This window comes from Pseudochaenichthys georgianus, chromosome 7 (genome assembly GCF_902827115.2).
Source record: "Pseudochaenichthys georgianus chromosome 7, fPseGeo1.2, whole genome shotgun sequence".
NCBI classification, from domain to species: Eukaryota; Metazoa; Chordata; class Actinopteri; order Perciformes; family Channichthyidae; genus Pseudochaenichthys; species Pseudochaenichthys georgianus.
Window position 1 is genome coordinate 15,306,200 of NC_047509.1, and position 144,179 is coordinate 15,450,378.

The 144,179-nt window shown below is 41.4% G+C and overlaps 4 protein-coding genes and 1 long non-coding RNA gene across 7 annotated transcripts in view; 2 read left to right on the plus strand and 3 right to left on the minus strand.

The window, feature by feature from the left end:
• Window positions 1-3,336: 3,336 nt before the first annotated feature.
• On the minus strand, window positions 3,337-30,047 carry uckl1b (uridine-cytidine kinase 1-like 1b). 3 transcript variants are annotated; one of them, XM_034086532.2, is made up of 15 exons: window positions 29,950-30,047; window positions 15,273-15,466; window positions 14,137-14,243; window positions 12,732-12,902; window positions 11,738-11,809; window positions 10,603-10,792; window positions 10,012-10,073; window positions 7,284-7,303; window positions 6,514-6,612; window positions 6,305-6,398; window positions 5,788-5,850; window positions 5,539-5,661; window positions 5,175-5,282; window positions 4,923-5,079; window positions 3,337-4,804 (listed from the first exon to the last, which is right to left on the minus strand). In XM_034086532.2, exons 1-15 carry the CDS (start codon window positions 29,985-29,987, stop codon window positions 4,725-4,727), a joined length of 1,578 nt encoding a protein of 525 aa, XP_033942423.1. In that variant the 5' UTR covers window positions 29,988-30,047; the 3' UTR covers window positions 3,337-4,724. The 3 variants fall into 3 exon arrangements, with proteins under 3 accessions (XP_033942423.1, XP_033942420.1, XP_033942422.1); XM_034086529.1 differs by lacking the exon at window positions 29,950-30,047 and adding an exon at window positions 20,684-21,041; XM_034086531.1 differs by lacking the exons at window positions 7,284-7,303; window positions 29,950-30,047 and adding exons at window positions 8,399-8,415; window positions 20,684-21,041.
• LOC117449125 (uncharacterized) lies at window positions 7,284-10,592 on the plus strand. Its single transcript, XR_004552454.2, has 3 exons — window positions 7,284-8,472; window positions 9,997-10,095; window positions 10,239-10,592. It is a non-coding gene; the product is annotated as an uncharacterized lncRNA (long non-coding RNA).
• Window positions 30,048-31,894: 1,847 nt separating the features above from the next.
• znf512b (zinc finger protein 512B) lies at window positions 31,895-60,869 on the minus strand. Its single transcript, XM_034086371.1, has 18 exons — window positions 60,741-60,869; window positions 59,993-60,212; window positions 57,912-58,046; window positions 47,390-47,463; window positions 47,117-47,245; window positions 46,615-46,790; window positions 45,741-46,012; window positions 45,568-45,639; window positions 44,634-44,768; window positions 44,243-44,364; window positions 42,958-43,050; window positions 40,654-40,752; window positions 39,853-40,092; window positions 39,421-39,732; window positions 36,982-37,083; window positions 36,815-36,877; window positions 36,516-36,614; window positions 31,895-35,573 (listed from the first exon to the last, which is right to left on the minus strand). Exons 3-18 carry the CDS (start codon window positions 58,042-58,044, stop codon window positions 35,262-35,264), a joined length of 2,433 nt encoding a protein of 810 aa, XP_033942262.1. The 5' UTR covers window positions 58,045-58,046; window positions 59,993-60,212; window positions 60,741-60,869; the 3' UTR covers window positions 31,895-35,261.
• A 415-nt stretch (window positions 60,870-61,284) lies between these two features.
• On the minus strand, window positions 61,285-116,280 carry samd10b (sterile alpha motif domain containing 10b). Its single transcript, XM_034086272.2, has 5 exons — window positions 116,035-116,280; window positions 97,411-97,595; window positions 87,331-87,499; window positions 79,005-79,145; window positions 61,285-65,490 (listed from the first exon to the last, which is right to left on the minus strand). Exons 1-5 carry the CDS (start codon window positions 116,045-116,047, stop codon window positions 65,468-65,470), a joined length of 531 nt encoding a protein of 176 aa, XP_033942163.1. The 5' UTR covers window positions 116,048-116,280; the 3' UTR covers window positions 61,285-65,467.
• A 16,238-nt stretch (window positions 116,281-132,518) lies between these two features.
• Window positions 132,519-144,179, plus strand: part of prpf6 (PRP6 pre-mRNA processing factor 6 homolog (S. cerevisiae)) — a 16,841-nt gene continuing 5,180 nt past the window's right edge. The window contains exons 1-18 of the mRNA XM_034086848.2: window positions 132,519-132,750; window positions 133,347-133,506; window positions 133,663-133,781; window positions 133,906-133,984; window positions 134,344-134,520; window positions 135,048-135,161; window positions 135,273-135,367; window positions 135,462-135,618; window positions 135,866-136,028; window positions 138,357-138,475; window positions 138,606-138,824; window positions 141,066-141,188; window positions 141,304-141,425; window positions 141,584-141,722; window positions 141,840-141,959; window positions 142,755-142,931; window positions 143,067-143,200; window positions 143,351-143,442. Coding sequence (XP_033942739.1) covers window positions 132,566-132,750; window positions 133,347-133,506; window positions 133,663-133,781; window positions 133,906-133,984; window positions 134,344-134,520; window positions 135,048-135,161; window positions 135,273-135,367; window positions 135,462-135,618; window positions 135,866-136,028; window positions 138,357-138,475; window positions 138,606-138,824; window positions 141,066-141,188; window positions 141,304-141,425; window positions 141,584-141,722; window positions 141,840-141,959; window positions 142,755-142,931; window positions 143,067-143,200; window positions 143,351-143,442 — 2,494 coding nt within the window. The 5' untranslated portion in view covers window positions 132,519-132,565. The remainder of the gene's footprint in view (window positions 132,751-133,346; window positions 133,507-133,662; window positions 133,782-133,905; window positions 133,985-134,343; window positions 134,521-135,047; window positions 135,162-135,272; window positions 135,368-135,461; window positions 135,619-135,865; window positions 136,029-138,356; window positions 138,476-138,605; window positions 138,825-141,065; window positions 141,189-141,303; window positions 141,426-141,583; window positions 141,723-141,839; window positions 141,960-142,754; window positions 142,932-143,066; window positions 143,201-143,350; window positions 143,443-144,179) is intronic.

A 144,179-nucleotide genomic window follows, 5' to 3' on the forward strand; every position in this document is an offset into this window, starting at 1 on the left:
CGTGGGTACATACAATAAAATATAACTCGTGTTTTAAAATAACAGATTTCAGCTCTGTCCTCGTGTCGTTACGATGTGAAAGCAGCTTGTGAGGTGACCTTCACCATCCTTCTTTCAGTCATGTTCAGTAATTATGTAGCCATTCATGAAGACATTTAAAAAAAAAATGGTTGATTGAGGTGATTTAGCTTTGAAATAAAAAACTAAAAAACTAAAGTAATGTTCACATCAGTGACAGCCTGTGCTCTCTGGTTAGTGTGTACACTGCTCCCTCTACTGGGGATATGTTTGGGGAACTGTTGCTGCTGTGTCTTAATATTTTACCTGGGGAAGTCAGTGTGAGGATAAGAGCCCCTTTCAATTTATTATTGAATATATTCAATATATTATTGCCATTTGTATTAAGTGGAAGAAATTATTTTTGCTGTTTAGATATGCATTATTTGATTTCATTCGATATATTAGAGGGACCGGAAAGGTATATTTTGACAATAAAGTCAGGCAAATTTTAGATATTGAATGCAATATTCAGAAATGACACAGTAAACTAATTATTAATCAGGTTGTTTATCTGATGTTTAGATCTTTGCTTATTTTATAACAGAATGCATATCATCACAGTCCTGGCAGATTTTCTTTTTTGGTGTTTCTCGTCCTAATCTGCTGGGGTGAGTTAGCTTTTCATGGGCTGACGAACCTGAGATTGAGCCTGAAATCACCATTCTCAGGTAGGACAGTCCTCGAAGAACTACTCAAGAATTAAAGCGGGCTTTGGGCTCCACGAGCCTCAGCACACAGTGTCCACACTGAGCGCAACTCCTTCGACAAAAACAAAATAACTTGATTACAAATATGTAACATATGTATATTTGACATAATAGTGGTCTTCTGGGTAATTTATGGAATACAATTTATTTGAACAAACACGACTTTATAAAAAGAAAGAAAGCACATTAACATAATAGTGTTGGTCGCACTAGTAGAGTTTTAACTAATTATCTTAAATGTAACAATAGTATCTCCTAAATATTGTAGGTTTGTGATGTTTGTGACCAAAATAGACTGTTTTTAAATGTTAGGATTTTTTCTAAGATAGAAAAAAAAAGTAAAAAATATTATTTAAAAAACATTACTTAAAGCAACAACTGAAATATTCTAGTTAATTTTGGTTTTATAATTCCACATTATGCTGTAAAACATTTATCCCGTTTATCTTCAAAGAAGGATACAGGTGTTGTTCCCAGTCTAAAATGTAATCTAACTTCAAAATATTAGGTTTAACCTTATAAACTCAACAATGAAAAGCTGTGTGTAATGCTCTCATTCAAAAATATAAGAGTTAACACCACATCTGGCTCTCTGTTGTTAGCTAATGCACTGAAACCACTCAGTGAGCAATTAAACACTCCTCGAACGCAGCCTAATGCACACACTGCCTCTCATACTAAAAACATCTAAATCACCCTGGCCTGACTTTATGAGGATAGCCCCGTCTCTTAGAAATGTAACTCTCATGATAAACTATGCAGATGGAGAGCACAGGAGAACACAAACACACCGATAAAGCGAGAGTGAAAGGGGAGAAATGGAGAGACAATACTTTACCCTTTTCAGCAGACTAATCCAAACCCTCCTCTCATGATTCAGAAATCCACCGTCTGAATTATTCATCCTCAACTCTCTGCATTAAGCCACTGCTGTGTTGGCCTTCTCACACCATCACTTCAACATTAACAATCTAGACACACTCTCTGCCAGATAGCACATTAACCAAGCAAATAGCAACCATAAATACAAAGTTATGTTTTATGTTTCCTCCCTTTCATCTCGCACCAATCAACACAATCATGGAGGATTGTGGCAAGTGTGTGAAGTCTCCTTCTCTCTAAGAGCTTCCTCTGTGTACTTCTTACCCACATGGCAGACCCTCTGACTCCTCGGACCCAGTGAAGGCAGACAGGGAAACAATCTTCATCTTTGAATAGTTAAGAGCAAAAGAAGGCGCGCAGGAAGAGAGCAGATCAACCTGGAGCCAAGCTACTGAAGGGAGGATGAAAAAGAAGCAGGTTGTTGAGCTGAAAAAAGGCCACTCCTGCTGCCCTCACTAAGCTGTGCCCTCATCATGTTCTGAACTACGAATAAGGATGCAACTCACACACACACACACACACACACACACACACACACACACACACACACACACACACACACACACACACACACACACACACACACACACACACACACACACACACACACACACACACACACACACACACACACACACACACACACACACACACACACACACACACACACACACACACACACACACACACACACACACACACACACACACACACACACACACACACACACACCTTCCTGTTTGTCAGTGCTGGTGGTAAACTTTCCACTGACATCTCCACTCAAAGGACCAAATAGGATGTTTTCATGCAGTTTGACATTAAGAAATACATAGTATTTAAGGAATGTCACCAAACAATGGCAAGTATAAATAGTATGCTTGGGTGAAGAGGCAGTGATACATATTGTGACTGAAAAATTAATAGCCGCCAACAAATGTTTAAATAGACAGCACATTTTTACGCTTTAAATTATCACTTTATAACATGTTTACACCGCACTACATCTTTACTTTTTTTTGCTAACCACTTTTATTTGCTTGTGTTGAAAGGTGCTGTATACATAAATGTGCCTTGCCTTAATGTAACTGGATATTATATTTTCATCAGAAGTCAGCCATTTTAAATGTTGAAGAACATTAAACAATTGATAATAACACAATAAAAGCTTTCAGTTGTTCGACAGCTGCATATTTAATTCTGGATTCAACTAGAGTACATGAATAAAAATGCTTCTGCCGAGCTTCCTGATACATTTAGATTTTGCACGTCTTTTGAGTGTCATCCTCACTCCCCCTTCCTGTGAAGAAAGCTGCCTCTTGTGGGTCAATATCTGCCTAATAGGCTGCTGGTTTGTAATTGTCCATCAGCCTCATCAAATGTGTGTCAATCAAACGTTACCGTGGCGGCCGTCTTGACAGCTGTCAGAGTGATAATTATGGAAAGTGATGGGAGATATCAAGGTTCCTTTCCATGAGAAGAGGACAACCACAATATCCTTCCTCTTCATTTTCAAGTAAAGGTGTTACAATGTTTGATGAAGGGAAACAATATAGAGGTTAGAGGTTTACGCTTAGTGCTATGTGTGTTTTAATAACCCTGACCTCATGGTTTGAACTGACACTAAAGACTTTAACTGGGGTGAGCTTGTTGAAAATATGACATCAATTAAATAATACACGTTGAGCCATTTGAAAAGCTAAACTGCACTTTTATTTAACATATAAAAACATGCAGCAGCAGTAAACACATAACAGCATGCAGTCAAACAGGCTGCAAACACAATGGATGAATGTTCAGTTCAATGACTCACTAACAGTTGTATTCAGCAGTAACCGGCGCACAGCGGCAGGTGACTGCATGGAGAAATGCCAATGGTGAGCCGACAGTAGTAACAGTGCTTTTATAGCTAACGTGGCTACAAGTTGCATGTTCACGTTTTGTTCCCCTTAAGGGTGTACAGTTGTTTTTGTCAAATAAATGTAAAAAGAAAAAAGTAAAAATAAATAGCTTTTTAAATGATCATATATTTATATATAAAGGCCTATATAATGATTTTTTTGTAAACAAATGATGCAATACATAATAATAATTAATTGTGAACTTGTTGAAGATCCTATTAATGAAACTACATTTCAATTTCAAAATGAATATTCAACATTCCTCTTCTTCCGATTTCTCATTGCAACAGTGTGACCAAACATTTCAAAAAAGATAAAGGGGCACCAACTTTAACAGACCAGCCAGCTACTGCAGCACAGAGGCGTTCATCAGGAGGGGTTGCACTGAAATAAACACTCAATTGGTTTTTATTGAATGCAGATGACCTATTTTCATTGCAGCTAGATACATAACTTGCCTGCTGACTGGTCAGGTCTATACATAAAAATATGTAAATTAATTATATGCTGCATCAATATACACCACATGTGCATACTTTTGGCTGTAAACTGAAAAAGGCTTTTCTAACCTAACTGGTTGGGTCAGCATTCACAAAGTGGAAAAAGTGTGAACCAGAGAGCTGAAAGAAAGACGGCTACACCCACGCATTGTTTCGATCGAAAAGGTCTTCAGAAAGTGCCTACGGCGATGGAAGTTGAGCAACACAAGTTCATGTTCCGATTTTACTTTTGAGAAAGTTGTGAGGAAAGTATATGGTTTAAAATAACCTTAAAAGCTTGATGTCTTTTCCTTTTACGGCACGTGCAAATTCACATTCAGTGTCGTCTACACAGTACACGGCTTAAGGCTAAAGATGTATTGTCGAAGCAACATGCCAGCAAGTTTCAGAAATTGCATTAATTTCAAAAGTAAAATAAAATATTTGGACTAAATGTACATGTAAAAATAACTCAACTTTTCACAACAGCATTTACATGAGATAAAATAATATACTTTAAAATTCAAACAAGGTGACAAGCAATGTATTGTTCTGTTTCAGTTGATTTGTCAGGGCTCCCGGTTTGGTTTGGAGGACACGTTACAGCCCAACAGCAGCAAAGGGTACGTCCTCATACTGTCCTCCGAAATGCACGGCTCTGAATCACCCAATAACTTAGTACACTGCTAAAAATGCAATCAATAACTGGGCTCATCCATCTCTTCGTCGCTCCAGTCGGGGGGTGCATCTGTTCCAAAGTATCGATCCCCAAAGTTTCCTACAACGAGAAAACGTCAGCGTTAATTGAAATATAATTGACATCAAGTATTGATAATGCGGAGAAAGACGGTAAATATAATGCAATAACAGCATATCTTCATTTCAACATTACTCACCAATGCCAGGTATGATGTGGAAGAGGTCGTTGACTTTCTTGTCGACAGCAGTGGTGATGATTTTGACCTGTGGGAATGCGTAGGCCACCGAATGGACTCCCATCTCTGCCATTAGCAAGGACACGAGCAGGATCTTGTTCTCCTGAACGTCATGGTCCTGGGAATGAAAACACACACACGTGAATAAAGAATACATGAGGGAAGCGATTCAGTGCATGCAGCATAGACTTGTGACCAATCAGGCGCACCCACCAGGAGGACTCGCACAGCCATCATGGCAGCAGCTCCCGTGGACACAGTGCAGTCCATCAGGATCACGTGGTCTTCACTGATTTCTTTTGGTAGACGCAGGTAATGAAGCTGAAAATGTTTAACAGGAAGTGGGTTCAAACTAACATGTATTTAAATGATAAGTACTATCCTGTAGCTACATCTTGATATATGATATGAGCAGGACCATGACTAATTGCAAGAATCTCATTGTAAAATATTGTTAAAGAATTTGTTCATGTTTTTTTTTTTTAAAGTTTCCATATGTGAAAAAGGACAATACAAGTAGATTAAAGTGAAGTTAATGCAAAATGTTTCACACAAATTGCATATTTTGAATCTGTACCTCTGGTTCTCCTGTGTCCTGGTTGGTTTGGATGAGGATTTTGCCGATGCGGACATCTTTGCACACCGCCCTCAGAGCGGGCTCCATGGTCTCCCCGGCGCGCAGGATGGACACGCCTGTGATCTAAAGAAAAACAAATGGAAAGTAAAATAATAATAATAATTCAAACAGAGGTTAATTGCATCAAACTCTTTTCAATGGTCCTTCAAATTAAAAAAGGTCGTCAGGAAGTAAATGGAGTTCACTCACCCTCCTCCCGTCAAAAGTCCTGCCTTCATAATCCTCTCCCTGGGGGGTCTGCACTAAGTGGACCTGAGATAATATATAAAATCATAACAGTGTGAGTACAATGCTGATACAGCACTGTAGTGTTCTTTAGAAGTCAATCATTTCATTTTCGAATTTCAGTCATGTGTGTTAAGCTGTATCTTATGGTTAAGGTATGGAAACTTTCTATTGTGGTGACTCGATACGTTTCCATCCGACTCTCTTCTTAGCAAATACAAGCACTTACTCTTTTTCCATTCAGCTCCCATTTGCGTTTCTCTTTCACCATTTCAAGGCCACACATTACACTGTATGCGACTTTGCTGCTTTGTCAGCTTCTTCCTACCCATTGGCAATATGACCCTTTCTTTCTCCCGTCTCCATCTACGCCCAGATATCTAATGGTTCATAGTCAACAATCTCCTGCTTCATACAAAAGATTAAAGCACCGTCATGCAGCACCATGACATAATTAACAGTATAAATAGGTGTTTATCACCTGCGAGGGGAGGAAGGAGAGTGCTCGCTCAATCAGCAGACGCATCAGCCTCTTGGAGTAGAAGATGAACTCATCGCGGCTGGTTTCCTTGTTTCTAAATGTGGTCATGAACAAAAGAACGGTACAGGATTTATGATGATGGCAGCTTTTGTACACAACCGTCTTTGTTCTCCTTTAATGGAAACAGATGTTGATTTCTTAGCTCATACCTGATGATGGTGTGCATGCCCTTAACCTGGGGTGTGCTGTCCAGAACACTGAGGGTCTGGGGGAGGGGTTGGGCCTGGTGTGCAGAAGCCAGTGCTGCTCTGTAACCACGGCAACAAATAGTAGAGCGGGGGTGGTGCGGGGAAAGAGGGAAGATGGACAGAAGCATGAATACAATGCACATAATTACAATTAAGTGTGCAGGTTTACACCCAAGCGTGCACACACGTACTGTATGCACATTCAGAAAACAAACAAACCCACACCGACGTGTAAGTACATGCAGAAAACAAAGTATATCACAAAGAACTTCTGAGTTAGAGCAGAGATAATGGTATAATGGTACTGTGTAACCACTTTATAGGATTGCTTGGGGAAAATGCAGAAGCACAAAACAGCAAAGCTCACAGCGCCTGAGTATTTCTGTGGGAAATTACAACAGCAGAGGCCGTGATAATGGAAAATAAATTGAAACTGATCAGTTGTTAAATTAACATAATGTATATGGAAGGAAATATCACTGTGTATAATGAATATATGCATGATGGACATTTTGCACAATAGGTCTCTACTATTGTAATAGTTCCCTCGGACTCCACACACTAACATTAGGTTTGAATATGTAGTTAGCTGGGTCTACCCTGGCTCTAGAGCAGCACACTGTTACACATCCTCAGTGATGCAGTCATGTTGACACGACAGTATCCACTATGTCACCGAGTACACACTAGCCAGATGCAAAGAAAAGAGAAATCATAGCAAATCTGCTCACATATCCCAGCGGAGTTTCCTCTATAGGGAGTTTTTTCGACGAAACACAACAATCACAACACGGGACATAAAGACAAAAAAAAAAAACAGAAAGGGGGAAAACATAAGAGACAACATCAGGTGGATGGAGAGATGGAGGGATTATCACACGCAGTGAAAAGTGTGACAGCTGAAGCTTTACATTGTCAGATGTGCTTACGACAGAGGTACTATCCCATTTTAAGATAAATAATATCTGATGATTTAAGCAACGGGACATGCTTTGAAAGCTATTTACAGATTCTGCGGAAAAATACATTTTTGATCAGATTTTGATATCTATAGACGTGCATCAATTGCTGCGTGGGAGGTGCACGAGCTGTCGTGCGGCTGTCACTCTTTCACCGTGTAGAACAGTAAAGGTTGGTATTTCAGCTCACAGGCCTCGGCACATCCTGTGTCTAAAGACAGGCACCAAGCTCACTTCCTCTCTCTCTGTCTGTCTCAGATACTGTGGCCGACATTCAATGGAAAAACTCAGCGCTTTGTAGCAGGATATTGGAAACTTTCTGTGTGGCTGAGGTATGTGATAGTCAACAATAGATGTAGCAAGAGCTTCCTCTCTCTCTCTCTCTCTCTCTCTCTCTCTCTCTCTCTCTCTTCTGTTATAGTCTCTCTCTCCTATTCGTGCTGCCACTGAGAGGAGGGGTCAGTGACTTGACGCATTGGTGTATTTTTAGACACAGCAGGCAGGAAGAGTGTAAGTTGTCATTTCTCTAAAAAAGGTAGAGAGAAGAAAAACCAACTGCTTGACATGAAATGCTGGCTGCACCACACCACATCCACACTTTTGATCTCAGTGTAATGTTGGCAGCGGTTTTAAAGTAGTTATTATAGTAAGTCAGGGTGGACAACAATATGTTGGCATAGTCTCACGCTCTTGTGACTGATCTCCAATTAGTGGTATTTGCTGTAGAGATAAGACAGCGCCACATGGTGAGGTGCCATGGCAGCCAGCAGATCAGTGGAAGCCAGAGGTTGGTTTAGCTGGCCTCTTTTCCTCTCTCTCCGTAAGAAGCTGGGGGAACGGGGCAGATGGTGAGGAGAGAACGATAGACAGGACAAAGGCCACTCTACCTGACGCTGAGCTCGCGCTGAGAGCCATGGGGGCAGTGGGGGGGAGAGAGGGTGAGAAAGCAGTACATCAGCATGTGAGTTAATGTGTGTGTATGGTGGGGAGAAAAAGAGCAAACTAACAAAGTGCTCCCCACGAGCTAAAATGGGCCTTTGGTGAAAGTTAGTGCAGGTTGTCAAACAAATCCAAAAGTCAAACGGCACACTCTGTGTTGAAGGGATTATTCTGAAGGAAGAACCATGGGGTTTCTAGCAGGGCCGTGCAACTGATGACACCTCTTTGTTCATCAGGACTGAACTATTTCAGAACAAATATTTAATCATATTTTGATTGATATGAAAGCTTTTAACACTTATACATTTAAAGTAAAGCCTTGAAGTTAGTATGATATGGATGATTATCAACTAAAGATTAATAGTGTTAAAGCAAATGGTAAAAGTTAGAATCACTTATTTAACTGCACATGTATTTTTTTGTTTTTGTTAGTCAGCAGGTAAATCATTACAGGGTTCATACACTTTTTCACCAATGATTTTCCATGACTTCTCCATGACATTTACCTACTTTTCCATGACCAAAAACCTTACTCTTTCTCAGCGTACCACTGAAAATGGTTTATTTTAACATGGAACAGGAAAATAAGGTCTGCATATGAAACATGTTGTGCCAATCTAAAACAAATCAAATAGTAGGCTTACTAGCTTCTACAGGCTAAAGCAACTAAAATCTCTCACCAGCAAAATACCTCGACAGTTAAATGCCATTTTGCATTTCATTACTATACGATACAGTATTTATTATCGTTATAGTATTACTATTTTGGCTATTAGATAACATATACCTTATATTTGATGCAATTTTGGTTACATTTCCATGACTTTTCCAAAACTTTAGGGAATATATTGTTTTCCATAACTTTTCCAGGGCCTGGAATTAGCATTTTGAATTTCCATGACTTTTCCAGGTTTTTAATGACCGTAAGAACCCTGTCATTAACGTTACTATGATGTGAATTCATTTTTAAAAAGGCTTAAATTAAATGGATTGACCTGAAGGACATCTTAACCAATTGAATATGGAGAAGCAGAAAATGTAATCAATTACCAAAAGACATTAAAAAAAATGTCCAGAAATGAACATTCAATCTTTTGGTTGCAGGTTCACTTTGTTTGTTTTACAATTAGGGCTGTAACTCGCGAATAATAAAGTTCCAACTAATTTTAGACACAAATAAGTAAAGAATCGTGACTGGAGACTTAAAGTAAAACAAATAAGTAAATCCTGAAACAGACTAATGGGACTAAAATAACTGCTATCACAATACTTCAAAACATCTATATCTAACTTCACACTCACTAAACCAGACAGAAACACATGCATATTCATCACATTTATCCTGCCCTTTAATGTGTTTAGTGCGGTTCATCTTCTGTCCACCAGAGGGAGGGATGGAGCTTGTATTTACAGACAGAGCTGATGGCTGGTTGTTGCTACACACATATGAGTGTGGAGCATCCCAACAGAAAACAGAAATCAGGGAGGATAAATGAATGCTATACTAACATGTCTAAAATCTAAAACATGTATTTTGGTCTACTAGTGAGACCTCTCTTACCTCCTCCAGCTGACTGTGGACATGCTGCACAATCAAATCGATGGCCACCATGTTGCCACCGCCTGAAGGGACGACAAAAACAAGGTGGCATGATGTTAACTTAGAATCATAGGTCTATACAAATATACAGAGTCTTATTCATTTAACAGCAATAAAATGCAATGTTGATCAAATTCCTAACAAAACACAATTTTTCTTTATTCCCTGTGTCATTGTAATGTGAACAGACTTTCACTCTTTTTCCCCATGGTGAAAAACAAATGGATATTAAGCAACCAGTCCTGCCAACTAATTTGACTGTAATTTGAATGTTTAGTTGAAATGAATTGTCATATACTTGTACTGTATTTGAGTTTATAGACCTGTACTTTGATCTGCTTTTAATCGTTTGTGATCGAGACCATGAATGTTTTTAGTTTTTGTTGATGGTTTTGTGTGAACCTGCCCAAGGACTGCAGATGGAAATAAGATCATCTTTCTCCTTTTGAGATACATTTATTTGTATGCATGGTCCTTGTTCAATGAAGACATAATAAGCTATAATATACCTGTATACATGTTTCAATATGTGTGTGTGGAGAATGCACGTACCCCGTGGCACCACAATATCTGCCAGCCGCATGGTGGGTTCAATGTACTGCTCAAACGCTGGCTTCACAAACTTGTTGTACTGTTTGATGACGCCCTCGATGTCTCGGCCTCGGCCTGTGATGTCTCTCCTCAACCGACGCACCAGCCGGATGTCAGAGTCTGTGTCCACAAAGATCTTCATGTCCAGCAACTGACAGGAGAACATGAAACGGAGAGGAAATGTGAACATGAAAACTAAATGAAAAAGAAAATAAATATACTCTTTCTGCTTATTGTTGTGTAAAACTCTAGGATCACGTGTGGTTCCTGTTGTGTCAAGATATTTGAAGTCATTGTGAATTGGAAAAGTTACCCGTGCTTGAAATGGATATTTCTTTTTCTTGACAATCAGTTTGAAATGCTCGGAAAAAAATGTGTATTTAAAATATGCAACAATGTACCCTTGATGAAGAGAATTCAGCTGTAGAAACATTTTTCTTCTCAGTTTTGTTTTAACATCACATTGGAGCTACAAGTATGCGGTGACTTTTATTCATTCTCTGTAAGTTATTCAGTTTTAGTTTTGTATCACCTTACCACAGATGTGTTTCACTTACTTATGTCTAAAAGCAAGAATAAGGGGGCAGTGTTTTTAGTGATTTAAAAAGCAATCCTATTCACATTCATATATACAGCACAGCATGATATTGAACAGGTGGCAAAATGGCAATTCGTTTTTTAAAGAATGATTATAACTATAACTGTCAATCAAATCAAATAAATCAATTTGGAAGTAATAGATAAGGATAAAAGCTTATTAAATAAACAACATTTTACAGTGGGAAAAATGAACTTGTCAGTGCTCTCTGGTGGAGAAAGTTTGTCCCTTCAAAAATATCTTTGGCATATCCTCTGCACTTATTAGCCAGTGAATTTTGAATGTGTTTATATATAAATCGTTGATTTGTGAAAATAATTGATGAGCTTGTTTTTGCATAAACATCGCTGGCTGGTTTATGTGAACAGCAGTAAAAAGTGACCTCCCGTATTATGCAAATAACAACATGTTTGACAGAAGCACGCATCAGAATGAATCTGACACCAGCTCGTTACGATAACTAGTTAAACAAGTTAGAGGAGATTAACCTTGCCCTACCTGCAAGAGCTTTTTATCGGCGAAGGCCATGATTCCCTCAAAGATGATAACACTGGCTCCATACACAGTTTTCTGTGGAGGACACACATGCAGGTGTTATTAGAGTAGAACAGACATACAGTGCATGGTCATACAGAAAGCAAATGCCTATTAGGGCTGCTCAATCAATCGTATTTTAAATCGCAATTACGATTATGGCTTGCAATGATTACGAAAACAACGTAATCGAAATAAAACGATTATCTTTTTATTATTACTTTTTTTTTTATTAAAGGTGGGGTAGGTAAGTTTCAGAAACCGGCTCGAGATACACTTTTTGTTATATTCCATGGAATGCTCGTAACATCCCGATAGCAATGAATGTCAAGTGCTTTGACAAAAAATCCATAAAAAAAATGTCATCTGTGGAAGCCGTAATACTGTAAAAAGTACAACCAATCCGCGGATTCTTTTCGGCTGTGTACTCGAGCCGGTTTCTGAAACTTACCTACCCCACCTTTAAGTTTTTTATTATTGGTTTTTCAGTTGAATTATACTTAAAGTTCAGGGTAATCAACTGTTGAAAACATACCGTTAGAAAAAAATGTCTCCAATAAATTGATGTTTTCAAAGTTAATGTATAATCGTTTTTAATAATCATGATATCAATTATTGACCCAAATAATCGAGATTATGATTTTTGCCATAATCAAGCGGCCCTAATGTCTATATTTTAACAATCATCATGATCAATCAAACGTAGACAGATGCAGGTGATGGCGGATGTCTTAGTGTAGTTGGACATGAAAGTATTAAAACAAGAATACAAAAAATGGCTCGTCAGTGACCATCTGGATTTGAAAGCAGATTTGAAATGTGACTCTCTCTGGTGAGGGAGATTAAAAACCTCTTAGATAATAGAGAAACTGAGATGATATGCAGTTACGCCAGCAGGCTTATTCATTAACTTACAAAGTGCATTGCCATATGTTGTAACATGTTTTAATAGCCTTACCCACTCCTTCTGCCTCCCATGAGTTGTAAAGTCATACACGGGGATTTTCACACTCTTGCCCTGCTTGAGTTTGCGCAGGGTGTGGCTCAGCAGATCGAAGTCAAAGGCATCAGGGTGATCAAAGTTGTAGTCGTTACTGGCAGCCATAGTCTGCTGATCTGGGGACAGGACCTGAGGATCACAACAATGTTGACATTAAATTACAGCAAACTTGCAAAGATGCTTTAAAATCTGATTTCATGAGAAATGTCCTGTGTCTCAGTTTATGGATTTCTATTAGCACACATTAACGTTTGCATATCAAACATATGATAAAAAAAACTGATAAAACAATTTGACACACGCTCAAGTAATGGTTTGCCATATAATTTACACCAGCTTATGCAAAAACACTTAGACACAAATTACTGTTACAGAGCCGTTGAAGTTAGAAGACCTAAATTTAGGAGAACATCATGCGCCACTGTGACGTCTGTACCAGGTGGTGTGTGTGTGTGTGTGTGTGTGTGTGTGTGTGTGTGTGTGTGTGTGTGTGTGTGTGTGTGTGTGTGTGTGTGTGTGTGTGTGTGTGTGTGTGTGCGCCCTAGGGTAGTCTATCATTAAAAAACCACAACATGGTATTTGGCAGTTTCAGAACAGCAACGCCCCCTTCTCAAGTGAACTGAATACATTCTAAAAATGATAAACTGGTTTTACCGTGGGACATTTGAACCAACATGAAGAAAACGTAACAGAAGATTAGGAAATGTTTTTTGGACAGGCTAAATGTTTGGGATGGCGACCTCTGGGAATACTGTGGTCGAACCGGCCCCTTGCTGAGAACTACAGTATCATTAGCTGAGGGTAAATCCCTCCTACTCCGCACAGCTCGTCAGATGGTGGCAGGATTACATAACCGGATACCGGAGGAGGAATACAGGGGCAAGAAAAATGGCTCTTGCTTGCTTGCCCTCCGTAAACCCTTTTCGCTCTCCCACTTTGCCCATCACTGTGCTTTTCTTTTGACTCATCTGCCTTTTTAAATGTAGTCCTTTCCATCTCTTTTCTCTCCATTCACTCCCCTTATCCTAAATCCCCCTCTTGGATCCAAAGGCACTCGTATTATCTCTTTCACTCTGCGTTCTGCACTTAGTCTCACTCTCTCCCTTCCTTCAGGGCACTGTAAGCAACCAGACCAGTCATAGATACAACTTAATACAAAAAAGGACAAGTGGTTTAGTAGAGTCCTGAAGTTTTTATCTCTAGAATCTGAAAGCATTTGGATTGATGTCAAGATATGAAAAAACATCTCAGAATTCAGGCCAGCTATATTCTAAATAATAGACTCTCTTAACCTAACAAAACCACCCTCCTAAGAAAGTGTGTGGCAGATAAATGGACACACAACATATGGTTTAAAACACACCTTGTAGAAAGAGTCCATTGAGAGTAAGACAACCCATGGCACATCTAGAGCTTCAATTATTTTCCTGGCTACGGTTGTCTTTCCTGAAGCGCTGCCGCCACACAGACCTGTGACAAAACATTAAAGACATCAGATATTATTTGCATACAAGTTTAACTGCAACATTTATTAAAAAATACCTTTGCTTGGTTGGGATATAATTTACTAGCGCTAGCTTGACAGGGCAAATTAAGTTAATTTTGAAGTGGCTTCAGGCTATTATTTGAATTTAGTGAGACAGGCAGAGACACATACCAAGGCAAGGCAAGGCAAGTTTATTTATATAGCACCTTTCAGCACCAGGCAATTCAAGGTGCTTTACAAAAATGAAAGACATTCAGATCAAGGCATTTAAAAACAGTCATTAAAAAGAAAAGCTAATAAAAGAAACATTAAAAGATAAAAGTTACAGTGCAGTCTAAGATATGAATAGGTCAATTATTTCGGTTCTTGATTTTTAATTTATTCACAGAACCTCCATTTGGAAATCCGAACGTTTCCGTCCCGATTGTTAATTTAGACTGATTGTTTTCACCATGTTATGCTCGCATGACATCCACAATCGGACCCTCAGGAGGGTGTACTAGCTCCCTACTCTGCTTTGCGTTCCATAACAAAGTCTTTAAGTGTTACCTGAACACCCCGTGTTACCAAAACACTATTTTTCACCCGTCGGTGATGTGATACTTGTTGCTCAGTACAACTCACCTAAAACCTGATCGGAAACCCTGGCTACGACGGATATCCCAAATATCCTACTTTCGAGCAGTCCCTCTCATAAATGTCATGGAGAAATTAATTAAGTTTACATTTAAAACATTACCAGGGATCTTACCAAGGTGTAATAGTAAGGGACTCAATTCTAAGCACTAAGACTACTTAGACTAAGCACATGATCTAGTGTAGGGCTGTATGTCCTTCCGTTTTTAAAACTCACTAGAAAAAAATATGTATTGGCATTATGTGTCAGTATGCATTTTTCTCAATGACAATGCAACTTACTAGAGTACTGCAAGTCCTCTAAATGATACAAAGATATGCAAGATAAGAAACCATTACTGCGGTTACATTGTGGCGTGCAACTCTTTGTGTCTTACCAATGACGAAGGCCTCTTTGGACTGTGCTCCATGCTCGTTGTACCAGGGGGGGCGGCCGGCGGTGTAGATGGTTCTTTTGGAGGTGCGTAGGAGAGGAGGCTCAGACTTGCACTGGCTGGTGGTCCGTTTCCTGGGTGAAAGGCCTGTGGTTACCGCGGGGAGAAGCCGGTCCAGTGATCCCTCACCACCTCCACTGCAAAGCAACAAAAAACAAAACAAAGTATACAATTACCTTTCTGTCCTCGTTTTTTTATTGCATGGAACTGAACACATTAATGACTAAGCATACAACTCTATAGATCTTGAGAACTACTAATTCTTGACCTTTTATTTGCCCAGACGTGAACTAAATCCCCATAAATATGAACACTTGTATTTGATCAAATGCTATATAACAAAAGGGCTTTGGCTTGACAGCAGGATGGGGGTTGTCATTTAACTTAGTAAACCATTTGATTGACAGCTGATGAGTGTTCCATTGGACAGTGGTGATAGTTGGTGTTAAACAGCCAATAAGGCATGGCAAGAACAACATAGCTATCACGATGAAAATGTAATCTACAGGAGAAAAATCCTTTAATAAAAGTGATCAAACAAACACACACAGACAGTCTGTCAGTTCGTGTTTGCAACTGTGGGATAGAAATGCAGAAAGACAAAAGTGACCCTGTTAACTGACAATTAACGTCCCTGAGTTAGAGGTATTGCGTCCTCTCGTGGGTTAATGTTCTAACATCTTTAGCAGGTGAGCTTTGTCCAATACTGTGTACACTATGACTGCCGCAGGCATCAAAGTACACTAAGGTTAACTGGGTTGAAGAACATGACTCCTGTCCTCCAGTATTTGCAACACAATAAGGGTGTAACCAGTAACAAGGACCATTGTTGTAATGCCGTGTTTTGACAGATAACAAAACTAAAAAAGGCCCTCATAAAGAAAGTAAAAGAAGCACATTCAAAACAGGTATAAGCCTCCAATGGGAGCCGGGTACAGAGCGAATTTGCATGTTTGACTATTCAAACTTAACAGGTTGAACACCATGTCTTCTGTGCAACACAATACCAGTACATTTGCACTAAGGAAGATGCATGTACCTTGTGCAATTTGTCTATTATTTCAACAGCATCAAATGGCTTTTGCACTCCCGTAACAGTATCTGGCTAACTTATTGTTCCACATAGAGAACAATAGTTTTTACTGTGGGACATGACTCAAAGATCGTTTATTGTCCTTCTGCAGACCATGGTTTCACAACAAACATTGAGTTGTAGCTCCAAGTACATTCATGCTGCACAAGAAAAACTAAACAATTAAAAAAACTAAGAAGAGCATAACAGAAACAGCAGAGCATTCCTGTGGTGCTGAAGAACATCCAGCTAATGGTTGTGACTCATTCAAATTCAGGACAGAGAACAACACACAACACTCGTCTATTGTTGACAAACCCGTCAAGAACTTCTTGCAAAAGTTTACTTTGACGAGGTCTGTGGTCTCTGTGGTGCATTAGCTGGCGTGGACAAAATACTTGGACATCAACAGTGTTGCAATCACTTTTATAACACTGATGTCACAAATAGTAAATAGCCGAAAGGATTTGTGGCGATCAAGCATCACCACAAACTCAAGTTATGTAAAAACATTCTCAAAGACCCTTTGAGGAACTTTATGAATCAAGCTACCATAACAACTAGTGAAGGCTGGCCAGGCACAATGCCTCGGACCCTTACCATGCCTCGGACAGGGAATCACCTTATTGTGCCCCAGTCAATCCTGAGATAACAACTTAGTTTATGATAATGTTTTTAAAATAATGTCTTCGGTGATTGTAACAGTATGTTTTATTGTTTCTTGTCATGTGTCCTTGATGATGTTGCAAATAAAGCTGCTGAGATTCAAGAAACATTTCAACTTTGAAGCAACTTTATAGCATTGATCCGTTTGCAGTTCATACATGCATTTATTATTACAATAAGCAGTATTTATTCCACTGCACAATCATTAATTTTACATTTAGTATTTGCTTATCTTTTTTATTTTAAATGGATATAAACCTCTGCATTTATTTGCACGTTGGTCTTTCAACATTTAGATGATGGTATTTTATTTAACATGTATATAGTTTACTTCTGCATTTGTCTTGTAACATAATCTTGCACTATTTTATTTCTGTATTGTTTTATGTCTTGTAAATATTTGTGAGCCTGGGACATAATGTTGTCTTTGCCATAGAAACTGTAGCAACAATAAAGCTTTGAAACTTCAATCTTGACAACAAAGTATTATGGTATACTATAGTGTCATATACGTTTCTTTGAGTGACAGTTTCTAGCAACACAAAGCAGTATTCAAGTCCTCCAAACTGTAGGGTTGTAAACAGCTTGATACCCTAACTTGATAAAAGCTGTGTCAGAAAGCATTCCTAGATAATAATAATAATAATAATATTTATATAGCGCCTTTCAAGGGACCCAAGGTCGCTGTACATGGTGGACAAACAAAACAAACAGACAATCAACGTAGATGTACCTTTATTTATCAGTCACCTTTCAACTTCCAACTCTTTGTGCACATACACATCTCCAGTTGGAGTGTCACAAGTCAGACGAAAAGCAAACGAGAGAGAGCAAAGATCGCTCAAATCGGACCAGGGTCATCTGAGCTTTGATGGAGCCGGGGTGTGGGCTTCAGTATTGATCATGTACGACTGAGAGAACACATAGATCATCGAGCACAGCACACTCCACCTGAGTTATCAGTTAAAGCCAAACCCAGGTGCCATAAAAGAGAAGTTGGATGTGCTGAATCATTCCCTTGTGTAGGAAGTACAGTGACATTACTCAATGCTGAGTGAAATGCTTCTTTGTGAAGAAACAGGGTGTCAAGGTGTGATTTTTTCAGCTAAGAATTTTGAGCAAAGGTCAAGCCTTTCCTTTCTTTTACTGACTTTGAGAGAGTAATACATTGTTTTATATCCATTACAACTGGATTACTGCAATGCTCTGTACATTGGAGTAAGCCAGGCATCTAGAATGCTGCTGCACGCCTCCTTACAAGGACAGGCAGGCGTGAACATATTACGTCTGTACTCACCTCTTTACATTGGCTACCAGTCAGTTTTAGAATACAATTTAAAATGTTATTGTTTGCATACAAAGCCCTAAACGGTTTAGCCCCACCGTACCTGGCAGATCTTTTAAAACCATACCACACGGTCACTGAGGTCTGCTGACAGACTCCTTCTGGTCGTCCCTAAATCGAGGTTGAAGCAGCGAGGAGACGGAGCCTTTGAAGCTCCAAAATTATGGAACAAATTGCCCCTCCAGGTTAGACTTGCTCCAACTCTGCCTGTTTTTAAATCTTAAAAACCCACTTCTTTTCCCTGGCATTTGTAAGGCCAGGTGACACTTGTGCTTTTAAATTTGGGTTTTTAATCTTACTAGTGTTTTGTATTGTTGTTACGTCATGTAGGAGAGTTTTTCAGTCTGTGGCTTCTGATCTGGTTTCATTGTCTCGTGTCTTACATTTGTTTCATGTCCTGTCTGTTTTTTTGCTATGTTTTTATACAGTAGATCAGGGGTCGGCAACAGGCGGACCGCGGTCCGGATCCGGACGCCGACCTATACGGACCCGGAGCTATAATCAATACATTAATAGGGGATTTTTCGGCGCCTCCCGCTTTTTTAACGCTGATTTGGGTGACTTGTGTAATTCGTGGAGAACCGAAGAGTTTTCGTTTTGGGGGTGGGGGGGGAGGGAGTCAGTCCGACAGACGGACAACTTCTCACTTCAAAAATGAAGAAGAAATCTAGACCGCAAAAATAATTAAACAAGCGAGTACCTGTTTTTCCTGGCCAAGGACAGGTTCATAAACACAACATGAGCGTAACGTGTCTTCACGTGGTATATGTCTCGTCTGAAAGGAGTGCTGAGCACCGGAACGCCGCTCCAGCCCTTAAAATATTGCAATACCCATAAGGAGCCTTACACATGCCGCAGTGTTTGCGTGGCTGTGTCTTTAGTTGTAAGCACAGTGGCGATCTGTTGTTATTAGCATCTGGTTAGCTAGCTATGCTAACGAATTTAAAGAGCTTTTCTACAACCAGGTGGAAGAGAGCTATCTCCTGAGAGGCTCAAATAACCTCAGCTCAGTGAGGTTAAGGCACACCTTGATATGATCATTATAGTTATTAATGAGACTAAATGAAAAACAGGTATAAAATACTATATGACAGCAACAAAAAAGTTGTTAAAAATAACAAGAATAGAGTTTAAAAGGGGAGTGATTTGTAAAATATCCAAAAAGGAAAATATGCTACAGTTCTGTTTCATATGGGTGTTGAGAGATGTATCCATAGATCTCTTAATGTTGCTCTCAAAGTGCACCACATTGATGCATTTAACTTCAATATTTAAACATTACACATATCCACAGTAATGTTAATTGACAATAAATATTGTTGTTTTTGAATTGTACTTTCTTTATTTGATTGGCAGTCAGTTGTTGATTACATGCAGACGTTGATAAAGCTACAGGTCACTTCAATATATATCACACTAATTCATGAAGCAACTTAGACATTTTGATGTTCCGGACCTTTGCATGGGGAGATTTTCTCTAACTGGACCTCGTTGAATTTTAGTTGAAGACCCCTGCAGTAGATGATGTACAGCACTTTGTTTAACTCTGTTGTTTTTAAATGTGCTATATAAGTAAAGTGGATTGGATTGATTTCAGGGTAGAGACCATCTATTAGCAGGAACAGGAGCAGTACATAACTCCGAAGGACTTGGCTTACACTACATGTTGTTTTGTTTTCCCTTCTTAGAAACCCCAAACATGTTTGCCTTGAAGAGGGTGCCAAAGATCACTTAAAGGCAGCAGATTCCTTTGATAAAACCCCAACATTAAATCTAGGGAGCATTACTTTTCTTTGAAATTGAATCAGATATTTATAATACCATGACATGTTTTTGAAATAAGTCAATCTAAACTCCATTCTACTGTTCGCATCAGTCTTCATACAAAACACAACTTAACTAACTCTTTACTTCATTTCAATTTGTATTGACTCCTTTTCGTTTGTGTAACAGAACAATTTAAATCTATAAAATTCTATTTTTTGAATCGCATTTTCCACAAAAACATCGGGTATCCGGACAAAAACATTTGAAAAAGTCACTCGCATGGAGTTCCTGTTGTTACATGACAGATGCAAATATTCCCAAAGAATGTAAAAAAACCCTTAGGGTGTATTAAAGCGAGCTTCAGACTGTCTTTATGAACTCTTTAAAGAGAGAAGCTCTAACAGAATGGAACAGCAAAAATACTCAATTGGTAAGTACACCTGAAGTAACTACAGTGCACACAAAAACAGCTATGAAATATATAAATAAATAAAATGCACTTACCTGCCATCAGATCTTAGAGTCCAACAACCAGATATTCTAGCTCCTGAGTAGGATGGTAGAGAGTGCATAACTGGAGAAAGATATGGGAGGCTCCCACTGTGTGTATTACGCAGTCTGTGTTTTAATCCAATATTACTGCCAACAAGTATACTCAGTATAAATACACACTCACGCACAATAGAGCATTTAACAGCACTTCCCTCTGATGCAACACATCCAGAGAGACAGAGTTAGAGGTTGGGCAATATGAGGGGAATTAGATAAGATGAGAAACGAAACTTTTAACATCAGTTTAGCTTTCTATTTCTTCTATTCAGTGGAGCAATAGAGGGAGAGACAAAGCACTGCAGCTTGGTAAAAAGAGCGACCTCAATGTGAAACTACAGCACAGTTTTCCCTCCTCTTTCACTCGCGCTTTACTCCTCCCCTCAGTCGTCTGGCCAACAAATGTAAGAGGATAACCTACCCTACAGATTATGTTCATTAGGTGGTATTAATAGCGCCAGGTTAGAGCCTTCCCACTCCTGGTACACACACACACATACACGCATGCCAAGCCCGGGTCATCTGTTTTTGACAGTCAGTGTTGCAATATGTGTCTAGAAGTCAAGGAGGGACCAGGAGAGAGCAATAAAGACATAGATAAACAAGCTGGGTAAAACAAATCTGCTTTAGGCTGTGCTGGGGTGAGAAGAGAGGGGGACATGCAGAGGGAGAGAGTTGACAGAAGGGAAGGGCAGAGAGGGAGGCAATGTGCTTTTTGCCCTGCAGGGAGCTGCCATGTCTCTATGAGCCTTACATCAGCCTGACTCTGGAGACTTAGCACAACATAGCAAACATACACACGCACACACAAACAGAGTGTGTGTAGTCCCCTCCCTATAACTTCACTCACAGTGAAGGCTGGGGAGTAAACAGCATGATGAAACCCAACACCACTGCTCTATCAGCTGACAGAGGAACAACCCTAGGCAATGCACACACACAGAACACATAAAGTCACATGTGCACACACTCGCATTCCTCCCGGGCCACAACTTGCACAGAGATCAGAGGAGACAGACTAATTGTTTCCCAGTGCAGCAAAAACAAACTTTAGAACTGAGCAGGCCACAGCTCAAGAACCACATGGCGTAGAGAGACGCTACTAAATAAGATTTAAACCAACATTGAAAGATTTTTCCCATTTGGAGTATGGACTTGACAAGACCTCATTTCGGTTAACTTCCTTGTTAAAACCACAGGGGGGAACCATGGTACTTTAGTGTTTTTTAGTTTCTCTCTCCACTGCAGCTTTAAGACTGTCGCTGTTGCTTTAAACTACCGTTAGGGGACAGCTGCAGAGCAAGAAAGCCATCTCGAAACAAGAAGCCTGAACTGGTTGCTATGCCAAACATTCAGCTGTCTCTCTTTGGCAACAGAGACACTCTGAAGGGTCATAGGCCCAAGTGAAATGGACATTTGCTAATATTGTACGTACAGTGACAGAAATACTAGACTACAGATTATATGCAACCTATAACCATGAAGATATCTATTTGTGTCTCAGCAATACTTTTATCATTTCGTCATCAATGAAAGTGAATGTCTTAAATGAAAAAAAGGAAGTGACAAGTCACATGGACCATAAAGGTACAAGATATCCTTTTACAGGATCCAAAGTTAAAATGCTTGTCTTATCTTGTTTGGAAACAAGGACAGAGTTATGGAAGTAGATATGTTGGGGTGGACAAAATAACTAACCATAATGGTGCTAAGTTAAGTATTTGCAAATATGTGTTATCCTAGATAACAACCTGTCCTTCACTGCAAACATCGCTGCTACAACCCGCTGCTGCAGATACACGCTTTACAACATCAGGAGGATGCGTCCCCAGCTGACCCAGAAAGTGATGCAGGTTCTGGTCCAGGCTCTCGTCACCTCACGCCTAGACTACTGCAACTCCCTCCTGGCTGGTCTACCTGCATGTGCCTTCCGACCTCTGCAGCTCATCCAGAATGCAGCTGCTCGTCTGGTCTTCAACCTTCCTAAATTTTCCCACACCACTCCGCTCCTCCGCTCCCTCCACTGGCTTCCGGTAACTGCTAGAATCCACTTCAAGACACTGGTACTTGCATACCATGCTGCGAATGGATCTGGCCCTTCCTACATCCAGGACATGGTTAAACTGTACACCCCAGCACGTGCACTCCGCTCTGCATCAGCCAAATGGCTCGCTGCACCCTCGCTGCGAGGGGGACCCAAGTTCCCATCAGCAAAAACACGTGGGTTTGCTATCCTGGCTCCAAAATGGTGGAATGAACATCAGGACATTGACATCAGGACAGCAGAAAGCTTACACACCTTCCGGCGCAGACTGAAAACTCATCTCTTTCGACTCCACTTCGAGCGATAGAATTACTAACAAAGAACTATTAACAGAGCACTTATATACTAATAAAGGACTGGCTTATCTATAGCCAGTTGAGTAGCACTTGAAATGCTTGGCTCTATGAAACCTGATGTACTTATTAGGGATGCCAGCGATTATTCGATTATTCGAATATTCGTTACAGTCTCCATAATCGAATATTATTTTTAAAAATCGATTTTATTTATATATATTTTTTTTTTATTATTTATATATTTTTTATTATTTATGTATTTTTTTTTTTTTCTGGTTTAGTTTCAACCAAAATATATATAAATATATATATGCTAATAATAGTAATAGTATTAATAATTGTAAATGGCCATTGGTCACACCACCAGTTTGTTTTACTGTAAACTTGGAGGAAGCCTGCGTGCAGAGCAGACTGCTGCTGCAGCACGCTACACACCGACCCCGCCCCCACCCCCCCTCTCCCTCACACGTGCGACTAAAGATGAACAAAGCGGCAGCCGGCAGGTAAAAAGAGTTCCTCCTTGTGGAACTACTTTGAACATACAAGTCCAAAGGAAGTTAAATGCAAGCTCTGCGAAAAGACGTTGGTCTATCACAACTCAACCTCAACAATGCGTTCGCATTTGAGTGCGAAGCACGCCAAAGAGGTTACAGAGAAAGACGCAGCACAGCTGGCCATTACCAACTTCACTTCAAGGCCACGTAGTTGTGATGACATGCTTGTTTGTTGTTTGTACTGTTAAACATGTCCTAGTAAAGAAAACAACGGAATTCCTTTTGTCTGAGTTTTTTTTTTTGTCTTCTCCCGCGGAGGTGGGGGGGGGGGGGTCGAATAATCGATTATTATTCGCCAGGGCTGCCGAATAATCGATTTTGATCATGGTCAGTTTCTGGCAACCCTATATGATTCTGTTTTCTTCAAGGTTGTCTTCCTGGTCGAATGTACTTATCGTTTGTTTGCAGCCTTTATTTAACCAGGTGAAAGCCCCTTGAGATCAAAAGATCTCTTTTTCAAGGGTGACCTGCAGGACATTAGTTACACATGTAACATAAAAACAACAGAACAACAATAAGGATGACATACAACATAATGTACAGGGTACAGTTTACAAAACTCTATTTACAGTGACAGGTACCATGAGTATCAAACAGCATGTCACCCAGCCGAGTTTTAAAATGATGCAGGGGAACCAAAGTGCTCAGTTTTAAACAGGTTTGCAGACTGTTCCAATTTAGTGGAGCTGCACATCTAAAAGCTTTCTTCCCTAAGACAGTCCTAGCACTTGGCACATTTAATAAAACAACATCATGGGATCTCAGGCAATACGTACTTTCAATTCGTCAAGAGATCAGAGAGCAGATATAAAAAGATAGTTTACCCAACATGGCTTTATAAATGAACATGTACCAGTGACTGAGCCTCCGTACAGTTAGTGAAGGCAGACCTGCCTTGGCATACAGGGTACAGTGATGCTTTACAGTTAGTAACAAATCTCAGAGCACTGTGATAGGCAGCATCTAACTTTTCCAGGCAATGGGCAGGTGCATTCATATATATCAAATCACCATAGGTACAGGTAAAAAGGTCACAGTGACTAGCCTTTTCCTGGCTTCAAATGAGAAGCAGGACTTGTTCCTGTAGAAGAAACCTAGCCTAACCCTCAGCTTTTTAAGCATATTAGTGACCTGAAGTTTAAAAGTAAGACAATCATCAAGCCAGATACCAAGGTATTTGTAACAGGCAACAACTTCAAGTTTTGTTCCTTGCGTAGTTACAATATCAAAAACAGGCTCTGGTGTCTTTTTTGCTTTTGAAAAGAGCATTACCTTGGTTTTATCCACATTTAAAATAAGCTTTAATTCAGAGAGCTGAGACTGAATAGTGTTAAAAACAGCCTGTAATTTAACAACAGCCTCTTTAATGGAGGGACCTGCACAATACTTTACAGCAGTGGTACTCAACCTTGTCCTAATCAGGAGCCACATTGACGAAAAAATATTTTTGCAAGAGCCACAATCCAAAAACGCTCCTTTCCTCCCTGAAACCATTATGCATTTGAGAATATGGATAATAGTAATATGTTACTAAGGAATGAAAAGCATAATGTACAGTGCAATAACTGTGATTTATTATTTTCACTGCAACCACAAAACACACATTGCTGACTGCCCATAACAACAGATAATAGACAGCATGTTTACTGATCATCACAGGATGCCTCTGTCGCTCTTTCACTCGTATTAGTGTGGAATACGTTTTTTTGAGCAGTTCGGTTCTGTTTGAGTCTCGCCAGCTTTTCCGCCCTCAACTCTCCACCTTTCGGAAAGTCGGTACTGAACTTCGGGTGTTTTGTGTCGTGATGGCGCTGCAAATTGGACCTTTTAAATTGTGAAATGACGTTGTCACAAAGCATGCGGATGCATTTTCCCGAACCGGTGGAGACGAAGAAAAACTTGAGTTCCCAGTCCTCTTTAAATGTTCGATATTCCTCTTCATATTTTCTTTTCCTATATTCCTTTACCATTTTTGCATAGTGCTGTAAGCTAGTTTTCCCAGTGTGACGGAGCAATTATCTCGCGCACCTGCAATCAGAGCCCGAAACCTGAAATAATTTGTGATTGGTTGTTCAGAGGGATGGGGGGGGCGGCTTAATAGACTGATGTGTGTGATGACTGATGTGTGACTTGTGAGTGATAATGAAATGTTGATGAATTCTGCTGACAATGTTTTTGTTTTTCGTTTTTTAATTATTTATTTTTTAAGTGGGACTTAAAGAGCCTGTGACACGGTTTTCCCCCATCATCCAAACCCATCAATTTGAGTACATATTGTCCCCTTGAAAACCGTTACTGAACTGATTTTGGATATTTGTACTTTGATAACCATTAATCTGCCTTCAATGTTGACAATTTTCTGGATCTTCTCGCGGATTCTTCAAGTCCCGCCAAATGATGGGTGACGTCATTGCGGGCACAGCGCTCCAGCTGCACCGTCCAGGATCCCAGCATCTGCATGTAAACCTTTATATATATACAGTCAGATGTAAACGCACGATGGCGCACAGCAGCAAGCTCAGACAGCGATGACAGGTTAATGTTGAACGTGTCTGAGAGCTCATATGAGGCTGAAGGATCGGTTTATGTTGTATCTGTTAGAAGTTTAGGAATGAGGTGCGTCAATATGGGCGATCATATGGTCATGTAGCCAGTGGTGGAATGGGACTAAAAATCATCCCGGGACTCTCGACCGGCCCACTTCGGTACCGCTAGTAAATTGTCAACGGGGGGAGCGGGGGATGTAAAATACAAATATAATGTATAATGTCTGTGTCTTTGACATTAGCGCTGCTAGCCAGCTGTGCCCTGTACTACGAAGCCAGTTCAACAGACCCTGGATATAAGTAACAAACAAACTAACAACAACAAACTAACAAACGAGATCTCGCTAAGCGGTCCTACGACGCTGGTTATCAACTCGGTAAATCAAGCCAGGGTTTCTCTCTCCAGCTGAGAGCGTGTTCACGTCTAAGACACGAGTGGATCTGACTTTAATTACATTTGTCTCGAGTGTTTCGTCAACATAATGTGTTAAATAATACTTCTGCATACAGTCTGTGACACTGTGAGTGTTGCACGGCCAGATGAGGCTGGAGAAGCTGACTCAGATAAGGAAATATATGATATATTATGATATTATATGATCGATGATCTCATTGATGATGTAATATGAATGATAAGTGCGACACGTCGGCGTCTTCTCTGCATACGGCAGTTTAAACTGTATTTTCTTTATCCTGTAATATGACTTGAGAGATTTAAACTCCGCACACTGAGTGGATCTCTTTTCTATAGACGCCGGAAGCGGGCAGCGTCAGGTAAAAGAAGTTATTTAGCCTTCTCAAACCTGAGCCTCACGCGCCGCCTATGGGGGATGTGCTAGTTACTTATCCGACCGGCCCACTTCGGTACCGGCCCATCGGGATTCGTCCCGATGGCCAGTCCGCCACTGCACCCAGCCCACGTAAACTGTCAACGGGGGGAGCCTCGCTGCGGGGAAACGGTGGACCTAGTGTCCCGATCGGAGTGGGAAGAATAATAATAATCCGTGCATTTTATCCATTAATTTCCCCAACATTGTGGTAAAAAACCACACGTTTAATCCACGTTGGTGTACTACAACTACAAAAAGCATCGGTTTGTTTTCTCATCAGGAAATGCAGACCGGCTCAAACAAACGATTTTTAATCATCATCCTCACTCATCATTTAATGTATCATATGTTCGCCGAATTGACATGAAAGCACTAATAAATGTAGTTTCATCCACTTGAGTTTATAACCACAAAAATAATCGATTTGTTTGTATATCACATCTGACGGGAGGAAATTCAGCAGCTCTCACTCCCGATTTTTAATCCTAATGTAATCATCATCTTCACCACGATCATGTATGTTTATGTCGCCGAATTGACATGAAAGCACTGACAAATATGAATATACTGTAGTCAACTTCATTAAAACGTTATTAACGTGCCTAAACTCAGTAATTCACCATTTCTACGCATGACACAACACACTTTGTCCGTGTTTGGCTCTCGAAGCGTTCCCGCATTGACGTCACTTCCGGCTTCCCCCAAAACTTCAAAATGAGTCGAAGGAATTTCCCCGCGATGTTCGAAATTATTGATATTTAACGAAACGGTATCGCTTTTTCTTTTTTAAACTGACGGTTCGAGATTACTAGTAGCCCAATATTTCATTGCACAACAGTTGTTGGGATGGTGTCACAGGCTCTTTAAAAGAGCCGCAACTAGTCTTAAAGGAGCCGCGGGTTGAGTATCGCTGCATTACAGTATCATCCGCATAAACATGTAAAGTAGCTTCATCCACATTATCACCTAAACTGTTAATATATATGGAGAATAAAAGTGGTCCTAAAACAGAACCTTGTGGTACACCATTAGAAATGTTTAACCACTCAGAAGACAGTCCATCAAAATGAACACATTGGGACCTTTCAGAGAGGTAGTTCACAAACCACCCCACTGCAACGCTGGATATGCCAATACTGAGTAGCCTCTGCTTTAAAATGCGATGATCAACGGTGTCAAACGCTTTGGAAAGGTCAATAAACAGAGCTGCACAACTCTGCTTATTATCTATAATACTAGTAATGTCATTTACCACTTTCATTGTGGCAGTGATGGTGCTGTGTTTCTTTCTGAATCCTGACTGATGTTTAGACAGGATGTCATTTGTACATAAAAATTCCTTTACCTGTTCACTCACAAGTCGTTCGAGCACCTTCGCCAGAACTGACAATTTAGAGATTGGCCTATAGTTATTTAAAATAGTTGCCTCCCCTCCTTTCAGTAAAGGCAAGACATAAGCAGACTTCCATACTTTTGGAATTGTATTTGTGCTGAGGGAGAGGTTAAAAAGAGAAGTAAGAGGTGGAGCAATAAAATCTGCAGCTATCTTTAAAAACAAAGGTTCTAAGTTGTCCGGGCCAGCCGGTTTCCTAGGATCTAGCTTAGATAAGGCTTCATGAACAACATCAACAGTAAAAGGGGTAAAACTGAAAGGGTTTTCCAGACCACGTTGTTCAGAGTCACGGATTGGGGTGTTCACAGAAGCAGAGTTAGTGACAGAATCAAATAGAGAACCACAGGACACAAAATGCTCATTAAAGCAATTTAGCATAGTAGCCCTGTCCGATATAGTGCCAGATGCTGTGGTAAGGCACGGAGGTAGCTCATTACGGATCTCACCGGTGGATATCGATTTGATTGCTTTCCAAAATTCCTAGGATTATTTAGGTTTTCTGTGGTAACTGACAAATAGTACTTCGACTTTGCACTTGTAAGTCGCTTTGGATAAAAGCGTCAGCTAAATGCAATGTAATGTTTATGTTTTCAGGCTTGGATTAAAATGCTTCTTGTTGGGTAACATTATATTTAGCAACTTAAAGTGCTATCAGTAATTTTTGCTCACATATTTCTGCCAGTTTCACGTCGTCAAAATATACTTCAAAGCTAGTGTGTTGACTCCACCCTGAATATTCATTCCAATAAGGCTTTGCCACGTTAAACATCATGCTTTTTGAACAGGTTTAGTGAGTGTAAACAGGAAGTACCCCTCAGTGGATAGACCAATGCAGCAACACCCTCTTGTGGCTCAGTAGTGTACCAAGTTTAGAGTTGTTTTACTATTGCTGTGGGTGGTTACAGGAACATACTATTGGTCTAACTGGGTCAATATCACAGTATGACGCATGTATATTCAGCTACAGCAATAGTCACCTAAATCAAATGTGAGCTCTATTTGTAGCCTCGTTTCCCCAAGAAGGAGGACATTTGTTTCTCAGGAAATAGCCTTTTACTCATGCTGCAGTGCCAGCAGAAAATGTCATGCTCAAAGAAAAATGCATGAAATTGCTAAATCGAGGCTTTTGATTTATCTATTGTGACAACCGTCACACTAGCATCATGTTTGAGGTCATGTTAAATATTTTTATATTTTTCTGGTTTGACAAGATGACTGTGAAGTTATGAAAGGAGGGGCACCTCGTGTAAAATATGACAACTAAGCGAAGGAGTGGACAATACGAAGAACTTGAAGTATACTGCGTTGATATGACATATGTAATAAACTAACTGTTATACCTCCTTCCTGCCATGACAGCGACATGTTAACTACTTTTATGGTAACGTTACAGTGACGGATCCAATGAAGGCACACAGTGTGACATGTCGTGTTTCCGTAAAGATGTTTCGCCTAACCAACTGCCTGTGAATTTTATTTTTTATAAAAGTCGGCTAAAAAAGTCGTGTTATATGAAGTCAATGGTCTTAAAAAACACTCTTAATTGTAACAGTTTTACCTGTTCGACACAGAAGAAGTTATCTCTTCGTTCTCCATCTTTGAGAGCCTTTCTTCCCTGCTAACGGCAGACACTGCTACTGTTGACAATCAGCTGTCGAGGGCAGAGTTAGTGCTGAGGCATCATGGGTCTTGTAGGAATATCATATGTCACCATTCCGAGGCAACCTCAGCGTTGGTCCTGCGTATGGACTTCAAGGCCCAGAATGCATCTGTTCTGCACTTTCGATCTACAGCCAGCAGTGTGTATGCTACAGTATCACACACACATTACACAGCGCATTCCTAACAGCTGGCAATGGGTGAGGTTCAACAGGCCACGTGTGAGATTTTACAACTGAATACAGACCAGGGGCGTTTCCTGGACCTGGAAACATTCGGGGCTTAGCCCACAGTTCATTAAGGTACCGGGCGCTAGAGTGGACATTTCTGCTGCAACACTCCCCGCACGCACACAGTACACCTGTGACTGTTACGATGAAGGCTCGATAATCAGCTCACGGCATATAGGTGTAAGCAGGGGTAAAGTGCTATTTTTTACAAGTGATGGGCGGACCTAACCTCCTCTGGGGGGTCCTCACCTCCTCTAGGCGGATCCGGGGGCATGCTCCCCCAGGAAGATTTGTTTTTAAATATTGAAGTTAAACGCATCAATCTGGTGCACTTTGAGAGCAACATTAAGAGATATGGATACATCTTTCAACACCCATATGAAACAGAACTGTAAACAGATCTTTATGAATATTTTACAAATCACTCCCCTGTGACTGTGTAATATAAGGTAGTTTCTAGCTTCATTTCAAGTAAACATTTAGAGGATTTTTTTAAATCACCAGGTAACGCAAAACAAATACAACATTTATATTGTATGACAAAGTGTTAATTTAATGTCTCTGGCTAGCTATAGCTACTTGCTAAGGGTTTTGCTTTTTCGATTAAAAGTACGTCAACAACGTAGCTGTAATGTATGCTTTGCTTACATGTTCGCATAATACTGACATTTACATACCTTGTTTTCCTGGCGCAAGTGGTGGCTCTGGGGTTGTTGTGTGAGCCATCACTTGAGAATTGTCAGCATTTTTTTTCTTATGTCCATCTTCAAAACTCCGAGTCCGACTGACAGTTTAAACATTGTCACAGGATACCTGTCAGCCAATAAGACACGTTTATTCGTGATTTCTCGATTGGTCTGGTGTCTTGCCTCTGTTGCATTCACTGAACATGGGAAATTACAATCCTGCAGTCCTCTTTAGTGTCATGATGAGGTTCAGGTCGAGGAGAATTGTCCGGGGCTGAAGAAAAAACATCCGGGGCTTGCCAGGCGACGCGCCTGATACAGACTGTTATCATTGTGCTGTATCTTACAAAAATACATGGGCATATTGTATTCACTTGTGTGTGATTCAGTGCTGCTATATCATAATTATCATAAACTTAAAAATAATATTTCTACGACTTCACACTTTTATGAAATTGTGAAATAACTCAAACCTTTAAACACCTGTTGGTCTGACTATGAGCTTTATTATTATGTGTATGTTTTCCTTTTAGGGCACCTAGGGTGATAATACATTTCTGTTTGATACACAATAAAGTAATATCTTACATAGAATTAGTATTAAAAAATACATTAGATTTTTTCCAATATTGATGATAGTCCAACTGTTACTGATGCGTCCTTGGCAATCATGTCTGCTACTTAACCTACATTGCTCTGCTGCATGACTTATCTAATAACCGCAAACTAGTTAGCTACAGCTAATTACATTATTTTAGGTTTTTTTCATGTACCAAATAAAAAGGTAGGTTTATTCATGGCACTTTAGGTTGCCCTTAAGTGGTTGATTTCTCACAATTATCACTGTGAGAAATTAAGGTAAACTAAAACAATTATAGTTAGATGTTGACAGCGCAATTTAAATACAGTTGACACAGTTTACACACAATTTAGTCAACAAACCTTTATTAATCAGTCGAGGGATATTAATGCACAGGTAATACAACAAGTTTGGGAGAAAAATTGTAACAGTTCAGACTCAAAGGAGGTGTTGATGCCTCCTATGTTAGGATCTATACAGCTCAATTTCAGATATGGAAATATTTAATACATCATTAGTCTCATTTCACTTGTTACCTTTATATCATAACCATTTATAAGCTACGACATCTCTTAAAACTCTCAACAGTTTTGTCACAATGGCCCTGACAACAGGCGCGGATGCCTTTTCCTGCTTTTGAAGAAGGTTGTATTGTATAGAAACACACCAGAGTTGTCAAAATAAAAGGGTACAATTCTCAGGCTTTCTAATGGGATGTCTAGGGATTAACCTTGGTTTTGAAATAACATTGCTGACAAAGGGAAGACACTTGAGCCTGCTGTTTTCCCAGGTACAAAAGTCACACCACACACAGTCAGGGTAACTAGAAAGCTCCAACAACACTCCTATTTCAAGCCTATTTCATGGTATAGTAAGTGCACTAAATACAGAAACAAACACACATACATATGCCTTGTTGTCCCATATTGAATAGATAACAAGTAATAAAGGACTCGCTCAATGTGTTTGTCAATGTGTACTGAAAAAGATCAATTTATGTGCATCATCAACATGGATAAAATAACAGTGTATGCCGACACATGGGCTTACAATGTTCTCTGTGGTCTACAAATCTTTTCACCCTTTTTTTTTTTTTAGAGTTAATAATATTTAAAAAGCAAAGAAATAAAAGTAGGGGAAGTGAAAAAGCCATACATTTTTGAGAAGACACATCAATATCAAAATATCAGCAAGCCAACAAAACCAGCTAAATATGGTGTATTGCTGTACTATCTAAAGATGTTGCAGTTAGCTTACACTGCGGGATAGATATGTGTTTTCCACATCATAGGAAGACAGATAGTAAAGGGTGAGATAAAATATAAAATACCCACTGTTAAAAGCAGTGCCTAACTATCATATTGCAACACCAAAGCTTGTCAGGTAAACACAGTCAATGTGACGTCATTAATGACACGAGTAACAAGCAGCTGATGAACTGATTCTGTGCCACAGCATTAAACTCAACAAAAAGTGTTACCATTTCCGACATCCAGTCATTACAAAGGTGCTAACTGTTTTGTACAAATACACACACGCTCACACACACACGCTCACACACAAGGTCAGGATAACTCATATCGAAAAGGTCCAAAGACCCATCAGTGCTTGTCTAACTTATCCTCTCCGTCTGCTGAACCTGGATAGAAGATAAAGGTCCATCCCATTACCATAGACGGACACATGCATACTCATCCCCACCTGAACAAACTCCATCAGCTGATTAATCGTGGAGGAATTCAGCTCCTATCTTTGCTTTACAATATAAAAGGTCACGGCGTAGGGATGACACCACCTGGGACACATTTATTTCCAATTCAATGTTTCTTGAAAATGTTCCGCCGACATCAGTCCTCCATTTAAATGATGACATTGACATTTGTTGGTGCAACATTCTGATGACTTGCCAGTGAGGAGAGAGTGGCAGGATGGATGAGTGGACTTACTGAGTTTAGGTCCTTAAGGTAGAGTGGCAAGTAAAGCACCCTTGTTATCTTACCAGAATATCCCCACATCACAACTGTCAGATTGCTATATGGGTTATACACACAAGAGAATATAAAATAGATTTACAATCTGTCTTTTTTTAACAAGCATTATTTGTATGGACACAAACTCCAAATATAAATCACATATATATATGGAGTTTTAATTTGTTCAAATCTTTAATAAAACTGTGGATTCAAGTATTAACTTTAGAGATGTTACAGTGAACATATTCTTTGATTGCACACATTTTGTATTTCATAATTATTATTGTTTTAATCTTAAACTAAACTAACTTTAATCGGTAAAGCAGCCATGACCTGTTATGGCTTTGTGAGTTATAATTATACGGTTGTGTTAGATTACAGGTTCTATCTAGAAAGAGTTAACCATGCTGCTTATTACCCATGTAAAGACAAATGTAGTTTTCTGTAGCTTTTTCATCAGAGTTAAATATCCCCGCTGCTGTGCCTGAGAGCCACTAGGTGAAGGTTGAATACTCCTGGAGTGCAAAAATACAAGACGGGAGCGAGAGGGGTTTAAGGGTTAAAGTGCAAGGCAATAACTTTGAGCATCCAGGAACTAATTCATATACATCATTAAAAGTGAATCTTCATTTGCAAATGTTCTGTTTAATAAAAGATTATTTCCCTCAACCTCTATAAAAGATATTTGTATTCACTCCTCAGCTCTTTGATTCAAGCAAAAAGCAGTAGCCAAAACATGGCCTCCTTTAAAATGGTGTCACATCATTTGATTGTGCTGCAATGGTGCAACAAGCTTCACACAAAGTTCCTCCCTCTGTCCATCATTAAGCTTTGCCAGTCCTATTTTAGACATATGCTTCAAGTTTTTTTTGTTTAAAATCGATTAAACAATGCCATATTAATTATTAACATATACGTTTCTAATGGAAAATCTCAAACAATCACTTTTTTGGGTTATTCTGCTAATTAATTTCAGTGTAATCACTGAAGTGAAATGATAAACAACTGACCAATATTTTTAGCTTATGAGACATTTGCTTACTTGAATAATAAAAAGTAAAAAAACGAAGAAACAAGAAAGGAAAAAACAAATGTAAAAGCAACATTGCACTACAGCACACACTGCAAAATATTCTGACTGCTCATGATCTACTTGGACTTGTCAGGCTTTAGAAGACAGATGGCATCATTGCTTTGAGTATATAGATATATAGATATAGATATTGTTTATGTACACAGTACAGTATATCTGTGGAAAAAATGTGAAAACACTAGCTATCATTAAATGACTTCACCATGCTAATAGAATATCCTTTTTAAAACCTCTCAAACACAACATTGATATTGTAGAGAGAATTACTCTGCCTCTGTTTGGAATACTACCTCTGTTTAGAAAATGCTAACCATGTAGTAGTCAGGATTTTATCTTGAAATACTACTGACACCTGCTGTGAGTACAGAAACAGAAATATGTGTATTCAAAAGGAGACAAAAGTGGAATGGAGAATTACAACCCCACTGTTACATGAGCATTGTTTATAACAGTAGACACATTTACGCTGGGATTTCAAAAAGTCTGTACTAAATGTTTTACTTCTTAAGGGTTGATTTTACTTTCTTCTCAGTGCCAAGTCCTTGTGGAGTTAGAAAGGTCTCTTAGCTTCCTGGCACATCATTTACAGCGAGACTCCTCTCTGGCTCCTGAGGGGACAAAAGCAGAGCTACTCTGACAATAACAGGCTTTACGGTTTGCTTCGTCTGGCGCTGGAGGGGAGGGGCTGTCTGTTTTGGCCTGGGGCAGCACTGTCCGATGGGTCGGGGAGCGGGCAGGGGGACTGTGAAGGGGTCACAGCAGGGGTTGAGTTTTGAGAAATAGTAGGAGCTTCAGTTTTTGTTTGGAGAAGTGCAACCACGGGGGGGCGCTCTTTGGGCTTGCGGCCCCTCTTCTTACCAGCCGTGGCACCGTTCCTCACCTCAGCCTTGATCCCATTGTCCTCTGGCGCTTTACTCTTGGTAGTAGAGACCACCTGACTGACTGCTGCACGAAACCAGTTCTAAAGCCATAAACACACTGTCAGAAGCATGTGTATAACTGTGTAACATTTATACTGTAGTGAGTGGTGCCGCAAAACATGTCTCTATACAGTAATGGCACATTTCCACTGCAGCGGGGTAGCCCCGTTTAAGCGTCCCTAAGCGTCCTCGCTCAGGCCTCGGGCTGCCTCGCTGGCCGTCCGAGGCCGTGGCGCATTTCCATTACAGTTTAGGTTGTTTAGTTGTTCCGTTGAGCTCCCGCTGGATTTTATCATCCCCAATGAGATGTTGGAACGTCGTCACATCCTCGGTCGACCACGGTGTGCTTTACTTTGACGTTGCCATTTTTGTAGCTCCTCCGTTTACAAAAATGCTGCAAGCTTGCTTCTAGATATATATGCGCCGCGAGGGATGATCTCGCGCGCGAGCTTGTGACGATTCTCTCTGACCAATCAGCAGTCGAGAGTGTTGCCGTCACTAGTTCAGCCCTGGCCCTGGCCTGATAGAACCACGATTTTATGGGGCCGGAAAAAGAGGGAAAAAGTACCCGCTAGCCGGTGCTACGCTATATGGAAAGGCCACCAAAAACTGGCCTGGCCGCTTGAGGACGATTAAGGACGCTTAAACGGGGCTACCCGCTGCAGTGGAAATGCGCCATAATATGAGCATCTGTTGCTATTTTGTATCAACAAAATATATTTATCTGTCAGAAAATACTTGGTCAGTTTTGGGTTTTATCGACGTTTTCTCAATATCGCTATATAAACTTGTCCATACAAGTTTAGAACCTGTTTTCACATGATATGCATACAGTAACACCTTCTTCACAAGATATAAATACCAACCTCCGTGACTGTTTTCCCTGTACGTTAACAGACATGAAAGTTCTGCCTATAAGAGAGTACTTTAAGTAATACTAAATAATATATAAGTCTGTGAAGTATACACTGAGAAGGACCCACCTGTGAGTGTGTCTTGCTGATATGGTACTTCACACCACTCTCTGAGCTAAACTCCTTCTGACAGATCAGACAGGTGTACTTTCCCAGTTCTCCACCTCCCTGCAATCCAAAAACAATAGAGCAATAAAAAAAAGCAACGTCCGTAACCTCCTTTTAAATATGTTTTAAAAAACGTATGTTTACAACATGAACATTTCAATTCTGTGGAAACTCTGTGTGTGTATTCTAATATCTACTAGAATAACTACAGAGGTAAATGAAATCAGGTTTGTGGCTTTGCTCCAGGTGAGTGTTTATACCTGGCTGCAGTTGGCAAGGTGAGCTTTTAGTCCCGATACACTGGAATAGACAGCTTCACAGTTCTGAGACAAAACAGAAATAAACACAGCGTTTTGTTTGTTTCTAATACAGTTAGTATCTTTCTATACAAAATGACAGATTACTGTGAAGCAGTACTTGTTCTTACCTCATTGGGACAGCAGATGAAGCCCTTCTCCTTGACTTGGTTCTTCCAGGTCTCTAATAGCTCGTGGCTGAAGTTTGGGAGGCCAGGACGGGTGTAATTTAACTACATAAAAGAGAACATCTGTATCAGTATGCATGTTACAAATGTTGAAGTACGTATTTAAAAATAGATACGCAGTGACAACTTTTTTTGCTTTATTTTACCACTTAAAGGTGGGGTAGGTCATTTTGGAGAAACCAGCTCGAGTGCGCTAGAATTTGAAAATAGACAACAGGAAAAAATCTGCCACTTCCTCACAGAGCCCCTCCTCCAACACACACGAACGCGCACATGACCAATGAGGACACGAGATAAGTTTGTGCACAGATGGAAGGCTGACAGGCAGGTAGGCCAACCAGTTATTTTAGCCGGGCCGGCTCAGATGATTGGTCGTGCTTTTTACAGCGCTACAGATTACTTTTTTTATGGATGTTTTGTCAAAGCACTTAAGATATTCATTGCTTATTGCTTATTGTTAACGGATATGTTATTGAAAACCACCTCGAATATGTTGTGTTAATGTTATGAAATGTTTTCTCAAATGATGCGGTAAGCAGAAGGACAGTTCAACGATTGGAATCGAATGATATCCAGATTTATATGGAAAGGTCAGAAACCCAGAGTGCGACTAAAAACACTGCAGTTATCGAAAGAAAAGGGAGGAATGTCCCTTCCATGCTTTGAAGACTACTATAAAGCAGCACAATTAAGGTATTTAGTTTGCTGGTGCAATTGTGACTATGATGCAAAATGGAAAGACCTTGAACTGAGCCAACTGAACATACCCCTTCAATGTATATTAGGTGATAAATCCTCAAAGACTGCACACTCTGATAAATGAAGCCGCTGGACATTGGTTCCCCTCAATATTTGCAAAGAATTAAAACTTGAAAGAAAATCCATGTTATTGAGATGGGTGGCGTTTGATAAAGATTTTAAACCATCAGAGCTGGATTTTAGATTTAAACAATGGATCCATAAAGGCATTACATCATATTCTATAATAGTTACCAGTACTGTCTTGAAAAGTTTCCAAAAGCTAACAGAAACCTGCAATTTGGAGCCCCAGGATTTCTACAGGTACTTACAGCTCAGACATCACTTTGATAGGAATATTAGAATGAAAGGGAACACCGAATTTGACCTGATTGACATTTTTGTGGGCGCATACAAGGGCAATACCCAAAAGAAACTGGTTTCTAGAATATACTCCTGTCTACAATATGCCAAGAACCACTCAACCCTATATGTGAAAGCCACATGGGAAGTAGAAGCTACTATTACTATTACAGAAGAGGATTGGTCTAACATATGTAAAATACAATCCACCACCTCCAGTTCTGGCCTTTGGAGAGAATTCTCATGGAAGAATATTATTCGATTTTTTCTAACTCCAAGAATAAAATACCATCAGAATGACAGACCAGAATCTGGACACTGCTGGAGGCAGTGTAGTAATATAATGGCTGATCATTTCCACATATTCTGGAACTGTCCAGTGATCAAACCCTATTGGCTATCTATAATAACAGAAATAAACTCAATTCTTGGCTTTGAGATTCCAAACAGTTTTGAGGGGATTTATTTAGCTAATATACCAGTGGAATTTAGTGTTCGGGACAAGTATCTTCTTAAAATATTACTGACAGCCAGCAAAAAGGCAATCACCAAAAAATGGCTTGTGAAAGATCCACCAACAAAGGGAGAATGGATAAACATTGTAAATGACTTGTTTCGCATGGAGAGGCTGACTTTTCCTCTAAGACTCTGTAGTGAAAATGTGACAATTACTGGTCCAAATGGGGTTTGCACATGAAGAGGGGGGTCACATAACCCTGAGATATTTATTTTATATTGCTTTACTCCTTTTGGTACAATAGTCTATACTTCGTGCATAACTCTGCTTCTACTGTATGTTTCACACAGATTGGTTGTGAACCCGTTGTGAGGGAGATCTTCCCATATCACAAGAATAATTGCTGAGAACATGTTGATGATGTATTACCCCAGTGACCTGTATGTTGTATGTTACTTGTTTGTTTTTTGTTTTTTTCCTCTGTATTGTCTACAAATTAAAAATAAAGTATTAAAAAAAAGCAGAAGGACAGAATTACGTCTAAACTGACGCCGTTTTGCATTTCCTTAAGAGCATTCCATGGAATACAACAAAAAGTGTATCTCGAGCCGGTTTCTCAAACTTACCTACCCCACCTTTAAATCCGGTGTTTCTAAGGAACATTTGAATGACAGTGTTGGGTTTGATGTGTGTCTAACCCTGTTTGTGTTGCTGTGTGTGAGTGTGTGATGATAGTTGTGTCTTCTAGCACTTCACATTGCTGCACCATATCTGTACATTTGCAGGCGTGTTAAGTGTGAGAGCATATGTTTATGTGTCCTCACCCTCTTGCTGTCAGGCACCAGGTCGTCCTTGATGCGGCGCTTGGTGCCCCAGTCTTTGGCCAGCTCATCCTCTGCTATCTCCTGCAGGTGGAACACGGCCACCTGAGCAGAGCGGCGCCTCACTCTGCCGCTGGGCGTCCGGTCGAAGTCATCCCCCTGGCTCGCAGTCTGTGCTACCTTTTCTTTGACTTGCTCCCTCGCCTTCTCCTTTTCCCTGGCTTCTCTTTCCTTCTCCTTAGAGTGGCCCGATGGTGCTTTCTCAAGTGGACTTGGCTCCTTGTGGCCTAATGATGGAGACTCCTCAGAGACAACCTGGGGAAGCAGTAGGACACCTCTTTGAGTGGGAAATGGGGAAACTGTTGCAAGCTATGACAGTAAAACTAGTCAAAATGCTTGTAAACATTGGGGAAAAGGCTTCCATGATGATCTTACCTTATCTTTCCCGGTGTTGTTGTTGGTGTCAGTGATAAAGTCCTTGCCGTTATTGTTGGTGGTGGTGATGGTTGAGGAGTGATCGGTGCGCACATGGTAGTCTCTGCCAGCCTTGGAGCGGTAGGTTTTTCCACAGTGCTGGCACAGAAACACAGGCTTCTGATCGTCAGAGAACTCGCTTCCACAACGTTTCTGGTGGTACTGGTAGCCCATCAGGCTGGAAAAGTGGGCTGAGCAGCCCTGTATAAATGTGTGTGAGTTTGCACAAATAGTGTTTGTGTGAGGCCAGTAACAGAAATGAGGACAGAATGAAAACACACATTACAGTAATTGAGAAACTGCTTAAGCATAATAACGTGTACTTTAACTGAAATGTAACAATATTACTGCAATAAGTCAATATTATGTCTTTACTGTTGACAAACAGGAGGAAGCTGCTCATCTTTCTGTGTGTGAGAACATGTCACAGTAGAGTCTATTTTTTGCTGCTCTTTCTCACTGCTTTTTGCACTGTAGTGTGAGTAATGGGAAGCAGAGTGTTGATGTGGTTTTGGGCAACATGTCAAGAACAAGGCATAAAGGAAAAGGGAGAGAGAGGTAAGAGGAGGCAGACACACAAAGAAGAGCCTGAGGAAAAGGGAGAAAGAACATCGAAACTGGCAGACGAGGAGAGAGGAAGATGTGACATGAAAGATAGGAAAGTTGGACAAATGGAAATGAAGGACACAAGAAAGCAAGAGTAGAAACGAACGGGAGAAAGGAAAAGAGAAAGGGACACAGGAAGAAAGACGTAGCGCATACCTCACTAGGACACTTGATTCGTCCCATCTGTTTGAGCACTCTGCGCAGCCTTTCTCTCTCCTCAAGCTCGTCGCCCGTCTGGCCTTCGCTCCCCGAGGGCTGCGGGGGAACAAACACAACGCCGCATAAGCGTGTCGCACCACAACACTTCCCCATCCCTCCTGACTTTGAACAAAATTGTGAGGAGAAAGTGTTTTCCATCTCGGGTTGTTCTCACTGTGCCAGGATCACTAAATGGTGTTGTGGTGAGGCTGTTACTCAAGGCATGTTTATGACAACTGTCAAACTCGTGTTTTCACCCGAGTGTCGGCTGGTGCCAAACCCCAGCCAAGACCAGAACAACAGATGGCAGAGCTGCCAGGGAGAAGAAAGCAGAAAGTGCAGAGGACTGTGGAGAGTCTGGCCTTAGTGAGGAGTCCCAGTGGAGCGGACTTCATGTGTTTTCTTACATGTCGACACACAAAGAAAGCACTGACATGACTGAGACACAACCTAAGCTTTCTGGAAGGGTAAGAAGGAGAGGAGATATTGGAGATAAGAGTACTTCAACACTTCAAATAAATACAGCTCATGCCTGGAGGTAAGAGAACAGACACCAGCTCAGCCATTGATTTACACTGGCAGGAGGAGAGCATGTATTCTTAATGCCTCCACCAGAGACAGCAAAAGAGCAAAGTTGAGTGAAAGAAGAGGCGGTGGGATCAGGGCAGAAACTGCAAGGTCAAACTCAAGTAGTCAGTGACTACACTGACAACACATTGGAGCCAGGGAGAGTGCAAACGCCAAGTGAAATCATAGCAAAGCTTAAACAAGGTTGAAGTAAACCTGCTTTTCAAAGAAACGATACAAAGAGAGACTTAGTCAATGAAAACAAGCACAAATAATTCAGTAAGGTATTTGTTTACAGTTCCCAGTACATAAACACATTGATTTACCGATATAATGATGCTGTAGCAACTGATCGGAACACTGGAGAATACAATACCTTAGTGTATTTACAGGAATAACACACATTGTAGGTTCTCAAAAGCATATCTCACCAAGCATATCACTTGTTGTGTACTGTGGCCACACAAATTAATGTCTCTACACCAATACAAAAACTCAAAATAACTGTCTTCTTCATACCAATGCTTTTAATAATATACTTTATAAATACAATGCCTAACTTGCTCGCAAACATGAGCCCAAACACAGTGCTCATACGTCACAGTAGGACAGTATACATCCTACTGGAAAACAAAGTAAACAATTCCACCTACATTCTAAGAGGGATATGTTTTAAGATGCGTCTGATTCTTCTAGGTTTTTGCTTTTGAATGAACTGCTGTTTAAAAAGTTCTTGTTGATAGAAGAGAGAAAAAAGAAGAGAATGACACAAGTGAAACCTGCTAATGATGAAAGCCTTCTCTAATCAGCAGCTACTTGAGTCTGGAGCACAATCACAGACGGCACAGCTTGTCACAAACGTTTGTAATAACTAATAACCTAATATGAGAAATGTTGCTGGGAAGTCTGCTGAGGAAGAGCACCTGAGTTTTTACACACTGAGAGATTAGCTTTTTCTCAGTTGGAATGCCGCCAAGAAGGTAAACAGCCACCAAAGGTCCAGACTGAAGACAAATGATGATGTCAAACATGGTGCAGTCATCTATCTTCACTATTCAAATGATAAACATACACAGACAAAGCCCCTTACACATACATGCATATGCCCTATTATCATAAACTATTGGAAAGCGTTACCACACAAAAACACATGTGGTAGAAGGTTTGGTGCACGTACGTTCATTAATCTTCCATGGAATTTTCCGAACAAGGCCGTGTTGAATAATTTAGCAAACTTCATAGCAGCGCCATTGCTCTAATGCAGGAGCGTCATTGATAATATCTTAATGAAGCTCTCTGCTGTCGGAGTTAAGACAGCAGCAGACGGAAACGTGAGCACTTCAAGGGCCATCAACATGAACAGTTCAAATGTTTGATCGTTTACAAACCTCAAGATGAGATTTTTAGAGACGGGCTTAGAACCCACAATGAATACGCACCAGATAAATGTAATACAACTCATTTAATGTGGATTCATTCGTATGTGTGAATCAAAAGGCAAGGCACCAATCACTAGACACGGTGAAAACTGACACTTGCTGTAGCGTACGGTGGATTTCCATACGAGAGTCACAAGTGTAAGTGTGTCGCCTCCTGAGTGTGTGTCGTGCTTTGCTGTAGTGTCTAATAACTAACAACTCGTTTAGTGGGTCAGTGTGACAGCGGTGAAACATTAGCTCTCTGAGCGCTCCGTACCTTGGTGCTGTGTTCAGCCATGGTGTGGTAGTTGAGGCCGGCCTTGGACCTGAACTGTTTGTGGCACTGCTGGCACTTCAGAGCATCCTGGAGCTGCGGGGGGTAAAGGCCAAACACAGCATCAAATAACAAGTTACCCACTATTACAGGCTATGCTCTATATTGGATCCATCAGTAGAGCAAAACATTATATCTGTAACTTAATAGAGGCATGACATTTTTGGTCAAGACAAATGCAACTTTTGGGACTAAAAAAGCCAATTTTACACCAAGTGTTCCTTGTCGTAGATGACTCCCCTGGCCTCAGTATTGATTTGGAGACAGAGTGGTTTTATGGTGAGTGACCCAGCTGTAACGTGGTGATTCTGTCACTGCTTTACGACACACTGTCACTTTAATGGCGTCACACGGGCCAGTGGGCCAAGGAGCCATTAAAGTGGCTGTATGAACACGTCTCTCTGAGGGCCCGGAGAGGTTGGTTTGTCTTCAGTAAAACTCAATATAATGCACTTGGATGAACTTAATCCTTATTTCCAACATTCTCGTTTATAATTGCTATAGACCACCATTCAGTGCAAACAAACAAACCGCAGAAGTGCACCGTTTCTTCTCCCTCGACCCATTTCAAGTGATATTAGCTTTCATAGGAGAGCAGATGAGTAAAGGATATTACATGGGAAACATGGTTGAGATTACGGTACTGTGATACTGCCCGATGTTATTTCAACAGTCTTCAAATCAATATCATTACTGTAAAGGCTCCCTAGACTCAGGGAGGGGTATCTTATAACGGCGCACTCAAAGTTATAATCCAATGTGGAAATGACAGTTTTGGGTTGAGAGAGCTTTATTTCATACTTACAAACGCGCTTAAGGAAAATATCTAAACTGTTTTTAATCTATATAAGACATTGATTTCACTGAGGCTTTATGCAAATTGGCTGCCATAGATGAACACATCATGTGTATTGCATAGTGTCACATGTTACTGGATCCTGATTTACACAGGAACTGTACAAATGTAAGATTTATTTCGAACTGCACCGCCACCACTTTCAGCAGGTATTATGACGGTTTGATATTTAAGGCATTCATGTCTGGTTGGCATTTTCAGTAGACACGCTCCTCTAAGAGTAAATGCAGTGGAGGTATGCTTGTACTGTGTGTGCGTCTTGGAATTGTATTAACTTGTCTGATAGGATATCGTTTTTTTCAGATTCACAGCCAGCTCGATCAGAAGTTATCACAGCTCCCAGGCTGATTGACAGCTTTGTGTCCCACTGACCTTCTGACAGATCTCCATGTGTTTCTTGAGGCCGTGGACTGTTTTCCTGGTGACGATGGAGCAGGTGGGACACACCACTTCACCTCGATCGTGGATAGCTCGCTGCCATTGGGTGTCAGCACCTTAGCAACAGGAGGAAACAGGAAGTCTCTGTCAGATAGCTGATCACATATAGCTGGTACTTTGTCTCGTGGGTATTACATTTCCATTTGTGTACTCATTCCCTATGTTAGATTATATGCTTGTTTTAGCATGTGATAATATAGAAATAATCGCTTTTGAGACGATTTCCACAAACCTAAAAAAAAAAAAGAAGGTTATTGTCTTCTTGTCACAAGCTACATTGTAGTTGTATCAGTGGGCTGATAATATTTGTTCTTAAGTTGTTCACCAGAGCTGGTTGTAGCTGGATCTTTCTTGGACGACTGACTTGAAGTAAGTCTTCTCTGGGGCTCCTCACTGAACCCACTCCCCTCTGATTTCTTCACACGGCCCGCCTTCAGCTTCTCCTCCACCTTAGTCATGCCTACAAACCACACACATACACACACACACACACTGTAGAAATCAAAACTTCCATTGAAATGATTTAAGGTCAAATGTGAGATACACGCAGAATGGAGAGGAAGGACAATGCGGACTGAGAGAAATGCTGACATAAAGAAAGTGGATACTGAATATAAAAACATTTTTAGAAGGGGGGATCAACTGAAAAGAAAGGATGTTGTTTTGAAACAGGGAAAATCAGGTTGAAAAGGAAGCGAGAAAGCATTGATTCCTGCACACTGCAAGTGGATTGTTTGATAAGTACTTTACTGCTCCGTGTATGCTATTTGAGTCACTGAACATTTTCAGCTTATGAATGAGACAGAAAAGCAGAGAAATACTGGAAAGCTGTGTCAATGAGATGTGTGATGGGTGTGTGAGTCACTGATTCATGGAGTGGGATTGAAACACCTCTACAGTTGCAACATAGCTCTGTGGAAAGACCAGCACCATTGATCAGAAACCGCAGGAAGCATTCAAAATAACTCCAATCATACGACGTTGAGTTATTTTGAATGAAGCTACAAACCACAATCCTTATGCCTCATATCTGTTCTCCCATGGTTTCCAATAATCAGTGAGTCATCAACCTGTGGCCTGCTGTCAGTAATCAATGATGAATCAGCCAAGTCTTCTTCAGAACTTTGTTAATTCACTTATTATGTTCACAACCACAGGAGATTACTGGACAAGCCTTTTAGATTTTTTTTGAGAAAAGTATTCAATAGAAAATGTACTGTCAGCCACAGGGAGCAGTAAGAGAATGATCTGGTATTTACCTTTCAATCCAAATGTCCCAGATATTGAAGGCTGCTCTCCAGTGAATTTCTTAGGAGTTTTCTGCTTCCGTCCTAGCTCAAAAGAAAAACACAGAACAAGGAATGGTCAAACACATACAAGCATTACAGGAGAACATGGTGGAACGAGAGGAAATATATGTTGAAAATCTTACTGTGCCTCATTCGCTCTGGGTCCTCGTCGGGGAAAGAAGCGGGAAGGCTGTCCCCTTCGCTCTCGCTACCCTCGGCTTCGGAAGACGTGCTGTGGGACTGCTGGGACTGAGGCTGGGCTGGCTGGTGGATCGGCTGGGAAGGCTGGCTGTGGCTGTGCTGTTTCCTCTCACTCTTCTGGTGGGCCAGCTCCCCGTTCTGAGAGGGCGTGGACACCTCGTGGGTCTTTTTCACTTTGAAGAACATCGGAGAGGGTGGACTGTTCTCCATGGGCCTGAATTGACAGAGGGAGGACAGTTTTGGGAAGTGAGTATGATGATTGTGATGTTACAAACACCATTACGTGGGTCACAGTGGGTGGGGAATTTAAAGGTCCCCTATTAGACTGTTTTTCATCAATATATTATAGGTCTCAGATAAGACATGTCTCTGAAGTGTTTGGCTCTAAATACCAAACAGATCATTGCGGCATCCCATAATCCCCTCTGTTTCAGCCCTGTTTCAAAAGTGCTGATTCTCTGTCTGTTACTTTAGATGAACAATAAGGAGCCACTCCCCTCGCCCCTCTGAGAGATATTTGGTTAAAAAGATCACAATGGTGCTCTAGGAGGAGATTCAGGTGATAAGGTGGGGGTTACCTTGGTTGGTGATTGGCTAATGGTTACACAAGCCAAAAAAATCATTATGATATCATAAAGTGTCCAAAATCTGATCAGCTCATTTTCAGACAGGTTTTTATAGAAATGGATCCGGACAAAAAGTGAGAGAATCTTTTTTCCTGAAACTTTCAGAATCTCTTTACACAGAGGGGACACATGGTGATGTATAAAATGATTTTGCATAATAGGTCCCCTTTAAACTGTAAATCCCAGTCACCTTTTCTTGGTGTTGGCCTTCACGAGGGTTTTTTGAAGCTTGGTCTGCTCGTCCTTGGCCTCCATACTAACCCTGTCTGGGTGGTTCCACAGCTTGTGCTTCTGCAGGCGCACCTTTGTGGCAAACACTGCCTCACAGTAAGGACAGCCGTGACTCAGCTTCTCTGCTACGGTGGCCTGGTACAAACACAGACATGAGGAGGGAGGGATTTACAGTAAGCTCCCTCCCTACGCGATACACTGAGAGTGGATAGCTGTTTCTGGAAGCATTCAGTTATCAAAGGCTCTTGAAACAGCCATGCATGGTCAATAATCATTACATATTTAAGGTGTGAGTATTGTTCATTGGAAGTTTAAACTCTGATTCAACTTATCACAGACTGTCATGGCCCCCTCTGATGTTTTTCTTCAATGTTTTTACTCTGGTCTACTGTTTAAGACTTCTCTGAAGCATAAGGTAGCGATAGCCGCATAAGAGGAAAGAACAGAGGTTAGTGACTCACCCCCTGGCAGCGTTGATAGTGGTACTTGACGCCATAGATGCTGGGAAACTCTAACCAGCAGCCTGAACACGGACACTTAACCCTGGAGCGGCGCTTAAACTCTTCCTTCCATTGTACTATCATATGGGCCTGCTCAGGGGGGAGAGAGTTCAATACATGCAAGGATTATCGCTATACTGTACATCGTGCATATTCATGGGGAGCTGCCTACTCTGTGCAGGAAAAAATGAAGCACACTTCAAACACCCACTCGGTTCAAAGAGAGATACTCACAGGGATGCTTCTCAGTTCCTGCACTTCTGCTTTCGGGCGACCTTTCCTCTTCCCCTCTGCTGGCTCATCACACACTGGACCGGGTGAAATGAGAGAAACATCTCTGAGTTAACATGGAATACTGCCAGTGCTTTATATGCATGGCAAGGAAATATTCATTTATACAATTATATTAGCACTTCTAAATATGTTCTTCTTTATTTTATTTTATTGTTTATTTGGCAGGGACAATGCACAGTAATGAACACTTCAACATTCAAATGTGTCAAGCGTAACAGTGCCAGATTTAGCTTTGAGCTCATTTCCCTCACATAAAACATTTAAATTCTTGACATCTGTCCACAAATACCCAACAAATACAGTCCTCCAAAATCCCTGAATCTCCGATATTCAAACTTACTAAAGACACAATTGGTGAAAGCAAATATATATAGCTTGGACCGGACGTTGAGAAGTGTTCAGATAAGATAAGAGACGATGTACTTTATTAATCCCAATTTGGGAAACATTTGTGTTGCAGCAGCATAAAACAAAACAAGGCATTGCACATAATAACAAATTAAAAGAGTAGAAATAAACAATTCTTAAATATAAACATCTCAAAATAGAAAAAGAAATAAACCAGCATTAGAGAGTAAGAAAAATATACAGATGACCGTGAAGATACAAAATAAAAAAAACTGTCAAATAAAAACACTATTGAAGTGGCAATTTTCTGTTGACACAATATAAGCAGGATGTTATTTACATAGAGTGCATGGATAACACGATAGTCAAGTTAACCAAGGAGAAACTATGGAGAAGTGTTAGGATTATCCCAATAATTGTCACCAAGAGAGCGCGCACGCGTGTGTGTGTGTGTGTGTGTGTGTGTGTGTGTGTGCGTGCGTGTGTGTTAATGTGTGGGAAAGATGGCAGTGCGGGTAAAGGCCTTCTGTTCAGCCAAATACATGTAGATCAGCTATACATCGCTAGTGCCTGTGTGAACCTGACACAGCACACAGCACACCGACTGCCTCAGCTCTCCCTCTCTCTCTCTCTCTCTCTCTCTGCTCCCTCCCTCCATTTCTCATCCTGACGCTTCCCCCTCATTTCTCACTTCATGTCTAGCTTTCTCACTTCCTTTTTCCTCCATGCACCCTTCCAAAATCCTTCTCCATGTGAACTTTGGAGGACAGGCGGTGCACTGGCTCATTACTGCTCTCTTCTCTGCTACAATTACACCTCTGCTCTCTATTTCCTCTGTACAGTGCTACACTTGAGAGAGGGAGGGAAGATGGAGAGAGCTGCATAAGGGAGAGCAGATGGGGGTGGGGATGTCTAGGATGCTGAGGGAGACAGGAGAGAATTGCAGAGTCAGATGCCTTCTTCTTCTGACCAAGCAGAATACTGAATGACAGGGCAGCAGGTAGACGCTGAGGCTCTGCACTTCAGAATGCTACATGTGCTCTCGACTCCTCTGCATTGATCTGGGAGGACCGGAGAGCGGCAGCAGAAACAAGGCGAGCAGCAGGAGACAGCTGCTACAGCCTATTCAGTCATTTCAGATCTAGAACATGTTCAAAGGGAAACTATTGAAGAAGATATGATAGTGCTTTGTTGTGAGGTGGAATGCAGCAAATGTATGGCATGGATTTGGATCTGTTTTACTTCGCCACGCTGAGAAACTGCCTTCCCCTGCAAACTCATTGACAAGCAGCAACAGGACGCACACATGCCTGGTGCCGCTCATTTGTGTTCCCACATTCAGTCAGAGCACTCTGTGTGCCTACTGGGATTATAAAAATGGTTTAGGGATTTTAGCATTTGGCAAAAAATATCTCTGTCAGTGACGTTAATGTGTATAAAAGGACAATCCGGTCATAACCTTTCCCTCAGTTTTATTACACAGTATCAACTTTCTCTTTTTCCCCTCATTAGTCTTCTTTTTGTTTCCCGCTCAAGCACAGACACCGACGCAGGCTGGCGGATTACATGTAATCTTTTACTTCAGACTCACAGTAATAATAAGGTAGAAAGAAAGTAATGCGAGTGTAAATAAGATTGAATGAGAAGCAGCACAGCATTGCTGGCTGTGTTTGGGAATAGTTCATAACAGAAGGTGCAAACACATGCATACAAGCACACACTGATACACACAAACAACTACACAAAACCATTACCAGTGTGTGTGTGTGTTGTGTGTTGTGTGTGCATAGATATGAGTGTATTAATATTCTCAGGGCAACAAAGCATTTCTCTATTAGCTGTCTGGGTAGCAGCTGGGGAGGTGATGCAGCTCTTGTGCTGAGGAGGAAATTGAGCATGCATTCTAATTCCTGTCTTGTAAAAGAAAGGCATAATTAATGAATGCTGCTCTTGGGAAAGATATGTTCTTGTTGCTATGGGAATAGGATCCACTTGTCTGAGTTACCACTACCAGAGACCTTAATCCACAGTGAAAAAACATTGACTTTAATTAAATGTATTATGTCAACAGATTTCCTATAACTGTATTAGGTTAGTTGAAAGCAATAACATTGAGTTTAAAGAAAGACAATTAGATTCAACTTAATAATATTGCTTTCAACTAACCAAATACAGTTATGTGGAATTTGTTGACATAATACAGTTAAAGGTGGGGTAGGTAAGTTTGAGAAACCGGCTCGAGATACACTTTTTGCTATATTCCATGGAATGCTCGTAACATCCTGATAGCAATGAATATCTGAAGTGCTTTGACAAAAAAATGTCATCTGTGGAAGCCGTAGCGCTGTAAAAAGCACGACCAATCATTTTAGCCGGCCGGTCTAAAGTAACTGGATGGCCTACCTGCCTGTCAGCCTTCCATCTGTGCACAAACTTACCTCGTGCCCTCATTGGTCATGTGCGCGTTCGTGTGTGTTGGAGGAGGGGCTCTGTAAAGAAGTGGCAGATTTTTTCCGGCTGTGTATTTTCAAATTCTAGCGCACTCAAGCTGGTTTCTCCAAAATTACCTACCCCACGTTTAATTAAAGTCAATGTTTCGTTTTTTTCAGTGAAGCAAGAAAAACTAATACAAAATACACACAAGAGCAAAAGCTGCGCACGTGGGGGTGAAAACTTAACTGCAAAACTTTAAAGTTCAACCTATCCTGGGGGAAAACGTGCAAACATATCTTCAGTATCTTTTACTTCGCTCTGCTTGAGTATGGGCAGAACACTCTGTGCTGAGCAATCACAACCATTGTCTTGGTATGAGACAAAGCGGGGCCATTGTGTCAAATCTAAAACCCGGTTCTTAGGCTCGGGCCACGGGGATAAAACAGCTGTTCAACTAATGTCAGACCATGACTCGCTCCCAGCTGTCTGCAACTGTTGCTCCACACTGCCTAAGCCTGACAGCAGAGAAGAAGAAGAGAAGGATCCAGGACCCAGGAGTGCTGGCAGCTGCCTAATGATCTTAAATAACCTCTGTGTTCTCCTAGCTACGCCGGGAACAACTCCCCCTGAGTGCAAGGGTGCACACATTACCCAAAAACACACACACGGGTGCGCACACAGAAGAACAGTCATTTGTTTTCCTCGACAAACACTCACACAGGAGCCTTTGTCTGTGTCTGCACAGTGGGGTTTAGACATAGTGTCGTTTGGAGAAAGACAACACACACAAATAAAAACACCACTCACAACTGACACAAGCGCATGGAAAGACACACAGTATCACTACATCCTCAATCTCAATGGACAATAGATGGAGAAATGGATACCTGGGCAGACAGTGGATGGGGAAGCTGTCTCTTGAAAGTGTGTATCCTGGCTCACAGTGAATGCAAACACTGGACTTCACTGCAGCTTCTACATTATTACTTTAAAGTTTATCAATGGAGTGTTTACTTAGCTCTTCAAAACGTTCCCCTCTGCACGTCAACACACACTTCCTATTTTGTAAACTGTTTTTTTTAATGTAGCCTTATTTCCTCAAAAACACACACACACACACACACACACACACACACACACACACACACACACACACACACACACACACACACACACACACACACACACACACACACACACACACACACACACACACACACACACACACACACACACACACACACACACACACACACACACACACACACACACACACAAAGCACCTTCCCATGTTATACGGACCTCTCTTTGCAGACGTCCCCATAATTCCCTCCCAGTCGGGCCTGGTTCCAGACAGTGAGTAAGTAGAAGGAGTGTTGCGACGCAGGCGCTGCCGGACTGAAAGAAAACCTCACTCTCTCACTGACTCTCACTCTCTGTGTTTTTTCCTCTCTCTCTCTATCTCTCTCTCTCTCTCTCTCTCTCTCTCTCTCTCTCTCTCTCGCTCTCTCGCTCTCTCTCTCTCTGTATAACTCGGTATATATGCTAATCTTTAACACGGATATGCTTGTTGATGTCACAATCACACACAAACATGCCTAGACTCATTTGTGAACTTTTTTCTGAAAACACAAAGAAACAGTTTTGTGTTGCCATTACACTAATTCTAATTACATCTAAATTAATACAATCTGCTTGGATTAGATTGTGAAGAATATCCTTTGAGTTATTATCATATTACTTGAGACATCTATGACATTAAGTGGTTCTGTGTGTTATGATCACTTTTGGGCCATAATTGACCAAAGATTTCTTCAGTATAAACAGTCAAATCAAATCAAGTTTTATTTATATAGCACATTTATAAACGATGTTTGGTCGAGCCAAAGTGCTGTACATAACATAAATATAGCCTACAGTAGAGACACTTTACAGCACAGATTGTTCAGAATATCAGTATGAGAAAAACGACACCCTCTGTCCTTAGACCCTCTGTCCTTAGACCCTCTGTCCTTAGACCCTCACATCGAAGAGATAATACATTCTACAGCATATAGACCGAATGTTAGGAAATGCATGTGTCTGTAATAAGAAGATGAATCCACGAGGATGTCAGCTTGATGCCAGTCATTCATATATATATTCTTTCATGTTTTCTTCAGGACCAGAGGAGGTATACCTCTGCCATCATCACAGCCATTCAATAGATGCCAAGTATAAAGAATGGACCAACATAGAATAACACAAATATGGGTTGACGATCAGGAATAAAGAATAATACAAGCATGAATGTGCATTGTATACTATTTGATTCCTACATAAGGAATACAAAGTTAAGAATGTTTAGATTGTACATGTGAGGGCTTTGACATATCTATTTGTTTTGGGCATCATGTATTCATGGTTTAGCCCATTTCAAAATGTGTGTAACTTCATGATTAAGCGATAAGCAGCAGACTAAATAACTCGTAATAAGTACCCAGTCTAAGAACAGTGAGAGCCATAAGAAAACAATGCTCACTGCACACAGTGGTCTGAGCTTCTGTGTAGGGAATCACTTCAGGAAACACCGCAGAGACCTGTGGTAGACTTCCGTTTATTAACACCACACACTAAAAGAAGCCAAATAAAAGAAAAGAGCTTGGGCTTGAGATTCCTGCTACTGCTACATCATCTGGTGACTCACAGCACCTCGACAGCCTCTTCAGACCTGCATTGATTTCTGCACAGCCTTCCACATCAGCGGCATGCCTCGTATTATTGGAAAGCTAATCTATCGCCTGATGCCCATTTGGCCGCTGGCCCAAAGTATGTTTAGTGACATCCAAGCACAACAGGATTCCTGCAGGACGATGCTGACACGTGAATTGACAAAAGGGAAACAAATCTAATGTAGTTCTGAGTGGACAAAGGAGCATAGTGGACTTTTCTGCACTGAAAGATGCAGATGTTACACACTGAGAAGAGGCATGTGTTTATGCAATAGCGCATACGTGCCAGACAGACAATGCCTGCTCCAGACTGTTTGCAGTGCCCTCCTTATGGACAGTGACTCACCAACTCAATCGCTCTCCTCTCCCATTTCCATGTCCTCCTTCTCACCTGCCACCCTCAAGCCTGCTAAATAAAGGTGCCACAAAGATGACAAAGGACTCTCTTCAGAACGAGATGCAGCATCAGGCTGAGAAAAGCACCAGAATTCTATTTCATCCCAAAACAAACATTCTCAAATCTATAGCTCTTTATCGATCGCATCGTTTGGTATTTCAACATTTTCCTAAAGTCAAAGCATCAGCAGGCGAGAACTACAAAATATAAGAAACACAAAATGTGAGAAGCTTGAGGATGGGCAAAGGGGATAGTAAGGGTGGGACTAGCGGACGCAGGAACGGAAGGTGGCCGGGATAGTGCTGGTGATTAAACGTCCTAATAGATTAGACGAGAGAAGGATGAAGGGTTTGAGAAAGGATACAATGGAAAGGAGTTACAGTTATGCATGGAGATTGGGACGATCGAGAGGAAGCGGTAATAGGTGGAGAGGGAGAGCGAGACATTGCTGCTGAGGCAAATATGCAAGGTCAGCTGATGGTGTCTGTGGGCCTGAAATGAAGGTCCTGCAGTTACTGGACTGCCACGTGAGAGCACTCATTGCTCTGCACACACATGCAGACATGTAAACACAAACAAAAAACAACCCATGAACGCATGGCCTGCTCAGTGGACATGGTGTCAAAGGATCAGGTTCTGCACTGCTCTCGGTCGAAGAAGAAGGATGGTAATTCCACAAACACACACGCACGCACGCACACACACACACATACACACACACACACACACACACACACACACACACACACACCCACACACACACACACAAGCTTATTCTCAACCCATTTATGCAATAATGTTTGCAGAAAGGAGCCTAATTTTAGGGCTTGCTGAGAGCATTTGGCAGAGCAGCGTTATTTTTGTTCAAATACTTTCACTGTTGGTTGTTTAACAGCTTAGACGGCTGGTGGAGAAAAAAGGACAAAACTAGGGCTCTAATAAGATGCTAATGTGAAAGGAATGTAAGAGCAAGAGCGAAAAGAGAGAAGCAAAGGCAGAGCAAGTCACCCTCAAGGACCACATCCTCTCCTGCAAGTTGTCTGGTGTGGCAAGGTGACAGCTCCACCGCACCACTCTAGGAAAGCACACAAACCCTGATGTGCAGTAGTCTTTGTTTCCATGTTTAAAATCAGAGAGGGATTTCAAGAAACCACTATAGCACAAAGAAAACATTCCAGACATTCAGGATTTCTTTATAGTTACATCATGCAAAGTTTCCGAATAGGACGTTTATTGATCACCATGAGAGATTTATTTTTCAACAAGGTGGAAAAGTTCAAACTTTCCAGAGACACGTAATGAGAAATGAAACCCGAGCAGCAGGAGGAGGGCAGATAATACGGTACCTGGTTATCTGAAGGGCACACCGTGTGCAATGGACTCAGATATTGATGCCTTTGTTTCCCCAAACTGAGAATCACAGTTCCCCTGGGCCAGACAAGCGAGCTCCAGGCTCCATATGATAAGCACTGTAGCGTTGCTCCTCATCATTAACATTACAAAGGCTCATGACCTACACTTATGAGCAATAAGCAAAGGAGGCTAGGTTTGAAAAGATGGCTTGTTGTTTGAAAACAGACTAAGAAGTAAGGCAAGGCAAGGCAAGGCAAGTTTATTTATAGAGCACTTTTCAACGCAAGGCAATTCAAAGTGCTTTACAAAACAAAACAAAAAAAATGAAAGACATTAAGCATTAAAAAAGAAAAGCTAATCAAATAAACATTAAGAAAAAATACATGGATAAAAGTTACAGTGCAGTCTAAAATATAAATAGTTCAATTAAAAGCAGCGACAAAAAGAAAAGTCTTCAGCCTGGATTTAAAAGTAGTCAGAGTTGCAGCGGACCTGCAGGTTTCTGGGAGTTTGTTCCAGATATTTGGAGCATAATAACTGAACGCTGCTTTACCATGTTTAGTTCTGACTCTGGGGACAGAAAGCTGACCAGTCTGGATGGTTCATCATTTAGCAGGAGGTCAGAAATGTATTTTGGGCCTAAACCATTCAGTGCTTTATAAACCAGCAGCAGTATTTTGAAATCTATTCTTTGACACACAGGAAGCCAGTGTAAAGACTTCAGAGCAGGAGTGATGTGATCCACTTTCTTAGTGTTAGTGAGGACTCGAGCAGCGGCGTTCTGAATCAGCTGCAGCTTTCTAATAGATTTTTTAGTGAGACCTGTGAAGCCACCATTGCAGTAGTCGTGTCTACTGAAGATAAAGGCATGGACAAGTTTTTCCAAATCCTGCTGTGACATTAGTCTTTTAATCCTAGATATATTCTTTAGGTGATAGTAGGCTGATTTAGTAACTGTTTTAATGTGACTGTTGAAACTCAGGTCAGAGTCCATGACTACACCTAGATCTCTGGCTTTATCTGTTGGTTTGAACATTGCAGACTGAAGCTCAGCGCTAACTTTTAAACGTTCTGCCTTGGCTCCAAAAACCATTACCTCAGTTTTATCTTTGTTTAATTGAAGAAAGTTCTGACACATCCAGTCATTGATTTGTTCAATGCACTTACTCAGTGTTTGAATTGGAGCATCGTCTCCTGGTGAAATTGTTACGTAAATTTGTGTGTCATCTGCATAGCTATGGTAACTTATTTTGTTGTTCTTCATTATCTGAGCCAGTGGTAGCATGTAGATGTTAAAGAGAAGAGGCCCCAAGTAGGCAGAGTTTGTGTTTTGCTTGAGAAGTCCCATCAAAATCAATGAATATCTTTTCAGCGTTTACCACCCCTGTGGAATCATAACACACAGCTGTTGTGGTTTGGTGGATAGGGAATACTAAATGCTACAGTTATTGAGAGCATTTTCTAGATGAAAATGTAAGACGCCTAATGTATTTCTTATGCGCTGCTTTGTGTCTGAATCCATTCCTGTTGTTGCATGTCACTATTGCATGAGTCCCATTGGCCTTGTGATTCCTAAAGGTTGCTGGATCTTTTTAGAGAATCTTCAAACCTCAAAATCACATAAAACTCCACTGGCATGGTTACCAAGTAAGCCTCTCCAAAGGCTAGGGAAATCCCTGGTAATGTTCCAGATAAGAGCGGTTTTGCAGCCAAACGAGACCATTTTTCAACCACAACCAAGTAGAAAGTAGATGTTTATCTTGTTCAATCAAATAGCGCTGGAAGCTGCATTTAGCACAGGCGTACACTATCACAACCACTGATATAATGACTGTACTGGTTGCTTTTAGTAGCTCTACTTTAATGAGTTAAATCACATCAACTGTGGAAAGAGAAAATGAAACAGACAAGCGGTTGTCTTAGGTTACCAGAAAAAGTCCCGTAAAGACCGGGGCCATTACATGTGAAAGCATCATCTGAACACACACCACGCACAAACACACACCCATGCACGCACCCATAACCATCAGCGGTACTCATTACTGAACCTCAGCCAAGTGTGCTTCTTTCATTTTTAGCCTTCAGTCTCGAAACGATCGGCGCTCACTACCAACTTCGCACCGATTGATTTATAAACACGTCTTGTTTATTGAGTAATAAAGCGTAAAAAGTCTATAAAACCTAACACTCTGAGAGGCTGCTGTGAAAAACATGTCACTCAAATACACTGTTCCGCTACAATCAGTTATTCAAAAGCAAAGACACCACGGCCGGCCGCCTGTATACAATAAAGTTAGTTAGGTTAGGGCCCATACTGTGAGCATGTTGAAGACTGCTAAGACCAAAAGACCAAAACCGATAAAAACATACATTAAAAGCTTTAATACACGCCAGCTTCAAAAGAAAAGATATGCCAAATCCTCTCGTGCCCTCACAGTTCTGTCCTGAACATAAGCTTTGTGTTATTGTCCACAGCAAGCACACGTACATGCACGCACCCACACAGGCATGCAAATCCAGCCGACAGGGCTGAATATTAATATGGAAAGGAAACAAATGGTCTAGGCCAGCGATGGGGCTGCGTGTGTCTAGGAATGAGGAGCTATTTTGTAGCAACCAAAACAACTGGGTCATATTAGAGCAGCTCCAGTTTTCCTACTCTGCCTCACTTTATTAACAAAGTCATGATGATCTGCTGGTTATTGGATTGAAACTTAATTCCCCAGCTTGGCTCTCTCATTCCAAAGATCTTCCATCTCCATCCAGATGGCTTAGGGTTTCACTAACGTCAGTGCTTGGCAGTGCTTATTTGTATGGTTTTCTCACTGTAGGGCAGTCTAAGGGAAGATTGTATAGTTTTCAGGCCCTTATGTGGAGGGAGGGCTACAATTACATCGAGGCTGGGGGACCTTTGAAAATATACTCCATTCAAAAAAGCCACAGAGACGATTATTAGTGTGGTAGGTTGATCAAATCCTTGAGAAACTAAACTGCAGCCCTGAATAGCCAGCATAGAGCTATTATACGCCACAAAACAATTACAATAGTCCTACAAATTAAAGATATTAGAATATAGAGAACCATTAGCAAGAATACAATTGCAACCCTCACCTTTGCGTGTATCCAGGGCCTACATTTCAAACAATGTTTGAAGAAAATCCATAGATCTAAAGTCCACACAGTGTTTCCATTCAGCTAAGTGTGGCGGCTCGTCACTCACTGTGTTTGATGTTGTTTTCAGGGCCTGGCACAGTTCTGACAGGCTCCTGGGGATGTCCATGCTTGGGGGTCCGGCCCCTTGGCAGCCCTGGTGAGGACAGCTTCCCAAGCCTGGGGCCACTTGGACTCTCCATGCCTGCATAGGTAGTTGTACAAAAACACACATGAGAGAATGATAGCTAGAGGCGATATTTGGATGCTTTGTTGTTCTATTGCTTGTAAAAACATTACTATGAGCGCCCCCCCCCCCCCCCCCCCCCCCCCCCCCCCCTCCCCCTTGATACTGTCCCCTTGTTCTACAATGCACTTTCTTTAGGTCGTCCATCGGAGAGATCGGACTGAAGGTCATCTGAGTGGAGGCTCACACATAATCTGCAGTGGTAATGAGGGTGTGACCTTCCATGTTTCATTTCTAAATCAATGCTCTTACTTACACACTAACTCCATGCTCTGCCCATTAGACAAAAGGTGAGCCAAAGGAAGGGGGACGGGGGGTCAATACCACTTTCCTGGTTTCTTTCCTTATTAGGAAAACAAGTGATGCCTCTTTTGATTAAGTCACATGGTACAAGTAAAGTTATGTTTGCTGTAAGTGAGAGCTATTCTTCATTTGTGAACTGCTAGATAGCTTACACGGCATCATCTGCCAATCCGTTAGAACGTAATGCCATAATAATAAGCCTTCATGTCAGTTTTGGGTTTTGCGTACTGAACGCTCTTTCAGTACCAGCATGGGACAGTATCATGGATAAAGGATGACAATTGCTAATTATGCTAAGTGGGACTGATTATGATCCAGCATGCTTCCTCCTAACACACATTCTTGTCACTCTCCTAATAATTTACAACAGCACACAAAGGGCCACTCAGTGGGGGCCACTCAGTGTCTGTTTACACGCTCAATGTACATGAAGTGATGATGGCTCATCCGTCACAGTGACAATATGCTCACTTTATTAGAAGTAGGTAATCAATTTAACTTCATTAGGTTTGGTGAGCTTGCTGTTCAAGTCAAGTTGCGTAAATATTGCACACACCGATAGTAGACGCCTTCCTGTTCCTGCCTGACGTGTCAGAGTGTGAAGAGAACTACAGAAGAGCATTCAACTTCTTAAAATAAACAGATGTGGTGGTGAGAGAGATAAGTACACAAGAATATAGAACGCTCAATTATCAATGGAGAATATATACCTTTGTAATATTTCATTTTGAGTTTCAATACTGAATATGTGTTGTACTTTGTGTACAACACATATTCTGGTTTCCTATGTGACACATTTGGCATTCATAAAATAAGTCTTTAGAAAATAACACTTTTTTTGTTTTGCATGTTTTTAAATAACATTGCAGCTGGTGTTTTGATGAAAGATCATTTCTACAAGTAAACGACAGTCCTACATTCCCATGCATCTAGCTAGACACAACAAAACCTGGGACACCCACTCTCCTCTCACAATCTGCTGACAAACCAACCTGGAAATAAGTATTTTAGCGCGCACGTGGCACACTGCCATGCTTTGTGTGTCAACTACAACAAGGTTACCGTGTTGCCTATTTACAGAGGTGGAGGAAGTACTCAGATCTTAAGTAGAAATAGCACAGTGTAGGAACACTCTCTTACAATAGACCTGTATTCAAAATGTTACTCAAGTAAAAGTACAAAACTACTAGCATCAAAACATACTTAAAAGTAGCAGTAATTATGCAGATTGGCCAAATTGAGGATAATATATATTATATGTTTTGATCATAGTTATTGATGCATTTAGGTGTTATTAAAGCTTGTAAGGGTGCAGCTAGTTGTAATTACTTGTTATACTGCAGGGTAACTATAGTCTTATGTAAGTGTTCACTATATTTCACATCATTAATCCAACTCTGCAAAGTCACATAAATGTCAAAGCCAAAGTATAATATTTACCTCTGAATTGCAGTGGAGTAGAAGTACAAAGTAACAATGGACATACTCAAGTAAAGTACCTCAGAACTGTAGTTAAGTACAGCACTTGAGTAAATGTACAGTTACTTTCACCACTGACTATTTATGTTTCAAAGTAAAAATAAAGAGTCGGCCACACCTACCTGAAGGGTCGTGCAGTCACCCAGCTCTAGGGGCCGGGTGGCCCCGGGTCACCCACGTGAGGGAGGAGGGGGTCAGGAGACAGACACCGAAGTGGGCGTTTTTCCACCAATGTTGTGTTACATGGCAATCACACCTGCTGTTCGTCAACGAGCGGTCACACTGAGGTTGGGGAGCCAGAAATGAAGTGGACAGTCGTCACGGTTATCCAGTCTCCCCACTCTGTGGACGACGACGAGGTGGAAGAAAAACCGGAGCAGGGGAGGAGAAGAGAAATTACATTTAAGTCTGTACATAAAAATAAATCCTGGATACTTTCACCTCATTCCCAGTTTCGTTTTGCCTTGTCCCCCCCCCCCCCCCCCCCCCCCTCCCCTCCCCTCCTTCCCTGCATTAATATGTAGGCTATACCACGAGGCACTTCTTCCACCCCTGTCTTCTCGTTAAACACTCCAGAAATATAAGAAATAGCCAGGAAAAATAGGTAGGTCCTCGAATCCTTGAGGAAAAATATTAGAATACGGGATGGTTTATATAGGCAGTGAAGCAAAATGGCGACTTTATTACGAAGGAGGAGTAAAAAAAAAATCCTTGCGCTGGCTGGAACTAAAGGGAGGCACACAAATAAATGTAGTGCAGTAATTTCGACGGCAGCGAAACACTTGGTTAGAGTAAAAGGAAATGAAGCGAAGGAAAATGAGCAGAAACGCCAAACCTCAGTCGGTTTTGGTACAGTCCTCGGTTCCTTACCTCGGGATTATTTCGGTTTTTTATACGGATATTATCTCGGCGGCCGTGTACAGTATTACAGTAATGTGTGTTGGGTCATGCGCGTATCCACTCCACCTTTGACAGTTGCAACTACAGTCTTGAGGCAATTTGCAAACTCTCGCGTTATTATTATCGATATCGAGTAGATTAATATTGGGGTTTCTGTCTATTAAACTCGCTGCATACCGGCTCGTGCTGCTCTTCCGACGTAACGGCGCTCGTTCCTGACGAAAAAGGGTCAGGGCTGAAATTCCTCAAATCAACCTTCGCCAAGTATTTTAATCTAGTTGCTGCCAAATGTTCTCCCCATGTGTCCTCCAGCTATAGCGGCTTTACCAAATCAGATTAGAGTCCAGGCTGTGGCTATTCGATATCATTACCTTACTGAAGGCCAGGGCTTTAGTCAGTCACGTCAAGTAGCCCTGTCCAAAAACCACTGGAATAGCAATGTGCTTAATAATGAGTTTACTCACATCATCTATTTATAGGCTAATAGATCCCGTAAGTGTTATAGGTTTATAGATAAGAAATGCTTTTATAAGAATCAATACCACAATCCCAAAATTCAAGGTCAATATAGATGTTTTAATCCTATTGATGTTAAATGCACCTCAACACACACAGACCTACAGTCAATACAATATTGGATAATTGCTGTTAGTGGACTACAGGCCATGTGCACACTCCTTGCATCTTCCCATGTAAATATATATTTTTTAATACGTGTTTAACATATGGTTTAAAGCAACATCTTCCTTGTATCACAGCTCATTAAATGAATCATTTATTGCATAATTTCCAACTCACTCGGTTTCAGTAAAACAACAGAAGGTCTCTCTCTTCCTGTATTTGATTGGTGCCATTCGTCATGACCTAATATTTCCTATTAGTGAAAATCATTTAAAACCATGATGTAATGTAGGCTATGTAAAAAAAAAAATCTGAATTACCAGTGGAGGGCAGGAGAGTCTAATTTATGGAATTACATTGACTGTGGTGATGTATACACCCAAGTTTCACGTGTATTTAAGTACATTCAATTTATATTTTGTTGTACTAAAGTATTTAAAGGTATCAACCTCTTAAATTAATTTCCTTAAAGTTAAGGTCCTGTTTTTGCAGACTGCTTTGCTATGTATTTTAGTATACTGTCTCCAAATGTTTAATAATGCCACTGATTTGTATTTGATAAGAATTTCACAGAATACGATAAAAAGTTATTGTATAGTTGAAAATTATAAAATATTTCAAAACACATGTTTTTACTGGCTGTCTTGTCAATATTTGTTTGCATTAAGCTTCCACAAGGGGGCAGTGTTGTCCTGTGATTTGTTTCAAGCAGCTCTAAAATCATATGGGCCCTGTAGCATGTTTTGCACCTTAAATGTGTAGTTGATTTTAATGGCAACGTCATGTGTGTAACTCTCATCTCCTAAAACTTGAAGGGATGATCAGCTGGTTCATGAAACTGAGTCGGAAGGTTTTATTTCACTCTCAACTGAGTGATAACTGCCATTTTTCTGCACTCTCCGCCCAACTGATAAAGTTAAAGCTTCTTGCTCCCTTAAATGGTCGCTGATGAATAGTTCACGCAGGGCCTTGTTTGACCTGTGATAAATCCTTTCACCATGGCAGTAATTTATGTTCCCACTCCTCCTCTGCCGAGTGAACAAAAGTTTTTCAAACTGGCCAGGTGGAGCGGTCTTGCGCCCTAAAAGGCCTTTAAAGAGTCCATCCAGTTGATTGTGTTATTTATCATTTGACCTTTCTAGTGAAAGTTGAGCGAGCACACATGCACTTTTTTCTATACTGACTTGCTTTGTGGTATCCTGAATTTTAACACTTGGGCGCTGGCCTTTATACAGTCTATGGCGCTGGCCATGAAATAACAGTCTTCAGCTGTTTGCGCCACTGAGCAACTCCACTGGAGCAGCTGCTTAAGGGCTGCTCAACAGTAGTTGATGAGAGAGAACGGAGTGTTTCTCATTTTATTTCAGAGCTGTCAGAGGACTGAGATCCAGCTGATCAAAGCCGCTAGCAGTTAACAAGCTAGATGGACAGCCTCTGCATTTTAGAGAATGATAGCGAAAGACAGATTTTCAAAAAGAAAAGACACTTAACAGTAAACAGTAACCAATTAACTGCATCATCCAACCATCTGCTCAGTAGATTTATTCTCTGCCAGGGTTAAGAAGGCCACTGTTCACTGAATCTGTTTATCATACATGTGCTTTGTTATCAACTTGTGAGATGCTTCATGTCTCTCAGTAATTGGATCCCAGTGTGTGTGTGTGTGTGTGTGTGTGTGTGTGTGTGCACGTGCGTGAGTAAGAAGACAGAGACTAGGTAAGTGTGTCTCTTCAGGCAAGCAGCTCCACTTTGAATTTACTGAGTCGAGCACCCTGAATGACAGGTCAGAGCACTGGTGCAAGTTTGAGACCCTTCCTCTATAACAAATATAATTAAGTCACACAATTCAGACTGAGAAAGAGAAACAAGTGCAGCATTTCTTGGATATGGATTGGATATCTAGATCTCTTGGGATTTGAAAAGAGGACATTCTACTTAATTGTGTGCCACAAGTACTGTTTGAGAAAATAAAATAAGGATATCATGCTTAAGATGGTAAGGAAGTTGAATATAGGTTGCTTTTACTAAAAAAAAAAGTTTTAAATGTCATCCCTCAGTGCTTCAATGCCAAGAAGAAGAAACCTGGATTAATTGATTTTTGGATTGTCTAATGATTTATTTTTGATCTGATATTTTTGGAGTTTTCAAATAAACAAAATATCCTTCCCCACAGAGACTTGGCTATTTTTCTCAGAGGACACTCTTTCACTCTCTTATACAATCCGCATTGATGATGGGAACATTGCCATCAAAACAACACATTCTCAAAGACTGGAATACAATATGCCATATTGTTTCACGAGAGGATTAGAAGAACTGATTTCCAAACATTTGGAACAACTTGAAATGTATCAGACATATGTTCTACCTCTTGAAGCTGAAGTACATATTAACTTCTCGTGAAAAAAAAATGAAGTAGACATGTTAAAACTATGATAAAACAGGACCAACAGAGAATCTCAATTAATTTATTCTAAAAAGACAGCTTTCATCATGTCTTCATATCTGTAAAGCAGATAAATATGTTTCTTTTTGCATTTAAAACAGCTCATCAATCATCTGACAAAGTAACTCAAAAATGTTCATATTTACATTACCCAAAAATAATAGTGTTTTTCTCCCTTTAACAGTCAAATACTGACATTACTCAAAGACTCCTCGTCAAAGGACAAATGAAGGTATGTTAGAAGTTTAGGTTATGTTTGTTGAAAGGTTTTTTATCTATTGAGTTTATTTATTTAAGAGACAGAAATGTCTTCATCCTACATAGCTGTCTTCTGCTGTGACCTCAAAGGTGCTTGCTCGAGTTGCTCTGGGAATCTTACATCTGGATAGCTGTCATAGTATTCTATTTTCTGAGCATTTGAAATCAAAGTGTCACACCAGGGACAGACAGTGTGTTGAACAAAACAAAGCCTTGTCCTTTATACTTAGTATTTGTGTGCGAGAGATGACATACAGTATACAGTAGCACACGCAAAGGGCAGAAGCCATGAGGCTGGCAAATGCTGCACAGTAACAGATACAATTTATATTTCTCTCAGCAGACACCAATACTTGCATCTCAATTTTTCTATCCCATACAGTGCTGCTCATCTCCACCTTTTATCATTCAAGCTATTGCTTAATAAAGCATCGACAGTTGGTGTTTATCATATTCTGTGTCCTCTGGATCCATTCCATTAATAAAGACTAAGGTACTGGTACTGTGTACGTAGATTAATATGTTATTCTACAACATACTCTATATATGTTTCTAATTTCTTACTGCAGATTAGTTGCAATACAAACAAACGGATTGTTGGAATGACATTCAGCTTAAAGTGTTATTGTTGATGCTGATTCTGAACACCTATATTTCCAAAAGTTAAGTCCTAAGGGAAATGTGAGTGTGTCCTGTGGATGAAGAGTTTATTTAGATTATATTGGCTTGAGTCCAGATCAGCTGTAATTCTTAGTGAACAGGTTTTGGTGATACAGTTTCAAAAGGAGTTTGATTTAAACTGAAGGTCAAATGGCCACATGCTGGCATTGCGTGTAATATAAGTCATCATCCTCATGTTTTCAGGACCACTTAGCTTAAGGGTTAAGGTTATATAAATCAATGCCAATGAGTGATTCATGTAATGACCTTAACCACAAGAGAGAGGAAACAACTTGAATCCTGGTTGTGCACATGACATGTAACAGCAAATAATAAAATAAATCCAAGTGTTCTTCTGAAAAATGTCCGATCCAAATGTGACATGAAACCAAGAGGAGATTTGCTGCGATCAAGCATATCCCAGTGACAGGCCTACATCATCACTAGGGTTGTGAATCTTGCATCTTATCACAATGATACAGTGGGTACCCCTGCCTTGAGCAGGGCTTTGTCTCTGTCTCAGTGTCTGTAAACCAAATTGGCCGCCTTGAATGAGAATCCTCCAGACTGGTTGGCATCTGGTCTATAGGCTCGTCCTTTCCCCTTTCACTCTGCGATTCTCCGCTCACATATCTGAAGACAGCAGCTCTTCCACGGCTCCTAGAGATGTATTGTGACAGGGGATGAAGGAAAGGGCTGCCAAATGGATGAGCTAAGAAAAGTTTCCAAAGGAGGCTGCAGTGAGATGAGAGAAAAGAGGGGGTACATTATTAGGATTCACAAAGATGGAAAAAACTGAGGTGAAAGTGCAGAGATAGTGTGCTCTTTTCATGCCCTATTGTAGCCTCATTGCATGGTCAAAATGCATTGGTCTGTCTCTGTTAATGCACTATAAAATTCTTGGAACACATCCTGCCTTGAAAGCACATCTGAGAGAGAGTTTGGGCTTCATATCCTCCCTGAATCTGTGTGTGACACCTTACTCCCCCAGACTCTGTTAGCCATCAAACAAGTAACCAGTGTGGCTGTCCTCTCTTCAGCCCCGAGCCTGAGACCTGAAAAACAAAATGACATTCCCAGAACAAATGACCATCTTCTAAAAAGGGTTAAATTAATAATCTTTTTTCTCAAAGCAAGGTTACACCTGTGAGTTGGATGTAGAAGTGTCATAATCAATATAGATGTTTTTCTTTTAAAGTAAATTCAGATTGAACACAGTAAAAAAATGTAAATTATTGTGTCCGTCCAAAAAAAAAAAAGTATTTATAGTGAAAATCACCCTTGAATGATGGGATGGTAGACTAAAAGCTTTAGGAATCCAAACTACAACATATAATAAGTACCCTGTTTCAAGATTGATGCAAAACAAGTGAAATGTGATCTTTTTAGAGAGATTTAGAAAAAAAAAACCCACTTCTGGGGTCATTTGGGTGGATTTTCCATATCTCTGGCCCCCCTTGCTCGAATTTGCTGATTGACATCTCGTTCTAACCATCAGAGCCATTGGAATCGAGGGGAACTCCCACATAGTCCTTATTTGGTAATGTGTGTGTGTGATACTGCCGCATAGCCAAGACCGGAAGCTGCGATAACTCTGGTGGCAACCATTAGCAGCTAACTTTTACTCTCCGATTTTTACATAAAAATGAAATTATGGATTATAAATAAAAAAAAATATTACACAGAAACATTATCAACCTATGGATTAACCGATTCAGCCGCGTTATTTCTCGTTTTAATGCCATTGAACAAGTCTTTTGATCAGATTGACAGCTACGGTGAGACGATCTCCCGTAAAAGCTCCGTAAAGGTACGTGTTGTGATGTCTGTGTTTGCTTCCCCTGTCGCGAGTTCGGATCCCTCAGTGATGATATACCTAAATAATCTGTGGAACCTCAGCTTTAATCGGATATCTTGTATGTGCAGCTACGATAAGTAATAAGGGTATCTTTTATCTTGAGTTCTGTGCCAAAGTGCGTTAGCATTTTTTGCTCAGGGGTCATTTAGATGCTTCTTATGAGACTTTTGTCTTGGTAAAAATGGTTTGTATCGTCAGTTAGCTGAGATTATTCCCGTTAATCTGGTATAACACATTAATAGGTTCATAAATATTAAGATCCCCTGGGACACAGTGTCGTAAAAAGAAAGAAAAAAAGGACCCGTCGAGGGGGACCTTGGGGCTTAACAGGTTAACACTCTGCACTCAATCACAGAGCAACTCCCTTTCTAATAGAAAAAACAATAATTTAGCATGAGAAATAGCTGACTGAAGTAGGAGAGTAATGTTGTGCGTGAAGATTGCGCCTGCCGTTAATGTTGGCAGAGTGACAACAAAATAATGACATAAAAGACTGTTAAAGGAAAAGCCTAAACTGTCATCAATATAAAGATGTTTAGTAATCACATAACAGAGATTTTCTTTAAAAAGTGTAATGTTTAAGCACAGGGGTATTGCTAGATTCCCTATATCTATACATCTGACAGTATATGCTTCCAATACATCATTCTTGTAGCGCTCTGTGTGTACAAAAGGACGGAAATGATGACATTAAGCGAATCAGCATGTAATAAAAGTCCTTTCTTCCTGAATGTCATTATCTCCTGTCTGATATGGAAACAAGAGATGCAACCAGGAGCTTTCCCTGACAACGAGCCAGTTCGTTCTATCCTGAGATGACACTAGGAGTCGGCGGGAAGCAGACTTTCTCCCAGACTGTTGGCATTTCAGCTCTAAGCCACCCTCTCCTGAAAGCCCAGGAAGACGCGCCACCTGTCTCTAGACACAGACAGATGTAACGCGGCACCGGAGTGAACCTGAACCAGGAAACGACAGAGAGTCACTAATATGACTAGAGACTTGTACAGACACAGAGAAAACAACTTCTCTGATGGGAAACCTTTTAAATGAGCTCCCGATGGAGTCATCACAGCCTAGGTGCACCAGAGGAGGAGTGGATAGGAAAGCAGAACCCAGGCAACATTTGAGGTGAAGAGAAATGTCATGTTCCTTCTTTTTTTCTGTCTGTCAAGCTCAGAGTTGTATTCATATTTTAATTCAGAGCTGCAGTTCAGCTGGCAGGCGCCACATGAGTAAAGCTCTGCAGCGACGGGTAACATCACAGGAGCAACAAGGTTACCAAGACAAATCTCCCCCAGCAACCAAGGTGCTGCCGTCAAGATATCTTTGATTTAGGGTAGGGGTCAAAGGTTTGTCACAATGTTCCAGCTTATAAGCACAGAAATCCTGAAACATGGCATATGGCTACAAACAAAGGCATAGAATAACTTTGATGAACATTGGATTTGTTGAGAAGGAAGAATGGACTGACAGTTTATTGTAAAGATACACCAACAACCAGAGGCTGAGCAGAAGAAGGAGGGCAAGTCCCCCTGGGTTCTGACCTGAATCTTCCCTCCCAAAGCTTTCCAGATGTTACAACAACCCCTGCATGGTTCACACTGCCCCAAGAGAGCTATGGCTCCGGGGCGTGGAAGACATCATCCTTACCCCTCACTGAATAACTGATAAACACTGCTTATCCTGCTGAAAATACATGACATACTGTAGGTGAAGAAATAATACAAGATACTGTACATGCACTATATCTGCTTTCACAACCATAAACCGGTTGAGGAAAAGAGGAAATAAAGAATATACTGTGCAACAATGCACTGTAAACTATAGAATATTTACACTTGCAAAAAACTTTGATTTGATCTAATGTGAATATCATCTATGCATTATTTATTCAACTTTACTTAGTAAGTTTTGTTGTTCAAGCAGGACCTAAAACTTTGCTGTATGTTTCAAAGGATTGTTATACAAGCATCTATGTTTTTAGTTTCAAACACTAAGCCCCTGTTGAGTTGAAAGGTGGCTGCAAAAGTTTCTTAGAGTTACAACAGGGGGCCAAAAGTTCTTCAGGAAAAATGCATCCCACTAAAGGCAAATAGGACGGTTGCTATTCAGAGTAAAGATTGAAAACAATCAAAATGTACTGAGTGCAGTATGAGTTTACTCTTGCGACTCTCTCCATTTCATATGAAAAAACTCTAAGAAACTTTTGCAGTCACGTCCAAAATGAAGTAATGAAATAAAATGAAAATAAGATGTGATTCAGATTTTCTGCTCCTTTCAGAAAATGTCTACTGAACAACTCTGTGTAGAACATCAAATTCATAAAAACACGTTTCCATTCATGGAGTCTAGTGCTAGAGAAGCCAGCGAGAAATACCCCATGGACAGCATTCTCAGAAGTGATCTGATAAAATATAATTAAAATGTTTTCATGTGCTCTTCAGAGCCTGAGGCTACTTCAACAGACAACAAGCACCAAACCTAAGAAGTCACAGCAGTAAACCTCAAAGGGGTACTGCAGTGATTTAGTGTTGCACTTCTATTCATGAGACAGACAAAAGAAAAGAATACTTTTGGAGATTATAAAAAAATGCAGTCACAGACATGCATTTTGGGGAATTCTTACTCATCTTTTGTGTGGAGAACAACATTTTCAACAATCATTTTCAAGAGAAGAACTGTGATTCCATGTTGAGTGTGAAATGCTATTACAGTGCTTCGAGCTAGTGAGCCTGCTCCAGACAGATTAGCATGGAGCGGAAAGTATGGGACCACAGGAGGTGATGAAAATCAGACCATGCCTTCTTTCGCTATTCCAGCTTAACCTATTTACCCGTCTAATTTCTTTATAATATGTCGATCTCTACACCTGTTTTTTCTCTATCTTTACACATCTCACCTCTATTCACAGTTGTGTCCTCTTTTTGTGTGCTAGCTATTCTTCCTGTTCTTTCCTCTCCTATAGAGTGGCGAAGTCCCTCCCTTTCCGGGGGAGCTCCATGGGACCTTATTTCGGAAAATGTATGTATTGAAGTCAATGGAGAGAGAAAGATTATCTTTCGATCCCGTTTCAATTGTGCCACGAATTACACATATGATGTTTGTCAATTTAAAAGATAATTTTGTGAGTCAATTTGTTTTAAATGTGTCGTAAAACTGTGGAGTAACACTTTTTTTGTGTGAAACCGCTCACTGAACTATAAGTTACTTACGTAACCCCAGTCTCAGAGTAACATCAAGTGAGATGTCTCACTATGGGATGCGCCTCATCGCGGAGCAAACAGAAGCATCATTCTCATTACGCCAATCCTGATTGGCTGGTGATCTTGACGTCAGCGTCAGGGGAAATCACCCCCTATAAGTAGCTTGCGCCACAACGCATGCGTCATTCAAAATAAGCACCTCTTCTCGCTTCACCATAGCAAGGAGGGCCGTCTGGTGAGACATCTCACTTCATGTTACTCTGAGTGCTGGGGTTATGTAAGTAACCTATAGTTCTCATTCATAACACTCCGTTCGATGTCTCACTATGGGATATTGTAGCTCCCGTATTGCTAGACGAGCTTATCTCGAAGATCACCGATCATCCAGAATTTAACAGGTGGAGTCCCGACTCAACAAGGTGCCCAGCACTGCTCGGGCCACGCTTGGAGCGGAGACATCTAGCCTGTAAAAGCGTACAAAAGTGAGCGGCGAGGACCTGCTTGCCGCTGCACAGATGTCTTGGATGGAAACACCCTTGAACAAAGCCCAGGATGTAGCCAGGCCCCGAGTCGAGTGAGCCCGCAGACCCGAAGGTGATTGCAAATTCTGACTCGTATAGGCCAAAGCAATTGCCTCCACAATCCAGTGGGAGAGCCATTGCTTAGTAACAGGCTTGCCCTTGTGAGGGTTAGCCCAGGACACGAAGAGTTGGTCATTAAGACGAAGCTCCTTTGATCTGTCCATATATGTGTGTAAAGCCCGGACTGGACACAACAGATCCTGCTGCTGCTCCCCGGAGGACACCAGCGGCGGAGGAAATGCCTCAATGTCAATTGGGGTACACGAACCAACCACCTTTGGTGTAAAGGCAGGGTTGGGCTTCAACAACACTCTCGTTTGCCCTGGGGCGAACTGAGTGCATGAGGGATGTACAGACAGTGCATGGATATTGCTGACCTGCTTGGCAGATGCCAGGGCCAGTAACAGAACTGTCTTGAGTGACAGATGTTTCATGTCAGCTCCTTCCAGGGGTTCAAATGGGGTCATTCTGAGCCCATTCAAAACCACTGCCAGGTCCCATAAGGGCACCAGCGACCTGGAGCTCCCTTCATAAAATGGCAGACCAAAGGATGTTGGCTAGCCGTCTTACCCTCAAAGCCCACATGGCATGCAGCAATAGCAGCCAGGTACACCTTGATCGTGGAGAAAGCTCTGTGTTTATCAATCAAGTCCTGTAGAAATGATAAAATCACCCCGACAGGACATTGAAAAGAGATGTGCCCTTCTTGAAGGCACCACTCCTCAAACACCCTGCACTTACAGTCGTAAAGAGACCTGGTGGAGGAAGCTCTCGCACTCTGAATAGTGTTAATCACCTTCTGAGGGAGTCCCACTGTATTCAGATTGTACCACTCACGGGTCAGGCCCATAGTGCCATGGCTGCCCGCACAACAGCTGATATATCTCCGCCAGCCCGTACGTTGCGGGCTAGGGCGGAAACATCAGAGTAAGTGTGTGGCGTTGCTCCTTCACTCTGGCCAGAGTTGGGGGTAACAGAGCCAGGGGTGGGAATGCGTACAGAGGACCCGGAGGTCAATCGTGTACAAGTGCGTCCCCGCCTAACAGTGCGTTTAAAGAGAACAGCTGTCATTGAGCATTTTTTCTTTATGCGAACAGATTTAACGCGGCTCCACCGTAACGCACCCACAGCGGACTCACGATCCTTGGATGAGGAGTCCAGTCTGCATAGAGTGGTGCACCTCTGGACAGTAGTTCTGTCCCGAGGTGCATCACTCCCGGTACCTGTGTCGCTCTCAGAGAGAGGAGACGTCTGCCGCTCCAAGGGATCAGTTTGTGTGCCAGTGTGTGTGACTGGAGACAATGCAACCTCCCTTGGCGGTTCATACACGATATCGTGTTGTCTGTCCTCTGGAGAGAGAACCTCTCTCTCCAGAATATGGGTTGACTCTCTCTGGGCTTGTGAAAACAGATAATGTGTAACTGTTTTGAGAAACCCAGGCAGATGTCGTGAGTATCTCCTGCTGTATGCTCCTTACGGCCCCTACACACGGCGGCGTGCGTTGCCGCTTGGCGGTGGGCGTGTCTTGAGCTTGGGGAGTCAACGCGAGCAGCCCGACCAACAACCAACCACATGAATGTCCCGCCCCGGACATACAAAGCAAAGCATTCATGCTACATCCATGATGGCTAAATATACTGTCTATGCTTGCTAGCTGTCCATTCAAACGAAATACACTGGATATAAACTCCCCAAACAAGCGAAAACCTACCAGTTTCCCCCACTGTCTCTGCCACCTCCCCCCATGCCTGGCTCCTCCGGTTTGTATCCCTGTATGTTCCCTACCGCCACGATCATTTTCTCCTCCTTTTGTTCATATATGGGAAATAACTGCGGTCTGGCTCTCCCAACATACACCCGGTTTGATTGGCTACTGCTTGTACTGTCAGATTTACATACGAGGGATTTGATTGGCTGACGCCTCCGTCGAGGCGGCAAAAGTAGAACATTGCTCTACTTTTGCAGCGAGCACCTCGAGAGAAGCTACACTTTGCTCCCACAATGCAGTTCGGCGAATCGTGACGTCACCCCATTCAAAGTGAATGGGCAGAAGCGTTGAAGCGGCAACGCACGCCGCCGTGTGTAGGGGCCGTTAGAGCCAGCTGAGATGTCACGCTTACGGCTCCAGCCGGCACTGCGCATGCGCGTGACGGTGGTGCCCTTAAAGCCCCAGCCGGCACTGCGCGTGGCGGTGGTGCTTTCACAGACCCGTCAATAATCCGCCTTTTGAGAGATGCCGTAGCTGCTCTCAAAAGGGGAAAATTGGCGGGCTGTTTATTGGTTTTATTGATTTTCTTTTCATCTTTTTGAGCTGCGCCCTCGGCATGAAGCCTGGATGCGTCAGCGGCAAATGTTTTATGACAGAGGAATCAATCAACGTGTGACATGTGTTTGTGCGGACTTGAGGATGGTGTTTAGGCATCTCTCGAGGTGGCGGGAACACATTCACGAAGGGAAGAAGGAGGGGTTGTCACGCCGCTCGCTTCTTCTTCCTCAACTGCTGGCCGAAATTCTGGGTTGGCTGAGCCTGAGCTGCAGCCGGAACCGGAGAATTTCTAGGCCAGCTTGCCCTTGTCTCCAGCCCGGGCTGGGGACTCGGGGTGGGCTGCTGCCTCTGCGTCTTCGGTGCTTTAAACCGAGCAGAGTTCGAGGCAGCCTGGGCAGAGGACTGCTGCTGCGAAAGCAGCGGCTGGACCCTTCGAGGGAGGCAGAGGTGGAGTGCCTCGTCCTCCCTCTTTTTCATCTCACACCTCCTTTGCATGGAGGCGAGAGCGGAGCCGAAAATTCCCTCGGGAACGATGGGCATATCCAGCACATCCTCCTTTTCCCGGTCTGGGAGAGTGGTGAGGTTGAGCCATCTCGCTCTTTCCTGCACCACCATGATCCCCATTGCCTTGCCCGTGGCCTGGACGGCGCAGCGTTGGACACGGAGACAAATGTCCGTGACCGCTGCCATCTCGTCCAGAGTGGCTGCCCCCGGGTTACCCGACAGGTCCTCGCAGAGCTCCGCTTGGTAGGCGGTTAGCAGCGAGGACACATTCAGGGCCCTGGCGGACAACGCTGCAGCGTCATTGCTGACTGAAAACGGTCCGACTTTGCTGGCAGCGTGGGGTTCCTGCTTGGTGACGGGCCCACCTTTGGTAGAAGGTGAGCCGCTACCAGCGGTTCCATGGGCGGCATGCGGAGCAGGCCGAGCTTCTCCATTCCTTCGCAGTCTAGGGAGGAGGCACCCTGGATTGGGACCTTGTTGCTGAAGGGCCGGTCTCTCCACGAGACCGACACTTCATCCAACATTTCCGGGAAGACCGGGAGGAGTTGCCTCTTTTTGCCCGCTGCTTGGGGAAGGTGTTTCCCCTCGTAGCGGGACCTGGAGGTCTCCTTGGCCATTTCAGGCCACGGAACGTTGAGTCTGACCGCAGCGCGTTTGCACACGGCCTGCAGGTCCATGCTCAGACCGGGCGAAGCTGGTGCGCTATCGCCCGGGAGAGCAGCACTTGCCTCAGGCTTTGCAGCCTGAGCCGGTGACATGAAGGTGTCCTCTTCCTGTTCATCCGATTCGGACAGGAGGAACGCCAAGGCGTCCTCCTCTTCGTCCTCCTCCTCGTAGTCCAGCCCGAGGACATCCTCCGCGGGTGAGACCATGGTGAGGTCTAACTGGGAGCCCCAGCTTGGTGGAGCGCGGGAAACCGTTCCCGCGTGTCTTGCCGTCACCGGGTCCCGGCCTGCCAGGGCGTGGGATTCCGGTTCTATAGCAGATAGTGAGCCCCAGACCGACACGGAGAGGGGTTCACTCTCTGTGGCGGACGCCCCCATGTCTTGACTGCCGGCCGGCAGGTCCATGGACATGGGGGGGGTCCTGTTCCGACAGGCTAGCTTGTCTTGCTAACCATCGGCGGAGGCTCTTAACGGTGAAGCGGACACAATGTCCGCATGAGCCGGGGTTGTCGATCGCGCCTCGGGCGTGTTCCAGCCCGAGGCAGGACGAACAGACCTGTCGAGCCACCGAGTCCCTGACTCCTCTGGTGTGAGGGAGAGGGGCGTCCATCTTGGTCGCCTCGTGGCGTGGAGAGGGCCCGCTCTCGACAGGTGGGACGGGAGAAAAAGGTATTACCACCTTGTCCTTAATCCGGAGAAAAAGGACGGTGTGGGTCTTTTATTCCCGGAGAATACTGACTGGTGTGGCAGTATGCTCCTTTTTAAATCCTTTTCCCCTCCGTGGAGAGGAGAAAATAAAAAACTTCCTCGCTACCGTGGTGTCGGTAGAGAGGGAGCGAGCTAGCAACAGGTGTGCTGCTAGCTTAAAAAAGCAGACCTACCTTACTTTCCCGGGAAGAGAAGGGCGAGGTCGATTTTAAATACTAACAGCGTTAGTACTACCGTCTTCCTGCGAAGCAGAAGGAGTAGCCGGCGAGCGCCCGTCGACCGAAATGGGTATTTGGGTTCAGTCTGTGGACAGTGAAGCTTGCCCGGCTACTGTGAGATGTGCTCTGAAGCGAGAAGAGGTGTTTGAATGACGCATGCGTTGTAGCGCAAGATACTTATAGGGGGTGATTTCCCCTGACGCTGACGTCAAGATCACCAGCCAATCAGGATTAGCGTAATGAGATTGATGCTTCCGTTTGCTCCGCGATGAGGCGCATCCCATAGTGAGACATCGAACGGAGTGTTATGAATGAGAACTACATCTCACGTCTCGCACCACACACCAAGACGGCCGTCATGTTAGCACATTTCACTTCTTTCTTTCAGAATGAGGTGAAAAGTATTAAAAGAGGTGAAAATCACTACAAGTGTGGGCATGTTGAGAGCTGTACATACAGAAAAGGGGAGTTAGTCGGTTCCGTAAGAGCCAGCATGCGGGACCGGGATTCTGGGATTTGTAGTCTTTCTAGTTGCGTATTTTTCATAGTCTTATATTTCAACAGTTTTAAGACAAACTGTGACTTTTTTGACATGGAAATAATTTTTTAAGATTGACAAACATCATTATGTGTAATTCATGGCACAATTCAAACGGGAACGAAAGATAAGTTTTCTCTCTCCATTGACTTCAATAGCCTACATCATTTTTCCGAAATAAGGTCCCATGGACCGGAAGTAGATGGCCGTGACTTCGCCTCTCTATTAAAATCATCTCTCATGTGTTTTAGTTCACTTTTCTATCATTTGTCCTTATCATTTTGTATTTTATATTTTCAAAAGGAGTTAGAGAGATATCAGGAGAGCTCACACTGCTTGTAAAGGTTTAAGAAATCACAGAAAAGAGCTTTTAGAAAGCTCCCTGAGTCTTGCAAGGGTCGTGTTGAATCGTGCCATCACAGCTCAGATCAGAGAAAAAACACATATCACATTCAATCTTATTTGTATTTTCATCTTCCTTTCAACAGTTATTGTGGGATCAATATTTAATCTTTGGTAAATCCATTGCAGATTAATCAGACCTGACAGGCAGTATGACACAAGGCTCCACTAAATCACACCAGAATTGAAAATGTATTGGGAGAATCTTTCAGGGACAACAGCTAAAAGTGTGTGTTAGGTTACAGTTTGAACTGCTTTAGTTATTGTGCGAAGAGTGGCGTCTTGTTTCTCAGCTCCAGCCCTCATCCCTCCACTTCACAATCACCATCGCTTCTCTAAACAGATCACTTTTCTTGTTGAAACATCATCTTTTCTAACAAAATCAGCACAATTATTGTTTCTTAATCTTACAGTCTCTCAACCACAGCAATGCTAGTAGCTCTGTGAAGCTGCACAGTTTACATGCTCCATGTTTACTCTCTCAGTTTAGCATATGTTTTTACACAATTTGGCTAACTTTCTTTAGTTTTACAGATATGTTAGAAAACTAAATATTGGTCAAATGTAAATGCTGACCAGAGGATGGCGCTGTCACGACCATTCTCAAAGTTATTACAATTCATTGTGGTTCTGAGACATTTGAGTCAAAACCGCAAATATCATGGGATGATAGCTAAGAAAAGTCAATGGAGCCCAAAAGCCATAGAGTTCATCCTCTGGGGACCATTAATGTCTGTTTAACAGTTTTAAGAAATCTATCAATAGTTGCTACGATTTTTCAGTCTGGAACAAAGTTGTAGTCAAACTCACATTTCCATCCCCATAGCCACTTTGCAATTTGCCATAATCATGCTGGGTTTAAGTTGTTTAAAGGTATAGCGATGCAGAGACGAATAAGCCTGACGCTTGCATAAACTTTGCTGAAGTGTCAGTTGTCATGCTGTAGTAGATAATGACAGGACAGGTCATAATGTTTTTTTTTCATGTCCACACTCAGACTTTTATCCTCTCTGCCCTCACCCAATACCGTATCACCACCTCATCACACTCAGCAGTTAAAACAACCCTCATTATCACCGCTGCAGCTGCTTCACACCATCCTTCTTTTATCACCTCTGAATACCCTCCAACCCTGTGAACCTCAGGTGTTTTATAAGGCCACCAAATTAGCTTGCCTTTATAGCTTAGAGTCAGAGCCTGGTGAACTGGCAAATTGCATTTCTCTATTAATAGAAGTGTCCGACAACTTTTTAATTATTTCTCCTTACTAGTCAATTGCATTCCATCCCTCAATTTAATTCAGTTTGATTAAATTTAACATGCTTGATTGGCATGAATGCAATGGAAAGTTTGAGAGGAATGAGCAAATACGAAAGAGATTAGACAATAAATTAGCACTGAGGGAGTTAGTTCTGGTGATCCAATATTTAAACATTAAGTGACAAATAAAACTGGTCAGGTACCTTTGCTGCATACCATCCCAATTTGTCCATCATTAAGTTTCTCTCACTTTCTTGAGAAAGTTTGAGGCAGAAATGCTAAACGTTTATGCAAAATAGTCAGTTTCAACTGTGTTTTTCAGCATCATCATTAGCTCAAAGAAAGGGTGATTTGTGTGTGGTCTTTGTTAATGTCGATTATAATTGAATAACAGCCCAATTAAGTCCTTCATATATTGGCTGTTCTTCTATGACTGCCAATCGTATTCTGTAATTGCAATTGGAGATTCAAGTGGTTCTAATCAAAGGCCTTTGCAAATGTAAGAATCAATAACTTAACGTCCAGTATCTGTTTTTTGTTCATCATTCAGACAGATAAGGATTGTTCTTTGATTGCAGTAGTTATTTTCCTAAATTGTTCTATTAATATTGTATATCATGCTATTCAATGTCTTCGGATGAATTTATTATATTTCTAAATGTCAGCTCACAGTCAGGAGCCCATATCTATGACATGCCAAGTCTCCATAGATCTCAGGTTTGTAGGACTAGGTTTCTTATCTTTTAAATCGTATCTACCGATCTCCGTCTTCCTCACCCTCACTTCTCATTTTGCTGTGGGGTTGTGGAGCTCTCTCAAAATCTCTGGCTCCATACACTGTTGATGTTGTCACTACAAAATACGTTCAGGTCCCAAAGGTGGGTCATGGATAGATTAAAATGGGCATCAAACCAAGAGTTCTTTATATCATTTCTGTCAAGCTTTTATCTCCACGCAGACTGTGAATGATCAGAAAATGAGAGTGTGAGCATGACAGATTGCAAAGACCACTTCATTTACTTGTTTGAATGAAGCCGGTGATTGTAAGAGCCCTCACATTATCAGTTCATAATGAACAGTTGGTGGCATAAACACGTCATTGCACTGCATTTAAAAAATGCTTCTATTTATGTCAAGACAGATTGCACAATTTGGAGAACATTTTTAAGTACTTGTTCTCATTTAATTATTTTTGCAGAAAATGTTCTGCACTCCATGGTGCTCCATGAATAAGGAGAGAGCAGACAAAACCTCCAGACATTAGTTTGAAAACTGAATTACTGATGTACATTGGAAACCACTAAAGCATGCTGCACATCCCTTCCTTCAAGACATGAGCTCATGATGCTGCTGCTGATAAAAGGTCATGATCATGAAGATTATTGTCCCCAAGTAATAAGGGAGTAAAAAAGCTGGAAGCCAAAGAGCATTTGACACAAATGATGAAAAAAATACAAGACACTACTCATCCATCAAATTATTAAATATGACTTAATAAGTGTTTAATACCATTGAAAAGTCAATACAATTTTTACTTATAGTAGACTTCTCCAAAAGATAACCCCTGTGTATCTATCCAGGAACTTTTGGTTGACCTTTCATTGCAAAACTGAATGATTTAAACTTTGGAAATCCAGCACGAGAGGAAGGAGATTGTGTGGAAATGTAACTTTGATGAGTTGCCTAGCCATGAATGAACATGGACAACAATCACCAACAACAAGCACAACGACAGCTGAAACAGGTTTGCAAGAAGAAAATTGCTGAATCAAGGTCAGTGGTGATTGACTGAGCCATTTATTGATGGCTGGATAATAAAAGTGTTTACCAAAGCCATCGTTCAGCGGCAAGGCAGCAAATCAAGAGCTCAATAAAGCCCCACGCAGCCACAAACAATTGCACTTCCATGTCCAACTCCACGTATGTCACGGTAGGAGCGCGTGGTCTCAGACTCCCTCCACCCAATTTAGCCAAATTGCTCTCTACTTTCCTTCCTTCCACACACACACACACACACACACACACACACACACACACGATACTTACTTCTACTAAGGATCTGCAGATTGCGGACCTCTTCTCTGACCTGCAGCTGGAGGACTTGTTGGAGGACCTCCTGCCTCAGCGTCTCCTGGACGATTCCCATCCTCTCTAGCTTTTCCCCGTTCAAACGAAGCAACGCCCGTCCTGCAAGAGGAGAGCAACATAAATAAAGTTCCTCCTCTTACTTCATAAAATAGGCATCTTTACATGCAATTTAATACATTGTTATACAGCAAAAATAATACTATAAGAGCATGGTAATACAATTTAGCATGTGTATTTGTCATTAAGAACATTTCATAAGATATACTTTTTCAGAAGACATAAAACAGCAGTAGGCAAACTTCCAAGTGCGCCAGACTGGATACAGAAATAATATATTAAATAAATCTATATGTATACTAATATATTGGTCAAATTGAGATAACTCAACTTTATTGACACTGCTCCCCGGGCGCCGTTCAAAATGGCAGCACACTGCTCCTAACACCAGGATGGGTCAAATGCAGAGAAACAATTTCCCCACGAGGGATTAATAAAAGTCCATCTTATCCTGAAGATCTATGTGTGCTACCGTTTACCTTTGGATTCAATGTTAGGATTCAATTACCTTGTACAGTTGCACTTGCATTCAAGATAGACTAAACTCCCTGGTGTTATAATATGATAATATATAATCAGTGGTCATCCACTGTTAACTGATTCTGCAGATGCATTTCAAAAATATGCAACCCTGTATGAATGTGAGGACTAAGCTATTGCATGTGTGAAGAATGTGTTTGCAGATATGCGTGGGTGCGTTTATGCTGGAGATTTACCATGTGATTTCCATGCATACGGTGTGTATTTCCTGGTTAGCACAATTTAGTACAATAAAAAGTCTGCCACTTCTCTGGGGCCTCATTTATAAACGGTGCGTACGCTCAAAAGATGGCTTACGCCAGTTTCTACGCAATGTGTGCGATTTATAAAAAACAAACTTGACGGGAAAATGTGCGGTCCTCGGTCCTCCACGCAAACTCTGACCCATGCGTATACGCACAAAAAAGGGAGACGAGAAACTGCGACACCGTTGGCAGAAGGAAGAATGGAGAGAAATATGTGAAAATAATACCATAAATAAAATGTTACCTCTCATGTACGAGCATGGTTTTATACTATCATGTTTAATCATGTTTTATGCCGTTTGCTAAGACTTGATAAGTCGCTCATAAAACACAGGAGGTATGGAAACTAAGAACAGTACACTATATATTTGGTAGATTTGGCAGCTGATATAACTCAACACATTATTTCCACAATAATTTATTTCCTTTAACTGGTGGATATTGTGGTGGAGCTGCGGGGGGGGTTAAGACGCACAGGCTGCAGTGAAGACGCTGCGCACAGCTGATTGACAGCTGGAACACAAACCACCACGTCAAAACATAAACATGAATTGACTCCACTCCGCAGGGATCCCCCGATACTTTCTCATCATGGGGGCGGTCTCCCCCGGCAGACACACTGCCCCACTGCCTGAGGAAGGTTAATGTGTATTTTGTCATTCACTTTTTTCGGACCACTTATTTATTTAAATAAAATAAAATGCACCCCCCCCCCAAAAGATGTTTCTATGAATCCCACCGTCAAGCATTTTTCAGGGTATGGTTCTAGGACTGGTACCAATAAATGGAGCAAGTTTCATGAATTTGACACTTATTTTGTACGCATAGCGTATATATAATAATATGCTGACAAAGACTATGTAACATTTGAAAACATATATTTTGATTATTAGATGACAACTATGTAAAATTAAACAATACATTTTAAAGCACGTTTATACAGACAGGACGTAACAATGATAAAAAAAAGATTAAAAAAACCAAAAACTGAAAAGGAAGTGACGAATGAATTTCGCCACCTCAAATACGGAGCGAAAAGTTAAACCAGAAGAATCAAGACTATGAGCTACCACTAAACAACTCAGTCTTACCATTAATAAAAACCCTGAACGTTTACTTTTCGTTTTAAACATCGTTTTAAGGTGTAAACGTGTCATTTAGAAATGCGCGTTCCCGTGACAAGGGGGGCATTTCATGACGGGGAGGCATAATGTGACACAACACCGGTACGCAGTGTTTTATGAATCGGAAAATGTCTGTGCGTATTTATTTGCTTTGTCCTACGTAAGCAAGCTTCCCACGTGAATCCTACGCAAAGCTTTATAAATGAGGCCCCTGATCTGCTGCATCTTAACTACAGAGTTTGGAAGTTAACCCTGCGGACACACACACATTTAACATATTACCCAAAGTAAACAGATTATACAATCAAGCTGCACTCACACAAACACAAAGGCAATATGCAACACTCACACACACCCACACACCCACACACATTGGGTAGGGGAGCTGTGTCCTTCACCGGTGCAGACAGAAGAGGAATCCATCATACCTGCAGTGGCTCTGTACCATGCCCAAATCATAATTAGACTCATTACTCATGCAGCTCACTCTCCATATCATTCCATACATTCCTATTTCCTTCCAGAAGACATCCCTGCATGCTCTGTATCTCTCTCTCTCCAGTTCTAATATCATGCACATAGTAAAAAGTGTCTTTTTCAGCGTCTCGCTTTATCACATACATACAAACTCAAAATGTAGATAATTGGACACAATAACTATGTTTGTTGTTCCTTCACTCATCAACAGCTAATGAGCACATCTGTCTTAGTATTGCAAGAGAGAGAATAATGAAACAGAGCATAACATAGGAATACAAGGGAGACGTACATTAATGCCCTGGCATCAAATGTATATATACAGTATATACACTGTATAAATATATATACTATATATTTCCTTAACAGAGTCAGGTTTCATAACAACAGGCCCAAGGGTGAAGGGGATTTATGTGTGTAATGGTGTGATAGACGAAGGCAGGTCTGTTGTGATCCTCAGTGGACCCAGCATGGGCTAAGTGCCTCTCAAACCTTTGGTAAAAACTAATGTAACATGCCCCAAGCTGTAGTGTTCACATCATCATGACCTCAGCAACATAGGGTAGAGTAAAATCACTTCATCAGTCCTTTGTCCATGTTCCCTAAAACTGTATACCACTGTATTCTAACAGAACAAGGAGAAGGGGTTTGTGAAACAGTTTTAGAATTGTAGCACTCGATTGACTGGCTGTGCATATTTTCGTACAGTTAGTAGTTTTGTCAGTGTACTATGACTTTTGTTCATGTGGCATGTATTCTTTTGAATCAGTGCAGTGGTTAGTGGTGTCTTGCTTATACAAACTGAGGAGGCAGTTGTCAGCAAGACATCCTAAAGTGTCTCGAAACTCTTCAGTATCAAGACCTCCTCTTTTAATCATAATAACTGTATATTAATGTTTTACGACCAACATGTTTTTGTATTGCGCCCTCAGGCGCTTGCATAAAAGGACTTTTCTATCTCGAAGTCTCTGGCAGAATTTCAGTTTTGGTACGTCCCTGGGTGAGGGGACATGGGAAGCTCTTCACCATCTGGCACTTCTGTTGATGTATCCCGGCCCCCTAACAGTTGCATATTCTACAACTGGAACTCATTACTGGACTTCTAGTCAGTATTCCCATGTTTTCATACATTTGACTCATCTGCTGACCCATGCAGTCCCACAAGTCAACACACTCTCACTCCCTAAGCGTCCAATAGCGACGTTTGGTCAGTGTCCGTGGCGTCCAATTGTGACGCTCCTAGGCTCCTTCAGCGTCATAAAGGGACGCAAATAGCTTTCAACTGATTGCAATGTATTCCCATCTGCGTCGGGATTTGACGCTCATGGAAGCACGGCATTCGTTTGTGTCGGCTGCCCTTAAAGGCAATGTGAGCGTCCATTCCCAGGAGTAAAGGATGGCAGAAGACACTACACTACCCAGAATCCCCAGCTATCATTTGGACTACACCATGTGCTCTGTTTGACAAACCCTGTGATAGTCCTCAAGCTCTGTGATTGGAGAGTGTGCTCCGAGGGTTAAGCCGATTCTCAAACAGCACTTGAAATGGGATGGAACCACGGCAGACTGTCAAACTGGATTTGAACGGGTCCACCGCGTCCCCCCTCCCCCACCCCGTCCCCAGAACTACACATGCTGGCTATTGCGACGCTGAAGGAGCGTCACAATTGGACGCCACGGACACTGACCAAACGTCGCTATTGGACGCTTAGGGAGTGAGAGTGTGTTGCACAAGTAAAACTGCAGCTCTCAAGTGAAATAGGTTTTAGTTTAAAAAATGCATCAGATGCAAGTTTTAAACATTTAGAAAGTTAAGTATTGAATTACATTTCTTATAGATGCTAGTTATCAGGACGGCTAGTGTTTGTATAAGTATATATTTAATTGTTAAAGTCATTTATTTTATTAAACAAGCTTTATTCAGTGATTGATACTGTGATGGAAACTTCTGGAGCAATGGAGACGAAACTCAGAGAGACACGGGAGATATAGGTATATTATGAAGTTAACGGCCGGAGAATTGACCAGACATGTTCACACATCGGTTGCCAACCAATTCTGAAGATCTCTACCCTAGACCCATGTGTTTAGCTGGTCCTGAGAGAATAATCAACATTGTGCATAACAAGAAAAAACAGGCAAAGCACTAAAATACCTCCAATAGCTGATGCCAAGAGGCAGGAACAGGGAGACAAAACACAGAGAGCACAGCAGCCAAGGTTGCTGTGCTCAATGAGGTCATTACAAACTGATCAACTGGGTCAAAGTTATGGGCCTATAAATATTTCCCCAACAAATACCTTGTAGTATGAGGACAGACTACTCACAATTATATCAGAAGGTACAGTAGCAGTAATTATATGTTTTACTACTCAAACGTTTACCCTTGAGCTGTGATGTATAGCTCTCACTGGACCTAGGCAAGCTAATTGAGGACAGAACTGTCAGCCAGTACTTGCGTTTCAACCAGATGGACCGGAACAATGCAGACAATAGCTGCCTCTACAGTGTGTAAGTCTCCACTGTCTGGGAGACTAAGCCATGACAAACCAGTTAGCTTTTGTGATGTATGTATGTATGTATGTATGTATGTGTGTGTGTGTGTGTGTGTGTGTGTGTGTGTGTGTGTGTGTGTGTGTGTGTGTGTGTGTGTGTGTGTGTGTGTGTGTGAAAATAAGGCAGATTATTTCCCTCTCCTCAGAGTCCAGTGGCTCTCTGGTTCCGGCACATGAAGTGGAACAACCCATTTTGTGTGAGCACAACTATCTTGGGGAAACAACAACAATCATTTTCCATTTATTTTGGGCCCAGTTACAGTTATTTTTTTCACACACTCATCAACCTCTTTAACCCATGTCTCCAACAGCCCTCTGGTGTGTGTTTGCCAACATCAGTCCCAAAGTGTTCCAAAAAAAAACAGCGTCCTTGGTCTGTGTCGTCGTAGTGTGTGTGTGTGTGTGTGTGTGTGTGTGTGTGTGTGTGTGTGTGTGTGTGTGTGTGTGTGTGTGTGTGTGTGTGTGTGTGTGTGTGTGTGTGTGTAAATTAGACAAAGCAGATAAATGAGCTCAAATCAATTCCCCTCAGACAGACTTAATGCAACTCCTAATAATTGCCTGCAGATAGGGAAAGTAGTGCCGTCACAGGGAGAAAAGAGACACAAAAACAAAAGCTGTTTCAATGAAGATCGCTTTTCTCAATTTGGCTTCAAAATTAATTGCTTATCAACAACGTCTGTGGGCAAGTGGGAAACAGGTCTCCTTGGCTATAGGACAATAATGACACTTAAGCCCGCCCAAAAAGCAATTTGAAAGGGAGGAAGGTAACGACTTCCTTTTAAAATAATACCCTTTGGATTAATCGTTTGATAGCAGAGCAATTCAGCCCATGCTGTCCCTAAAGGCCTTTACTATATTACATCCTTACCAAGTGTGTAGCCCATAGCCACCTTTGTCCACTTAAACTTTTAACCTTGAATTTTCCCTTAGGTCTACATCCTATCTGCATCATCTGTAACTCTCACATGATAAAAACATTGTGACCTGCATCTGCTTATATTATCATGATAATGAAAAATAGATTACTGCATGGTGTAAATTCATGCAGCTGGATTGTAATGCAATCTGAAAGACCACATTTTGAGGTCTTCTAGCCTGCTTCATGATCTCAGTATGTAAATGCAATCTAGCTGAAGCCATGGGGAAGTACATGAACATGAGGTTAGGACAACAGGTGACAGTTTAGTGACTGTCTGATACCTGAAGTCTTCGAACCTGCTGACCTACAGTGCTTTTGCCATGTCTTATCATAGTAAGAATATTGACTGAATGCACACAACACAATCACCTGATGTGGATGAAAAGTCAGCTGTCATTGTCTGGTAACTGATCACATTATTGATACAGGGTGAAAATATGGCCTCCGTCACTAAAGTACCTTCACTGCCAGGCATAACATGTTTATAGTCTGCCAGTGCCTACTGTATATTAAGTGTTATCTTACACATTACTTCTCTGCCATAATTGCTAGCACTGCTATAAGAACATCTAAAAGGTGTAGTTGAGAAACAGTATCAAGATCTTTTAATTAAAGCAACACTAAGCAACTTCTGAATTAAGAAAGAGGACACTCAGTCTTCAAAGTTACAAAAGACATGTGCTTTAAATTGTCATTCTTGAATGTTGATTGTAGCAAGAAATGGTTACCTAATCATACCATCGATGTTTAGATTGGTTCGTTATAAGTATGCTATATGTATTTGTTATAAGACAATCAATCTTAGTTCATCATATATTTAGCCTGGCAAACAATAATATGCAAATAACTTGGAAATAAAACTTTCAAGTAAATGTACTGCACACTGGATATTCAAATTAAGTACAAATACCTTAAACTGACAACTATTCAAGGGTTTTCCAAACACTGACGCTAAATCTTGGCTTGCCTGTCAACTAGAGTAGCATTCACAGATGTGATATAGGGAACACCATTCATCCCGACCCTTCACTGTGTTGGATCAGAATTATAATCACATTGCACACACAGTCTGACGACCCATTTCCTGCTTTTGACAAGCATTCGATTGTATCAGTATCTAATCTTGTCTACTACTACCGACAATATTGGGGAAGAAAGAGACAGAGCAATAACATCAGTCATGATACAATGAATAAGAGTATAACAAAAGATGGCAGCATGAACCTTAACACACACATATTAGATGTAAAAGCAAGAGCAAGTGAAGAAGCTACACTGATCTCCTCAGGCAGCTTATTCCACTGTAATGGTGCCATTACTGAGAGACCGAGAGAGAAAATGACTGCTGGGTCACTGAACTAAGATGATACAGACACACAATCCATTTCTAGGTTGTGGGTGTGATCCAACATTCTTCTGTTTATTGATGTGTCTTTGATGCTGACCATATGCATCAACAACAAAAAGGCATATTCACACAGAATGCGCGTGAATATGCCTTTGCGCGACTAACCAGAAGCTTATAACCCTGGCAAAATGAAATCCAGCTGGACAATCGGCATGTGAATTCATAAGAATAATTAGATCTAAGCCTCTGTGTCTCGGTGCTCGAGCTGCTGTAACTATGGCAGTGGCAGAATTGGGGTGTGTGTGTGTGTGTGTGTGTGTGTGTGTGTGTGTGTGTGTGTGTGTGTGTGTGTGTGTGTGTGTGTGTGTGTGTGTGTGTGTGTGTGTGTGTGTGTGTACGTAAGTGAGTGGCGGCTGACCCTGCGGTGCAGAACAGCAATCTGTTCACACATTTTTTTTCTTTTTGTACACATGATAAATGTACCTGCTCATGTGTGTCTGTTGGGGTTGTGAGTGTATACACTTGCATGCATTTATGTGGGCTTTCTAACAAATACATATATGTGTGTGGGGGGGTGAACACGATAACCCACCATTCTTTCCGCAGCTTTCCCTTTCTTCTCCAAAAATAGGCTGCACTCCTTTCGTTACCTTACATGAATGCCTTTTAAATCTCCTTTGGAGAGATTTGGGTGTAAACCTGTTTCCAGTTGAAGAAGCTAAGCTGTGGAACCACAAACCTAAAATAAAACTTGTGTGACATTTGGTAAGCCTTTTATGGCATTTGGTTTGCAATATCTTTGTCTACAGAAGCATCACTGCTGGGCTTAGTCAAAGGAGCCGAGGTGAATAGACAGGGGAATGGGGACATCACTGAAAGGGAAGAACATCTATAAGGCGAGATGCCTTATGCCTAGGTCATTTTAATGAAATATGCACAAACTAGTAATCATTACAATATAAGAATCTGAAAAAGACGCATATGATTGTCTTTGCATGCATCTGTGTGGTGTACAGTACCTGTGATGGCATGATGGGAGAAGGCCTCTACATATGTCAGGTAGTTGTGAGGACAGTGTTTCTTAAGCCACTTGCAGACATCCTGCTGAGTCCACAGCACCACAGGTTTGGACAAGCTGGACAGAGTAGGACTGGTGTGATACACAGTGAAGGCTTCACCCGGACGCAACTGAAACACAACAACAACAACAATATATCAACAGATGCACTGCGCTGCTGCATGTGTGTGTTTGTTGCAGCAATAGAGAAGGTTTCTCATTTCTCGAATTCTCCTCCTCGACTCCTATCCTCGTGTCTTAGTCCCGCCCACAGGAGATGCGAGCGGAGGAGTCGAGGAGGGGAACCGAGGAAAGAGGAGGGGAAGCAGCAGGCGGTTAGAGAAATGAGAAGTCCTCTCCTCTGAGCAGTCATTTTAAAGAGACGTCCATTAATGATGACAGGAGGCACAGCAGCCCTCTGTCTGATGGACAGATGTGTTCATGACCACTTATATATTTACTTTTAATTCATTCACAGTGCGGTATAATGAGACAATAACATGCTACAGATGCAGACATATATACACATATATTTATATAAATATATACAATTAAAAAATCAAACAAGTATGAGAGCACTCATAATAACACAATCAGAGACTGGATATTAGAGAAATGAGAAACCTTCAGAGTCAGCGAGTATATATATATACTTGTGTTTTCATTTCCTGAGGTGCAATATGACGCAGGTTTGATGATTGCTCTTTATTGCTTTTCCAAATAATCACCTTGTAATCGCTCTAGCTTATTTACTACTTACATTTGCAACATGCTGGATTTTCTCATTAATGTTAAATTAGCAACACAATCCCTTCAGGTAGTTCATTCGCACATAGAAAATGCTGTGAGTGCAAATCAAGCAGTGCAATGAAAAGCAGCTTATTTGGGGTTTACAGTAAGGTGAAGTCTGCAGAGTTATATTTCAAGTTTAGATTTAAAAACATTTTCAAAAGCTTTAGTCTACTAAACAGCAGTCTACTTAACACAATGAGCCCCAATGTAACCCAAATTAGCAGTGAACATAAGGTGTAAAGGTCTGTTGGCAGGGAAGGGCAAACAGATGCCGTTCATTTGATGAAAAGGAGCACTGCACTCAGTCTTTGCCTTTCAACCCTAATTTAGAGAGACAATGTAGAGCTGCTATCCTCTGCTATGTTCTCACGCAGCAGATAGAAGCTCTATTTTCTCACGCATGACAATATTCACAATCTGTACAATGTGGCACTTCAACCCTCTATCAACCACATATCTTGATATACTATTTACATTTCATATATTATTTCCACCAACATTGGCTGTGCAGTATTGTGGATGCTGTGGTTTCTTGACAAAGGTAATTTCTCCTGAAAGTGGGACCTTCATTATGCAGAGACTAACGCTGCATTAGTGGGATTCTGTCATATTTATCTTTCAACAACAGTATGTGTCTTCATTACTCTCATACTCCATTTCTCTCTCCTAAAATATTTCAGCCCTTTTCGTTGTCTGTCACGACTCACGGCTTTGTGCGGGGAATTAATAGGGACATTAATAAAGTCACATCGAGTTCATATAGGCAGGAAAGACAACCACTAGCTGTCCCCTCAGCTCTCTCACTTGTGTGACTTTGTCTCATATCTAATCCATTCATTCATGCTCTGACTCCACAACAAAGGCTTTGGCTGATTTTCAACAGAAAAACACAGAACTGCTGCCAAATGTTCCACTCCATAACTGACTGCATTTAATGGGATTATATGCTGAAATGTCATACACACAAATGCAACTTGCACACACTCTTGTTGCTTAATATCCAATGTTGTCCTCGTCGCTTTTTTGTTAATGACACTAAGAGCTCCCAGAGTACCTTCACATCACAATTAGTGAAAGACACAGGTTCTTATCTATTTACATCTTTGCCTGCAGTTGTAATCTCCGCCTGTCAATTTAAGCACCAATCAGCTGCCCTATCAAGTTCTGGTTGGTCCACCGGCTAAGTGTGTTCATGCTTTGTAGGCCATAATTGAAAACAACTCCATCTTTCCGCTTCAGTGTGTTCGCTCGTTTCCATATTACACACATACTTATAACCCAAGTAAAGCCATTTTAATAACCCAGATGTACTGCCCCAGCCCTATTATTCATTGAGAATGAGTTAGGAAGGTTGGGTAAAGGCTCTCTTTTAGAAGATTGAATGTGGACAAGAGGGGTGTCCTCATTTTTGGATGGTCATCTTTAATCCTTTTCTGCATTTTTTCTATTGGCAATCTAGAACTCAGTTTAGTATACGGAGATGATTCCCAAAAGATGATCCAAACAATCTGTAATAACCTATCCTCAATAGTGACTAAGCTACATGACATTGCATAAACACATAAGAGATTAAATAAAGGGCTTAAGAGATACAGATCATTGCGTAAATGTTGTGATGAGGTAAATTATGTAATATCTATGATATTTGCTGACATTTATACATTAATAAAACTGTAACTAAATGTTATACACAAATACATCCAAGCAAAGGGAAGGTGGCAGACACAGGGGGGAAAACAGTCAGACAAAGAAAGAGACAAATATAGAGCAGACAGTGCGCAGAGGCAATGGCTAACTCTGTGACTGAGTAATGGTCTTCATCCTCAAGAAGCCAGACAGAAGGAAAATAGAACGATAGCTCTCCATCATCCCTCCCTCACTTTTTCTCCCTTGTTCTCTGGCTATCCATCAGACCGTATCTCCTCTGGCCAGTTCTGTGTTAGCCTGTTCACCCTTTACTATAGTAAAGGGTGAACAGGCTAACACAGAACTGAGTACTGAGAACTGGGTATACCTCCCCCCCCTCCTCCCCCCACTCCTCCTGATACCTACTTCTACGTCCAGCGGGAGGAGCTCCCTCATTCATTACGTTCAGGAGAGAGACGGAGGGGCTGAATAGGCAAAGTGGAGGCTGTATATGGGGCGGAAGTCTAATGAGGGGCGGAAGTCTAATGAGAGGTGGAGGACAGAGAAGAAGGAGAGACAGAGGGGGAAGGTAATAGGTATGTTGCTGTAGCCTAAGCACCAACATGGCCGGGACAGTTAGCCAAAGTCATGTGTTTTAGCAGTTCAGTCCTTAATGGATTTAACATGGAAATATTGTGTGTATACCAAATATATTGTATATTGGATTATGTTGCAAAATAATTCTGTTTCCAAATATAGCTCTTTGGTAAATCTGCGTATTCACTTTCTTGCCGAGTAAAATAAGAAGATTGATAACAGGATGTTTGTGAAATAAATATCTACAGCTGGCGAGCTTAGCTAGAGATGGCAATACAATCAATGGCCTAAAAAATAAACTATGAAACTGTTCAGTGGATGTAGATTCATCATATTTTTGCCAAGTTACTAATGTCGATGGTCCGTTAAAAAAGGGAAAACTGGTTCTACCTTGTGGCCGCAACCACGCCAACTGTTTCATGCTCTATGCTAAGCTAAATGTCCGATAGCTGTACCTTCATGTCCAGATTAGACTGTTTTCAGCCTTCTCAAATAACTCTATTATTGACCAACATTGACCTCTTTATTTCCTTTATACTATGACTTTATTTTTGTGGAAATAGATGCAATAAATACATTAATTGTAATAAATGATAATGAACTAATTTGCAGATGTTTTGTATCTTTGTATCATGAGTTCTATCTCACTATGTTTCTGCTAGCTAGATACTTTTCCCCCTTACTAGTCCACACACTTTCTTCTCTGCACTTCTCTATTGATCATTGTGTGTGTATCCTCTGAAAGCTTATTTGTCCTTTTCTGCTTACTTTGTTCTATCATGTCTCTTATCCCGCCTCTACTTGCTCCTCGTAAATGTTATCCCCAGCCGGCCTGACATCCTCCCTCCTCCCATTCGCCTCACCTTCCTCTCTCGTTTCCTCCCTTCCATCTTCTGTGTGCCTTGCCTTCTAGTGCTTCTGGGCATGGAGCTACTTTTTGTCCATTAAGGTGCATACTATACGTTTATTTTCTGTGATTACAACAGCATGCCTTGCCTCTCAGTGTAACTGAATCACGATAAGCCAAACGTCAGCAGAGCGTAGTGAATCCTAAAAAATGCACTCTTTGTGACCGACAAAGCCTCTGTCTCTGCACATCTACATCCTGCCTGAGATTGATCAAAGATGCTACACCAATTAGCAGAGAGTGTGTGTGTGTGTGTGTGTGTGTGTGTGTGTGTGTGTGTGTGTGTGTGTGTGTGTGTGTGTGTGTGTGTCCTAGCATTACTATAGTTGTGGGGACCTAAGTCTGTTTATGTGTGGGGACTCGGCTCCCTTATGGGGACATAATGGAGGTCAGGGTTATGTCATGGAATCATTAATTTTAGGGTGAAGACTTGGTAAGGTTACGGGTTAGGCATGTGTTGGTTATGGTTAGGATAAGTCTCCAGGAAATGCATGTAAGTCAATGTAATGTCCCCTGAAGTGATGTATACATGGTGTGTGTGTGTGTGTGTGTGTGTGTGTGTGTGTGTGTGTGTGTGTGTGTGTGTCAATCAATCTGTGATTTATATATAATCTGCACACCATGCACTCACACCTGCCTTTTTCTTTCGGCTCTGCATCTTCTCCTGCTGTCACTTTATTTCTCCACAGGTTACTAAACACTTCTCTCCTATCTTCTCTGTAAGCTCTGATGCCTAACGGCGCTCTCTTTCTCTCTCTCCATTTACAGTGCCGATCTATCTCCTCCTCTCCTATCGTTACAGAATCAGATCTTCAATCCGTCTCTTCTATTCCAAAGACCCTGATGGATACTGACAGATGATTCTTCATATCACCTCTTCACATTTTCTCATTCCATGTTTTCTTTCCTCTCGGTATCACTGAATCTGTTACGGTGTGTGCAGGAAGCAGGACCCAAATGCAGATTAAAGTGTCAAAAATATCTCCTTTATTTCAAGGCTATACGATAAACAAAGACAGAACAGAACACTCACCGAAGACCAGGTCATAACACAAGACGAACCGACCAAGACAGACAGAAAAACCAGAACTTAAATACACACAAGACTAATCATACAAACAAGACACAGGTGAGGAGGGAGGAGAAAACACAGGGACACCAGGTGCACACATTCGGGTAATCAGGGAGGGAAAACAGACAGAAGGCAACAGGCAAAACAGGAGGTGAACACCCTTCAAAATAAAACAGGAAACCAAAGACAGAAAAAGACAAGACAAAAGACAGACAGACAGATCTTAACAGAATCTACCCCCTCCCCTTTCTTCTTGGCTGTTACTGTTACATCATTTAGCACCCCTGTGTGTCCCACTGCTCAGTTTACTCTTTATGCATATGTGTTTAAGTATGTCACTGTGATTTTGATCAAGTTTATGTTTTAGTTTCTATGAGTGTGCTCTTGTGCGAGAGAGTGTGTGGGCAAGTGTGTTAACTGTCAGTCTCTGTTAGATGCCGCAAGGCTTTGCCTGTGGTTGTCCTCGAGACATGCAGTTTGTAAATGTTTTGCACTCATGCAAATCAAATGTGAGCAAACTCTCAGGAGGACAAAAGGCCAGAAGAGATTTTTTACAAAACCCTCTATTTAGCATGAGTCAAACATGTGTCTCGGACAGAGCAACACTTTACATCACCCAGCAGCTCACTTATTTGTTTTTCTCTGTGTCTCGGTCTTTGAAACCTCAGTTCTCTGCTGCATCATCAAGACAACAAAAAAGCAATCGGTCAACAAAGATGATGCTTGCATGAAGTGCCAGCACTTCGGTTGACAACAAGTGAGGTGATTCATTTCGGGATTGTCTGATTTGCCACCTTTCGGTTTAGTCAAGATTAGGGAAATAAAATGACTTACCAAAAACAAACCAGTGCAGTCTTTTGCAAGGAAGTGAAATTCAACCACAGCCTCAGCAGTCAGAGTCGCACATATTAAAGCCTAAAGGTTTTGTGGTTGTATAAAAAGATCACTCTAAATCTAACCTTTCCTTCTGTGAGATGACAATCATTATTTACATTACAAGAGGTGACTTTTCAGAAAACACCATTTATTTCCAGGGTTTGCCACAAACAACCCAAGCGGTCGTTGTTCTGGTGAGGGCAGTCTCCATAAATCAATAAATAAAAACATGTGTTTATGTGACAGGTCTGGTTTTCAATAAAAAGGCCAAAACACAATCGATCGAATAATTGTTGAGACATTTCACAAAAAATACACAAATGTCAACCTTGAGTTGGCGCTACAGGAAAATTCAGTGGATGAATCTTCTAGTCCCAATGCCTGTACAAACATGTCTGCCAATTTATCAGAGAGACGCTGAGATATACGTATGTGCTATTGGTAACACAAAACGTTGACATTTTCATCTCCCTTTCATGTCCCTCCTCTTCAGGTGATCATGGATTTCTGGACAAAGTTTCCTTGTGTTAAGATATTTCAGTCTAGTCCAAAGTGGTAAAATAATTAACAAACAGTCGGTCGAACCATCAATCTCAGCCACAGAAAATATTTTTTTAAATGCAACAAAATGTAACCTAAAATATACAATGTAATATATATATATGTAATATGGAGAAGCAGTGGGCAGCTTATTACCGGACAAGATTTGGGCACACAATATACACTAAGAATATTAATGCCTGTGGGTGAATATGATAAATGTAATATTCAGAGTGGTACAGAGCAACATGCAGACCCCGAGTTGATGTCATGGCAGCACTGCACATAGTGGAGTTTGGCAGTATTTTAATGTAGTCGTACATAAGCAGAGATGCAGGACAATCATAACAACAGTGACTAATGGTCGGTTCAATATATGTTACGAGTGGTCAATGTTTTGGCATTGTGTGTTATATTTGTGTGTTTTCTCTCTGGTATAATTCACTGTTTGTGTTGGTATCTGCTGGAAGGTTCAGCCACTGTAATAAGGAGGGGGGAAATAATCACAGAGAGGTCTGTTATATTTGCAAACCCAGCATGGCAATTTAGTGAATAAGGGCCTCACTTTCTCTAAGCTTGGTTCTGATAGAAGGCACAGTGGCTGCTGTTACTTCCTAATTTGTGTCTCTGTTATATCACCTATTCCCCAGTCTCATCTAAAGGTTCACCCACAAGCTGTGTGTCAGAAAGCAAAATGAGACACCCGCAGACCCCTCCCTCTCCTCATCTGGCTAGTCGCACAACAGCCAATTCAAGGATGATGCAGACGGTGCCACAATGCAATGATTACTTGGAAAAAACCTATAACTGGATAGGTGTGCAAACAGGTCTACATACACTAATGTAAGAATACAAAAATAAGACCTGCTGCTGGTATGATCAATGTAATTTCATCTGTCTACAGCCCCAATTAACTTCTAACCTTAATGTGCAGAATCAGTCATGTTTCCAGAAACTCACTTTCATCCCTAGAGAATTCCTGAAAAGGACCTTGGCATAGGGAGCAAATCAAATTATCCCACTTTGTACGTACTGTAGTAGCTAGACAACTGAAAAATGCTCAATGACAACACTTATATGTAAATACATGTTATATATTGTTGTATGTACTTTGGGTAAGCGTGGCTCTGCCTATTTTGTCAGCATAGCAAAATAACAGATTTGTGTTTGTGTGTGTGTGTGTGTGTGTGTGTGTGTGTGTGTGTGTGTGTGTGTGTGTGTGTGTGTGTGTGTGTGTGTGTGTGTGTGTGTGTGTGTGTGTGTGTGTGTGTGTGTGTGTGTGTGTGTGTGTGTGTGTGTGTGTGTGTGTGTGTGTGTGTGTGTGTGTGTGTGTGTGCACAGGAGTTTGCATAGAAGTGCACACTGTGTTATATTAGCTTTTCTTAAATGATAAGGAAGATTCCCCAGGTCCCACCTTATATGCAGAAGCTGAGCGGTGTTTCACTTAACTGGCTCCCTCGTTACAGCTGATGTGTGCACAACCTGTGTAATGAAGAATAATCTAATCATCACTCCTTAGAGAAATTGACCCACAGATGCCAACCCACGTATACACACATAACCCTAAAACCCTTCTCGCATGGGACTAGTATTACCAGTGGACCTCATGAGAAATACACCCAAGCTTGTTTTTTGACAAAGATGGTTTAAGATAGAGGTACAAAGGGACACTGTTTTTTCTTGTGAATGCAAGAGACACACAGACACATCAGAGAGGGCTGGACTGCTGTACCAGTAGTTGAATAATGCATGAAGAGGCTTGTTGCCACAAGGAAAAGATAAGCCTTACTTCTCATGGTATGAAGGAGGTTTAATTATCCAGTCTCTGTGTAATCACATGGAAACAGCTTCCCACTCGTCTTTTATTAAGCCTTTTATAGCTGTTATAGCTGAGGGGGCAGTCTTTTATGGATTATTGAACAATCTCGAGGTGCATATGTACACTTTACAGCAAACGTTCCTGTGGTGGAGAGACTAAACAAATGACTTCCACTGGGCTATCTGCTCTCTTTCATGTAAAGAGTAGTAGCCAGGATGAAGGCTGTTGTGTCATATGGTGTTTTAGGTCAAACACAGACGGGATGCCTTAAAATAGATTTTTGTTCCCTCTTTGTTTTGCCTCTCTCTGGTGCAGCACAGGTGGGCTTCCATTTTGCACAAGAGCTATGTGAGGAAGTAAATGATGCTCTGGCTGCTGTGCTTACATTATACTGCTGAGATATTGAGCCACCAAGCAAGCTTTCCCCACCAGCCATTCAGCACCAAAATGACTTTCATACCCGGTGTTTATGGCAGTCAGTTCTGTTGAAGCTGTTGCTGAGCTTCGGGGGGGAAAACATGCATCTGTGGAATAAATGAGATTTTTAGACACATGTGACAGTATTAAGTACATTTGTATGCAGCATGTGTTTCCTTGTACACAAGCACAGTTACATCACAAGTAGTGAGATAACAGTTCTCTTAGCACTCGTTACAAAACCAGCTTCTCTCTGGCGGTATCCACTACAGGCTCGGCCAACATCATGTACAAGATGAAACAATTGGACTTCGTCGTACCGCTGAGATTTCACAGCTAAAGATGCACCCCTGCCGCTGATGCACTAATGCTCTCTTTTCTCTCTGATGCTCAGAGATTATCTGCCACAGAGCACATATGGCTTTTACCCACCCTAGTCAGGGCAGCTTCATTACACCACTCTGTCTCTCATATAGTTGGAGTCACTGCTTTTAAGATTACAGTGGAAAGCTGTTATGGGCTACCAGTTAATTCACACAGGAGCATATTCAATTACTGCAAACCGCACCTCAAGGGAAATAATATGTTCTTAACTAAGCTACTAAAGAATGTTCAAACTATATTTTATTAAATATTATTATCTGGCACAGGGATGTAATTCAATACAAAGTCATACAAGTGAATTATTTTACCAATTATAACTTCTCGACTTTACGATGAGAACAACTTCAAATAATGAGCAAAAGATGATCACATATGCAGAAATAAAACAATCAAAATAAAATAAAAGTTTTATTTTGACATACTTTTACCACACAAAGCGTGGTCAGACTGTTTGATTACCAGAGCGAGAGAACCAATAAGGTTTCCTTTAACGGCTTTTAAAAATGTATCAAGTAAAAATAACAAACAAAACACAAAATGATTAAAGGTTGTTCAAAAAAAAAAATATCAATTATACCGGTAAATTATGATTTAAATGGCAACAATAAGCCTCTAAAAACACTAGCTGTATGTGAAATTGGCAGAACTGATTCCAAGCTACTGCAAACTGGGATTAAAGTGAAAACTTAGATCTTCAACTTTAGATTCTAAAATGTGGCATGTGTTCTTTTCCCATGCTGCTGATTGCCCTGACATTTACTCTTTTTGAACAAACCCAAATCATTGACAGATTCCAAGCACAGCAGATTGCTTCACTAGTGAAACTAAGTATGGCTCCAGCCTCAGAGGCTTTCTTTTTTCTTTTTCATTTGTTGGGGTCGAAACTGCTTAAATCTGAGCTGTCTCTCGATGCCTGAACAAATGTTCTTGCAAACTGTTTTTGTAAGCAAAACATGCACTTAAAGCCTCCCCGGCACTGCCTTTGAATGTGTTTGTGTGGTTGTCTGTATACCTGGATGCCCTCTGTGCCGGGCTGCTGCAGGAGCTTGACGGTGCGTGTGTGCGCTGTCCTCTGGCCTCGGCCGTCGTGCCAGGTCAGGTTGCTGCCTCCGGGGCGGCGCGGCAGCTGGTAGTTCAGCTCCTCCGCAGACAGCGTGTGCTCCAGGGAGGCGCGGCAAAAGCTGAAGCTGGACGCCGCTGAGAGGAGGAAGAGAAAGGAACAAAAACATCAGAGAAGAACAAACACACTAAGCACTCACTTTGTATTATGTTAGTTTAATGTCTTTTGTCTATAAACTGAGAGACCTGAACACCTAAAAAAACTAACAAAATAAATAATTGATAATCCTCTAAGTAAGAGCTTAACAGTTTGCATTCACTCCAGATGACATGCTCTATGTACTGACTGTCACACTGCTACGAACAGATGGCTGTGTTGGTGATGGTGGTGGGCAGCAGTGCGACTCCACTGTGATCTCCAATCATGCTACATGCATATTAACAGAGACAGCGCATTTTGTCTCTCTTGCTAGATTAATCTTTGCTTATTGAAATCCTTCATCATAAATATTTGTGCATCCCTCCCTCTCTCTGTCTGTCTACCCTTTCCTCCCAGGAGAGCGTTAGCTGTGAGACAGCTGAGCAGACAAGTTGTCACGACAGGTTCAGGGGGCAGATCTCCGAGAGCCACAGGGCATCTTCTGTGGTTCACAAGTTGAACAGGCTACAGTGGTGCGTCGTCTGTGGCTGTGGGTCTATTTTCCATGGGACAAACACATCCATTGCTCCCCTTACCTTAGACACATGTGCATGATAAAAGAGTATTTTACTGCACACAATCCAGACACAATAGAGAGATGAAAGTGGGAGCAGAAAAAGGTCGAGAGAATGCATGACAGAGGGTAAAACTGAGATAGAGATAGAATATGCTGCTGCATATTGTCAACTTTTGACAGTCACTTGATTTTTAAAATGCCATGTTAACAAGAAATCCATTCCTGAGGGGTTAAGAGAAACCTGGTTAACACACAGCTTTGAGCAAGAGAGGTAATTTGTCAAGTCAAACAAAAATCCCGAATAAATACATTCAAGTTGGAGCATCATTAATCATTAATATACTTTGAATATGCAACTGTTTGTTCACATATACGCTTACCATTACAAACAATATAAGATTTAAAGCAGCTTAAGTGTGCATGTCAAGCACAACTGGATTTCTCCCTAAAATCCCCTGATTCACGTGTGCGTGTAAAAGCAGTTATTGAGCTGGACACAGAATTACTGATGAAAGGGCTGAAAGCAAAACAAGGAATAATGAACATTGCATTCATTACTTTTACATTTGAAAAAAGCTTAACAACCGAACAATGTCAGAGCATTATTTTAGAAAAGAATCATTTCATGTACTGAATGACTTCCTAATTTATTTTCCACCCTTCTCCTGGGGACCAGATTTAAAAAAAAAGAAAGAATGGATTTATTTCAATGCTTTCATGTTTCTCTACATGGGATTTTAGGCCCAATGGTTTTGCTCTATCTTCCATACCCGATGTAAAGATATAAACAAGATATCTTCTGTCAACATTAAAGCAAACCTGCCATTCTTTTTCACTAACAAGGAAAAAACACGCTTTCCAGGACAATTCCCACTTCAGAATTACACAACAGAGCACTGAGAGCTGCTGTATGACAGCTGAGGCTTGTGGGAGACTCTGGGTTGCGGCTGGAAGTAGTGTGGGTTATGAAGAGATGGGGCGGCACTTTTTCTCAACCCAAAAGTCTTTTCATGTGAGCAGTGGTGAATACGAAAGAGTTCACATAGCTATGATGGAGGAATGAAAAAGATTGTGAAGATGAAAACAAGAAAGGCCTGTCAGGAACCACTGATGTGTAACCTTCTCTTCCTTCTCATACCGCTTCCTTTCTCTGTGCTCCCCCTTTCCCCATTTCTATATGCTGCTACTTTTATATCTTCTAGCAGTATCTTACTTGTTCCTCTCTCTCTCTCTCTCTCTCTCTCTCTCTCTCTCTCTCTCTCTCTCTATCTTTCTGGTTGTCAGGTCTTTGGGGTCGTCGGGACAAACCAAGTCCAGCCCTGATGTAATTACTGCCAGTCAGAATGAAGGGGAGGAGACAGGAGGAAGGGACGTGGGAAGCTAAGCGCCTTGCAACCTTAAAGACCTGCCAATCTATCAGAAGGAGACAAGAGCGAGAGCGCAAAAGCATGAGCAAGCCAGACAAGAAAGAGCGAGCGCATCTGTAAATTTCAAACTGACAGTAAACTGATCAAACTGTGGAAAGGTAAAAGAGCTTAGAGGGGAGACGCGTTTATAGACCGCGAAACAACTGCATTTTACAAGCTGTTAAAGAGAGCTTTCCAATTATTAGGCGGAGACTGACCTACACTTTATAGGCATCACTTTGTAGATGAGGAAATGCAACATCATGACTTCACAGTTCCATTGAAAGCTCAATATGTGCAATATCTTGCCAATCCCGGCAGTCATTAAATGAAGACAGAGCGCTCGTTCGGCAAGCTTCAATGGACTCGGTCGACTTAACCTCCGGTCACAGGACTCGGCTGAGAATAAAATCACCCAAAGGTGATTAAATATCCATGGCTTCCATTTCAAGTCCGCTTCGGAAGGCATTTCTACGTATGCGTCTGACGGTTGTCTTTTTTTACGGTTGCTAAGCTTTAGAAAAAGCCATTCATTCTAAAAGAGGCTCAATGATGGGATTTAGCTGTGGATCTAAATGTGATAAAGATCAGTGTCAAATGCAGTGTTTTTGCATTTTGAGTGATTACCATCCTAACTATTCAGCAGGAAGGTTTATTCCTCGTCTGTCTCAACATACTTTTGATAAACCCGGACAAACGTAAAATCTCCTCTCTCCTATTTGTCACTAACTGGTGTAATATTATCTCTAGATGCCCTTGCCGGTGACTTTTATCACTTCTAATCAGGAAGTGCAAACTAGGGAGGATGAAAGGTGGATGGAGGGAAGCAGGGTGAAAAGCAGAAAAGGATATGAATTTGTTGAGTCAGTAAATAAAGTAAATAAATAAGGAAGATTTGATGATGTGCAATTTATGATGCTCAGATATCTGTAACTTCAGCCTCACATGGAGGGAGAGAGAAAGAACTGTTGGTGGTAGAGGTGCCAAAGCCAAGGGCAAAGTGTCAGACAGGTGTTTATGTGAGTGTCAGTGTGTGCAGAGGGTAGGTAGTCAACAGGACTCAGCCCAGTGAAGTGTAACCTCATATCACCTCCTCTCGACTGAGCAGCATATCTGCCCTGCAGAGAGGCTGCTAAATCTCAGAGGTATACCCTTTTGTAAAGGTAATTAAGCCGTTAAGTACGGCACCCCTGGAAGGTCGTTCCAAGCCAAATCCCACAGTAGATTAACATGGCATCACTGGACATTACTCATTTGACTCCAAAAGAGAGCATCTAAATTAGTCTGTGTTAAAATCTTTTTGCTGAGTGGGCTTTTTGTAGAAGTTTGATTCGTGCATAACCTTGGCATCAACTTCTGAAATCCTCTCGCATGGAGGCAAGTGTTCAGGCTTATCCACCCTATTCCAGGCATCACAGAGAGGTTAACATGGTGTATTTTAGCAGCATGATATTAGCATGAACTGCCAAGCACCTCTTATTCAACCCTAAGATAGCATTTCTATTTGCAGACCAAGTTTTATATGAAAGAGAGGAGAACAAAATCCCAGTCTTCTTCATTCCTGGTAATCTGCAAGAGGGTGAAACTTCATCATGAAGTGATTTCATGCCTGTGAAACACATTAAACCTGAAGTCCTAAATATAGCATCAAACAGAGCGATGCTGCCAACTCACTACGTCTCGTACATCTACAAATGATCCAGATTTGTTGGGCCTATAGTAAGTTGGGTGGTAAAGCGAGGGGCTATTTACAACTCTTCCACTCCAACCGACCCGGTCTTAACCTCAGGAATGAGCCATGAAATTACTCCATTTTGAAACGGCAGGAGGTGATAAAAATAATTCTGGTTGGAGCTTTAAAAATAAACTAAAAATCATGTACCCCAGGGGTTTTTCCCATGATGCTTTGCAGTCTATTACCCACGATGACATGAGAAACTGTCGCACAGGCTAGGGCTGACGTTTCTCTCACAAACCATCAGTGTCACAGGAACACGCAGATAGGGAAATGGGAATAAACAATGGACACCCACGATGCAGGCTCAAGATAACCACACACCGACTCTTATCAGCACACAAATGAGGAAGACGGCAGCTAGATCTGTGTTTTTGATTGTGTGTGTCAGCAGATGCCGGCATGTTCATGCATACGTGAATGTGACTCTTGAATATTTTGCATACACATCTGTATAATCCCTGTCTGCTTTTCTTCTGGCTGGTGCATCTGAATACAGCTGCAGAGTCTGCATATGCAGCCATGTGGATGGAGGCTGAGTTTTAGATGTAAACAGTGGGGCACTTATGGCTCACAATGCACAGTGTAATCCGAACACAGGTGCAGCTAACATTTCTGTTATGATTTGCCTAGTCCATTTGCCCTCCAAAGGCACAGAGAACAACAAAGGCTGCTGAGAGAAATGGCCAACATTAGCTTCCTATTTTTAGGCCGTACTGTAGAGAAAAAACAAACAAAGTGAAGGGTCCAGCGTTAAGGACAGTCTGACTTATTTTCTCTAACTCCAACAAACGCAGGAAGACACACACACAAACACAGTCCACGTAACTCCTTCACCCGAGGACACTGGCTGTCATATCCACTCCTGCTCAGCGGAACTCACTAAATGTTTTGCACTAGAGGAGGAAAATAACTTGTGACACAGCAGAGGAGATGAAATACAGGGATCTAACATGGTTGTGCCCTCTTAAGAGGATAAAGGACTGAAGGCCAGGGTAAATAGGAACCAAAAAGATGGGGAAATGGGCAAGAAGACACGTCACAGGGGAGTGAGTAGATTCAATTAAGCTTCAGAACAGAACATTAATATTAATTGTTATAGGAAATGAAGGAGGACAAAGAGGGAAATTATGAGCAGATGAGATCATGAGATTGTTTTATCCCCTTCAAGCTCTCATGTGATGACACGGGAGGATAGATTAGATCTCAAAGACAATCGATAACTCAGAGCGGATGTCAAAGGAGAAAGGAGGACGAGGTAGAGTAACAGGATGTGAGGTGAGATCAGGCTGGATAAACTGAGTGCCTTTAATGCGCACTAGTATCCCAGTTATCTGGGGTTCTGCGTGGAGTATCCCGGATATGTGAGGATAACCTGCTATAAAAATTCTGGATTTACTAGACCAAATATTTTTAACATCTTGTTAATGTTTAAAAAAAAATGTGACTTTCCATTTAACATGGCATCAAAGTTCAGGCAGCTAAAAAACAAACTGTGGTTATGCCAAACTGTTGAGGTAACTCAGTAAGAAGGAAGGAACCAAGGAAGCAATGAAGGAGTGGCCAAAGAATTATATTTGAACTCTGATCTTCACAGACATTAAAACTAGGTATGAAAAATCAGATTCATCATGGTCCATGTAAGAATTAGATGTAACTGGTAAAACACTAAAAACTTGTATACAAACGTGTATGTTAATGTCCTCATTGATGTTTCAGCAAAAAAAACGTAAATCTCCCTGTAAAATATTAAAGCAGTTTTAAGTAATACATCTCTCCACATCTGTGAAACCAAAACCCCTAATAATTATGTTTTTTAAATATACTGCACAACACTTTTAATCAAGTTACTTTGACCATGACACCATCCACATACAGAAGACTAAAGCAAGCTCCAGTTAGCCCCATCTGCATAATGAAGCCATAGTATATTCATCATAGTGAATGCCAGAGATGTTCAAGGGCACACACTATCTGTGTGTATTTGCATGATGTTGTTTATGAGATATTGAATTATTATTCGAAAAGCCAGCTTAACTGGGGAGGTAATCAGATGATCAATCTAGTTCACACACAGACACTACACTCTTATCAGTCACAGCTCATGAACACGTTAGATAGATCCATCCAAACTAGCCTGGTTGGGATATTGTTCTATCAGATGGGAGGACAAAATAAAGGAAATTACATTAAAAGGTCAAGCAAGCAGAGCAAGACACTATGCATGTGTAAACCGTTCTGAATTCACATGGCAGTGACATCCACAAGCAAGCATTACAAAGGTTAAGCTAAATTGTATTCCCTCTGATTGGTTGAATAAGTTATGACTGCGAAAGGTCAAATGAAAGAATTTAACTGAAAATCTGAAATCAACATCCCACTTTGACATCAACTCTTTGACTGGCAGATTCACAAGATTTCAGAAGTTTCAATGCAGTGAAAGTCAGAGAACATCAGCATTATGTTCTTCTGTATATTTTCAATGACAGTAATTTCACAGCTTTCACATCTCAATACATGCTGTGATCTAAACTGCCTTCATCGTTTGTCATGTCATGCAGGACGTCCTCCTCTGCATTTTGCTCAAAAGAATCCAAAATGATGGGGGATATTAAATGAACAAGCATGGAGCACAACTTCTTAGCTTAGACAAGATTTTTTAAATATGTAGTGTTTGTTTACAGCTGTTCCCCTGAGTGGATAAGTGTTCTGCGGATTAACGGATGTCTGTGAACAAAATATTAAAGTGTCATAATTCTACTTTCCCATTTTAACCCAAAACCACAACCTCTAAGAAAGGCACACTAAATTAACAGCAGGAAATCGAGTGATACAGTAAACAGGTCAACCACAAAAACAATGACAAAAAATATCAAGCTATAAGATTTGGATTTCAAGTGCAGTTTAAGCTGATCATTTTGAGGCGAGAGCAATACGCCAGATGGTCTGCTAATGAACTTTAAATTGATTCAAGCAATCACACAAACAGGTTTTGCCATTATCGTTTTTTTTTTTTAAACTGAAATTAAAGAAGTAATGTGTGCAAGCAAAACACGGCATGCTAGTTCCTTGAGTTCACAAATACCTGCAAGGCCGTTCGCCAAGGATCACCCACGCTCTGTCGGCTGAGCATAGAGAAATCAGCCCCTTGTACTCACAATAACACTCGTTGCATTAAATCACTGCCATGAGCAGAGGTTAAACTAGCCGCTGTGAACCGAGTGGCTTCTGGAGCCTGAATGGACTTCAGTTTATTGTGATTGTCACATGTGGTCTTTAAATCGATGTGGTGCACTCACACTGTGTCCTGGTGAGAGAATGGGATGTGGAGAGCACTCAATAATGTATTGAATGTCCTGAAGCTATGCTTATCACACAAGTAGCCTACTTTGCTTTTCACATGTATGTCACTGCTCATAGACTTTCATATTAGAGGACAAATGAGCAGGCAATGTAGCGTGTGCAAAATAATAACCAGTCAATAGATGCACACACACACACACACACACACACACACACACACACACACACACACACACACACACACACACACACACACACACACGCACGCACGCACACGCACGCACACACACACACACACACACACACACACACACACACACACACACACTTGCACAAACAAACACAGGTTATTGAGCACTGAGGGGTTTGCAAACACACATTGAAATGAATAATTGACCGATGTGAGAGTTAGTTGACAATCTGCTCTACACTGAAACCATACAAAGACACCAGGACGAGGGGATAAAAAGAAAATAAAGAGGAATGAATGAGTGGGAGGAATAGGCTTATAGAATGGGTGGGGAGCTGGTGGAGAAAAAGATAAAAGTTAATGCTCCACAGAAGCTGAGAGGTAAACATAGAAAGAGAAAAGAGCGCAGGGGAGAGAATGGAAATGCGCCAATGAATTGGAAGCTGAGATAGACGGGGAGGGAATGGAAATTGCAGACAGGGAGTTAGTTTGTAGATCCGAAAGCAGCATGAATGATTAGAAACAGCAACTCGGCAGCAGCTACGGTGCTGGTGGAGGCACCTCTGTGAGCAAACTGAAATATAACTCAGAGCTTTGAAGTTTTTTAAAGTTTGTTGTGATCCTTTGTGATGAAACCAAGGAGGCTGCAGAGACGGCGAGAAGGAGGAGGAGAGAAGGAAGGAAGGTGGGTAGAAGATCTACCACACACAGAGGTGCCATAACCGAGGCAGTTGAATGGAGATTTGCACCCTATCAACTACCAACAGAGACAAGACACTGCTCTATTTCTGCAATGCCTTATTTAAACAAGCAACAGATGATGTAAATCTAATACCTTGTCGGTAATCAGTTTTCTTTTTAAGTGAAAAAGATGCTTAAAAAACATTATTATCCGATCAGCTGCAGCAGCAACAGCAGGTGTTTCCAGTGTGAGAGAGGAGAGTATGAATGCACAATACAGTCAGACGTGTTTTGTACAGACCATTCAGGAGCCCCCTTGTTTTCAGTCTAACAGCAAGACAAATCAACACACACCTGGGGGGGCTTTCTCCCATTCTCCCTGACTCTGTATCCCCTCCCTGCAGTCCCACCTGTCTGTGTGGGTCTCTGCGGCATGCTGCGCTGATTGGGGGTCTGTCTCTCTCAGCTTAATTGCCATGTTATCAGCTCCACTCCTCCACTACCACTTCGTCCGGGCCTTTCAGTCAGACGGACATGCCAATTACGCCTCCCCCCCACACACACACTTGTTCTCTCCCAAGACTGCGCTGTCAGGTAACATAGCAGACAGCAGCTGGTACAAAGCGGGCAGTTGGGGATGAAATGGGGAAGAGAATCAAGGCTCTTTGTGCACACATGCAGGCAAATACACACTTCAATACACATACAGTCCCAGCTGGAGCTTCTTGTCCAGGCCGAAGGATCCCAGTGGAACCTTTCTAGTCCCCCTTTGCCTCTTAATCCTTTACACTAACAGCCTTCCTTTCATCTCTCGTCGTTCTCTTATACCCCTCTGTACTTATTTCCTTATAGTTTGCTTACCTTTCTTTTTCCTTAAAGGCACAGCTCAAGATTTTAGGAAAGATGCTTATTACCCTGTTTCTCTCCAAGGGTATTATGAATAGAGCCAGTGGGTGATAAACATATCTTACGATGTTAATTCGTCAGTTTTGCAGATTTTACTCTGGATGGGGTGTTTTCACCTTAGGGAAGACCCAGACCAGCAATTTCCACCTTTATGCTAAACTAAGCCATCCAACACTTGATCAAACAGATATGAAAGTGCCATCAATCTGCAAGACAGTTTATATGTGTAGTTCCCACTCCTCTAATAAACAGACCCATCAAAACGAAGTGTACTAAAACTAAAAATATAAAATCAGCATTGTTTTTTTATGACTATTTCTATAATAATCTCACTTATTATAATTTAACCAGCTATCATCCTGAGCTACATTGTTAAATCTCTTGAAAAGCAATCCCTACAGTAATAGTCAATGTAATTAGGTGATTCAGAAACAAGCTCCTTTACCCATTTACATCACAGCGCACAATCAATGTCAATATTTTAAACACTTTTAGCTCTCCAACTCCCCTAATGTTGACTTCTTATGACGCCAGATGTTTCATAGGTAGCACTGTGGTAAAGAGACTGCTCAGGGCTCCTTTTTGAGACCCACCAATTCATCAACCTCAGTGTGTGTGCATCCGTGTCATTGTGTGTGTGAACTTGGTTGTTAACGCTGAAACTGCCACTTTCCACGGTGTGTGTCACAGTGATTTCAGTAATTCTGTTCTCAACCCGCTCTCACTCCTACTCTCTGTTCCACTCTGCTGAACCGTTTCCTTATTATCACCGCCACTCCGACATCACCGACAATCACACACACATAAGGAGACACACAAACTAAAACACACCGTAATTATCCCTCAGACACATCATGTTAACAATGGGGCATTAATAGCACATGCATGATCAAACACGTTATTTTTATATGTCACCCACACTCCCATGTCTGCTATTACATCTACTCCTATCAAGGCATTGGCTGATTTGGAGCCATTTTCACTAGATGAGAGAGGACAAGTGAGCTTTATTATCTAACCCTTAATTATTTTACATTCATCCCACCGATATCCTCCAGCACAGTAACTTTCCTCTGCTGTCCTATTACGGAGGCCTCTTAACCAGTTTCAAAAGATATGTCTTATCCCTATAGTGATCTTTTTATTCCACTTTTGAGGACACTAAAATATTGCAAACTTAATACGTGACTTGTGTCGATTTCTATTCTTATCAGAAATTATTTCTCTGTGCCACAGTTGGCTGGCAAGTGTGTGTATGTGCATGCGCGAGTGTATAAACTGTAATGGATGTCTAGGAGTCTGTGTGTCTACATGTGTGTGTTTGCTCCTGCCAAGACCTAAAGCCTGCAGAGCACCAGTGACCTGATATGTAGGGCGAGACCGAAACGCTGGGATGACAGCTAAGAACCCGCCCCCACTAACTCTGACTGACAGCGCTATAACCTCGTCTGCCTCCCGCGACAATAGTTTGCTCTTGCTTTCACTTTAACATCTGTCATTACAAGCTCAATATAATAACCATTTCTAGGACAAAGTGTTGTATTAGTCTTTGTAACAGGGCTGGAGGACAAGACAAAATAAGATGAAGTGAAATGAGAGGAAATTACTGCTTTTAGGGTGATATATTACACAAAGTGATGGCTGTTTATTCCCTAAAGTGACTGTCAGGATCTGCAAACGTCTTACACAGCCCTGAGTTCTTGGATACAGAGTCAAATATACATAGCTGTACATGTATCGCTAGAGGATTATTCTGTCTTTCAGTCCTTCAGCCTTTTGTGACAAATGCAGCACTTAGTTAATCACATGCCGTTGCCTCTATCTCCCACTTATAAGAGACAAATCTGTCCTAATCTACGGATAAAGTACAACAGCCACATGTCTCAGTGGATTTCAACAGAATCAGGTCAAAAGGGGGCAAACATTGTACACAAAGATTGCACCACTCAGTGTAAAGGGAGCATAAGACCAAGAAAAACTGGGGTACAAAAACTCTAGCTTTAGCTACAGGTTAAGGATTTCAAATGACAAAACAGATCAAGGTCAAATGTTATTGATTTAAGTAAAACATGATAGTGAGTCTAACTGTCTCTGGCATCATAGTCACAATCTCTTTCTGAGAATGAATAATTTAATAGTAGACAGGAGGGGGCACATGAGGTAGTAGAACATTTTGGCTAAAAGGGATGTCTTCTGTTCAGCCTCAAGGAGATTTTCTGGGACGTGACATTAAGAAAATCACAGTCAGTTCTTATTTGTAGCTGAAAGGCAGAAAATCTGATTATGTTTACACGCAAACTATAACATGTGTGTCACATTGAACTACTTAAATATCCCAGTAGCTTGAGCATGATATAAGTCCCTGCAACATATTCGACATGACGTGAGGCATTTCTTGAGGGTGCCATATGGCTTTTATATCAGTCGGAGCCTCAAGGCTCAGTGAGGTTTGGATGGAAAAAGGGAAAAGTTTGTGAGGTGAAAATCTCACATTTACAGTGATTATCAACAGACTGTGGGATTGACGTGATAGGAGAGGGGCTTTTTTTATGTAACTCCAGAGAGATACCATCGGGGGATATCATGAGAGAGCAGCGGGCTGAGAGAGGTATGTTGCAGAAAGAGAGGACTAGATACAGGTGAGAATAAAGTAGAGATGAGAGGAAACATGACAAGTGTGAGATAAAAATTGTAATGTTGGTATACCGTTAGTTCCAGAGCTTAAAGCCATTCACAGAGAGTTGAGATGCATTTAAGCAACTCTTTCTCACTTTCTCAGCTGTGGAACTTACACGCTGACACTTGGCTGCCTATTGACATGGCACATTGAGGGTCCATTCAAGCAGCACTGTGACAGCCAGAGGAGGCCATAGACCCCGACAGAACTGTATATACTCACAGGGCACTATTACAATACACATCAGGGGACACAGCAGGGGAAGGAAGAGAGAGGCGGTGGAATATGCACAGAAGGTGAACCGTGTAGAGGTAGGACAAATCCAAATTTTAAAAAAGTATGAAATATAGGTTGGAGTAGCGAGAAAAGAGAGAAGGGGAATGGCTAAAAGGCTGATAAGAGGAGAAGACAGAAAGCAAAATTGATTTCTATTTTTGGAAGAGGTATAACCGATGGGTGGAATGAGTGTAAAACATGTTCAATTTCAAAGTCACACAGACTCACACACACACTTTTTGTACATGTCTAAACTATTTCACATGCAGATCAAACCTTTTTCGCAGATCATGCTACAAGATTGCGAGCGCCGGCAATGTAATTGCTTTTGCGGTGGGTGAACGTGACTCGTGGTCCTGAGTGTGCAAGGATGTCTGACTTGCGGTGTAGCTGGAGCCATTAGCCATTTGGTTTAATAGGCAATCTGCACCACAGGCTCCACTGACCCCCAGCACTTGGTAGGAGGAGCAGGCCAACCTATTAACAAAGAGTGAAAAGCTCCGAGCTTACCCTATCACACAAGGCCACACTTAATTAGACTGTTTGTTTAGCTGCCTCTAATGGGGGATCGTGAGTGGGGGGGCAAGGTTGACTGCTGTCCTTGAAACTGCAGGCTGAAAGACATCTGGCCAAAGATGAGACGGAAGACACGATGATATTACAGAAACGTGCCTCGAACACAATATGCGCCATCTAATTTTCTCACGACAGATAGCGAGGACAGAGAACAACAATGGACAATATTCATTAATAGCTAATTGAATCATTACAATACCATTAACATAATTATAGCCTAAAATAAAAGTACACAAATGGTTTGTCTGAAACACACATTGATTAAATTGATTAAGCCTCTTCGGGAAGAAAAGGTTAAAGAGATGGTCTGTATTAAGTCAGAACGTAACAACAGTGTGGCACATAAGGGAAACAACCGTATGAAATGATATCTAATTAGTGCAATCCTTCAGAAAAATTTATCTTTTACATCCATGCCCGTACCCTTTAAACCTCTCCCTTGATCCCTCTTCGTGTGCAGAAGGCTAATTAAAGGAGAGAAATTGGATATGGGCCTGTGCGCACTCTAATTCAGTAGGAGGAAGGAGGAAGTAAGGGAGGAGGGGGGAATTGAGGGTGAAGTCGGACCCGGGCACTAGATCAGAACGGCGAAGACTTGTAATTTCTGTAAGTATTAAGAGGATGGCAAGGCTGGACTGGACGAGACAATTTAAGTGTGATGCCTCAGAGTCCAAACTCCACCACACGCTGCTCCTGCTAATCCACTGCTGAGTTATGCCACCGCAGACTCTCCTCTTTCACCCCTTCATCAATCTCTGAGAGGCCTGTAGGAGCAGAGTGTAAATGGTTATCTACTGAATCATCCTCTGTCCATCCCACCCCTGCACACTGGGTCAGAGGTCAAAACAGTTGGCGGACGGTCTGAGAGGACAAATTCATTAGATCAATAACTCATTGAAAATGTTCTCCATCAACATTATCGTATTAAGAAATGTCTGAGATTGAATTAAATTGATTCTTTTATTTCTATTATAGCAAGAGGATTTAAATGCCCTCCTCTTGACTTATGAACTCCCTTTATCTATGATAATTCCAGTTTATTGCACATAATAGCTTTTAACTCTCCAATTTCATTGATTTCATCAACATCCCTTTAACCAAGTCATAAGGGCCACACAACCTAACAGGGAAGTGCACCCAAACTGTGTGCTGCGAATGTGAAGATGTCAATGGCAATGCCAAATCAGCGGAGAACTATTCTAAGCAGTAACATGATGATACAGGTTTCAAACAAACCTCCTAGTTTTGCTCAATATAATTAGGAAAAAACAACAGACAAATGATTGTGATGGCCACAGCCACACATGGTAAAGCAATTACAGTTTACTGCACCCTCATCTCCAATAGTTGCAGTCAACAATTAACACCACACTTTCGATTAAAATAGAAAACCCTTTATTTGCTTTAAACGTCACATTAGTTAGTTTATTTGCAAACATTTTAGCACAGGTATTTGTTTGTAATAATATTGTTCTTTGTCTTTGAGTTGTCGTGTTCATTGGGGGAGGTTACTTCCTGGATCAGCAAAGGGTGTGGCTGAGGGTGGGGGACTCGTAAATACTGCAAGCAGCCAATTGGGCCAAATTGGGTCGATCCATGTGATCCATGTCAAAGGGAGGATTTAAGTTTTGTCAGTGTCTTTAAGTATTCTGTTAATCTTAATTACCCATTGTTTTCTATTTGGTTTGGCCAAGCCACTACATATCTTCCTTGTTCCCTCCTTTTGTCAGGTCGGTTTGTTCAGTTAACACCTGTTAAGTTGCTGTTAGAGTTATTTTCTGTTGACCTCTTCTATAGGTCTAGTTATTAAAGATTCTTGGCTTATGATGTTTTTTTGAGTTTTTGGGTAAATAAAAAACCCAGTTTCTTTAAAAACTCCTGTGGCTTACTGCTTGGTCCCTGACAATTATCATCCATCTAAGTTTTGCGTAGTTGTATAGACACACATTTTTCTTTGAAATAAGTGATAACACAGGTGCACTCACATTTCTTTCACCTCAAATTAAAGTGGGTTAGATATTCTGGCTAAATTGTTGGCTGTTTTCCAACCTGTAGCACGGAAGACTGTGTTCTCGGATACAGGCAAAAACTGTGGTAAGTACAATGCTTTCAAAACAATTAAGGATGACCAAAACTGCAAAGTTGAAATGACATATCTTTTTAAGATGTCACTCGACTGAGGAAACAATTTATGAGAACTTTCCCCAGTCACTCTTCATCAGTGGCGAACCGTCAGGGCCTTCAAGGTATTCAGAGTATACCCTGGAACACTCAGATGAAACAAACAAAAAATCGATTTAATTATATTAACACCGCGGCGGCGGGGTGTGTGTGTGTCTAAAGAAGGTCCAGTTGTGATAGACACGGTTAGCCACTGCTCTTCATCAGTCTTGACAAGACTTTTAGAAACTTTCAGACACTCAACAACGTATACAAACACATCATTCTCTGTCTCCTCTCTCCCTTTGTTCACTTTGTCTTTATACTTTTCTCTGTGTATCTAAAATCCACAGGCTCAGGCCAGGTGCAGCCGCGGGGCTTAGGTGGATCAGAGAGTTGATGATGGAAGACAGGAGGCTGTGTGTGTGTTCAAAAGGATTCTCCATGTGGTATATTGAGTGACACACTCCCTGCTGTGGGGAGGATGGGGTTGACAATGGGCAGGGGAAAGAGGTTAACTGCTTGCACACACACACACACACGCTCACATAAAATCGCTGTGTGACCTCGCTGGGCCACTGTAACTGAGAGGGTTACCACTCTATTACCATATTACTTTACTACAGAGGCCAGAAACACATTTGGCTCCAACACCAATTGCGCCAAATGGACGCCAGGAAAACAACAAAGGGTGTATTTGTCAGTGTAAAGCTAACAACCACACCCCCGCCTCCCCCACGTCCCACCAAATGAGGTGCTTGTTGCCTTCTGCCTCATCTGCATGTTCACACACTCAAGCATAAACACACATTGACCAAAACACATGCAGGCACCCACATGCACAAGTACAGATTGGAATCCTGTGGTAGTAGCGCCCCACTGAAAAGGGGTGATTATTTCCCAGTTGAATGAGCACCGTCTTTGTGACCTGAGCCAAAGAAAATATGTGTTTGTGTGCTGTGGGCCTTTTGAGGAAAGTCTAGACGGTGGACAGCTCCTAGGCTAAACGCAACAGAAAAACATCAATAGTCAACACTGTAAACAATTATTTCTACATTTAAAAATATTATAGACATTTGTGATTTTGTGTTAAACATGTTGTATCTAAGAAGAAAATGCAAGTATAGTTTCCTAAGAAAAGGCATTAGTGTTTTCCTTTTTATGCCATTTCTGTGTCCTTTAAAGGAAAAATCGTATTAAATCCTCTTTGTTTGGGTCTGTACAAATGTTTTCTTCTGCTTCCTACTCACATGTCCATCATTAAGACATTGAATAGACAACGTCAACCCTCCTACAGCTGTCTATCCACCCACATGCTTAGGGAAACAGGGGTCGTTATATATAAATAGGTTGTTTTTGGATTCAGACTCAGCAGTGTGCTCATCTCCATGTGAGCCTGTCATATTGGTGAGCACATATGTCTAGCACTGTATGGATGGATGGAAGCGACCCTGGCATTCTCTGCATCGACTCATATATTTGGATATCTTTCATACTGAGCTTAGTCAGGCCTGCATGTTGGAGTGGAGACACACACAAGCTCACAAAAATACACACACACACATGATTGCCCCATGCTTATTTTGTATGCGTATATGGATGGACCATGCAGCTCTCTCTCTATCTTCCTCTTCTGAAAAATCTCCCTGCTCCTGGATGCTGTGCAGTGGACAATACAGTTACCCAGTAGCATCATTTCTATGGCGGCTTATCTCAGATATAACAATACAGCCAGATGTCCTGGTCGATTTAAGTAAACGTCTGGTGAATTCCATCCACTCTGAATAGCCAAAAGTTGGAGGGGGTATAATTATATAGCTTGACTCGTTGTACAGCAGGCAGCAAGACAGAAAATGTAATTCTGTTAGCAATATAAATTCAGACGCAACTATTCATGTTATTAATACCATTTAAAATGCAGATCAACTCTTGTAATCGATAGAGTCACAGGCCTGTGACTGACTGTCCGCCTAACAATGAAACAACAACCTACAGACAAATCTTACATATCATCAGCTTTATGGTGTATATGTACCCCTGAAATATTCATGGTTAACAAATCAGGGTCCAAGATGACAAGGAGTAGATTTTAGTTGTACAATGATTATTTACCCACAAACAGGTTACAGTTATCCAGTTCAATACAAAAGCATGGAATATTTTGTGATTGTCAAGTTCCTATCAAATACCACTCTCTGCCCTAACATGCATGAGGAGTTTCAGTAAATGGTTCTAGTTGTTGCCACTGGTTGTAAATCAAACCCTGTGTATCCACAAAAAGTGCTACCGTTTTTTGGAGCAAAAACTCTTTAAAGTTTAAGTGGCAACACACTGCCATGGCGGCGTCAAAGCCCATGGCGCTGAGTAAATGAATGATGCTTAAGTAAATGATGGATTAATTATAGATAGCACAATGTGTCACTGGCATATATGCATATCTGACTGAGTGTCCAACCTCCAGTCATGCTAATGAATAGCTAACCTGCTTGGGTAGACAGAGGACAGATGGAAGACATACTTGGCATTGGCACTACACTGATGCTCTCACAAGCGTTATTGCCCTTGAGCAGAGAGAGCCTCTGATTAGGCTTCAATTAAGTTAGTTAGCCCGGAGCAAACACCGGCAAGCCAAGCTCAGGAATGCTAAAGGGACAGGACGAGAACAACAACAACAACAACAACAACAACAACAACAACAACAATGGTACAAATAATCCAAAAATACTCTAATAGCTTTTTTATACACGGCTATTCAGATTTGTCCCTGGAGCTGGAAAACTGGGCAAGACATCTCAGAAGCCTGAAAACAGACATTTGTTTTAGGCTGTATGAATGTGACCTCTTGAGTAAATGTTGTTGTTCAATATAAACATGTTCCCTCAGAAATGTGGGGTTTGCTTGGTATGCAAAATAGCACAATAAGTCATGAATCAATTGAGAACATTTAAATTAGCAACTATTTTAATAATCTAAATTTGCTGTAATGTCTTAAGCAAATTACTAAACATTTGGTGTTTCCAGCTTCTCAAATGGGACAATTTGCTGATTTTCTCAGTTTTGTGAAATAATTACATTATGATAATTGGGTTTTGTACTGATAGTCAAACAAAATATGCTCTCCTGCGTCTTAGTCTTCAAACATGTTTGATGGCAATGTTCTACTTTTTTCTGTCATTCAATAGAACAAAAATACACATTGATAAGTGTGACGAGAATGTAATTGTAGGAAAGATCGACTATTATAACCATGAGTTAGTCCTATTTTTTGTGAGAGAGATCACATCTGCAGCATTTTTTTATCCATTATTGGTGAAACAAAAGAATGAAAAACAAAGAATGCTGCCTCATTGTTGTATACCTGAGCTATAATTTATCCAGGTTATGGTTAGAGGCAGGTGCTGGCCCACAGATATAGAGTGTCAGGTGCAAAATAGACCATGATAAACACTGCACTTCCAATATAGTTACCTTTGCACAACACCAAATAATTGATTAGCTATTTAAAATTAACTGCATTGAAAATTAAACAATTCTAAAACATCTCCATCATAGAAACACTTTTATGCATTGTGACTGCAATCCATATTGACATTGTAGATAAATAGTGGAGTCACACTTTGAATAGACGACATCTGTAATTCAGTCAGATATTTGATGATTTTTTTTGGTCAGGACAGGCCAAGTTATTCCAAAAATCCAGGAAATTACAAATGTATTGTGTAGTTTCATTTATTGTTGAGTACAGTTGTGCTTTCGATAAAGCATAACTCCAACTACCTTATCCGAACATTTCAGAATAAGCACATGTCCCTGTCAAACACTCAAATATGGTCTAATGTGCTATAAAAAAAACACAAAGTACTGTAATGTAGCATAACTATGAACTCAATATTATATCCCTGAATGAACACTCTGGTGCTTGCATGCTTTAGAGAAACACAGCGCTCTTACCGTCCACAGCCATGCTCGGTCTCAGCGTGTATCTCTCCGTGGTGTCAACAGGGCTCTCCCATTCTTCTGCCGGATGGATAAAATGTTCTGAGTGTGAAAATAAAGAGCGCTTCTTGCCCCCTCGTACCTTTCTACGTGAGCATGGAGACGGCTTTCACTGTAGTCGTATACAGAAAAAAGAGAGCAGAAAAAAGAATCACACTCTCCCCCTCTGTCGGTTCACGGCCATTTGTTGTCCGGGACACCGGGACCAGTCCGATATGAAGCGGCTCCTCCTGAGTCCCCGCCCCCCTCTCCGTGTACCTGACCGCCGGGAGACAAAAGGTCATTACGCCCGGAGACAAGCTGTTAGTGGATTCTCTCTCTCTCTCTCTCTCTCTCTCTCTCTCTCTCTCTCTCTCTCTCTCTCTCTCTCTCTCTCTCTCTCACACACACAAATATAAACACACTCCACATCATAGCAGCAATAGGATGGGATACATGTGAGATCTTTTTTATCACTGACAATGTTTCAGAAAAGTGTAATATTTTAACTCCAATATCATAATAATAGAGAGACACTCAACGCTGACACAAACAACCATACTATCAGTTTAAGTTGTGAGCGGCACCATACACTTTGCAACATACAAAAAGGATTACATTTTGGTGTGATATTCCTGTATAGTGACTGAGCTGAAAAAAGTTTGTCCACCGATAAAACTTAGCCACAAAGAAGGAAAATCAGTGTGCCTGCCTCTCAGTCCACAGCATTTGAGATGGTGCTTACACTTAGATGATGGCAAGCTGGATGTACCATTTTTGTCCTTTATAATGGCCAAGATAAAGCTTTGCACAACGCTTCTGTTCTGGAGGTCTCTGGTGAGGGCAAGGAGCAAAGCTTCCTAGTTTTCTCTTAAAAAACCTTTAACAGAGGATATGAAATACTTGCCTCAGAGTCTGACTGATAGTAAACACAGCAAGTAGTCACAGAGGAATCGCTCTATATGTCTCCCTTTATTGTATAGTGGCATCAATGGAAAGAGCACAGTGTGTACCTTGTCCTTTTATGTGTGCAGGTTGCAAACTTGCAGACACAAACCCTCATCTTGCCTTCAACCAATGCTTCTGTAGGCAAACAAACTAAAACAAAAGTGAGCCTTCCTCTGACATAAACAAACCATGCATTCATGAATACAGTAAGTCAGCATGTTGACAATATGGATAAGCTATACAGTATGCTATGCAGTTCTTTGTGTTTACTTTCAGTCAAACTTTCAGACAAGTGCTAAGTTGATTTTCCTTTTTCTTTTTTTAAGCACAAGGAGATTTGCACTCCTTGACCCCAAAGTTTTCAAATTCTCTTCAAGGGTGTACAGTATGTGAGTTAAACATTTATAATGGAATTTCCTATGAAAATATCCTCCAGTTTGGGACATATTGAAATGTAGTATTGTGTTTGTGTTTCAATCAAATTGGAGCAAATTACAGATTGAATAATATATTATTATTAAAAAATACAATCAAATTGTCAACATCAGGAAGCAGATCTGAGTTGTGGAGCTTCAAAACGGCTAGATCCTTCATGCTAGACTGACCTTGGGAGTGTTCAAATTCATAAGTAAGGAGGCAGGAGAGACAGAAATGTAGTTACAAACAGGGGTGCTATAGTCATACCTGTTTTACATCAAATACCAAAACACAAACACCGAATATAAATCTAAAATATATTAACCACCCTCTACCCAACCCTGTGTGGTTCAGATAAAAGATGTATACATTTCCCATAATGCTATCTATCATAGCCTAACTTTGGTTATCAAATAATCTTTCGAAATCCACATCCTATGTATGCAGAGCTGGCTTTCTGTCAATAATTTGACATTAGGGTTATTGTCCCAGACTTTAGAACGCTTTAAACAACATTGTGCAGCTACTTTTACATGTCTAATATTACTTTATGATGAATCAACAGAGATTTTTGTCTTTCAATTGTGCCCCTTTTAAGGATATGAGCCTCATTGAAACAGAAGAAAAGTCAAGAGCATGTGTGGGCTACCATCTCTGCAAACATGTGATCTTTGCACAAACCTAGAAACAGAAAGAAGGAGTTCCACTAGATGCTTGCAGAAAATCCTAAAAACAGCTGTCCCTCGGCAGACACCCACGTCAGCTGCTATTTGCCCGTCAAACCGCAGAGCTTCACTTCAAAGCTGAGAATTTGGGAACAAGTTGTGAACGCTTCTGTGTCAATATAATCTCACAGCATACCTCGCTAATTGATTCTAGTGCCATTCTGATGCAAGCAGACTGCTCTATGCCGGTGCTTTTTAGTGTAGAACAGAAACAATCTGTCCTGAAAGACTTCAAGAACGTCCATCAGTCTGTGTTGGAAGATGAGGGCCATCCCCAGAGTCCAGGCACTAGAGCATCAAAGGGTGAACAACAAGGAACAAAGGACTAGCTGGTCCATCAGGGCTCAACTAACTAGAACACATGCTCACTTGGACCGAAGCACTACTCACTATATGCACAAATAGGATATGGTACACACTCTTGCACTTACTGTATATCTCAACACACACACGTTTGGAGACACACACTAATCCAGACACATTTGTACGCATTCACTCATGCTCTCAAACACAGGACTTAATTTAGAAGTGTGCTACTGTGTGCCTGTAAGGACAATTTGTCCTGTAAAAAATTGAGTAGACAAAGCTTGTATCTTTAATTTAGAGGATGGTCAGTGCAGTGAATTATAAATAGTCTGTGAGCTGCAAAGATCAAGGGATTTGACTTACACAAAATAGGTCTATTAGGTGACAGGTGGCAGAAGAAAATGAGTGTTTGTAGTGTTGTGTGGCACGGCACAGATAAACATGAGGGAATAGTAGCTCAAGGGAATGGGAAGTGTTAATGTTTTTTATGTATTCTTTACCCTGTAGTTGAGAGTTCGGTTGAAGCATCATTTCTTGTTGATAAGCAATTGTGCAAGGGAAGAATAATGGGAAAGTAAGTGTTGAAAAAATCAGTAAGTGTTGGTGTCTCTGTACAGGCTATTACACCCTGTTACTAACAGATGATGCCATTATACTTTTATTGTCAGTGTTATGCCTTCACATATGGCCTGTTCTGCTTGTGCCAAGAGGCCTTTACTCTTTGCTGTGACGGTGTTACACACATGCATAGAGAAATACTCACACATTAAAACTGCTTCATACTTTAGAAAACAGCTGTAGGATGAAAAATAAACTGTATGTTTGAACAGAGACATAATAAAAGGATGAAATAGGGGTGTCTAGGGCCTGGGCTCCGGCTCTGTCTGGAGAGGTAGAGAGAAAGAAGGCACTTTCTCAAGAGACATAGAGAAGCTATTGATACTGGAGTGTGGCATCATCCTTGCCAAAGCTGGTGTCATGGTGAATGGCTGTCACTGAGTTGGCAGAGAGATATAATGGTTCCAAATAGGACAGAAAAAATGGAAAGAAAAGAGCAGTTGAGGAAAGACTAACCTTGGGAGCGTCTAAATTCTCAGATTCAAAGAGGTTGTATTTCAATAGAACATAAGCGTTCTCTGCTGCCTGCTCTTAATCTGATCTGAAAGGGAAGGCTCTTTCAGGTGGAAGTGAAAGCAATCTAATGAATTCCCACAGGAAGCTATTCACTCCACCGAGATGAGTGCAGATGATAGAGAGGAATCCACTTTATAGTGTTAAGTTGTGGCCCTGAGCTGTTTTCCTAATCAGAGACCTGGGAGAGTTTTCCGTACTTCCATGCGCATATTGAAGACAAGTCTCCTTTGAAAAAGCCGTGTCCCCTCTCTGGATTTATTCAGGATGTGGCGCAATAGATGACAGAACCTATTGAGAGATATATTCCTTTAGCCAGCCGCTGATCATCACCTCTTGCCTCCTGCTCTACACCCTTAATGTGTGAATGTGTGTGTGATGTATTTGTGCTTATGGGTGTGTGTGCATGTGCATGGAGAGAAAGGTGCATGGGAAAGGGAGTTGATTCACATTCCACTCACTCCCTTATGGTGACCTCACTGTTATGCAAATGTCCACAATATAAGAGATAGGGTCTGAAGCTGAGCTGTGCTACAAACACTCTCTCTGACACACAAACACACACACACACACACACACACACACACACACATACATACACACACACACACACACACACACACACACACACACACACACACACACACACACACACACACACACACACACACACACACACACACGCTATGGTTTGGGAGCATCTTTAGGCACTTTTTTTTTTTCTTACACAGTGCCTGTTTCCCCCCCTGTGAATCAAAGTATTTACTGAACAAGGAAAAATGCCATCCTGAGCCTTTGGCTGAATGTCATTGATTCCTTTGATAATGTGGCACAGAAACAGTTGCTTGAAGAGTGTTATTGTGTGCGTATGTGTCACAATTAGATAAATAGAGTAATAGAGCTAAAAACATTATGTTTCTTTATACAGATAGGCACTAAATAAAGAAATGTAATGTATAAAAATGACAGATGTAGATAGGAAAAGGCATTCACATCCTATTATGGTGTGTGACATTCAGACACATGCCTAACCAGTGTCCCTGTTGTGCTGTGGGGAATATTTTCTCCCTGCTTTGGGTCCATTCTTGTCTTCTCTGAGGGAAATGTCGCTGCAAATCAATACACATTTATTCCGAGTCATTATCTTAATTAAACAATGAAACATTTCTAGCCTGATGAGTGATCTCTTTCATTACGACAATCAGCTGGGCACAAGAGGGCACCGAATGGTTTGATGAGTATGACAATTATGTGAATCATATGTTAGGAGCTTGGTCGTCATCATACTTCAACACAATTGAACAGTAGGGAAGATGTTCTGTCAGCTTGTCCCAACAACTTACTATGACGAACTGCAATTTTAAGCCACCTCTATCTCAAACAGTGTGGATGTATTTGGAAGCTATAGACTGGATGAACAGTTTGGGATTTTAAATCAAACAGACTGAGAAAAGAGATGTAGTCAGAGCAAGCAGAGGCGAAACCTAAAAAGAAAGGCTTTGTGAAAACCAAAGCTAATGATAATAACAGTCCCTGCAAGTCAAAAAGAAAGGCAACAATTGCACAATCAGTCCTCATCCCTTCTCATCTCGAGTCTCGTCTTTTGAAAGTCAATGCTCTTGGAGGTCACTCTTTCTCTAGAGATTGTTTCTTTTAAGTATGGTTGCTTTAATAAAAGTTGATGCATCTTTCCTTTGGTAGAATTTTTACTTTATAAAGTTTCTGTAGAAGGGACTCGGTTCGTGGACACTTAAACGATGCCTTTACTTAAATGAACTGCTTATGGTGCATTTAGATTAATCAAAAATAGTCCTAATTAATGCAAAACAACTCTTTCTAATGCTTCTGAATACATAACAAATAATTCAACCTCTTAGTCTTCCTGCATTTAATTATCTTCCTCACAAGGCCTGGTTTTATCCTCACAAGGGAGCAAATAATTGAATGCAAAGCACTGAGAATGTGAACAAAATATCAAAAATATGCTCTTTACCTCGGCTGAATTAAGACAATACAAAGACAGATTTCTGGCATTAAATGGCAGACAAGAATACGCTGCCTGATTACTACTTTATTTTCCATACAAAAAATGTCTCTTTGTGCGGAGTCTCCAGGGAGGATTGTGATTGGAGAGAATTCCAGGTTAATTCAAGCTTCATACTTATGAGTAATGGCAGGATTGCTCAGTCTCTCTTTCTCTTTTTCTCTCTCCATTCTTCTTCTAAAACCCCTCTCATCTCTTCTGTTGCTTTTAGTCCCTTTCCCCTCGATGAATCTGTTTTGCTGTCCATATACCTGTCCAAATAACTCAAGCAAAGAGTGACCTCTCATAAAGTACAGGGTCAGAAGGAATAGGTAATGCATCATGGTTTGATTCACTGTGTCTAAATAACCCTTCTTAATACCAGAGTCACAACAGGTCAGGAGAACTGATCCAGTCAATGATCTAATTCATCTGCTCAGCCATCGAGGAAACAAATCAGTTCTACTTCAGATAATGTTAGCTGTCAGGCATTTAATGTGGAATATATGAAACCCTTTTATAAGACCAGTAAAATGGTCATTTACTTGCCTTTATGTGTTCTCTCCAACTGAGTGAAAATGAGTGCTTACAAGGGGAAAAGTAACATGGCAGCAGGAGGATGCTGTGACATCCAGTGGCATCAATCAATCAATCAATGTTTATTTATATAGCCCAATATCACAAATGTTACATTTGTCTCAGTGGTCATCACAGTGTATACAGAATATCAGTATGACAATACGACACCCTCTGTCCTTAGACCCTCACATCGTACAAGGAAAAACTTCCAAAGAAAACCCAGTTTAAAGGGGAAAATGGGAGAAACCTCAGGGAGAGCAACAGAGGAGGGATCCCTCTCCCAGGACGGACAGACGTGCAATAGATGCCGTGTGTAAATTGAAAAGATAATACATTTGCAACATAGGTAGTCCAAATGTTTGGAAATGCATGTGTGTATAATAGGAAGATGAATCCATGAGGATATCCATCCAGGACCGATGATCCAGGACCACAGCCACGACTCAAGATCCAGCGCTCGCGATCCAGGACACAGGACCGCAGGATCATCCATGACTCCGGATCCCGGCGTATATAGACACCAAAAAGAAAGAAATGTGGGGAAGCTGGGTTAATCGGAACATGAGAGTACACAGGTACAGACAGAGAGAAGGAAGAAGTAAGATGTCCCCCGACAAACTAAGCCTATATCAGCAAAACTAGGGGCTGAATCTAATCAGCCCTAACTATAAGCTTTATCAAAAAGGAAGGTCTTAAGCGCACTATTAAAAACGGATAGGGTGTCTGCCGCCCGAACACAAACTGGAAGCTGATTCCACAAATGTGGAGCTTGATAAGAAAAGGCTCTGGCTCCCATTGTACTTTTAGAGATTCTAGGAACAACCAACAACCCTGCATTCTTGGAACGCAATGCCCTAGTAGGACAGTAGGGTATAATGAGTTCTTTAAGGTAAGATGGCGCCTGCCCATTAAGGGCTTTGTAGGCGAGAAGAAGAATTTTAAATTCTATCCTGTGTTCTATAGGGAGCCAGTGTAAGGCAGCCAGAACAGGAGTAATGTGGTCCCTTTTCCTAACTCTGGTTAGTACACGAGCTGCAGCATTTTGAATCAGCTTAAGCGACTTGACTGACTTCTTGGTACTCCCTGATAATAAAGAGTTACAATAATCCAGCCTAGAAGTAACAAATGCATGGACTAGATTCTCTGCATCGTTTTGAGGCAAGATATGCCTGATTTTTGCAATGTTACGTAGATGGAAGTAGGCGGTCCTTGAAATTGATTTTATGTGGGCGTTAAAGGATAAATCCTGATCAAATATAACACCAAGATTCCTTACAGTCTCACTGGAGGCCAAATGAATGCCATCCATAGTTAGTATATCTTTAGATAATTTGTTTCGTAGATTCTTCGGGCCAAGTACAATAACTTCAGTTTTGGTCGTGTTTAACATCAAAAAGTTTAAGGTCATCCACGTTTTTAAGTCCTTAAGGCAGTCTTGAATTTTATTTAGATGATTAATTTCATCAGGCTTGATTGATAAATATAGTTGAGTATCATCCGCATAACAATGAAAGTTTACAGAATGATTCCTTATAATATTGCCTAATGGAAGCATATATAATGTGAACAAAATAGGTCCGAGCACTGAGCCCTGTGGCACTCCATGGCTAACTTTGGTTTGCGTGGAAGATTCATCGTTGACACGTACAAACTGAGAGCGTTCAGATAGATAGGACCTAAACCAGCCTAAAGCAGTTCCCTGTATGCCAACTAAGTGCTCTAGTCTTTGCAATAGGATGTCATGGTCGATAGTATCAAATGCAGCACTGAGATCGAGCAAAACAAGAATAGAGACAAGTCCCTTGTCTGAGGCTATTAGAATGTCATTTGTGACTTTAACCAGAGCTGTCTCTGTGCTATGATGTGTTCTAAAGCCAGACTGAAAATCTTCAAATAAATCATTGTTTTTTAAGTAATCACACAACTGTTTTGCAACCGCTTTCTCAAGAATGTTTGAGAGGAACGGAAGATTAGAAATAGGTCTATAGTTGGCTAAAACCTCTGGATCGAGGTTGTGCTTTTTAAGAAGCGGTTTTATCACTGCTACTTTGAATGATTGTGGAACATAGCCTGATAATAAAGACATATTCATAATATTTAATAAAGAAGTGCTAATTAATGGAAAAACTTCCTTCAACAGCTTAGTTGGAATTGGGTCTAACATGCACGTTGATGGTTTAGAAGAGAGAATCATTGAATGTAATTGTTCAAGGTTTATGGCTGAAAAGCATTCTAGTTTACTATCTAGTGTAATATTAGAACTTACGTTTCCGGGAGCTGTTGATAACACTATACTGGTCAAAGGCAAGAGGTCATTAATTTTGTTTCTAAGAGTAACGATGTTATCGTTAAAAAAGCACATAAAATCATTGCTACTGAGTGCTATGGGAATAGAAGGCTCAATGGAGCTGTGGCTCTCTGTCAGCCTGGCTACAGTGCTGAAAAGAGATCTTGCATTATTCTTATTCTCATCTATTAATGAAGAGTAGTAGGCTGCTCTCGCTTTACGCAGTGCTTTCTTATATTCATTGAGAGTAATATGCCAAATTAAACGAGATTCTTCAAGTTTAGTGGAACGCCATATCCTTTCAAGTTGTCTAGACTTTTGCTTTATTTTGCGGGTTTCGGCATTATGCCATGGAGCTAATCTATGTTGTTTTATTTTCTTCTTTTTCAAAGGAGCAACAGAGTCTAATTTTATTCGCAGCGCATCTATAGCACTATCAACAACATGATCAATTTGGGGTGGTGTACATTTTGTATAAGTTTCCTCCCCTACATGCAGACATGCTATCGAGTTAAGTATTGGTGGAATCTCTTCCTTAAATGTGGCTATAGCACTAACAGATAGGTTTCTGCTGCAAGAGCTTTTGACTAATGCTTTGTAGTCTCGTAATAGTACTTCAAAAGTTACTAAGAAATGGTCGGATAAAGCAGGATTATGCGGTTCGACTAATAGTTGCTCAATTTCAATACCATAAGTCAGAACAAGGTCGAGAGTGTGATTACAGCAGTGGGTTGGTTTATTTACACTCTGACAGAAACCAACATAATCTAATATAGAGTTAAATGTAACAGTAAGGCTATTTTTATCATGTAATGTAAAGTATGTGCTTCGGATCTGAAGAAATACATCAAGCATTCCTCATCACTGTGAGTTAAATGCTGCTGTATGTGTCTCCCTAACTCTCTGTGAGTCTTCTCCTTCTGATTCAAGGTTACTGCTTAAGGACAGGACTAAGCATACCCAATATGAATGACCCACAACGTCACATTTGTCAATGTATTAGTATTCAAAACACACGATCAACCATCTTTTTCTCCTCTGTACAGTCTTACATCCTGCTCTAGACTAATTACTGGACTGTCCTCATTCAAAGCGTTGTTGTTGCACTAAGCTTAGTGGATCAATGAAATTCCATTTGAGAATCTGTTGCCCACGACGACTCTGGTTGGCCATCCCTAAAAGAAGGCCCTAATAGCAATTTATCGTTGTCCTTTCCCAAGGACAGTTCTCTTTGTTTCACAATAATACGTAATAAGTGCTAAATAAACCATTAATCCTCTCAGGACTTTCTTCATATACAAAATGGCTTTTTGCACGTAGACTGCTTTCAACTAAAAGATGGTAATTGAGTTTAGCATGTGTGTGTAATAGTGAAAAAAGATGATGTCCATGTCTTATTTTCCAATTTCTCTGCTTCATCCTCATTGTATTGTTGATATAATGAGCCAAAATTAATTCACATTGCAGCTCAGGCAGTATGAATAATGTGTCTGTGTTTCTTTGTGTGAGTAGGTGTGTTTGTAAGTGATGCATGAAAGTATATCAATAAACCTGTCATCTCCACACATCTCCTCCTGTCCTCTTTTCTTGCAAATTGCAGCTTTCTTTCAATCAGTGTACCATAAATGGGACATGGTGTTATTTGCTATTCCATCTTTTAATTCTCTGTATCTTCCTGTAGGCTGCTACATCTATTTATCATCACACTATGGACATCTGCTGCGACAGATAGGACAGATAGTCCAGTGGTCCTCCCCTCCATCCCGTGTCATATGCACTGAATAAACAGATTAAATGGAGCCATGCATCCATGCAAACTAGCACAGACATGAATGGCTAAACATGCAGAATCATGCAGATTATTATATACTTGCGCGGAAATAGACACACTGTCATATACACAGTATCCCGGCTATAATTAAAGTATTATTCACTAAATTAGGGATATTACTTTATGAATATAAATCAATCAAAAATGCAATTCTGTGAAGATTGAAGTTGAAAAATTGTCTTTTAGCTTTGCTCCCATAGATAAACCACACTAATAGTTTCATCCAAAACAAGACAATTATGAAAACGTTTTATTTTCCTTTAGAATAATAAAAAAATATCAAAATTAGCTGCCATATACAAGTACAATCATAAGAGCTAATGGAGATATAATGGGACACCCGGATAAGCTATACGAAGAGAATAGGTGGCCCAGACACTACACATTACCTATTTACTTTTTTAAAACATCTAGATTGGAGAGAGTTCATTTAATATACAGAAACATTACAAGCTAAAAACATGCAACACATGCCAAACACTCTAAATACTAAACTACTTTAAACCCACTGTCTATTACAGTTTTTCTCAATTGCTAAACCCACTATTTAGAATCAAAATTCATTTCATCAAAACAAGAACATAGTCATCAAAACAGAAACACACTTGCCATAACTCTGAATATATTTTGCAAAATGCACTTACATGACCAAAACTGAAAATACTGGTCACAAAAAAGAATAAGTCGATCGAAACAGAACAAATTGTCCTCTAATGAGACAAATGTGTTTTCATAACTGAAACTCCGGTCACCATAATAACACATTCTACCATAACAATATACATTTCTTGCAAAGTGCTCTAAGGCACTCAAAACTAAAAATACCCCTTCCAAAACCAGATACCTTCTCCAAAAACAAACATGTGTCAGCTCATTAGAAGACTATTTGAACAGTCATTACTAAGTGGCACACTAAATACTGACTACAATCATCAATACCCAAACCTCAAGCTATCGATATTGGAAACTGAACTGAAAACTGACAAGTTGGGAGAAACAAACTTACATATAGGAAAAACAGTATGTTACTGTAACTATGTCATTGTTTTTATTGTCTCATTTTCAGAAGAGCACCGTAACAGAAACAAAAGATGAATAGCAATACACTGGAAAAAAAATAACATGGGTAAATGATGTAAATCAGCAGTAAAGCAGAGAATGAGATCTATATAGCTTTACTGATCTGCTCTTTGGCCTCTGTCTGGCCACATAGCCTCATCTACGTCACAGCGTATGTCTTCCCTTGCAAGGCAGCGTGGGAAATATCTCCTTGCGTGTCGACACCACCCTTGACAGGATTCCGCAGAGATGTCCCGACAGCCAGCATTCATTGTGTCCAAAAGGGGCATTCTGTCATGAGGATGATGGTCATAAACCTTCCATCTCCAGGCAGAGAAGAACTCCTCAATGGGATTTAGAAATGGGGAGTATGGAGGGAGGAACTCCATGGCCATGTGTGGATGAGCCTCAAACCATGCCCTCACGTCACGAGAGTGGTGGAATGCCACATTGTCCCATATGACCACGTGAACCGACCTCACTTGATCCCTCTCTTCTGGTGGCACAAGTCGGTCATACAGGACATCCAGGAAGGCTGGACACGTTGCGTGTTATATGCTCCCATTACAGGGATGTGAGCAAGGACGCCTTGTGTCGAGATAGCCGCAAACCATGTTATGTTTCCTCCTCTTTGGCCTGGAACAAAGACTGTTGCTCTGTGCCCAATAAGGTTCCTCCCACGTCTCCTCACTTTGGAGAGGTTGAAGCCTGCTTCATCCACATATACAAACACATGTGGTAATGCATTGCCTTCCAGCTCCATCATTCGCTAAAGAAAATGAAACAAACAGAGGACCGTTTTACATTACTGTAAGCAGTCCGACATACTAAAAATATAGGCAAGCCATCACTGTGATTGAGGTCCTTACCTGTACATACCGGTGCCTTAACTCCTTCACACGGTCAGAGTTGCGTTCAAAAGGAACCTTATAGATCTGTTTCATTCTGAGGTGGTGCCTCTTTAACACCCGCTCAATGGTTGCAACACTTATAGATAGAATGTTACTGAAGACATCCTGGTCTGCAATTATTCTGGCCTGAATCTCCCTTAAGCGGATTTCATTGTTGGCCACAACCATATCAACAATGGCAGACTCTTGTTCTGGAGTAAAGGCCTTTCCTCTGCCACCAGAGCGGGGTGCTCTTTCAGTTCTATCAATAAATATTTGAGAATGTTATGTACTGTAATATAAAAACAGTGATCGAAACCTACATAAAAATACAGATGCATGAAGTGCTGTAAAAAAGGGTTACAGTAGCTTACCTATTTTCGTGCCTGAAGATCCTAATAATGGATGCCACTGTTGATCTCCGTATATTGGGCTGAACCCTTTGGCCAGCCTCACTGAGGGACATGCCATGGTTTATGACGGGGTCCACAATAGTTGCACGGGTGTTGTCCGAAACTACTGTTCGCATTGGTCCCCTTTCAACTCTTCCACCACGCATACGCCCTCCCTCTTCCTCTGTGAACATCAGGGTTCCCTCTTCCTCGCTGAACATCAGGGTTCCCTCTTCCTCTGTGAACATCAGCCCTCCCTCTTCCTCGCTGAACATCAGGGTTCCCTCTTCCTCTGTGAACATCAGCCCTCCCTCTTCCTCGCTGAACATCAGGGTTCCCTCTTCCTCTGTGAACATCAGCCCTCCCTCTTCCTCGCTGAACAACAGGGTTCCCTCTTCCTCTGTGAACATCAGCCCTCCCTCTTCCTCGCTGAACATCAGGGTTCCCTCTTCCTCTGTGAACATCAGCCCTCCCTCTTCCTCGCTGAACATCAGGGTTCCCTCTTCCTCTGTGAACATCAGCCCTCCCTCTTCCTCGCTGAACAACAGGGTTCCCTCTTCCTCTGTGAACATCAGCCCTCCCTCTTCCTCGCTGAACATCAGGGTTCCCTCTTCCTCTGTGAACATCAGCCCTCCCTCTTCCTCGCTGAACAACAGGGTTCCTTCTTCCTCTCAGAGCTCCTCTACCTACTCGATCAGCCATTTTGTTCACACAAACATCTTACTGAAATGAGGGAGGTCTTTTATAGGATTCTCACTAATTACAATTACTATAGGAAAGTCATTGATATCAGCTAACAGTAACATCATTACTGTAAGGTATACAGTACATTCCATGCGGTTACCTTTTTCAATGGGGTGATTGACTGATAACAAGTGTTAATATTTTGCACATCAAGTGTCAATTAGTGTAGCTATGGTCTAAGTTTATGAGGAGTAAGTGTTATCCACTGTGAGAAGATTATTTTGTTTTGTAGACATGAGTTACACAAAAGATTTTTGATGTTTGTGTAGAGCATTGTAACTTCAGTTAGAGAATAGTGTGATCTGTTTTGCAAAACACTGCTTAGCATCTGCATTTTGTGTGATATCAATGATAAATGGTATACTGTTGTAGAGAAATGGTTTTCTGTTTCGATGGCTGTGCTGTTGGTTTGATGAAAGGAATTTTGATTCTAAATAGTGGGTTTAGCGATTGAGAAAAACTGTAACATCACCTGCATTTATTTTTGAACAAATATGTTCAACAACTCTTTCATTTCAGTGCAAAACAGATGTAACACACACTGTAAACAACTTAACCACACTGACAACAGCCCTTGTGAGACATGACACCAAGTTGACTACAATGCAGGTGAACTATAAAAATATGTTATCAGAGTGTCTCTATTCTGCCCTCTGTTTCCAGCTCACAGCTGCATTGACAGGAAGCTTTGCCAAATGTATTATGGCAGCACATCAAAGGGATGATTATGGTACGATTTTTGGAAGGACCACAGTTAGTCAGTCAGCCTTTACAGGCCCCATATCAAATCACGAGCAGCTATCTTCTTTGGACACTGCCACCACAATTGCAGATGTAATTGTGTGTGTGTGTGTGTGTGTGTGTGTGTGTGTGTGTGTGTGTGTGTGTGTGTGTGTGTGTGTGTGTGTGTGTGTGTGTGTGTGTGTGTGTGTGTGTGTGTGTTGTGTGTGTGTGTGTGTGTGTGTGTGTGTGTGTGTGTGCGTGCGTGCGTGCGTGCGTGCGTGCGTGCGTGCGTGCGTGCGTGCGTGCGTGCGTGCGTGCGTTTCTGTGTGTTGGAGGTTGATGAATAACTGCTGAATGTCTCAATGCTCATTGAGACACACTTTTGTTGACAAAATACAAGATGTCAGTTTATGTGGTACTCCTATCCAAGCCATTTGGGTGTGAAATTGTGGTTATATAAATGAGCCACAGCAGAGATAAATGAACCCATTCTTGTGCAAATGAAACAGGGGACTGAATAGGACCAGGCTCTGAAAGATGTTCTCATTGTTAATATTGGCCAGTATTACTAATGATTTATTTATCACTGATGAGACTGACCTGGGTCACTCATCCATGGGTCAGCGTGATGCCCAGCACACAGACATGTAATCTGTGGTTTTGTTCACAATCTTTCCCTTATTGTATAAACCATCTGATGTGAATAGAAGCAGCACATTATTTATAGATGTGATTAAATAGATCATTCAACTCAAATGAAATAATCACAGCAAAGTAAAAGAGGCTGTGTGTTAGTGATGAAATCAAGGCTTGAGTTGGGCTCCATGTTGAAATTGGTCCTCGGCTGTGTGAGCTATATGTCTTCTAATGTGTCTGACAGTCCATTTTCTTCATCAACGTCCTTCTCCCAGGAGTGAAATAATGTCTGCCCTCCAGGCAATGTAAATGAAGAGAAATGTTAGAGCCTGGCCCGGGGATCAGATAGTGGATGGGTGAAGTTAAACGTGATTTAAACTAATTGATGTATGGCCTCACTCCATCTCAAGGGGGGAAACCTAGAAATGTCATGTTAGGATGTAATTACCTACATTGCAGTCTCTTGTTTCATGTTTGAATATAGACTCTCCAACATGGATATTTTTCACTCATAGAGCAAGGCCAGTTATCGCTCTAACACATTAACATGTCAGAATTACTTTAAAATCAGCTGAAACCACTCTGAAATCTAAATATCCTCTTTAACATATGGCCGGACTTCAATGTTTTATTAACTACTATTTCTGAGTACCAGAGCATGCTTCAGTTAAGGTTGAATTAAGAATGGTTTTACAGTGGATTAGATGTGTTTTTAAATGCAGGAGCCCTGTCAAAGCTCTGCTTTTATGAAGAATTTGAAGGTTCATTTAAATTCGGCAACCTTCAAGGCCTGATTGTTTATTCAAACAAATGCCATGATTGCCATGATACTCTGTTAAGTACCGGGGAGTAAATTAAATAGTCTCATAAAATGCACAGAGACCATATTATGGTGATTAATAAATTGAAAATAATTACCAGGCCTATACAAAAGCCTATTCCTTTTAAAGTCTCTATTAATGGCTTAAGAAGAGGAATTGCAAGAATATTAAAATAAAAGACAAATATAATCAATATCACATAGAAAGTCAAAACATGCCCCCCCAATAAACATTAGTTGAACTTTCTGTGATATCATGCAGTTAGTTCAGACATAATGCTGTATGCTTCATACACATGAGGAAATAACTTACCTTAAACACACTTAGTCACATTTTGAATACTAATCTATGAAAGCCTCCAGCAGGCCTAATTCAGATGTCATTAGTTGTAATAGTTCAATAACTGACAGCTACCTCCCTCTCCATCCAGCCTAGAGTCTCTGGCAGCTAAAAATGTATTTAGGAAAACCTCATCCCAAGTGCCCTCAGTATTCCTCAACAAAACTCAGTGACTGAGTAGATATAGGCACTAACTGGTTTAATGTATTATAATGTGTAATATGACATTGTCTATGTTTGTTTTTACTATCTGTCTTTCTGGTTTGTAGGTGTCTAGTAATAAATTGCCACCCTGTTGGACGATATAGATATGATGATCTATTATTTATCTATTATTTGTATTATTCTTCAGAAAGTGGCGCCCTCCTGTGGCTTCAGCGTACACATTATATTCGTTTAAAACATAATTAATGAAACACGTTTAATCACACAGTTACACGGCGAGGCATGGGGAATGAGCACGTTACATAATCCACGCATAGACTGTGAATCCACGTCAACAATTTAGAACTAAATGAATATCATGAGATATTTAACAGAAACCCTCCTGCCTGTGGGGGCGCTGTTACAAACACTCTAAGGAAACTTTGGCTGCTGCTGACGGAAGTGCGACTGTTGTTTATCCGGCGGTTATCCTGCTCGTCGTTGGAAAAACGATGGCTAGCTCCGCAAAACAAGGACCTAAAATTGTCTCCAAATCCCCTGCGGGAGGCGCCGGGGCTGCGGGGGCCGGCGGCGGCCTCCCGGTGATGCCCCTCGCCTCTCCGCTCATGGGGAAGAAGAAGAAGCCGTTTCTGGGGATGCCCGCTCCGCTGGGCTACGTGCCTGGTCTGGGCAGAGGGTAAGCTAATGAAGCTAACACGCTTAGCTAGCTTGCTAACAACTGATAGCTCTGTAGCTAGTTGGTTAGTTGATGTATGTTACATGAAAGCTAAGCAAACTGTCTTGCGTATTCATATGATTGTCAACTGAGTTTGGGTGTAAAAACATTGCAACAATATGCATTAGATATGTATACGCACATAATATTAGCTAACGTTAGTTAAATGAATGAAGATATTAGCTCGCATTAGATTGTAATGTCCTTCTTGCTGTAATGCCTTTTAAACCAAAGTAAAATGTGCCAGGAACTTTAGGTATTAAACGTTTATATTTATTTTTGACCCCGCACAGCCTGCCGACAACTTTCTGCGAAATCATTTGAAAGTGAAAAACCAATGCTTGTCCCAAAACGATTAGTATCTTTCTGGCTTAAGTGACAAGACAGCATGAGTCAATCATCAAAAGCTAGAATGCTTCACTAAGACAGCACAAATAAAGTTGTGAAGCAACCCTCACCAGCTGGTTATGTTTTACGGTTAATCCTGTGCATGATTATCACAAGTGTGCCCATGTTAATTTGTCTAAATAAAGTTTGTTTTAATTGCTCCTCTTAAGTGCAACTGGTTTCACCACCCGATCTGATATCGGTCCTGCTCGTGATGCAAACGATCCAGTGGATGACCGACATGCAGCTCCAGGGAAGAGGACGGTTGGGGACCAAATGAAAAAGAAAGAGGAGGATGAAGAAGATCTAAACGACACAAACTACGATGAGGTGCTTTGGACTTATGACTGTCTGACTGTTATTTGATGATTATATGTTAATAATGAATCCAATCACTCAATATTTAAAGTTGACCAGACATTAACTGCCTTTTATATGATTGTTTTGGTCATTCTTATACCACAATAATGTTTTTTTTTCTTTTAGTTTAATGGATACGCTGGTAGCTTGTTCTCCAGTGGGCCCTATGAGAAGGATGATGAAGAAGCAGATGCTATATATGCGGCACTGGACAAGAGGATGGATGAGAGACGCAAAGAAAGAAGGTTACTAAAGCATCTGTCAATTTTTCACCTGAGTTTTAGGGGATATATATAGTACGTTTGAAATCCTGTGCACTTGTTGCATCATGTGAATGACATCTTGAATGCTGTCCTTATTTATTTTCAGGGAGCTGAGGGAAAAGGACGAAATCGAGAAATACCGTATGGAACGACCCAAAATCCAGCAGCAGTTTTCAGATCTTAAGGTATATGATTACATAAAATGATCCTATACTGCCCTCTTCTTACACCTGTCTCTAATGATTTTGAGGAAATGTTTTCCTTTTCGTTAGATAATCACATGTTTACCAAACTATGAACAGCAATTTAACTGGAGACAACAGCAGTATGCTGCCATCACTTTGTTGAAAGGAAACATTGTCTTTATATTTACACAGAAAAGCAGTTTAAGGATAAATCAATTATCAAAATAATGGCCAGTGCTTTTCTGTCGACCCAACTATGAATACGTCTACATAGTGTTGCAGCCCTGTTGCTGACATTCCACGTTAATTAGCTACTCTATTTCATCCCTCATCATTTGCTATTTTCCACTTCTTCACAGAGAAAGTTGTCAGGGATGTCAGAGGAGGAGTGGCTGAGCATCCCTGAGGTGGGAGATGCCAGGAATAAGCGCCAGAGAAATCCCCGCAATGAGAAACTCACCCCTGTCCCCGACAGCTTTTTCTCCAAACATCTGCAGACTGGAGACAAGCATACCACAGTTGACCCTCTGCAAGGGGTCAGTATACAAACACTCATCCACATCCTGCAGGCATCTGCATATAACATATTACTAAAACACATAATGTAGTTTCAGCCTGCACCAGCAGGAGTCAGGATTCATCTAAAGAAAACAGACATTTTTATGCTCAGTGATTAAGAATTATTTTTGAAATATATATGTTTTAATAGTAAAGAGAAAGAAAACACATTTAACTGTCAAGACACATGCTTTACACACTTTGTATTTCAAAAATATAAAAAATAATGCCATGTACATACGGCATTCTCCAAAACATTTGTGAAGACCACTGAGACAAATGTAACATTTGTGATATTGGGCTATATAAATAAACATTGATTGATGATTGATTGATTGATTTATTATTCACCAGAATAATTTTTTCACAGGAATTATTTACAGTGCTGAGAAAATGTCATAAGATTGAGGCCTATGATTCATAAACCTTTTTGCCATTCCATTACACATTTCTCACAGAGGAAATAATTTTTTTCTTAATTGACATTGTTCCCATTCTCCACTAGCTGGCAGGTCTGAACACGCCCTACCCGGGAAGCATGACACCCGGGACAGGAGAGCTGGACATGAGGAAAATCGGTCAGGCCAGGAACACACTTATGGATATGAGGCTCAGCCAGGTAACTTATGATCTTCCTTTACTTGTATTCTATCAATTATACTTTTAGATTCTGTCAATACACAATATTTGCTGTTTCTCTTACCTATCACTGCATTTGATCAATCATTAGGTATCTGACTCAGTGAGTGGCCAGACAGTGGTGGATCCTAAGGGTTACCTGACTGATCTTAACTCCATGATCCCCACACATGGGGGAGACATCAGGTAGAGACACACCGGCAATACAATAGAGTTCCTGTATTTGTGTTAATAAGTTGTGGGTTTGCCTGATGGTTCTATGTTTGGTTCTCCTGTCCAGTGACATCAAAAAGGCTCGTCTGCTATTGAAATCAGTGAGGGAGACCAATCCTCATCACCCGCCTGCCTGGATCGCCTCTGCCAGGCTGGAGGAGGTGACGGGCAAACTGCAGGTGGCCAGGAACCTGATCATGAAAGGCACAGAGATGTGTCCTAAGGTAAACGATGGTGGACACAAGTATATCAAAACTATTAAAGGCCTGAGCCCATAGGCAAACACCCAAGGTGTCAGAAGCTCTACTAGACCATAGATTGGGTAAAATGTAGTGATGTGTTAGGTATCTGTTGTTGTTATACAGTCATGTTTAGAAGAATGAAACCTATAAAATCAAAGCGGTACTGTCCATATGTAATGCAGTTGTTTTTTAGACCTTATTGATGTAAGCGGTTCTCTTTGCCCATTAGAGTGAAGATGTGTGGCTCGAGGCCGCCAGACTCCAACCCGGCGACACAGCTAAAGCCGTGGTGGCCCAGGCTGTTCGTCACCTGCCGCAGTCCGTCCGCATCTACATCAGAGCTGCAGAGCTGGAGACAGACATGAGGGCGAAGAAACGCGTCCTCAGGAAGGGTAAGTCTCCATGATAACATCAACTAAAACAATATATAGAACAGGGTTTGAAATACCACATGCTCACATTGTTTGGAAGTTGATATCTTGGCACGGCATGTTGCCGTTATGTTTCTATGAGGAGACGTTGATGTGCCTCCTCCACAGGGCTTGAATACATAACAATTCCCCTGATTTGCATAAAAGGTTTCATATGGCAGCTGCAGTTCTGGCTTCTCACCAAGACCAGACACCCCAGTTGAACCATGGTGTTAATGCCCTAACATGAATGCATGAACGAACACACACACACACATTGATATTTCCCAGCAGCATACCCCACTGACAGAGATGGATGTGGAGCTTCCTCTTTGGAAGAGCTGCCTCTACATGTCCAGTTGCCTCTGCTCTACTTTTTCTCTGTTATATAACAGTCTGCCTTCCACTCAGACACTATTGACCTTTACCACTACTGCCAAAAATAATGTTTGGTGTTTGTTTGTATTGCTTCAGTATGTTCACTGAAATCTTAAGTGTCTCCATTTCCTTTTTGGCACCGTGTGATGATGTGCTTACATAAGTGTGATCAATCATACTCTCAAATAGTGCTGCACGATTAATCGAAAAAAGATCGTGATCTCGATTCAGACACCTATGCGATCTCATTTCTAAATTACGGCGATCCTATGATGTCATGCTGATTTACATTTTTTTTTTTTTTTTTTTTTTTTTGCTTCTGAATAATACCAACTTGCAATGTCAATCGTACTTAAACGATGTAAAGCAAATATACTCTATACATTTAACATTAAAGTACCATAATCGCATGCAAATGGTAGTGTTCTGTCTGTCTCTCCTCCTCTCATGCAGTGTTAACGCTGCAGCCACTAGGGTTGCCAGTTTTTGCGGATGGAATAAGCAACCAGGTCTATGAAAACAAGCGCAAAAGAACATGAGCACTTTAAACCTATATATGTCAGGTCGGCTATTTGAAAAGAACCTATCTACAAGCACACAACTGCAACAACCATTATTACTTACTACCAAGCAACCTTACAGAAAGATAAGTCCAATGTGGCTTATAATAAGTATACCTGGCAACACTCACTGACTGCAGCACGTGAGGGCAGGAGCCGGCAGTATGTTTACAGAAGCGTTAGCATTAGCACTGATTAGCAAAGAGTGACGAGAGCGACTAGTAGTACAAGGAAAAACAGAAATTAGTGACACAGAAATGAGTGACGAGGAGGTCGAGGACAATGACAACAACACCGATAAAAAAAAAAAGGGGGAACATTGTAACTTGCCAGCGTTCCTACCTGAAACCTCAGAATGTCGACATGTTGGTGTTCTTAGCCAAGAATCTTAAAGTGCAGTCGATGGACTGTGCTAGTAGCTAGGCAGCTAGGCTTTATTTACATTTATTCTGAAGCTGTAACTTTATGTTCTGTTCCGTTTTTATATTCAGTACTGACTGCAGTATTTAAGTTAATCCTTTTGATTCAGTGACATTACTACTCAGTGGAGTCTAGCACTTTGTTTAAGTTTATGTTTTTTTCAGTACAAGAACCTTTAAGTGCAGTAGTTGAACTGGGTGCTAGCCGGCTAGGCTTTTTTTATATTATTATTCTAAAGCTGTGACTGTTTTGTTTTTATATTCAGCACTGTGGTGAGGTATTTTGAGTAAATGAAGTGCATTCCTCCCTGTAACAAACAGGTTGGTGTTGTTGTACAGTAGTTGGGTGTCCACTGTGGACAGGTGCTACTGCAACGTTTACATTTTTTTATTCTAAAGCTGCAAAAATTCTATTTTTTATGTTCAGCACTCAGGCAGCAGCAATATCTTTATTTTAGTTACTGTATGTTTTGTGTTTTGAGAGACTTGAGTTTCAGTCGAGCACTTTGTTTAAAGCCACAGTAGTTGGCTGTCAAATTCATTTGAGTGACTCTATGTTTTTGCTACAAGAAACTGAGACTTGGATTTAAGTCCAGCACTTTGATGTTGATGGTGTCTGTTTAAAGCCACAATAGTTGGCTCCAGGTGCTACATTTTGAATGTAGTAATGTTCGTTCAGTATTCAGCAACTACAGACTAAAGACAAAGTTATGTTTTTGTTACAAGAGAGACAAATGTTGTCTGTTTAAATTCATTGTACTCACGTGACGTCTAAGAGTAAGAGTGCATTAAATATTTTCATTGAAACGATGAGAATCGTATGAGAATCGTGATCTCAATTCTTATGGAGGAAAATCGTGATTCACATTTGAGCAAGAATCGTGCAGCACTACTCTCAAACACTCAGAATAACGTAAATTACTTAACAATTGTGTTTTTTATTTTGTATGTAGCTCTTGAGAATGTGTCCAAGTCAGTTAGACTGTGGAAGACCGCTGTGGAGCTGGAGGAACCAGAGGATGCCAGGATCATGCTCAGCAGAGCTGTGGAGTGTTGCCCTACTAGTGTGGAGGTACCCTTGGTTAAATATTTGTCCAACATGAACCACTGCATATGACTAACAGAATGCCATCAATTGCAATGCAACACTTGAGCCATTGCACCTACTTCCACATTTAATTATTCATGTCTGTCCCGTTTAGCTCTGGCTGGCCCTGGCCCGTTTAGAGACGTACGAGAACGCACGTCGTGTCCTGAACAAAGCTCGAGAGAACATCCCCACCGATCGCCACATCTGGATCACTGCTGCCAAGCTGGAGGAGGCCAATGACAACGTTCAGATGGTAGAAAAGATCATCGACAGGGCCATCACTTCTCTACGTGCCAATGGTGTGGAGATCAACAGAGAGCAGTGGATACAGGTGGGTCCCTCCACTAAATAAATAGTACAATTTCATAAGCACCTAAGAAAGGCAACATTGTCAATATCAAGGTCTTTCAAAAACAAGGCTAATGCTGACCAAGGACAAATTATTTTGTAGTTATTGTGTAACTAATTCATCAGTAATGTTTGCTGGGGTATATCCCTTAATTTCAATCGTGAGTTTCAGATGAAACCACATTGATATTTTTCATCTAGATCAAAAAGGGAAAAAATAATGATTGTGCCTTTTGAACCTTTATGTTTTATAAGTAAATTGTTCCAGCTTTGATAGCATGGCAGAATACTTTAGAAAAGCTGCCCTCAGCTATTTCACCTGAGTGCAACAGAATACAAGCCAGTACCGTGACTGACATTTAGTTAAGTACAGTTCACAGCTGTTTTGCAATCATGCAATTACTTTCCACAATGCTTTTTTATTTGTTTATTGTCCTTCACTACCTAGATTTCCATACCCCCGGCAAATTACGCGGTTATTGTGGCAGGTTCATCGGGGCCAAATGCCAGTACACTCATCGCAGCTGCGAACAGATGATCTTTGTGGCAGGATTTGGCATCTTAAAAGGATCCCTTTGTGTATGGAACCCTAACTAGTCCTTTGTTCTGCTTATAATGGCACATTTCCACTGCAGCGCGTAGCACGGTTTAAGCGTGCCGTGCCAAACCCGGCCCGTTTTTTGTTGCGTTTCCACTAGGGGTAGTTCCGGCTAACGGGTACTGTTTCACAGTTTTTGTGGCTCTCCAAAATCCAGGTTCTTTCCGGGCTGAATATGCTAAACTTGAGAGAGAATCGCTGGCAAGGGGGCTACAACTACAACAAAATTAACATATTTGACCGTGATTCAATTGTAATACACGTTAAAAAAATAATGCCGAAGTAACAACATACTGATACCGGTTAGTAAAAACCATGAATTAATGCTTTTTATAATGCATGTTTTCTGAATGGAGACAGGCTATGCTAACGTTGTATATGCTCCGACCGTCCACACTCACAACAACGGCCTATACAGACATAAATAAACCAGCGACTGTATTCTCCATGACACAGGCAGTCTGTGGTTTGTACTTGTTTAACTTTTGTCTAGTTTCTAAACATATGAGGAGCTCTGAGGCCTGATGTTGGTTTTGTGTTTCGCATTGATGATGACGTCACGGCTCCGCCTACCAGAGGTGTGGACTCGAGTCACATGACTTGGACTCGAGTCACAAATTTGATGAGTTGAGACTCGACTTGACAACATCACAAAACACTTGCGACTCGACTTGGACTTGAACACCAATGACTCGGGACTTGACTTGGACTTGAGCCTTCTGACTTGAGGTGACTTGATACTTTAATTCAGAGGTCTCCAACACGCCGATCGCGAGCTGCCGTTAGAAGAGCAGACTCCCGTTGGGGAGAGCAGAATCTTCAGCCGCTCCTACTCTTGCTGAGAATCCTTGCAGGCAGGGGCGGGTCTTTATTTAGCTGGGCCACCATGCGGCCAATCATATGCGAGGATACACTAGGATCATACCGTTATGTGAAAGAAGGGTGGGGGGCACAGCATGTTTAGTGGTACAGGCCAGCTGCACAGAGCGACGGGGAGCCGGATTTAAATGCAAGCGCGTCGGAAAAAGTCAAGAAATGAGCGAAAACCGAAAAAAGAAGCAGCATCTTTTATATTGGAGAAAGCAAAGCTGAGTGAAGGATTTGTAAAATGAAAGGATTTTTGGTAACCACTCAGGATTTATTGTCAGAGGTGGGAGAAGTTCAGACAATTAAAAAAAAGTTTTGACTTGAACTTGCCCATCCTGACTTGAGACTTGACTTGGACTTGAGCGCAAAGACTTGAGACTTGACTTGCAAAACAATGACTTGGTCCCACCTCTGCCGCCTACACTGCGTTACTATAGTTACTACCCCAGTTCCTAAACTGTAATGGAAACGCAGCATAAAGTGAGCCTGGCCTACCAAGGCTTAACTATACCGTACTAAGTCGTGCGAGGCCCTGCAGTGGAAAGGCGCCATAAGACTCCTCTGTGCAGAGAATACCTCTCATAAATACTCATTATCTATAAACTGTAGGTCATCAACATGGCTATACTGTAGGTTTATTTAGGGGTTTATGGTTACTGACCAATATTCTCTAATATTTCAGGTGTGTATCCCTTAACTCTTGAATACCCCTTCCACATACCACCCACAATCTTGATTTCTCTCCTCCTCTTTCTGCAGGATGCAGAGGAGTGTGACAAAGCAGGCAGCGTGGCTACCTGCCAGGCCGTGATAAGAGACGTCATAGGGATTGGCATTGAGGAGGAAGATCGCAAACACACCTGGATGGAAGATGCCGATAGCGTGAGAACTGAACTACTCAAGCAAAACCTATACACTGATAAATGAGGGGTAATTCACATACTCATTTCTCTGTCGGGGTTCAACTTCACTGAGATGCTCTTCTGTTATGTTTCAGTGTGTTTCCCATGGAGCACTGGAGTGTGCCAGAGCCATCTATGCCCACGCTCTGCAGATGTTCCCCAGTAAAAAAAGTGTGTGGCTTAGAGCAGCCTACTTTGAGAAAAATAACGGCACCAGGTGACAAGCTTTGGTTTCTAAAAATCTAACTGTTATGGTTTGTTTGTTTAATGAAGTGAATGTCTTTAACATTCTGTTTTTCTCTCCTTCTCCCTATTATGCGCCACTGTGCTCCCCCCCCCCCCCCCATTGCTCTTCCAAATCTCTGCATCTCTCAGGGAGTCCCTGGAGGCCCTGCTCCAAAGAGCCGTGGCTCACTGTCCCAAAGCAGAGGTGCTGTGGCTCATGGGAGCCAAGTCCAAGTGGCTGGCTGAGGATGTTCCTGCTGCCAGAAGTATTCTCGCTCTGGCTTTCCAGGTGACTATGATGCAAACTGACTTGTTCACGTGGTACTTTCTCTGTTTTCCCTTTCCTGTTACTGCCCCTCTTACACTCGTGCTCTTTGTCGTTTCTCCTTTTTTTCTTCCTCTCCAGGCGAACCCAAACAGTGAAGAGATCTGGCTGGCTGCTGTCAAGCTGGAGTCTGAGAATAACGAGTATGAAAGAGCCCGTCGACTTCTGGCTAAGGCCCGCAGCAGTGCCCCGACAGCAAGGGTAAGTGTGTCAGTCAGAAAGTGGAAAAGAGAGATTTTCCTTTTTTAAACTCTCATGAGGATCCGGTACAAAAAGGGCAGAAATCTGCAAGTAGTCACAGACTTGATGGCTAAAGTTTTAGAATTGTCTCCACATTACGTTATATATCACTGTTTTCATAACCTTTCATTTGGGTTATGTTGGATTAAACAGACTGAAAAGAGTTGTCATCCAAATAATGAAATGACCTTCCTTATTGCCATTTTTGACTGTTTGTACAGGGGGAAAGATTTCATGTGTATTTACACGGTTATTTCATTTTACTCTATGATCAATTATTAACAGAACATTAATAGTGCATTGTTTGAGATATATTCAACACATAAGCTGTCTGTCTCAGGCTCAGGCTTCCCAGGTTACTACACCTCAAAACAATTAGCACCACATGTTGACGGATGCTGTCAGTAGTGCACTATAGTTGTCAATCTCTTCTTTTATTTAATCTATTTTTGTATTTGCTGTCTGGTACTACTAAGCGAGCCCACTTTAAACTTGGGTACAGATTGTTCTGTCAGGAAAGACACCTTCTTTGTGTTAATGATGCAGCATTCCAGCTATGCCATAGGATGACAGTATTAGATACAGGTCAAAGTTGGTAAAGTATTTGTGTTGCATTATGGGGGCTATTTTTTTTAACAGTGGTAATGTATGGCATGTACATGACAATTCCATGGGACATTTAAAAGAGGAATTACTTTTGTGGACATGTTTTCTGTCTAAAGAAATCATGTGTTTGTATGTTTGATTTCTCTCCAGGTGTTTATGAAGTCGGTGAAGTTGGAGTGGGTGTTGGGGAACATAGACGCTGCTCAGGAGCTGTGCACCGAGGCCCTGAAACACTACGAGGACTTCCCCAAACTGTGGATGATGAGAGGGCAGATAGAAGAGCAGGGTGAAAACATGGATAAGGCCAGAGAGGCCTACAACCAAGGGGTGAGGAGGGGGCAGTGTCTGGAAGAGTTTGTTTAATTATAATAATAATAACTAAACGATAGATATAAAATCTTTGATCCTGTGTTTTGATGAAAATGTGTGATTTCTCCTATAACCGTTTTTCTGTCTCTGTAGTTGAAAAAGTGTCCCCACTCGAGCGGCCTGTGGTGGCTGCTGTCTCGCCTGGAAGAGCGAGTCGGACAGCTGACCAGAGCCAGGGCCATCCTGGAGAAGGCCCGACTCAAGAACTCCCAGAGCCCCGAGCTGTGGTGAGAAGATACACAACAGAGCAATGTGGTCATCCATTTAAAAGGCAAAAGCAGGACTCTGTCTGATGTCAATGTCAAACAACTAAAGTATAAGAGAAATGCAAAACACATGTTAAGCTGTGACTAAAAGGATGTGAATGTTTAACACAGGTTGGAGTCGGTCAGGCTGGAGTTCAGGGCCGGGCTTAAGAACATCGCCAACACACTGATGGCCAAAGCCCTGCAGGAGTGCCCCAATTCAGGTGAGAAGATATTCCTGCTGTTAAAGTCAACTTTCTTTTCCCAGAAACAGCCTGGTTTACTTTGTGATGTCCTATTAGAGCTACGCATATTCTAAAAAGTCATCAAAGCATGGTCCTTTTTTCAATATTAACCTTGTTTTTCTTTCGAGTGGCATGGTTTTCCAATCAAGTTTTTTCTAGCCGAGCTAATATTTACCTTTTTATATGACCTCAAAACACTTTATCTTATTATACCTGTAACATCCACCTGATGGGGAAATGCTATATCTGTCAGGGAATAATTTCCATAGATGTTTACCTTTTTGCCCTCTGACGCAGATGCCCAGCCTTGGGCAGCATGCTATCTCCCTTAAGGAGGGGCTGCCCTAGCATTTTGTTGTTGTTACCAGTTTGTGACCGGGCAACTGTCGGTCAGAGATAGTTATTGTTGTGGAACACATCCTTCTCGGGGTGTAGATGACCCCGAGCCATAAGCGACAACACATGTGATTCAGTGTCCCTCAGTTGTTTAGTCTATCTATTGAAGAATGTTGATTATTACACTCTGAACTAGTTAAAACCTCGAGCTACAGGAGGGTTCTTCAGAATTGATTGTGGCATCTCAACCGTGTGGTCAGATCGTGGCCCGTGACATGTCTTCTCCGGCCGAAGCTCCAAATAAACCGTCAGTGTTCGCCATCAAAGCTCCAGCTCTCACCGTGTCTCTTTGAGTCCTGACTCTCCATTGCTACCGAAGT

What these genes read in the sequence shown, in the direction of transcription:
- uckl1b (XM_034086529.1), bottom strand. Translation starts at nt 20,751, where the DNA reads ATGCACTCTCTACCATCCTACTCAGGAGCTAGAATATCTGGTTGTTGG. An exon ending in CCGATAAAAAGCTCTTGCAG is followed by an intron (nt 10,793 to 11,737) that starts GTAGGGCAAGGT and finishes TTCTCCTGTCAG; the next exon opens with TTGCTGGACATGAAGATCTT. An exon ending in TCCACAGTCAGCTGGAGGAG is followed by an intron (nt 7,304 to 10,011) that starts GTAAGAGAGGTC and finishes AACTCCCTATAG; the next exon opens with AGGAAACTCCGCTGGGATAT.
- znf512b (XM_034086371.1), bottom strand. Translation starts at nt 58,044, where the DNA reads ATGGAGAGTCCAAGTGGCCCCAGGCTTGGGAAGCTGTCCTCACCAGGG. An exon ending in TGAAAACAACATCAAACACA is followed by an intron (nt 47,464 to 57,911) that starts GTGAGTGACGAG and finishes CACCCGGTCCAG; the next exon opens with TGTGTGATGAGCCAGCAGAG. An exon ending in GAATCAAGTGTCCTAGTGAG is followed by an intron (nt 40,093 to 40,653) that starts GTATGCGCTACG and finishes ACATTTATACAG; the next exon opens with GGCTGCTCAGCCCACTTTTC.
- samd10b (XM_034086272.2), bottom strand. An exon ending in CTCCCATCATGCCATCACAG is followed by an intron (nt 79,146 to 87,330) that starts GTACTGTACACC and finishes CTCCTCTTGCAG; the next exon opens with GACGGGCGTTGCTTCGTTTG. An exon ending in TCTGCAGATCCTTAGTAGAA is followed by an intron (nt 65,491 to 79,004) that starts GTAAGTATCGTG and finishes ATCTCACTGCAG; the next exon opens with CCTCCTTTGGAAACTTTTCT.